This window comes from Accipiter gentilis, chromosome 30 (genome assembly GCF_929443795.1).
Source record: "Accipiter gentilis chromosome 30, bAccGen1.1, whole genome shotgun sequence".
Taxonomy (NCBI): domain Eukaryota; kingdom Metazoa; phylum Chordata; class Aves; order Accipitriformes; family Accipitridae; genus Astur; species Astur gentilis.
Window position 1 is genome coordinate 8,718,050 of NC_064909.1, and position 109,905 is coordinate 8,827,954.

The 109,905-nt window shown below is 36.5% G+C and overlaps 1 protein-coding gene across 5 annotated transcripts; it reads left to right on the top strand.

Annotated features, from left to right (window-relative positions):
* Positions 1–12,197: 12,197 nt before the first annotated feature.
* Positions 12,198–105,376, top strand: SYT14 (synaptotagmin 14). 5 transcript variants are annotated; one of them, XM_049833992.1, is made up of 9 exons: positions 12,198–12,300; positions 23,941–23,988; positions 39,041–39,205; positions 45,736–45,954; positions 72,390–72,658; positions 74,602–75,051; positions 91,108–91,297; positions 94,406–94,462; positions 95,603–105,376. In XM_049833992.1, the coding sequence occupies exons 1-9, from the start codon at positions 12,288–12,290 to the stop codon at positions 95,914–95,916; spliced, it is 1,725 nt and encodes a 574-aa protein (XP_049689949.1). In that variant the 5' UTR covers positions 12,198–12,287; the 3' UTR covers positions 95,917–105,376. The 5 variants fall into 5 exon arrangements, with proteins under 5 accessions (XP_049689949.1, XP_049689950.1, XP_049689951.1 ...); XM_049833993.1 differs by lacking the exon at positions 94,406–94,462; XM_049833994.1 differs by lacking the exon at positions 45,736–45,954.
* The last annotated feature ends 4,529 nt before the right edge of the window (positions 105,377–109,905 follow it).

Here is a 109,905-nt window from a genome sequence, read left to right on the forward strand (position 1 = left end):
GTTTGGCATTTAACTTTGATGTTATGGCTCGGTGCATTTTTTTATACAATGATACATTTATCACTGGAGTCACTCAGGACTACTGTCTGCCTACTGAACATCAGCATGTAATTGCATACTTTCTGTTCAATCACATATTGCTGGCTCATTTAGGACACAGAGCAGTATATTGTCTTTAAAAATAAATGTCTGATCATTAACTCAGAAGATGAATTATATTAATTTTGCTGATCTGACTGGTCTAATACAGTTGTAATATGCTGGCTTGAAAGAAATGCAGACTTTTAGAAGACCAGTATATTTTGTGGCAAAACCTGTGAGTGGGACTTGTACAGCATGGATCTTATTTTGCATAAAGCTGGATTATCTCTGCTCCTCTGGCCTTAATCATATCATGTGGGCACATAATTCTGCTAAAACTCCCAGTATAAATACCTGCAAATGAGGTATAGTTCAGTTATGGAGTTTCAACTGTTGAAAATGTAAATCTCTCCTTAAAATTATGGAAACTTTTTCTGTATAAACAGGACACTTTATCCATAGATCACAGTTGAAGCCTTGATCTCTAAGCTGTGTCCAAAGTTAGCTAATTGCCAGCTCAAAGTAACTAAGATAGAGACATCCAATGACTTGCTCATGGTCATACAGCAGGTTATTGGCACCAGTAGGAATACTAAGTCGTATGACTCCAACCTTGTGCTCACTGGATTAGATCACAATTGCCTTGTTTATATCACTGTATTTTCTGAAAGGTTGGTTTCTGGGGTTTGTTTTTGTTTTTAATCAGATGCTTGTAAATTAAGTTGCTGGCTGTAATCAGAAATATATTTATCACTGACTCTGGCTCACAACCAAGCGCACTGTTATTTTTGCAACAGGACAGCATGTTGTTCTCATTCCAAGGAAAAATTACTTATGAGTGGCAGGAAGGTATGTCGTGATTTTGCTGTGACCGGTTGTCCTCTATTGTGTCACTATTGCAAAAGGCAATTAGTTTCCTAATTCTCATTTGGTGCAACAGCATTGACTTCAGTGAGCTGTAGTTTTAGTATGCTGATAAAACGAAGCAGGGTAGTTTCATAAAGCTAGTGACCAATAGGAAGAAATAATCCTAATGGGCATGTTTTATAACTGAGGAAGGATGAGAAGACAAAAAAACCCCCACTGCTTATGCTTCAATAATCAGCAGGAACCCTAGCTACATATTATTCTTTTCATCAAGCAAGAATATTTTGTGGTCTATAACCCACCACGTTGTCAGAATGTAACCTCTAACCTCTGTTTGCTGTGCTATCATGGTAGCAAAAAGCTTCCCCTGGAATACTGGCTGTCTCAACTTAGGCAGATCTGCCTTAACTAGAAGAATTTTACTCTGTGCCAAGGAGAAGGTCTGGTAGTACTAGTCATTTGGATGGATTAAATGATGGCACCGTACTGCTTGATTGAACATTCTGGATTTCTGTTTGTCTGTGTCTGACAGCAATGTTAACATATAGTTGAGTGGCAGAGTGTTTCCATGCAAGATCAGGGCCCATATACTATCTCCTCTTACAATTTGTATATTAATTCATTTAACATAAGTCTATGAATTTGTGTAAGTTCATTAATTCAGTGTGTATATAAATGCAGTTCATGAATTGTGAATCTTATCAACTTACTTTAATAGCTAAATAAATATTTGTTTCTGTTTCAAACCATATTTTAGGCTAGAGACATATAATAGAAATACCAGTGCACTTTTCATAAAAAAAAATACTAACCCAAGGGAACTCAGCCACCAGAGAAACATTGCCGAAGATGAGGTCTGTTTGAAAATAAATTCCCTAATGGCTTATGGAGGAAACTTTTCCATAGAGAGAATGAGCAAAGCCAAATTGTTTTACAAAGGTGTCATGTTGCATGTTATGAATTGCCTGGTATCAGCATCATTGTGTTATCCATACCCTGAAATACAACTTGTAATGTGTAAGTTTACATCCTAGAGATGTGCCTTGCATTTAATTAGTGCAAGAAATTCTACTCCATTGGATTTTATGGCTGGGCAAAGTGACCATAGTACATCTAGACCACCCAGTAAGTTTATTTTAAGGGATACAGAGCCATGCTTCAGGGAAGACTGCTCCTTGGCCTCATAAAAAGCTTATAAGCCATTTGTCCCACTGAAATTCCTCTCACTGGGTGGTACAGAAAAACCTGTACCAGGTGCCTATACCCTACATAGTTCTCCAACACATCCCCAGCAGATTTTTCACCCTTAACTACCTCTTTGTACCATCACAACATGCCCAGTGGCATGCAACAGATACCCACATATCAATAAATGCCATGAACATACACTCTGATGGACTGCATGTAGCTCTTACATTACTTGAGACATTCTGAGTAGGAAAAAATCACGTATACAGTAATAAAGTCTTAGGAACACAGAGGCACTTCTTGAGACCAAAAAGGAACCCAGGGCCACGCACAGTGTGGAGATATCCAGGCTGTGCCAACTGACGCCAGAGCCACAGGATGGTCCCTGGTCCTATTTTATTGAGCAATGTGGTTACAGCTTCTATATCACTGTTATTTATCTGTAAAATAAAGGAAATTTCATTTTCTTACCTTGCAATAGTATTGTGGGGATCAATACAAGGAAGATGTAACCAAAGGAACTTGATTTCTCTTCAACTAAAATAGTCTATTATGCAACAAATGATTAATCTCATTAAATAATTTAAAGGAGGGCCAGATCCTGTCCTAAACTATACTGATATAGTTCCAGTGGAGTACTTTTCTCTTTTGGAGCATCACACAGGCTGCAGTTGGAAGAATATTAAAGGTGAGGCTCGGGAGCAGGTTCAAAAGAAATGCAGTGCCAAAGAATGACCTACCAAGGACACTACGTGTGTGCAGAGGAGAGGGAATTAAGCACACAGATGATAACTGGCAACAAGGACCAATGACTTTGGGAGAACTGGCAAAGAAAATGGTGGTGGAGAATACAGCTTTCACTTGAACCACCTCTTGGACTGAAAACAATTTTGGGAGCCAACAAGAACTGCCAAGGCAAAGTAATTGTATAGATTGAGATCAGTAGTGGAGAGGTTCCAGATGTGGGGTAACATGTAGCTGGAAAGAATGAAAAATAAGTTTAATATTGGAAAGGGACAAAGAAGGCAGAAAGTTAGAAAGCACCATTCTAGGCAGCTGTTGCCTCACAGTTTTAACAATATTGTAATAAAAAACCCCAGCACAGTAACTTCTTTTTTAGGATAATTTTTTTCAAGTTTTGTAGTCCATTTGTGATTATTTTTCACATTTCCTCTGAATTTTCCATTATGTTTTTTTCCCAAAGGTACTTGCGTATCTACCTCTCTTAGCAAAGATGTGAGTACTAGACAGATATTTAATACACCTGAAATTAAACACTGTTTTATTTCAGTATGTCTACCTTAAGCTTTTTGAAAAGCAGAGAAATTAAGATACATCTTTTTGTGAAAAACATTTAGACCGCTGAAGTAAATTTATGCCAAAGTCAGACTCACATCAAGCAGAAATAAAGGTTTTAAAGTTATATGGCTAATGCATTACTGCCCCTGTCATATGTTTCCATACATTACAAACACACCTCATCCATTCCCCTACCAAACGAATCCTGCTCTAGGGCCATCATGCCCTGGCAGCTCTGCCTACTGCCAGCATCCCTGGGGGAATCATGTTTACTTATCTACTGTGCTAGGGTTGGACCAAGTTCTCTGTAGGCAACCTCCTCAGTTAAATATAAGTTTGCAGTATTTTAATTCTTTATTACCATAGGGTATTGGTAGGATCAGAGGATAATTCATGCTGGAAGGGAATTACAGAGGTCAGACTAGAGTATGTATCACTTTGCTTCTTCTAATGGAAGAAGCTGGGTCTTGGGGAAGGAGAAAGCAGGTTAGTTGACTGGCTTTCAAACAGCTTGTTTTACATACTTCAGTTGCAAACTAACCTCAGATTAGTTTGTTGCTAAGTTTTCTCTTTTTTATCATTTCTGCCTCCGTGAAGTTCCCAGTTGGTGAATATTGCATTTCAGAAGTCTTTGTGGAAGTTTCTGCTAAATAACAGCCAGGCTAGAAGCTGGGAAATCTTCAAAATCACATGCTTAAGCTAGCAAATATAAAATGGTTTTAATGAACTAATTCAGTAGCTTTTTATTAATTACCTTAAAAGATGTAGATAAAGCCTGAGCACTTTATACAAGTAATACTTTAACTTTGTGATTCTACAGCTCTTCTGCAGAATTCTTAATATTGCTGTTATTGTACACAGGACTAATCTTTAAAAGAACCAGGACTATACTTCCAGTGTACATATAATGTGGTTTTTTCACGAAAGGAACTCTTTTAATAAGGCAATAGAAATGTTAATCAAAAAATGTATTTAAATAGGTTCCTGCATTTAACAGTGGTTTTAACAATTCTGCAGGTTGCATATATTTTTAGTAAAAATGTTTCTTTATGTTCAGTAGTGTCATTAATGCATCAATAGAATACTTGCGGTGCCATCAGAGTGAATGACATATTCTGGTAGTTATTTTAAAAGTAAGAACAGAACATATGTTCGGAAACAGCATTAAGAACAGCTCTGCTAAGTCCAAAAATCAGAGCAGATCATATGTTGCTGTATACCTTTGGAATATTTGAAATAATTAAAAGGCACGGTAAAGATTTTATCAGTAAAAAGAAGGCATGGAATTAGATGGATGCAGCCTTTTGAACCCTTAGTACTTTTAAAATAATTTTTACAATACTGCTCCTAGGGGCTAAGTCCAATGGGAAAGGAAAATACCGAGTACTCCGCAGGCTTGAGCTCTCAGCTGTGCGGGAGCATAAACAAAATAAGTCACTGCAATTAGAAAGAAATGAAATGCAGTTTATATACTCTGCAAAAGCCTCCCGGTAGGAATGGTTAAGGATACCAGTTCATTCCAGAGAGACTCTAAGAGGTCTGGCTGCAGCTACAGCCTTATCCGGTTGCTAAGGGGACAGTGTTTGTCAAGCACTTTCTTTTGTTAATAGATACTGTCATCCTTCTCTACAGAGACCACTTTCTCCTCCTTTACATGCAGAGCAGCTACACAAAAGTACTCTGTGCAATCCAGAAGTGGCAGCTTCTAGCTAACCAGGTTACAGGTGGGAGGGCAGAGAAACAAAGCAGAGGATCAGAGAGTGCACTAAAGGCAATTAGAGGGAGATGAAGAGTGAGAGCGAAAGAAGCTGTTTCATGGCAACGGGAATGACTTCATCAAGGTTAGCCAAGAACAGCAACTGTGAGTAGATTTGGCCAGGGCTAGTCCATAAAACAGGACTGGCATACATGCTGTAAGTAACTAACACTGCAAACCACTTTGTGAATCTGTTATCATTTCCCCTTCCTTGGGAGGACAATTAACTCCTTGCACTACCACCACCGCCTATGCATACACCATTTTTACGAGCTACCTGGGGCACAGGGAGGTGAACCTCTCCCACTCTCTTATTCTCAGTGCCAGTTGGTGAGCAATCAGCTTTAAGAACACCTTGACAGAAAAACCTTTGTACCGTTCAAGCCATTTGAGATTAAAATGTTTTAGTAACCAACATGGGGACAACTTTTAACTCTGCCTTTGTGTATGCTATGGTTTTACAGCTTGACACAGATCAGTCTCCATTCAAACTATTTGCAGGCTCCCATCTCTATCAGATCAGGTCGTGAGAGCAAGGTCATTCATTTTGTGCTGGCATGAACCAGACCCATAGGCTCTGTTAGCATCCTGGATCTTGTTCTTTCTAAAAATAGCCCTCCAGGAGAGCTGGATCCTATCTTCCCACCCCCTGTTAATATTTTAAGTATGAGTAACGGAAATTGAATTTGGTTTTATTCCCTGGTATTACCTTTGATGGCTTTTTGATGAAGAAGGTTTATTCCATAAAAAAAATAGACATGACTTTCTGAATGGGTATTCGTTCATACTACATATTGGCCTATTTTCATACCACTGTTGTATGCTGTAGTTTCTCCAATTAGAAGTCCACATAACTGTTCTGTAAGAAAGCATGGTAATTGCTATCCACTTGTATGTTGGGAGATTCATATGTGATACCTGTCTTTGAAAAAGCAAGGGCTTTAGTCGCTGTTAATTTGTATTAAATTGTATGTTTTGTTCTGCAAGTGTAGCTGAATGGCTCATTTTTCATATTTTGCTGCAGTTGTGTAGGCTGTTTGCTGGGCTTTGAGATTTTTAGCCCAATTTTCCAAGCAAATGAGGCTTATGTGAACATGCTCTCTTTGTCAAATGCTTCTACCTGTCAAAGCTGAAGGAAGCTTCAGCTTCGAAACGGTTGGTCAAGTTCATCAAGATCCCAGAAATAATTAAGTTCTTTCTAGTTTCATGGCAACTAACTTCTGTAGAGAGGAAAGAGAATGAAATTGGTGCCCCCATTGAAAAAAAGGCCAGGAGAATTAATCAGTTAAGGCAATTCATCATTTATACTTTTTGTTCAACATCTTCTTGACTGTTCAAACAGCATGTGCAGAGCTCTGGAATAATTACAACATGTACTGTTATCATTGGGAATATAAGAGAGGATGTGATGGGGATGAGCTAGGGTTATCCCACTGAGGAGGGATGGAGATAAGTGGTGAAAAACTATGTCTGCAGGAAACCCGCTTCATTAGTTCAGCTGCTCATGGAAAAACTGGCATGTCCACATGGATTTTGGATTAATTTGGCACAGGATTTTTTGGCACAGTTTTATTTTATGATTTCTGTGGTTTGTCTGAGTACTTGTGCTCATTGATAGGCACGTTTCTTTGGAATTGCATTTAACAGTTCTAGCTGTATCTTCATGACACTTTTGTTTTGGAACAGTGCAAGGCAACACAGTGGAATAATGTTTACTTTAGTAACTTGAGCCAGTTAAGTTTTTGACAAGTGTACCAATGAGAGTCATTATCTAATCTATCCAGCTCTGAAATCTGCATGAGACTTGTGGCTAGCTGAACACCAGCTAGAATAATTAGGCACCAAAAATCACGTTTTTATTTATGTTTTCAGTTTTTACTTCTGTAGCAGATGCATTGCCCATAGATTAACAATGTGAAACTGAACAAAAATCTTTGCTTTTTGCCTTAGCTCATGGGACCTTTTCCAACTGTATCCTAGTTAGAAATCTGACCTTGTAGAGTCCCAAATTTGGCAGAAGGAAGGTGCTGCTGGAAAGATTCTTCTCCAGTTTCTCAATCGTTTATTCATGAAGACGAAGTTACACACTGAGTGGTATTTGGCCAAATCATTTGCTTCAAGAGTCAGGTTTATGATCCTTTTCCAACCATTGCAGACTTGAGGATATCTGGTAGATCGCTCTTACCAGATGTAGCTATGCAATTTCTGTCAGAGGGCCCAGGCTGTCTTTCCTAGCTTTCAAAAACTATGAGAAGCTAAGTAAGAGTCACAGATTATTTACTTAGCGCCAACAACTTGGTAATGCAAACCTTAATATTGAAAGGTCAGGTATTTAATTTCCTAATAAATAACATTTTGTGTGAGAAACTAACCTGGATGGACGTTAAGTTGCAAATCTGATTGGCAGTGTTCACAAAATTGCTGCCAAAAATTCTTAGGCAAAGTTGTAAATTGATATCCCAAATCAATTAGAGCACAGCACCGTATTATAATTCTTAGCCATCTTTTCTTCTGCTTGAGCAACAATATCTTTGGGAGATATCTCTTGATGTTTCAGAGGTCATGTTTTAACTTCAACATTAGGGGTTAGAGCTTTTGTGTTTGTCTCTTTGTCTCTTTGTTTCAACATTGCTGCACCAGATTTTTTTTTTGCATTCCTATAAATAATCTGCAAGGGTAGAATACCATAGAACTGTACATCATTCTGCTTCTTGCTGGGACTTTTGTAAGGCTCCTGATTAAAAAAACCCAGAATTTCAGGTTTGTGGGAGTTTTGATCTATTCTTTCAAAATCTGTTTTCATTCCAGATTGACATACAAGCAGAGAAAAGGCACACACACACACAGGGAGGTGCAGGTGCATGTGCACACACACACTCTTGGAACACCCTATTAAGTGACATTTCAACAAAGGGTTGAGTTTTCCAGCTGAAAGATTTTATATTGATAAAATCAAGATGGTTCATTTAAATGTCAATATTATGTTAAAATATAATATGAAGTAAAGGGTTTGAGATTAAAAGTTTTTTCTGAAATGAAAGACCTTGCATACGCTCTTAATTTCACCCCCTTCCCCAATGGCATTTCAATGAAATCATTATGTTTCTGCAAAGTATCTACATCTGAATGAAATGGCAACATTCCACTGGAAAATTTACATCCAGCTGTTTGAACCTTTCTTCCACTGTTTGTTTAATTGTGAACACATTTTGTTCACATCATGACAATTAGAGATAGTTTATCTGTCTGGCATCTTAATTAGCAGATTACTAATCTAGGACTTCAATCTTTCTGGTTACTGATAGCCTTTGTTTTCTAACTCTTCAGTTAGTCTTTTCATTCATATATGCTATGGTTTTCATATATTCTATGTCTTCATTAAGCATAGGCTCTTTAATCATATCTGTTTTAATACTAAGATTATGGCTAAGGTGGAAGAGAAAATCCAAATAGGTTTGGAGTGGATCATGCCTTAAATGTGCAAAGAATCAGTTTATAACAAGGATCAGATAATTTAGAATTAAGAGGTAATCTCACATAAAATATTTGCTGGTCTTGAGAAAAATCATTGCAGAGTTCTACTCAGAAAAAGCAAATATTTTTATATCCTGAACACACACAAAGAATGTATATAAACAATGGCACTAAGATATGTTAAACAAACATGGTCTTAAAGCAGAATTATTTCCCATGCTATATATAACTATACTATATGTCATATATATACTTACATAATATGCTGTTACTGTACTTGTTTTCCCAGTAACTGAGACCTTCATGATCTTTAATGTATTTACCTTTCTATGGCCCTCATGCCAAAGTTTCCAGCAGCTTTCAATTTTAATTGCCAAAGGGCTTTCACATCAGTGCAGTGGGAGAAGTTTCTCCTGTGTAGGTAGTTTGTTGAAAACTTTAGGGCTTACGGGATAAAATTTGCCCTATACATGTCAGTTAGTTGTATTGCTGTCGGGAAATTTGTTGTCACAACAGGTGATAGTTCTTCCCTTTGATAGGAAACTCTTGATAACCTGTGAATTGTTTCTACATTACTGATTTACCACCATTACTTAAGGTCTCATGTTGCATTGTAGTCATGTTCATGTGCAGCTGTCCTTTTTTGCAAATGGCAGACTGATAGGATCACATGGAAATGCTTTCAGCAGAAAGAATTGCCCATTGGATTTAGTAGAAAGCCTCTGACACATCCAAACTGATCAGCTGTGCTCCTTTCATGCAGGGAATGGATGAAGCTATAGCTTATACTGTTGCAATTATACCATGGGAAAAAACAAAAATAGTTGAATTTCAGAAGTTTGTTCAAGATTTGTTGCTCCTGGTTACACTGAAACATGAGACTCTTAGGTTGTGGGCAGGAGTATCTGATGTTTGAATAAAGCTTAGAAATTTTAAACATGTGCTTGTGAAACTAAAGCACAAATAGAACTGATTTGATTCAGCATAGCTCTAAAAAGTCAAGTTTCGGTTCTTGACAGATGCTTTTCATACCATCTCTTTGTCGACGTGGAACCATGTTTGTTTCTCGTGTCCTGAAACTGTTTTTCCAAACTGAGCAAATCACTGCTTTGGTAGAAGTTATGTGTTTCTTTCGTGTTTTGAAAACCAAAAGCCTGGACTAAGAGTTCCAGTTGTAATGTTATTACATCACAACCATGTATTCATTCCTCACCCTCAAAAAGAGTTTGTCCAATGATAGGAACTTCTGCATCCCACTATGTTAATTGCATACATGAATCACAGAAATGTGATGGCATGTGAGGCTCTCCAAAAATTTTAGATTACTTTTTAAACATCTCACAGCCTGAATCCTGGATTCTGTATGGGTAGAGGTCTGTGCTCTGGGAAGTTTTGCCGACGTCAGTGACTGGTACTTCCTTTGTACGGGGATGCTGCCAAAAGCAGGGGGAGAAATAAAATAATGTCAAGAAGAATAATAACTCTAACTATGTACTTGATCCCACAGGAGTCTTCATTCCTGTGCTCAATACAGTAATATCGTCAGAAAGATGGCTATCAAGATAAACTGTACAGAAAACTTCAGGGCCGGAACACTTTCTAGGAACGAACAGAAAATCATCAGGGTATCTGAGGTAAATGTCAGTGCTGGTACAGAGAAATGTATTTGCCATTAAGCTCTGCTGACACTTTCTCTTTTAAGATCCTTTTTACAGTTGCTTCTTGTCTGGACAAATGTCTGTCATTTGGGACTCGTGTTTTCCAAGATGGCCATTTTGCTCAAGCTGACTTTGCTTTTAAACTCCTCACTTTGAAGTTGCTTTTTCTAACTGAGGTGAAGAATGAAATTGAGAAAACACATTGATTTTTCCATATGACAAAACATTTCTGAAGGCTGCTAGACTGAAGGAGATTAATGCTTCCAGGATTTGAACAGTGACTTACATTTGGCAGAAAGAATATGTTGGTACCAAAGATATTCCTCCTGATGATCTCATGAAAATCTTCCTATGTTCTGCCAGACCGTGTCCAAAAAACCTCTTCGCATGTACTGATGTGTTCTGTTTCCTTATAGCTCCAAATGTTAGCGGGACTTTCCTACACAGCAACAAGAGTTTTACATATATCCCGTTGTCTTTCACAATATAAAATCCATAATATAACCAATTTGCTTGGCTGTTTGTTAGTCGCAGGAGCCATGCACGGCCCGGCTCAGACGTCCTTCTGGCTCCCAGTATCCCCGTGGTAAACGCTGTGGGGCCTCACAAAACCCTGTCCTCTTTGCTCGCCATGCTGCTCCTTTTGCATGGAGCTTCTGGGAGGCGAGGAGGAGAGTGCAGAAGGATGTCCCGCGTGGGACAGCAACTCCAGACCCCTGGGGGAAGAAAGGCTGGTCCCAGTGTGAGGGAGCTGAGGGAAAGGCAAGGAAGGGAGAGGAAGGACCAGTGGCAGGCAGGACAGAGGAAAAGGTAACAACTGACGCAGCACCTGAGGGGGGAAAGGAGGAGCACACAGAGGGTGTAGCCACAGGGAAGTGCCTGCCATAGCCAAGTTTCAACAAGAAAACACCTCCACACCAAAAACCCCCTCTGTAAACTACTACAGATCCATTAACCCTTTCTCATTTCTTCAAATCCCTTTTAGCATCACATTCACTTCAAGCGTTTGTTGAAGGTTGCTGTAAATTTGAAGGTGTCAAGCAGGAAATTGGATGCTGCGACTACAGAACGTTACGGTGAGAAACGGAAGCCATCAAACCTGAGATTTATGGTATCTGCTCACCACAGGATCCTGATTCACTCTTAAATGCCACCTGTCTTGTGTACCAAGTCAGTCAGAGGTACAATGGGAGGAAAAAAAAAAAAAAGGTCTGTGATTGTGCAGTGGCACCCTGTCGTGATGTATTACTTGCGCTGTGGAGCAAGTGAAGGCTGCGTGGGTAATTTTAAAGCTGACATTTGCTGTCTTTCAGCTTTACTTAGCTAAAGTACGACTTTTCTCAGCGTTTTTACAGGGCCGCATGGGCCCTCAGTGCGGCCGTACCTGTGCGAACACGGCGAAGCTGCAGGTGCTGGGCGTGCGAAGCTCCGGGGGTGTTTATGGAACCACAGCCTGACTGACGCTCGCGGTTTAACAGCTTTGTTTTCTGTTTCAGGCACTAGCTTTGGGAAGAAACCCCACGGAACAGAACCATGGAAAGTGAGGAGCTCTTCCCTTGACGAATATCAGCATTTTCTCCCCCAACCCGGAGGGCGCTCAGGACTTCCCCCACCGCCGGCCGCTGAGGTGAGGTGAGGGGCGGGGCGGGGCGGGGCGGTGAGGGGCGGGGCGGGGCGGAGCGTCTCCAGCCCGCTTCGGGCGGGCGCGCGCTCCAGCCGGCCAGCCCCGTCGCTTCGACGGCCGCCGCCGCCGCTCCAACGCGGGCGGGCGGGCGCGCGCGCAGGGCGGTGGCGGCGGGGGGAGGAGTCACGCGCCCCGGCACGCTCCGCTGGCCCGCCCCCCCTTCCCCGCCCCGCCCCGCCGCCCCCGCCCGGCCCCGCGCGGCGCTCCCGTCTCGCAGCCGCGGCGCCTGCCAGCGCCTCTCCTGCGTGCGCTCCACTTGGTACGGCCCACCCCGGGGATCATGGCGATTGATGGTAAGTAGGCCAATAACGGGCTCCTCTCGCCCCGAATCGCTCCCCTCCCCCAGCCCCCTCCTCTCCCTCTCCTCCCCCGGGCACGGGAAGGGGGGCGGCTCGGGGGGGGGGGGGGGGGGGGGAGAGGGCTGCCACCGCGGCGTGAGGCGGGGGCGCGCCGAAGCCGAGCGGCACCCCCGCCCGGCGGTGCCCGGAGCCGGGCTGAGGAGGGCGGCGGGGGGACGCCTCTTCTCTCCTCTCCCCTTCCTCCCCCCCCCAACCCGGGCCAGCCCCGCGGCGGGGCTGTTCCGTGCGTGGGGGAGAGGTGAGTGTCGCTGCTCCCTCCTCCCGTCTCCGTGCCTGGGAGCCGGGCAGGGGTAGATAATCCCTGGCGCGGTGGCCGGCATCCTTCCTCCTCCTCCTCCTCCGCCGCCGCCGCCGCCGCCTGCCCCAAGGCTGCCGGGCGTGCGCCTGTGGGCGCCGCGGTGGGGACCTGAGGAGGACGAAGGCATCCTCTCGGTGCCGTGAGCCGCCCTTGCTCTGGCGGGGAGGCGGGGGCGGGCGGCCTCCCCCCGGGGCCGGCTGAGGGGCCGGGGCTGTGCCGCCTCTGCCCGCCGCCGGGTCCGAGACCGCTGGAGCGAGGGGGTGTCTCGGAACAGCCCGCACCCTGCTTGTAAATGTCAGCTGCTGAACGTGCGCAGCCTTATCCATCCTCCCCGGAGAGACTTTGCCAACTGCTTTAAAAGTAATCGTCCCTCCCGGCCCTGAAGTCTCTGAAAACCGATTCCCCAGGCGAGGGAGGTTCCCTGCTCTCTGCCGGTGGCCCGGCTGCTGAGAGCTAACAGGCTGCACAGAAGCCTGCGTCCGCAGATCTTTCTAGTCATCACTTAACAACAACAACAGAGGAGTGAGATGTACTAGACACTTGTTGGGTTTGTTTGGAGATGATCATCTTAAAAGGCAGGGTTTCAGAGCTTTTTTTTTTTTTTTGAAACCTTCCCTCGATTCTGAGAGTAACTTTACACCTCGTTAAAAATACTTTAACAAAAATAATAGATCCCAGAACTTTGTTTCCAGCAAAAGAAGGTCCTAAGGTATGCTGCTTCCTCGACCCTGGTGTTTCTTTCTGAAAGCATCTGTTTGTTATAACTTAAAGAATTCAGGAAAACGGTGAGGGGCAAACCCCAAACTGTTCTTGTTTGTTTTGCATGTGGGATGCTTCCGTGCTGTCGGTTTCCTTGAATTAGTAATTCAGGCCTCTGTAAGAAGTTGCACTGCGCAAGCAAAGCTGCGTGTTCACCCTGTCTTGGAAGCTGTGCACACCAGGAGTCTAAGCTGGCCAGCTTTAAGTTGGCTAGGTTCTTTTCTGCTGAAAAGCCCTCTTAATATTATCAAGAAGATAGCAAAAATTTCTGCTGGGTCTGGACTTTTTACGTAACTCAAGCTTAGGGAAAAAAAATATACATCAGTCCTTCAAAATCTGTCTCTGTTTTCATTTTAGGCTGCAGTATCCCAGAAATCTGTGAGAATTTGTTAGATCTGAAAATATTCACATAATGTGAAGTTCAGTGTTTAATATTTTCAGAGGATTTAGGGCATTACTTCTTAAAGCAAATACTCATGAATGAATTAAGCAATCTAGCCTTTGAAAAGAATGCAACACTTCTCATTAGGGCCAGACTTTAGAAATAGCCCGTCTTGTGGATACTTCTGTGAAATTGCCAAAATGGGACTGAAGCTCTTGAGAAAATTGGGTGCATAGTTTACAGTTAAATGTGAGGCAGCATAAAAAAAAATCCAATCATGAAAGTGATCTGCTAGGTTTTGATTTAGTACTCTTCCCAAAGACAGAAAATGCAATCTATTTTTCTGCTGTAATCTGTAGCCGGTGTGCAGCATTCTCTTTGTTTTCAACTGAATAGCTGAATGCTATAGATTTGTTAGTAGGTGTTACAATTTTTATTCCTCATCTTGGTGTTCTCTCCCTCCTGTTTATGCAACAGTACCTTGCCTTGACTGTTTAGCAGTACTATTTCCTGGCCAGCAGTGTTTAAAAATATGAGTTTGATTTGGGCGAATACGAACTCTTGAAGTCAGGATCAAATCACAGGGCTTCCTGTCTAAAGTGTCAAAATACAAAATTTACATTGTGTCCATGTAAATTTGTAAATGTATTTAATTAAGTAAGCAGAGAAAATACTTTGCTCTGTTTTAAAGACACTGCAGTTGTCCAGGTTTTTTTTTGGTAAAGGCATGGGAAGTAAGCAAGATTGAAAATTTCTGATTGAAGAATAAATATAAAATAGCTCAAAACTCCTTCAAAGCAGGACATACACAGTTATATGTGAAGAGTGCACAAAATTAAAAGAGCTCAAATTAAAATAGGATTTGTTAGCTGCAAGAAATTAAGTGTTTCTGGTTGTTCTTAAAAAATCTGTAAGTATGCTGACCAAGCAACACTGGAAACGGTACCAGTTTACGTTGATTCTAACACTAAAAGCCCAAATTTTTTTAAAAGTGAGGCTTTTGTATCAAATGTTATAGAGAACCAGAGAGCCATTGGCCATGGCGAATGACCATTGTCATTTTGTTCAGTGACAATGCTTTGTTACTTTTTTTGCATTATGATCACTGATGGACTTTTAAAAGACAAGTATCCTTCATGTGACCAAGTTCAAAGCCCTAATTTAGTGATCGCGGGAACAGTTACATCTTTTTCTTTATAAAGTTAATGTCTGATCTCAGGAACAGTTACATCTTTTTCTTTATAAAGTTAATGTCATGGTAAAACATGTTCTTTTTTATATCTTTATAAAGACATCAGATATATAGTTAGCATAGGTCGGGCAGTCTTGGATTTGTTAGGAAACAGCGGAGGGCAACCCAATGGGAAAACTTTTGGCTCAAGTGAGTTGAGAGACTTGTATTTACAGTTATTTCAGTATATTTCTCTTCCAAAACAAAATCAGTCTTAGTATTAAGTAGGAGCTCTATTTTATGATGCAAGGTTTTTTATTGCTTAATATTTCCACTTTTTCATAGGGAAAGGCTAAATTAATCTAATGCGGAGAGTATCAGAATGGGGAGGATTGCAAATATGTTAGAAAGTAAGGCCAAACTGAAAGCAGTAGTAAGCCCAGACTGGCAGGCAGTCTGAGATTTAAGATTCTCTCACCTGCAGGTGCCCAGGCCTCAGGTCTTGTGATGGTTTGCTGGGATTGGGAAGAGAGAGTGTTGAGGAGTCACTTCTGAGAATCCTTCAGCATTGCCATGGCAATGTTTCTCATGGCAGCATTAATTTGATTTCTTTAAGCTGCTTTTCCTTTTTTGAGCAGTAGCAAAACTTTGGCACCTGCCTTAAGAGTTCTGTTGAATTGAGGTCTGGGTGAGGAGCTAGCAGCAGAAATCACATTGTGTTGCATGAAGGAGGGAAAAGAAATGTAAAGGTTGCAGTGGGGTGCTTTGTAACCTAAGGCAGAATTGCACATCTTGCATATCCTTATGAATTTACTTTTACCAGGTTCTTGGGCTGCACTTGGAACATGCTTTAACATGGTATAGGCTATACAAAAGTGTACATCTCTCAAGGAGGGGAGTACATTTAGAAATGAACCTTTTCAGATGGAGTTAATTCTTTTTTAATTTAAACTCTTTCCTATGGTTTTCATTGTGAGGAGTTTGGTGTTAAGAACTGAGAAGTAATATTAAAGAGAATAATGAGCCGTACAGATAAAAGGAATCTACTAGAGAAGAAAGAATTACAGGGTGGTGCTGTCATCTAATAAGTTGTTGCTAGAGTAATGAGACTAATGAACATGGCTTCCCATATTTTTCCCCTGTGATCCTACTAGTGTAACACTTGCCGTTCCGGCTGTAGTATGCCAAGGTCCTCGTTGTGTATCTAGGCTTGTGAATACCTCCTGAGTGTCTCTGAAGTGTCCTGAGCTCTCTGATGTTTCTGACAAGATTGTCCTCCCCATCTTTTCTCATCTGCCAGCTGTTTGGTTGGGAGCAGGCAGCTGCAGCTGTGTGTGCTGTGCGTGGATTTCTCAGCTGTTTGGCAGTCCCTGTGTTTGGTGGGGTTTGTGTTTATGTCGCATTTGACTGCTGATTTTTTATGAAATATAGAATCCTAAAAGTATTAAGTTCTTAAAACTTCCTGTCAATTTTGGCTTAAATTAGCCAGTGAATCTGTAAGCAATAGAAGGATGGGGCAGGAAACAAACTTGTTTAATTATATAACCCTCATTTCCTTGGGAAACAAAGACAAAAATTACAAAATGAACCTACTTTTTTTCTATGGATATAAGAAGAGAGAGGATTTAGAACACTGCTTCATATACATTACATGAAAACTATGCCTACTTGCAAATTGCCAGAAACCAGAACAGAAAACAAAAGAGCAATGAGCTGCGTACAGTGCTTAGGTAGGAGTACACGTGGCTCATAGGTTGAATCTGGCCCAGGGAACAGTTTTATCTTAACTTCCAAGTTACCTGGGATATTCAGGTGTCACTGCAGTGTGTACTAGAAGGGTGTAAGATGACACAGAGATCCTTAAGTTAGCACTGATCTGAATTGGCCGTAGTGCTTGTGAATCCAAGCTGGTGCAGCCAGGGCAGGGGTTGAGCAGCAGCAGAAGTATTAAATAAAGCCTAAACATAAGAAGCCGTATTTTGTACTTAGGCCCACTTTTAAACACTTTTGTTAAATGTGGGGTGGATCAAATGTCAGGTTATCGGATTTGATCAACCACACAGAATCTGTTTAATGCTGTCTTATGCTCATTCACTGTCTGTAGTGGAAACTATTCAGCAAATGTTACTCAGTATTAATTTTTTTATTGTCATTGTGAGGATGATTCCCTGCATTATTTGCTGATGGCAGTAAAACCTTGTGCTGTATGCAAAATTACCAATTTCCGGGTTGGATTTGTGTTACACTGTCATCACTGTGGTGTTATGGATCTATTGAAATAGACAGCTGTTAGGTCTCTCTTGCCTTTTAGGTAAGAGTGGGCTACCTTTTAAAAAAAAATAAAAATAAATCTAACCTCTAATGCTCTACAGACTTCTTTCTGACAAGCTTGCCATGGGCCAAGATGAAACTATCATGCTGCATATAAGAACAGTTGATGCATTCAGAGTGAAATTCTTCTTGAATTCTGTTCATTTTTAGTGCTTAGCACTTTTGCAAATTGGAACTCTTGGCGTTCAAGATGGGCATGCAGGAAAGCAATCACATAGTCGCTACCTGATTAAAAATGTTGGCTTATATTACTGCCTATCAAAATACAGGGGATCTGTAAGAGAAGAGAGTCTTGCTATCTTCTAGAGAACTTTCAACTGTTTTAACCATTAGGTCATATTTTCTCTTCACCTTATTCCCAGCCTGATTCAATTACACTTCTTGCAGCTTTTGTAGTGAATGGTGCGAGGGATCCACAGCTGATACTTTCAGGCTTTTCCTGAATATTGTCAGGTTTTGAACTGCATAAGGTAAAGGTCCTATGTTGTATATAAATGTGCACCTGGGGATTGAAGTGGATTTCAAGTCAGCATTTAATCCTCGCACTTCTTAATTTTTGAAGTATTTAACTTTTGAAGGTGGGAGATGTTTTCTGATTTCTGTGTAAAACTGTCTCTAGAGTGAGATGGAGAAACTTTGGGATGGTTTTGAAAGTTAAGTGTAAGACAGCAGTTGAGTGTTGAGTTTGTGAACTAATAGGTTACATTCTGCAGAGGAGCATATTCTTTGATGTGAAAAGTGGTAGGTTCCATATGATTGACACACATCTTACAGGTATTTTTGTTTTGTAGTCTGAAACAAGCAGTTTTTTTAAATGGTGCTAGCAGAGAAGACAGTGTGTACAGTAGGAGTTTGTATTATAAAATCAGAACATTGATTTCTAACTTTTACTCTTGAAAACTTCTGATCTTGAACACATCTGCTGCTAGTTTAATCTGATACTTATTTCTTTTATTAGTGGGTTAGACAGTAAATAGTTGTTCTTTATTCACCTGCTTACGTCCACCATCTGCTGTGTCTTTTTTCCAGGTCCAAGAGTCTTACTCTATTAAATCACTCCTCAAATGGAAACTCTTTGTGTTTTAACCATGTTATTGACTTTTTTTGCCTTTCTCAGTGACTTCTGTGGTTCTATTTTATTCTTCGAGTTGGTGGGACAGAGAAGAGACCAAAACTGCAGAAAATATACAAGATGTGGGTGCATAATAAGGATATAAAATAGCAAATTTGAGGTTTTTTTTTAACTTGCTGTCTCTGTCCTAATAAATTCAATATTGTTTGCTTTTTAGTTTGCTTTTTCACTCCTTCCAAGCATTGAACTTTAAACATTTCATTTTTTACATATGCAATATTGTTTGTAGACTAAAGTGGTAAAAAGGGTACTAAAGGAATGCAGAGATGATTTTACACCATGGGTGAGGATGGACTAATGAGTGTACGTAACCTGTTTAGGAAAAACATCATACTGATGCCAGCTGTAGAGTTGCTGTTCTGTGAAAGTCTTTTCAGCTTTGTTTATTTTCCTTTGCAGTTAGCTGTGTGTTCCTCTAAAACCAGATTCTTCCTTAAATTCAGTTCATGGTATGAGGCAATTTTTCAAGGACTGGATTCATTGGTATATGTGAGCCAGAACACTTTCATTATAGTTGCCTTTTAGAATAAATTTGTAGCTTGTTATATGAAACAGACTAGCATAAGAATGGGTTTCTTAACTATCTTGTATTTGAAGCAAAAGCATTAGTATTTCCACATGCTTCAGACACGTTAACATTAACAGTGTGTTAGGCTTTATCACTTGTATCCCATTTTACTTTTCTGCACTGTAACACCGCTATTTTATGCATTTGCTGCACAGCACTGTTGTTTCCTTCTCGTTCGACAATCCTGCATGCTCGAGGCAGCTGGCCAGCCTTACCTGTGATCTGTAGATTGACAATGACTGTCTGACCTGGGGTTACAGAGCAGGAGTGGAGGAGCTCTGCTGAAATGCACGTCCCTTGCCCTTGCTGTGCGTGAGCAGCAGCTACTCCTCTGTAATTTGGCAAGGTGGGCTCTCAAGGGCTGTAGTGGATGCTGTGCCCCTCACCCTGTTCCTGCTACTCAGCCTGCACGGTGTTGTCATTCTGCACTGGAATTCCATGGACTTGTTGAGGGAAAAAATAGTTGTCTAATGTTGAATAAAATATTAAGTGAATGTTTGTTGAATGTAGTCCAAACTTGGGAAAATGCTAATTAAAATACAATCCTCAGCAGGAAAGTAGTTTATCATATAAAGAGTATGTCCCAAGACTTACACCCAATGACAAAGACTTCGTGATATGATGTAATGTTCTGCTGCAGCTACTAACATGGATTTGTTGCTGAATTGAAGAATAACATATCTTATACAGCCTAAGTTGCACCATGGTATTGATACTGGAACTGAGGCTGTGTGACATGTTTGTTGAAGGGATGGAATAAATGGACCCTCGCCGAGTTTGTGGGTGACGCCAGATAAGGGAGCAGTTAGTGAGCTGGAGGGCAGGGCTGCTACCTGGCAGGTGCTCAGCAAGCTGAAAGAATGGGCTGAAGGGAACTGCATAAACTTCAACAAGGACAAATGAAAAGTCCAAGTCCACGCAGCACTACAAGCTGTGGACAGACTGGCCAGGAGCAACTCTGCATGAAAGAACCCGAGGGTCCTGGTGAACAGCATGTTGAACATGGACCAACCATGTGCCTCTGACCTGTATCCAGCTGTGTAAACCCAGTATGAGAGAGACTGACAAACTGGAGAGACTCCAGCAGAGTGCCGCTGAGATGGTGCGGGACTGGAGTGCATGGCATATGAGGAGAGGCTTGGGAGAGATGTTTGTGTAGTCTGGGGAAGCCTGAAGGGGGGCCTCTTACTGCAGCCTTTCATTGTGTAAGGGGGTCTAAGAAATGGAGATGGGTTCTTCGGATGCACAGAGAAAGCCCATGAGGCAATGGGTGTGAGCTACATCAGGGGAGATCCTGACAGGCTACAAGAAAGAAGTGCTCACCGTGAGAGGGGTGACACCTTCCCTTGCCTTCCCCTTGGAATCAGTAGTGCCTGGAGAGGTCATGGAATCTCCGTCCTTGCAGAACGTAGTTGGTTGAGGCCCAGAGGAACCTCCCGTAAAGGTGGTCCTGTTCTGAAGTCTCTCAGAGCGCCAGAGGTTGTTCCCAACCTAAATCACTCTATTATAATTGCTGTGTTAAATTTCCTAGACAATTATTTTCAGCACCTAGTAGTGGAGTTTCAGCTAAAGTCCAAACATAGTAGAACTTTGAGGTTTGAATTGTACTAGTTTTAAAAAGACATAAAATTTAATCAATACAGAATTCACGTGGTGCTTTATCTTCTTTGATGTACAAGATTTCATCTTTTTGGTGTGATAGTCATCTTGGTAAAGAGAAACTTGGTATACAAAATCTCTATCCTAAATTGAGAAAATTAAACTTCATCAGGTGTTTCAGCTGCCTCTAAAACATCTGGGCATTCTGTTTGTGCTAAATGTTTGAATGATTTAGATTTTAGGGCCACGAGATGGTGGTCCTTGCTGAAGAAAATTTAAATGTTTTGTTGAATGTGCAGTTCTAAAATTACTTCATCTTTCATTATTTCTCATTTTACTTCCATTGTCTGAAATTATGGAAAGCTTTATGTCCCCAGATGGGCTTTTTGTATTCTCAGATTTCATTTTGCACAAAGTATTATGTAGTTTTATATGCAAACTCACTTTAAACTGTTAAATAGGAGATCATGTTCATAGTCAAGATGAAATAGAATTAATAATAATTTATACCTAAATCAAACTTAAATTTTATTTAACTGTAAAAGTATGGTGACCTACCACTATATTAAAATCAATTACTTTAACGTCCAAAGGCTGTAAAATTTAAGCAGGTCATACCACTGAACCTTTGGGATTTGTGGGTTAACCAACACAAAACTAGTCTTTCAGACTGAAATGCTAAATTAGCAATTGACATCTTGCCATCATGCAGAATGTTTTCATATTTTCAGTTTAATTTCTTCCAATGACTAGGTTATTCAAAGCTGAGAGACTTCTTGGGAGTTGGGAAGACAGAAAACTTGTGTTCCTTTGTTGATCTGTGAGTAAAAGCAAGGTGTCAATAGTGTATTAGTTCCACAGTTTTGAAGAGCACTAGAGAAAAGAAGAATCTGCCCAGGTGACTTGAGGATAATATTTCATGTGTTTAATAAATTGGTTAATTTAAAATATAAAAGATGCTTGCTTCAACTTCATTTTCAAAACACATAGGTAATTTGATGTATTTTTATTTAAGTTGATTTCCATCCAAAAGCAGTTTGGAAAAAGAGTAGTAGATTAATCACCTATTAAGTAAGAAATATAATTCAGCATTTTCTAACAAAATAAAAAGGAAAAAATAATAATCCTGAATGAATGCATGTTAAATTGTATAAATTTACTATATAGCCTTGTGGTCAATAAAAAGTAACATGAGGATTAATGTAAAGGCATTATTTAGTGGAGCACCGTCGTATTTTAGCTTCTACGTGATTGAAAAAAGATAGCTTTCTTTAGAAAACAGTAGGTAGCAATGCAAAATCCAAACTTAAAAGCAGTATTTTATGATGAGACTTCAAGCTGGTTGATTTAACTGAGGACAGTATATAATTAAAATCTAATGCTGCTCACTGTTCTTCTCTCGGTCATTTCTAGGTGAATCTTAATTTTTAACTAACTGTCTAGCATCTGTGTAATGAAAAATTCTTTTATTTTTTTTCAGTAATTTTTATTCTTCTTCACTGCTGAATTTAAGTCTATTGGGGGAAGAAAATCTAAGGAGAAGAGTTTCAGTCACTCTTTTATAGCCTGAAGATGATTGCAATGACTTTAAAGAAGATGGTAATCTTCTCCCAAAGTTTGTTATTTTAAAAAGGCTTGTTGTCATAAAACCAGATTATTTTTTTTTTTACATAACATTTTGTTATGTTTTCCTTCCAAAATGTTTTCTGAATGAAAACTATATTGGCCAGCTTCTAGAATGCACTGAAAAGAAGTAGTTATTTTATTGCTATTATAGCTGGGTTTTGTAATGGTGATGACTATACAAAACTCATGGGATCATCAGACTCATTGATACTTGATTTCCCATTCAAGAGTATCTTTAAGGCTTGTATTTCATATTACTGAATATGAAAAAAAGTATGTTGACATAAAATGAGGATTCTTTTTAACTTCATACCTCACAGACATTTAATTTTATTTTAGAAGAGTTATGTTTTACTCCATTTTTTGATTCCTTTTATACTTTTTTTCCTCTTAATATATACATTTCCTACAGTTATTTCTTTAAAATGTAAATTTAACTACAAATACAGGTATCTTCTTAAAGCTTTTACACCATCTGTTAGTGTTATCAATTACGAGTTTTAAATATTAGTTTATATTATATCATAATATCCTTTATTATATGGCTTAATTCCTTTATTATGGAATGAAGAAGAGTAATAAGTGCTATATAATGTATTTCCACATTCTTGAGATGGAAAGAATTTTGTTATCAGAGTCTAGTGAAGTGTTTGGAGGATAGTAGTGATTAATGCATATGGAATAGATGTTTTGTGAGTTTTTGGAACTGTCTGTTTTGTATTTTCATGAGGTTGCAGGGAACTGGGTATGAAGACCTAGGCAGTTCCCTTCAGTTCTGTACTCATATACATGCAGTCTTTTGTCATCAGTGGAAAAAGGCCTAGTGGGCGTTAGGGTATGGTTAAGATAGGCCATGGCTTGGTATAGCTTGGAATGTTAAGGTTTGACCGCAGGACCTGTCATTCCAAACTACATTAATTTAAAAGCGAAGAGGATCATGAATGCTGTAAATGCATTCAGTATAAAGTAATCATAATTAAAAAAATCAACTCTTCCAATAATTTCTAGATACCATCAAAAGAATCTCTTCAACAGTTTGTACCTGCCTGTTCCTCCTTCTGCAAGGCTTAACAATAGCTTGTTTCATGTCCTGTCCCTGTATCACACCTTCCTCTTTCAACATGGTTGGCTGAATGTATTCTCCTTCCTTTGTGGATTCCTTCATTGCCCTCACTAGGTATATTATGTGTTGATGTTTTGTTTACTCCTGTGATTCTAGCACTAAAATGTTTTTTATTAAAAATACCAGGTAAACCCCAGGCTTTCTCTCTCTTTTTTTTTTTTTTTGTTTGTTTTGTTTTTACCATGGAAGATAATAACAACATTATTTTGGCATTCTATTATGTTACAAATATTTTTGATATTTTGAGAATTCTTCTGTAGATGCTAGTTCCCTCAGAACAGGGAATAATGATTTATACTTGGGGAAATGTTAGTGTGGCTTCAGTTAGTTTGCTTGTGTTTGTGTAAAAATTCTATGCAAGACTTTTCAAACTGCACCATCATTAGTACTATTAAGCCAAAGGTACATTTATTGTTTTTTCCAAAGAATATCATACATAAATTGAAAACTTGTTGAATCAAGCTTTTGCATTTTTATTAAATGACATGGTTTTACAGCTTTTTCTTTTACACTGTTCATAAGCCTTTTTAAGAAGCCAAATACATTTTATTTGTTAATATTTTCTAATGATTTATTTCCACATAGGTGGAGAACGAACTTGTGGTGTACATGAGCTAATCTGCATTAGAAAAGGTAAGCAATGATTTGTGAACGTGAACTTCTGAGCTTGTGAATAGTACTGGTGTGAAATCTGCTACCTAATGTTACAATATTAGGTTTTTTGGATCTTAGCATTGCATCTTTGTGTTGCAAAATCTTTTGATGCTGATGCTGTCAATGAAAAAAAGAAATAAAATGTGAAGTTCCAAAATAAAATTTGAATTTTCTCAAGAAGGAAAAATGTGCTCTTCCAATATTCACTGAGTTACACGGAAGTTGTTAATGTTGTTCAGCTGTGATAGGAAGCCACAAAAACTTTGATCTTTGCCTTGTTCAGATATTTGTAGGATGATTTTATTTTTAGTAGTAATAGAAAGTTGTGAGGGTTTTTTCAACAACTGGTGTAATGGACTGGCAATCTCTGCCTATGTTTTCAGTTGAGACCCTGATGACTCAAACTTCTTTGAAAACAACTGTATTAGTAATGAAAGCAGTAATTAATAGAGCCTGAAACAGAGCTGTGCTCAAGAGAGGACTTTTATAGGTTTAAAGCTGAGTTACAATGACAGAAGTTGAAGTTTGACGGTACAGCTCAGCTGATACAATGACTAGATATAGTTCTGTTTTCTTGTCCCTTTTGCCAGCCCTGTGCTTCTTTCTGTGGCATTGCTATTGAACCTCTGTGTTCTGATGTGAAAGCTAATCTTAACCAAAAAAACCCTGAAAAGTTTCTTCAAGGATTAGTTTCTTGCATTGACTCACTGTTAGGTCAGAAGAGTCTCAGTGCTTTCAAATGGAAAGGAGTAAGAAAGTGTGGCGGGAGAGGAGGAGGGCTGCAAGACTCTTGACAACTAAGTGTTAGACTGGCTCAATAGTATTGTCAAACCATGTCGTGCTTGGTGGCAAGAAATTTTGTTTGACTTCTGAACAGAACTTAGTTTCTATTGCATTCACTTAAAGGTTTTAGTAAAATGAGGGGTTTTTTAAACATTTACTTAATATCTCCTAACCTCAGAATTAAGTCTACCAGTTAAGGTGAAAAATAGCTTTATCATCACAAGTCATCTTTTCCAAATATCTATTAAAAGAATAATTGGGTGTTGTATGTGGTTTGACAGTACTGTAATTAAAAACAATTTTCTGCTTTTTTAAACTGTAAATTGTTTCATTCTTGCTTTTTTAATTCGTTTTCATTTGGGGGTGTACTTTTTCCTTATTATGTTTTGGGGAGGGGGTTTTGTTGTTTTGTTGTTTTTTTTAAAACTTCTTTATTGCTATCTCTGTTTTTCTGTTGGTGTGTAAGTTGGTACACACAGTGTTCTGTATTCCTTCTGTAATAGGCTCTGTTTTTCTTTCTGAATTATGAAACTCATTGGAAGTTCAGGAAGCCTACTGATAAAGTTTCAAAAATCTATTAATCTTGCTAATCTCTATTTATTTCAGGGTACTGTAGTGATTTTAAGAAAAACAATTTTTCTACGCTCTTGGAGGCAGTGCTGTATGTTTTTTAATGTTATTGCTGGGAAACTAAATTGAAAAGACGTGCATTGTTTTTTAATGTTCTATGTTATGTTTGAACACTAGATTCTAGGCTCCGTTTGCCATTGATATGATATTATAAACATATTTTTTTTTTTAGAAACAGTTGCATGGAACCTATGTTTTAGCATTGGTGGTTATAAATTAGCTTAGGGATAAGCATGATTAAAAGAGAAGTATCCTCTTAGTGCCGTTTATACCTGCCACATTTTGGGTTCCTTTTTTCTTCATATGAGTTTCTATGTGTATTCTAACCTTGTGTGCCCCTACGCCCAGCCATGTCACTGGCAAATTTCTCCTTGTAGTGTGTGGAGCTGGGTGCATTCTTGTCTGTCCTCTCTCCCTACTTGAGGTGTACATATAAAGCAGAAGATGCTTGCCATCATACTTCAAGTCTTCCAGTCGTGTAGTGTTTTGATTACTTTATCTAAGACTTTACATCATCTGATATGCATTCAAGATGTTTTTATTGTCTGACCAATGGCCAGGCTCCAAAGGATTACTTTATTTGCTAGTTGTCCAGGCCTGCTTGTTTGCCAGGATCAGAGTGCATGCTCAAGGTCTGTATTGACCTCCTCAGAATAGGAAGGCCTTTCCAAGCAGAGAATTCCTGGCTACCAGCAGTCTGGAGCTAGTCAAATCAGACCTTCCAGCTCTGTCTTTAGTGCCACTGGGTACTCATTTCAAGCTTATATAGGATCGAGTTGAAAAGTTTCGTGGCATAGAGGTCTTCCTCTTCACCATCTCTTGGCTGCACCATGAAAAGCCAAGCATTTTTTGGTCTGTGAGCTCATGGTGGAAGTTTGGTAGACAAATTAAGTATTCACATTGACACATGGATAATTCCCTGTAGTCTTGCCTGGTGCTAGGCAAGATTGCACTGTCCCCCTCTCCTTTTTCACTGGTGTCTGTGTGACTGTGGCACCAGGAGAGTACACCCCGGCACTCCTATCATTCATTCATTTTTTACCGAATGCTGTCTATGAGGCTTTGAGAGTTGGTGCAGTGTTTGACAAAATGGTTCTGCATTTGCTGTTTGCCTGAAAGCTTCCCATGCTTTCTGCCAGGTGATGGTAGGTAACTCTGCCAGGTGACTGTAGCTAGAGTGCCTGTGGGGAACCTCTGAAAGAAAGATTAGTAGTAAATAGCCAGCATAAGTAACTAGAATTCTTAGAGATGCCAGTGCACATTTGTGCTTTGCTTGTCTGTCCATCTTTCTCATAGTCTCTCCAAGTATGTTGTTGTTGAGAAGCAACTAATATGATAAACAGTGATGTTCCATCTTATTTTTCCTCTACTGAATAAGGAAAAGGGAAAAGCAAGCAAGCTTGTGTCTTCTATGAATAATGCACAGGAAAACTTTCCGGTTTCAAGTGATGGAGTGTAGTTAGAATTTATATGGGGATTATATGACTTGAAGAACACCTGTTGCTGGTGATTAATTTTTCTTTCTGGTTAGCAAAATAACACATTCCTAAATTGTCTTGTTCTTGCCTGCCCATTCATTTTTTCTACAAAAATAGGAACCTTGGTGTATCAGATGATGAAATGTGGAAATGGACCAGAAAGGTCTGCAAGGCTATGTGTGACCACACCATTTAGCTCGAATTATTTAATGGTAACTTCTTATCTATGTATGAAGGCGTAAGTGTAAAAAAAACCACCAACAAACAAACCAAAGCTTAAAAAGGAAATATCTGCTCTGAGAATATTCAGTTGTTAAAATGAAAATAATCTGAAACCTCACTTTTCATTTTTTGTGAGGTTTTGTATTTCTCAAATTAGCCAAAACAATGGAACAGGCTTTTTTATGTTCATTATCTTCAATTTTTTTTAGGTACTCTAGGCTGCCATACTGGGACTGCAAACAGTTGCACTTTCATTTAAAAGCATCATTAAAACTTCTTTGATGTTAACAATGTTTCCACTGAAATAAATAAAACTAATTTGGTTTGTAGATTTATTTTTAAGAGTCTTTCTAAGACTCAAAGATTTGCAAGTACCAGTTATAATGCTTATTGAATATCTGAGATTATCTGAATTCTAGTGTAAATATGATACCAATACAGTATCAATGCAGAACTCAGATTTGCTAACCAAAGGTGTAGCAATTGTCTAGCACAGGCCTGCCTCCATGTCACATAATGTTGTTACAGCTTCATAGTTGCCCAAGATAGACTGTGGTGGGTCCACTTCTAGTCTGCACAAGAAGGATTAAAGTACTTTTATAGTGTTTTGCTTGTTCAGTTTCCTTTTAGCAGATTCATACATTTTTGAGAAGAATCTGCAAAGAGCTGGTCAGGAGTAAGAAGACTGATAGGCTTTTCTGGAAAGCCTTAAAACCTAATTTGTATGTATTTTAAAATAGAGGCTTTTTCTATATGCGTACTTATAGGGGGTGCGTGTCCTGCAAATGTGCATATTTTTGTGGCCATTATGTAACATCTAATAGCTGCAAAATGGAGAACAAGTCACTTTCCAGCTATAGAAAAGAACTTTAAGTTATGATTAGTTATTACAGAAGTTCAGTAATACAGCACCGAAATTTGTGTCTCCTGTGTTTAACATAGCTAAGTGGTTGAACTGTTTGTGTGATTTTGTATTTACACTTTGTCAAATTCTGGATATTGGAAAAAGGAAGAAGGTATTTTTGCTTTTGTTATAAATTAACTTCTTGTTTACTTCTGTTATTTAATGCAAGTTTATTTTATGTACACACACATATTCAAATTCTTCTTGTCTGACAATACAAATTGAAGGCTTGGCTAAGGAAAGAAGAGTCATGCATAGTTTAGTTAGTAGTGACTGAGTCATTTCATTCAGTCACTTAGGGTTCTTGACAACAGAAGAAGGTGACAGGATTTTTCTGAAATTACTCAGTTAAAAGTTTCCCTTTTTGCTGGCTATTTTCCTAACACGTTTTTGAGAGAGTCGTGAAAGTTACATTAAATTGTTCTTTTGGTTATTTGCTATGGACATAAAAGAATCTAGGGAACCTGACATCAGACTTCAGAAAAATATTTCTTTTTTTGGCTGTGTAATGCACTGTAGCTAGGCTGCTAGTCTCACTGGGAACTGACTGTTGTTAGATGTACTAATGTTTTAATTAAGGCTGTTTTGAGGTTCTGTTTATACAGATGAGACAGACTTGTGTGAGTGTTTATGATATTGAGCTATAACTGAAGAAGAACCCTCTTTAATATATTCTGATATGTGTAATATTCACTGTGCAACGTGGAGGTGACATTAAAGCAGAAAATGTATGGCCATATTATTTTTAGGTCTCTTTCACCTTTCATTGTTCATTTGTGTATTTTTGAAGTAATGCAAAGTGATACTTCTAACTCAGCAATGTATTTTGTATTTAATTCATGGAAATGTAGACTGAGTATCTGAGTAAGGTCTGAGTTGTACAGATTTTTAAAAATTATTTTTTAAGCCTTTTTTTCTTTTCCAAACATTCTTCTCTTTCTATTGTTGTGGCAGTCTTGCAAACAAAGGAAATTATTCAGCAAACTGCCTTTGTGACTAATAATGGAAAAGAAGTGCTCTTTAATATGCAAAAGAAAGAAGTTGCAAAAAGAGCAACGTCTCTGGCTGACAATGAAAAATGTCACTTGTAATAATAATTTTGAAAAGATAAGAAGATATGAATTTTTGTTTTGTCAGAAGTATATTTTAAGTAGAACTGTGTCCTCTTCAATGTTCTGGTCAACTATCCTTATCCATTTGCATGTATCTGAATGTTAAGTTGCCAACTGCATTTAATTCAAATGGAAAAAAATAATATTTATTCATGAATTTCATTTTACAAGTAGAAAGATTATTTTACTGAAGGTCAGCTGCATCTGATATTCAAGTTATATTACAGTTTTTATGATAATCTACACTAAGTGCCTCTGAAAAAGAAACAAAATAATTTTTCCCCCTTCTTTCTGCTGTCATCCAGTTGGTAGAACTTCTTGTTCTTCAAGAGAAAGGTGATACCACAGATGGTAGCAAATTTCTTTCAATTAGGTAACCCCACATTAATGTAAAACATTATAAATATACATTGTTTCTACTCATTTAAGAGTTCAGATGTGGACAGTACAAAGTGCAGTGCATTTCCTCTTTTTACAGAGATAGGAATAAAAACTCTTCATTAAAAAGTATACACAATTAAAGGTACTTTTATAATATACACAGAAAATAGTAATTAATCTGTTCATAACTGTGCACTAGTTAATTTTTAATAGACAAATACATATTTTTTTCCAGGCTAGAAGAAATTTTGTGTCCTTTATCCCATGAATACTAAATTTAATAGATCTGGGAGATAATATAGAAGTATGAATACATATTAAAAAAAATGAAAGTAGTAATTTTAGAATTAACAACACCGGGATATATACTAAGTTTTGCACTCTGTTGGAAAGCTAATCTGTATTCATACGTTTTGGACTAGAGAAAATTTAATACGAAGTAAGTATTTTTCTTTGAGATTGTTGATGTCCATACAGGAAGCAAAGTAATGTTTCTGTGTGTTCTCCTGTGTTTGGAGTCTTCTGGAAAGCAGCAGCTACTGGGATCACTTAATTGCAACTATCAGAGTACCTTTTCTTCTGTAGCAAGTTTTGTATGTAAGAACTTTGCTATATCCAAACCCTGGCATTTCTTCACTTAAAATGTTCGTATAATCATTTTTTACTGCACAGTACTTTGCTATGTATCCTAGTTAATCACTGTGCTGTTCAGAAATCTGCATCCTGGCTTGTTTCACACTTTGTTATTAATTGCAGCGGCTGATAGGAAAAATGTGGTTCTAAGAGATTTTTATTACATAGATTTTTTTTTTTTCCCCCAGTAGTGGAGAGCTACTCTGTAGTAGCTATGAACTTTCAAACCACAAGTCTCTAGACCCCTGCAGGTCTTTAATACTTTTGCACTGGGAGGATTATTTGAGAGTGCCATTAAAAGTCTATAATCACAGCTGTTCTCTTACCCACTGTGTTGAGAATACAGTCTTGTAATATGCTATGTAATTGCAGCAGATTATTGGGATTTGGAGGTAATGAAAATGATTCCATGATCTATGTCTATTCTAAGTAGCAATGAGATGCTTCCTTCGCTGTTTCTTTTCAGAGATTTCTGTTGTGAGATACTGCTTAATAGGAGATGAATTCCATGTTAGAGAGAAAAGGCATTGAGGGACTGGTAAATCAGCAGGGGTGGCAGGCTGACAACTTCCTCAGCCCATAAGGGTTTAGGAATTAAAAGATTTCTGTCAAAAGTTTAAATCTCCATCTCAGACTATGGTTTCTGTTATTCCTAAATTCTTTCTTACATCAGTGATATTTTGGAGCCCAGGGTCCTCTTTTTCCTATAATTAAATTTATCTCCAAAAGGCAGTTTTAGTATGGTATTTTAAAAGAAAGGGAAAGGAATCCTGTAAATGATGATCTGCAGAGGCAGTACTAGTGTTGCTAGAAGTGGTTTTGTGCAGTTATGTATGTGATTAGTTAACTTGCTGAACCAAGCCCTTTTTAACACAAACTATAATTTATGAAATATATTGAATTCTTATTTGATGTAAATATTTAGTCAAATAATTTAATTGCTCATAATAAAATTAAATAAATTATTTTTTTAAAATTAAAATACATTCTAGACTTTTAATTAAAATACATTCCTGTGTGAAGGAAGTCCTGGAATCTAGATGTTAAAATGTATTTTTTCTTACTAGTCCCTGTAATTAGATGTTAAGAAAACGAAGGGGAAAAGAAGTTCTGGTTTATCTCTGTAGCAGTGCAGATTATCCTTCAGCCAGTATGAAGTGACATAAACCAAATGGTGAAAAAAGTTTATATTATTCCTGATAACTTTCCACTGCAATAAAAGTGGTGGTGGAGTTAGACCAGCATAGCCATTGCGATACAGTAATTGCAGTAAATTTTTTTTATGTAAACAAGGACATATATTTTTTTACTTAATGTTAGGTGTATGTCATTTTTTAATAAATTAACCTTTAAATGGCATTGTTTATCACTTCAGATAATGTGAGTTTTCTGTTTTCCCCAGTATTACTTTGAAAGGTTTATAAATAAAATTTTTAAAGGGCATTGTTGTTCCAAATAGAAAGTTAAATAAGCACTTCCATCCCAATTTTATTCTGTCAGTCTTTCAAAACTTCTGAAAGGTTCATGTTACTCAAAATCGTTAATTATTTTCTTATTTAGGAAATGCAATGCTCTTTTCAGTTCTGCATTGAAATTCAATTGTCATTCAAGGTTTATGTTCATTTAAAATCACATGTCACTCAGTAATATATTCAATATAGAGATTTGAAGTGTTGAAATACAGGTAGCTCATGTTGCACATACTTGTAATTTGTACTGGAAAACCTGTAAACTTGCTGTATAACAAAGTGCAAGATGCAGGAGAAAAAAATGTAGGAAGGAACATCATAAGACTAGCAGTATAACGTGTATTTAACATAATACACTGACAAACATAGCCATTAGCAGTGGGCTAAGTTAAGAAGTCTGTGCTGGAGAAGAAAGGCAGAATACAAGTTTTAATTGAAGGGGACAGCATCCTTATACAGGAAAGTTTCAGTTTTAATGTTACCTAAATGTAGCTAAAAATTTAAAAACATTAATAGATGAGAATTAATTGCATGTATTAAGTTGAGCTAAAACACTTCTGATGCTTGTTTTGGCAAAATAGAAAAGATATGGGTAAATTTGTAGAAAGGAATTACATAGTTCTGGTGTTTTATATGAGAGAAAGAAGAAAGATGAATACAGAATAAAACAGGAAGCATAGGAAATACGTTTGGAATTTTGTTTTTTGCACATTTAATAAAATGTTTAGAGGGAATTCTGAGTTCATTGTCTGTCATTGATTTTTAGCAGAAACATCAGCTAGTCAATTTTTATGGCAAAGTTGCTTCTGTTTTTTCTATGGGAAAGCATTCTAATAGTAATGTCAGCAGCCACATAGAGTTTATCTTGTTTATAAAACAGTGTAGCTAGTCAAGAATTCGATTTTTTAAGTCTTCTAACAAAACACTGGATAAAATATTGCCCCCTGTAGGTGTAGCATTTTGTCTAGGTAAACTAGGTTCTATTCACTTGTGATTGCTTCTTCAACTACTCCAGCAAACAGGAAGACAATAATTCTGCTAAATTATTGTGGAACTTTGTGTATTGAGTTTACCTTGTCAAAGAAAAGCTGTTTAGAAAGAGCACAAAATCGTAGGTAGCCTTCAAATTCAGTTACTTATTTTAGAGAAGAGACCATCCTATATAATTAGTCATAAAAGAAAAAAATATTTACATGTAAACTGACACATACAAAAGTACAGTTCTTATTCCTGTTGAGTAATCAGTCAGACCAAAGTATTTTACTACTGAGCTGACTCAGGTATAGAGGGTTTTATTTGTTTTTTTCCATTATGACATGAGTTGTCTATGAGAAATAAATATGTACTTTTCGGAGATAAATAATTTAAGCATGGAGAAAAGGCAATCAAGGCATGAATCTTATTTTTTGGTTCAGTAACCTGTTTTGCTTTCTGAAAATATGTTAATTTCTTGTGCAAGTCGGAAAGTTGGTATGAAGTGACAAGCACCAGTGAATAGCATTTGGATAAAATACTTTTGAGCTGGACAGCACAGGTTATTTTCATGTAGTGTCAAGATGTAATGGTGTAAAAACTAATAACAATAAATAATTTGTCTTCAGGACTAAATACAAAACAACAGTCCTGCTTATTTAAAATAATTTTAAAGGCTAAAATATTTTAGATCAAGTTGTAAAAAAAATAAAACAAAACAGGTTGTAAATAAAAACAAGCTTACATTTTTCATTTCAAATGTTTTTGTGCTAGGATCTTAAAGTTAATTGAGGTTCTTTGGATCATACCCCTAGTTAATTTGTGCACAGAACAGATAGTATTGCTTTGTAAATGAATAATTAAAACATCACTAAGGTAACTATGTGGCTTTTTACGTTACTAGCTAAGTGAGCAGTATGATGTGGAGTGTGAGAGCTCCAAAAATAATTGACTGGATATTAAATATAATTGGAGGTTTAGATACATATTAAAAATATTAAATGCTTTTTAATATGTCTGAGGATTTTTGTTGGTTTGGTGATACTTATTTAAAGATGCCATTATTTTCTGAAAAGTTTGAAACATCTTTTGGAAAAGAAAAATTGTTTCATAATAAGGAAGTTATTTGAGAAAGAGATCCTAATTTGATATTTAAGATGAAGAGATGGTAAGTTTATGTGTTCTAATAATTCTAATTCTAGTGATAATAATAATAAAAGTGAATTGGTGATGTTAATGTAATACTTCTGTAATAACTTTCTATGCCATTTCTATAGCCAGCAATTCAATTAGTCATAACTTTGTAGCAAGACATTTGTTCTTTTAGTATTTCTAAAAGTGTGTTGTATTAGTATGAATTTCAAACTTTCATTGTTGTCTTTCTTAAGAACTGAGGATAGTTATGAAGTTTGTAAAAGTAGGATGTTTGAATTTGAAATATGACTATGAGAAAATACTGCCTTTCTACCAGTTTGTGATTGTAGAAGAAACCACTGGGAACCTCTGAGAGTTTTTAAACTGCTTTTAATGGTACAATTAATGTCCAAACCAATCAGAATTTATGACAGTGTGTTTTGAATCAAAATAATTCTGGTGCTGAATGTGACACAGATGTATTTTACATGCAAAAAAGAACTTTTTTTTTTTTTTTCCTGTCTACGAAGTATAACTGCTTGGCACTTCAGCTGTGAGAAACTAATTGAAGGATTAATGTGATGTATAAAACCTTTATTCATAGATGGGAATCTGTACACATTTACATGTGGAAAATTGAAGTACAGTTTTATGTGGGTTTTTTCTGGCTTTACAATGGTAATACATTAAAGGATTTTAACTTGATAAGATACTTAATCTGTGAACAAGCATTCTAAGATTCTTTACATGGATGCAAATTGATACGGGAATATAATTTTCAAGCCCTGTGTTCACACTTAATTACATAAATAATTAAGCAGTCTTGCTGCAGCTAAAGTTTCATTCTTTTTGTAAGTATCAGCCAATGTATTTTTCACTCCAGAAAGATGTCATCAGATACTGTGTTTCCATAGAGAACTATACAGTTTGCATACAGTGCCTTTTTTAACTAATTAGTATCCAGGAAGTACTTGAGAAAAAACCAAAAGCATTGTGTTTTCAAGTTACTTTTAGGTTGTGGTTAACTTCCTTAAGCACATATTTTGATGGAGCAAAGCAGCTTTGACTACTGGACAATATAAGCATAAGTAAAAAAAGAAACAAACAAACCAAAAAACAAACCCCAAAATTTAAACCAACGGTTTCAAAAGATCAAATGGGAAATACTTGCCCTTGGCCAGCACTACTTTTCTCTGAAGATGTTGTACAGTTAATCTATCCTATTAAAAGAAAACATTTACTGTCCTTTATTGTGAATCATAGAACGATTGGAATTCAGTTCAGTCTCCGGCTCAAAGCAGTGTTGACACTGAATTCAGGCAAAGTTGCTTAGGACAGCCTGCTCCAATAGCAAAGCAATAATCCTCATAGATAAATTTCTGTGGTCCCATTATCTTTACCTGTCTAGTCTTCCTAATCTGTCTTATTTTTCTGCCTTCTCTTAACTGTCCAACTTGTTCTGTGCACTCTATCCCAATGTTGCACCTTCTTCATAACTTGTACTTCCCATTTCATCATTATCTTGTACCTAACTGCCATCTTCCATTTCACTCTCTGTTGGTCCCTGTGTGTGGTGAATCGCATTTCTTCTTCCTGACTTTTCTGCCACTGCCTCTGTGTTTGATAGGTGTTAGAACTGGAAGTTATTGAAAAATGAAGGTTTTCTGCTCTTGGCCAGTCTCTAGTCTCATTTGGGTCAGGATCAATAATTCAAAGAAAACTTGATGTTGTGCCAATAGTCCCAGACATTCTCAGTTATCCATATGCAGTCTTGGGAGGGAGCATGCTTACTGGCAGCAGAAACTTAGGAAATTTCATCTGTTACACTTTGAGGTCAAAAATGAATATACAGAAACTGAGGGTTTTATCAAATCTCAGACCTTTCCCATGTTTAGGAAGATTGCATGAAAATGGTAAATGGATGCCTGACAAATGATAAATGAACACCTGACATGCCAAATTTTCCTTGCTCTTAATCAGGGAACACTAGGGCTTTTAAAAAAAATAAATTAGTCACCACTATAGCAGTAATTTTTTTTCCTTCACCTCATTCTTGGTCATGGCTTCACTATTTTTTTGGGAACTTAAAACCAAACAAAACCCTTCAGTATGAGGCAGAGTTGCCATATGCTTCAGCTGTAACAAGTGATTTTAATGAAATGATGAGCAACTGCAAGCAGACTTTTGAAGGGAATATCAGGTAATCTTAGCAGGATGTGCAACCAAGGTCTTTCGTGAACAAAGAGATTTTTTTTTCCCTTATTTATTCATGATAATGAAAATATTTTAAAAAAAGTTTTAGCTTCCTTTCCTCTCTGGCCCAGAACAGAATTCCACTTTTATCACCTTGTTGCTCTACTTGATGCAGCAGGACGTCTCATCCTAAAGGACTGATGAGGAACTCTGTAACTCTATGGATCTTTGCATTTCTGTTGTACTGTCTGAAATTGAAAATACCACATGCCTGCTCTTCCCTGTTGCCCTGTTTGTTTTATTTTGGCCCTATTAAGCAGTTATACTGTATTCTTGTATTTCTTGTTCTTTCTTGGACTTTAGTGGGTTGGAAGGTGGAGGTCAGATTTTGAAGGTTTCCAAGTATTTCTAGCTTTGCCTTCAGTTCTTCAGAAGACAGTGTTCCCAACTTAACTCAGTTGACTGTTGCTCAATTTTTTCCTAGCTTTTCTGGTACAATCTAATAAAACAAGAAAAAATTTTACTCAAGTTTGATATTGACTAAATAGAGGTTCTAGTGTAATTGGGGTTTCTGTTTTATCGTTTTGGGAGTTCCTTGGTTGCCATTCCGGTATTTTTTTAGTAGTGTTGTCAGGATGGGTGGTTCAAAGCTGTTGGCAGGTTCCTTTTCATGTGAAAATTTTCAGGGTTCTAGGCACAATGTTACATGATCTCTTCTCGTCAGAGGTAAAAAGTGAAGCAAAAATAATTTTCACAGTTTCAGATAGGTCTGGATGTCCAACTCAAAATAAATGTGCAAATCTGACCAATTCCTTTTAGATGGTGTAAGGTACATTGCTTTTGATCTTTTTTTTTTTCCAGCTTTTAAAACACACCTGTATAATTATTTAAGAACAGGACCACAAACGTTCCTTGTCATCCCACAAAACAAACTGAGGAGGTTGTGGAACTGTGTGTGTTTCTCAGTCAGCACTTTTACATAGAGGTATGAGCCCAGATTTACAAAGGACATATGTAGACTCAAAGAGTAATTTAATTTGAAAGGCTCCTGGGAAAGAAATTCCCAGTTCAGCCCCCTGCTCAAAGCAGGGCTAACATTAAAGTTGGATTTTATAACTGATCTAGGCAGTCTGTTCCAGTGAAAAACCCCTCTTATTCTGTAATTTTTTTCCCCTCATCTCCAACTGGATTTTTTGTTGTTGCTACTGTGAACTGTTGCCTCTTGTCCTTTTGTATTGCATCTCTGAGAATGCAGTGTCTGTTGCCAACTTTTCTTTAATCCCACTCCTTCTAATTAGTGAAAGATGTTGCCACACAGCATTATACTCCTAAAGTGAAGTGCCAAGATCTTGGCAAATGGAATTCATAAATCTGATAAATCTTCATAAATCTTTTATAAATAGAAAAAAATCAACCCCCAAGAGTGGGATTTATGGTAGTGAATAGAGGGACACTTAGAATCTAGCAAAAGCAGCTGAAAGAAAGGGATATGTGAAATCCTAGCTTTCATACAGATGAATGCAGCCGTGTTCAATTCTGAAAGATGCATGTCTGTGTGTTTAGGCCACAAAAAACAGTTGGCGTGTTAAGGTGTCTGTTACCTCAAGGTCCTACTCTCCCTCTTTAGAATGCAGGTTTGAGACATAACTGATGTAAGAGGCTATAATGTTTATTAGTTGATCAGCACACTACTAATAAACCAATTAACAGATTAATTAACTAATAAACATACGACTACAAATCACTTAGTAGTGCTATAATGCTTTACACCATTGTTAATTGCATGCAGTTATTGAGTTCTATCACTTTTTTCTTATAAATTGCACCTAAATATTATTGAATTATAGTTCTTTAACCTCCCACACTACTTAGCAACAAATTTGCAATTCTGTCACCCTTTAACGTATCACATCAAATCTTTTGGATGTGTAGACCCAATGGAGAGTCCAGTGGGTTGCCCAAGGGTATTCCCTCTGACATCCTGGCAACCTTGATTAATGAAGCATGTGAGCTTCATTATATAGTCTGTGGGCATCTGCACTCCTCCTGTCAAAAGATCTGCCCTCTCTTGTTCTTGAACTGCTCTTATAACTTGTTCATTATTTCTTACGTTTCTAGGCCCTCTTTTTTGCTGCCTTTCTGTATCCCTTTCTCTGCCCAGTCTCCTTTCAGATAAACAAGCTGCCTCTTAATTACTCTCCCCATTGGTCCAATTTACTACATCTATTCCCAGATTTCATATTTCTAAAACTGTTTCCACTCTTGGCCTTAAATGGTATTACTGATGTTGTTACTTGGGTAGTGATGGACTTGCAAGATTCTACCTCTGCAAAAGATGCCCAATACTCCCTTTCAGTTATCTGCTTAATAGCAATTACATATTCTTTATTTTATACACTTTCTAAGACATGTCAGTCTACTTCAGCCTTTTTTTGATTAAGTATGCTTTATCTCTATTCCACTTAGCTCTTTCTTGGTTAATATACAAGTGGCACATGTACCAGGGCAAGGAACATACCATTATTTGCTTTTTCTCATTCTGTTTTTTACTCACACAGCATACTACTTGTCAGAGAGCAGCAAGGGCCAGCTGGTCCCTAAGGAAAAAGGAGCCGGGAGCTGAGCAGAACATGGCTGGCAGAGGCAGTGGCATCACCAGCAAGGGCTTAGTCCCTCCCCAGCAGCACTCTCTTAGACTTGGCCCTGGGTCCAGGTAGCCAAACGTCCAGCCCCTTCCAGGAGAGGGGAATGCTCTTAGCTCCCTTCCAGTGCTCCAGCGCTGTCTCAGATGTTCCATCAAAAATCATCGGCCTTGGCATCTGCTGATAATCTCCCCGTTTTCTTCGGTGACCCTGTCTTGTTTCGGGGTCCAGTACTCCAGCAGAACCTCTTGCTCACAATGTCAGTCATCCCTTAGATTAGGACCAGATACTTTTCTATTGTTTGAAAAGATGATTAATCATTAACTCAAATTTAAATGGTGTTTTTTTGGTTATATTTGCATATATATTTGGAAATTTAGTAGTATTTATTAATGATGAATTCTGATGAATATTATAACTTTTACGAGTTAAACTTTTACAAGACTTTTTAAAATGTGTTTCTCTCTTTTTCTTTTAGTATCTCCTGAAGCAATTGGATTCCTGTCTGCTGTCGGGGTGTTCATTATACTCATGTTGCTACTTTTCCTATATATTAATAAGAAGATGTGTTTCGAAAATGTTAGTGGTTTCCCAGATCTTGATTCAGGATACACTACAAGAAAGAATTCACAAGATAAACTTTGTAAGTATCTGAAATACAGTGTACTAAACTTAATTATAAGAATGCACATTTTTACAACGATACGTAGAAACACACAAATAATCGCTTGACTCAAGTGATGAAAACTCACAATGTTGACTTTTACCATGACTGTGCAGTATGTGGAAAGGAAGAAACCTTTGTGTTCACAAGCCAATGAAATTCAACAGCTATATATAACTGCAGAGTTGACATTTGCTTATGGGAAGATATTTCTCTTGCACTATGAGAATACTCTTTAATATACCTTAAACATTCCATAATTGTGTATAATTAAATCTTCTCAAGTAAATTTATGAATGGGATTATTGGATTTTCACTCAGCCTGTGAAAATCCTTCACTGACCTGTTGGAGAAGGTCTTGCATTTACTCACCTGGAAAATAATTTTAAAGGAGTAAAACATTAGAAACTAAAGACATCTTATCTCTGACTAACAGATTATATCTATACTTTTTTAATAGAAGAAGGTCTTTAAGGATAATGTGAAATAGACCTTGAAAAAGATATTGAGGGTTGCTAAAATAACCCCTTTCTACTTTTGGGCTGTGGAAATTGAATGGCCTTTGTTAGTTAGCTGACTTGGGAGGAAGAGGCAGGCACCAGAGAACAGAATGGGAAACTTGAGAGGATTTCTTTCCTTCTACCTCTTTGAAAGGTGCAGCTAAATTTTTATTTTCAATTTCTTTGGAGACAGAAAAAGTTCTCCTTGCTGGAAATTAAGTCTGTCTTCTTAACTTTCTTTTGCCACAAAGCAAGTCCTCATGTTTCAAAATATCTTACCTTATGTAAAAAACAATAAATATTTTGGGCTGAAGAAGTCTTCATGATGCGTGGTTTTGTGCAGCTATTATGTTAAAAGCTTGTTTTAGTGTGACATGGATGAAAGGACATAATTTAAATGTCTCACAACTTCTTCTTTGCAGGTTAGAATAAAAAAAACATATTTCCACCTCACACAGTTGTCTTATTTTTGAAAAGAATGAATTTTATTATGGCTAGTTGATGCTGCAGTTGATGAAAGACTATGGTTTTGCTGGTTGATTGTGGCTTCATTTCAAGATATTTACTTAGCTGCTTTCTTACTATTTTCAATGCATATTGAATGGAAAGAGCAAAGCTGCAACTTCCCCTGGTAAATGTATTGAGTTTGAGGTAGCAAAAGCAAATAGCTCTCAAATTGAACTTGGAGAAATGGAGTTGTGATCTGTTTGTGAAGCAGTGGACCTTTCGGTATTAAAAGTTGTTGCTGCATAGGTTGGACAAATGGCGTTTTTCAGAAACCTCCACCAGAATCTGAGCCTTCCTTCTGTGTCTTCCCTGGTCGACACGCTTAGCAGTGCTGTGGATGATCTGACCAGTGCTGTTGGAGAGGTTGGCTACAGTGTAGCTGATTCAGTGACAGAACAAGTAACAAGCATGATAAATGGCCTTCGTGCAGAAGATGAGAGCTCCAAAATACAGAATGATAAACCCCTGGAAGGGAGAGAGGAACATACACCATCGTTAACTCATTCTCAGGAAATTAATATGAAAGCGAAGAGAGGTATTGCAGAACAGAGAGAGACTCATTCTAATTTGTTAGATTTTGTAAAAAAAGATACAAGTCAAGATGGAGTATCCGACCATGTTGTTGACAAAAAACAGTGCCAGTTAAAAAGCACAGACAGTAATAATCATTCAAGTGATACAGAAGTACCTCAGGATTTGAAGACTGTAGGAGGACCTTTTAAAAGGGAAGGAGTAGGAGGAAATGAGTGTTTTGTCAATGATAAGTTCTTTAAGGATAGTAACCTGAAAAGTAATAAATTTACAATGGAGCACTCTATTGAGGAACAAGACAATTGCCTGTGTGCAGTATCAGCTAAATCTGGGAATCGCTTGCATAGAAAAATCAAACCGCGGTCGCCTGGAGGTGACTTGAAGGATTCTGAAGAAGTGCACGGTATGAACGTTCCCCAAGATTTAGAAAAAAAACTTGTTGAAGTACAGAAGCAAAAATTATCAGATTCCAGCTTGAAGAAGATGCACAATGACCACCCCAGTTGCATTAATGAAATAAAAGAAAAGAAATCTGAAGCCTTTTTTGACAGAAAAGGAAAATTCATATCAAAGGATGAAGAATATGTGTCAACTACAATTGCAAAAATGGGTAAAAAGAAAAACTCAAAGAAATCAGAAAGAGAGCTATGTAATAGGAAGACAGCAGGAAAAGGTGAGGAGTCCATTGGCAAACTCCATTCTTCAACCTTTCCTGAAACTTATGATGCTTCCTACTTTTTTTACCTAATTTACATATTTAATAATAGCATTTCCTGTGGATGTCTGTGTTGTCAGTGCTTCATTCTCTAATTATGTTGATATTTCTTGGAAGTTAATTACTTTTTAAAGTACTGCCTAAAGGAACAGATTAATAAATGCCTTTCCTATGTTCTAACTTTTCTTCTTCTATATACAGTTTTTCTTACCTTGTCTGCAGTGCCTTGTGTGGTTTCTGTTAAAAATGATGAATTAATTAATACTGGAAATTAACACTTGTTCTGTGAAAGTGGTTTTTATTTTATGTATTTTAAAAGCATTGCATAAAATGTGATAAGATGATAAAGAAAAAATATAACTTCAGCTACATTTACATTATAGTAGATCTTCAGAATGTATTTCTGGGATATGTAAGATAATTTCAAGACACAAAACTCAATGAGAAGTGGCAATTAAGTGATTTTAAGTATAGAAAGAACTAAAGTTGTAGTTTTACAAAGAAAACCTATGTATTTTTGATATGGATGCTATGTGTGCTGTCCTTAGCATCCAGTCTTAAACAGTGTGACAGTGAAATTGCAATAGTAGTTTGTGAATAAGAATTAAAACCTTGCATTTTTACACAACTGTTTTGCAGGCTGTGTAGTGAATTTTTAGAAAGCAACATGGGCTCTTCTGGAGATGCTGTTTTTGTAGAGAAATGAATGATTTCATAATAGAAATAGGTTTGGGGTTTTTTCAGTGTGTGTGTTTTCCCTTGTCTGAAAATTTCAGGGTTTTTTTTTTTTTTTGTTGGGTTTTGGTGTTTTTTTGCTTTGTTTCAGTTTGGGTTTTTTAATTTTATTTAGGAAGTGGTTTCTGTGTTTGTATGGTAAACTGTGATCTTATCTGTTAATTCTTCACGTAATACAATATTTGTAAAGTATGTTCTCTATCAAAAATGGCATTTTAGGTCCCATAATAAGCAAATTAGTAGCTTTCAATAGTTAATACTTACATATGACCTGTGTTAGCCAAATAGAAGAAAGTTTTTAATAAGAACATGAATTCTTGTAGGCAAGTTTCCAACTAAGATATAAAAATCCAAAGAGAAGTGGCAAGGAGAGGCATAAAACCCTGAGGATTTTTTTTAATGTGCAGGAAGCTATTTTTTCCCAAGAAACTGAAACAGATTTGTATTGTTCATTTTAAAAATGTTTGCATGGATAGCTTGTGTTTTAATTTCAATGAGGTTTTTAAGGCCTCTGAAGAGGTCTTGTTTCATGACTTGTAGTAATAGTATACATCCTCATTCTTTTTCTTTTATGCTAGGAACTGGAGAAAAAAATATCTGGTATCACTGAGAACTGGATGCTTACAAATGTCAGGGTATTATTAGAGGCGTAACTTTCAGCACTTCTTTCAAACATGTTGCTACCATGTTTTATAGTATTCCATTCTTTATATAGACTGATTAATGAACTTAGTTTCACATTTGTGAATACATTTCTTGTAATGATAAATGATGTATCTAATACTGATATCTGGCACTATATTTTAGTCCTGGTATGCCCTACTTTAATTATAGTTCTGGAAATCTGTAAAAGTTTCCTAGGCGGCAGGTTTCAACCTGTTGGGTGCCATATGAGATACAAAATTTTACTCTGTGTACCAGCAAAGGAGGCTTCTTTTTCTGGGCAGCCTCTTGCAGTGAATCTGCTGGCCAGAATATATCCTGCTTGGTATGATATTTTCAATAAGTGATCAGTGAAATAATTGAACTTGCTTTGTAGCCATCCATACAATGGGAAGAGCCATATCTGTTAGACTTGAATTAAAATTGATAGCCTAGATTTGAAAGATCTCGTTGCTCATTAGCACTCATTTTAAGGCACCAGTTTTCCTATAAATACTAAACTAAGATTATGTACACATTACATGTAGAGCTGGCAGCACCATCTGCAGTTAAGGTTTCCTGACATTTTCCATTTCAAGACCTTATTTTCAGTTTCCTAAAACTGTATGCCAAATTTGAAATGGGATGAAATTTGACATGCTTTCTATCTGAGATGGTTTGGGGGTTGGTTTTTTTTGTTTGTTTGTTTGTTTTGTTGTTGTTTGGGGTTTTTTAAGCTATAGTTTTAAAATCTTTAGCTGTTTCCTGCAATAGAGTATGGGAAAAATGTGCTGGTTATCTGTGCAAAAAATAGGTAGATTTCACATCTGCTTCACTAATATGCTTCAGCACCTTTGTATATTGGGGTATGTAGTGGAAATGTCGGAGAACACTTTTCCCATGTCAGATATGCCCATGTTCTTCTATGAAAAAACATGTAAGTTTGACCAAGTTGTAAATCTTCAGAAACTCTGCCTTTTGAAAAGGCATGGTAAACACTTCTTATAATTTGCTAAATTCACTAACTATCCCATTTGCACTCATATGCTTCATTGTAGGGGTTTACGAACAGAGCAGGTCTTATCCTGCTTTTGATACTTATGGTTACTGAAGAACACTGGAAGTTTGAACAAAAGAATTGAGAATAAACATGACTTATGTGAGGAATATGACACAATGCAGGTGGTAGACTGGGATTTGAAGTAGAATGAGTGACAGCTATGGAGAGAACTGATAACATTATATGAAGGTAGAGAAACTAAGGGTGAAAGACTGAGTTTACATGAGTAGTTGGTTAGGCGCAAGTAAAAAGAATTTGGGATCGAATAGATAAAGAGAATGAAGAGGAAATCCCCATAAGAGACCACAAGTGGGTGCTTGGAGCAGGAACCTGGAATATGGGGCCAGGAGACAGGAACTTAGGATTTTCTACTTGTATAAATGTAACTTTGCAAAAGATGTCTTTCCTAAACTTGCGGCATAGGCTTTTTTGTAAGAGTACCAGGGAAATAGACCTCTATGGGAAGTGATTTTACTTGTCTGCTCTAGAGGCTTACCTAAAAGAGGGAAGGAAGTAGGAAGAAGCAAACACTTGACTGTAAAAGAGGGCCTAGGTGGCTGGAATAGGTTGAGTTACTTTAATTTTGGGTAAGCTGAAACCCTCCTTTAGTTGGAATACCTAGGCAGAGGAGTGAGACTGGTGCATGAAGACAGACTAATGGGAGTGGAAATGCACAACTAGAGCTAAGAACAGGGGACTGGGAGGACGGCATAAAAGCAGGGAGGGGAGAAGCGGCTGAATGTGGCTAGATAGCGTGTTAGACAATATTCCCTTGCAGAATCAAGAGCTGAAAAACAGCGTTATGGGCATCTCGTAGTTCTGCTGGTAATGGAAATCCATTGGTAAATCATATACCATAGGCTTGCTCACAGGGTAGTGGTAATGCTGACCTTTACTGAGTTTACATGAATTCTTTTAATGCCTAGTAGAGTTTGAAATCTGCAGAACCTCTGCATGGCATGTTAAATTTGGACAGAATCCATGTGAGTTTTGGAAAAGAGAGGAGGAAGCTTTCTTTTTACCGAAATAGAAATGCAGCTGAATCTTTGACTTGTGGGAGGAAGTCATACTTGAGATATAGTTGGAAAAAGTTGGCCACAGTATTGGGCATTATAGAAGAACTGGTATAAAAGGATTAACTAGATAGATTCTTCTGCACATTTTTTTGCTGTTGCCAGATGTCTGCAGTGAGAATCTGCATTAATTTCAGTTATTGAACAAGTGGCTGTTTATTGTAAGTTAAATAAAATTGTGCATGCAAACATCTTTCACTAGCTTTTTCCCCATTTGTTATTGTGAGTTTAAGCACTACTGACATAAATATCTTAGGATGATTTTGTTGTAGGTTTCTCTTTGTAAATCAGTTTAGTTTCTATGTTACGCTGCATGCTCACAGCAAAAATCAGCTGGGAATGGAGTATCAGGAGCTGCCTTTTTGATATGTTCCATATCCAAATGTAATATTGCAGCAGTGTTGCACTTACTTTATATAAATTATTTTAAGCATTTTCTTACTTAATGAAGGGTTTGAAGAACTTCAGTATGTGCTGCCTTACATAAATTGATCCATTTTCTGTTGAATAAGTTTTAGAATGGTTTTGGGGGGCTTAATGATTTTCCATTTTTTCTAGAAAATAAAAATAGCTCTCACCAGTTACAAAATCACATAATACTTATAATTACAAGGAGATTATATTTTTTAAATATTACAGAAGTTTTAATTGAAATAGGTTAAATATCTTCAGTGATAACCTCTTACGGTTATTTTGTTGTATTCTATTTTGAGCTGTAGTCGATTTGCTTTATTTTATTCAAACAGACAACTCTTATATGAGTAAAGACCAGCATGGTTCATCATCTGAGAGTGAAGATGAAGCACTGGGTAAATATCATGAGGCCTTGTCTAGAACCCAGAGTTCCAGGCTGCCAGTGGTGGATGGCAGACAGCAAAAAAACTATGTATGGGAAACCAGACAAAAATATAGTCCCCTGTCTGCTGAATATGATGGATACAGTAGTGAAGCCTCAATAGATGAAGGTAAGAGTGATTTAAAAGCATTCCTTTTATTCCAAATTTCAGAATTATATTCTGGATAAGTTAAGTCCTGGACAAAGACAGCTGGACTTGCAAATAGTCAATGTCTGCAAGAAATATCCAGATATCTTTTATATTTGTGCATGCTCAAAAAAAATGGCACAGGCTTGTGAGCATTCTTCCAGAAATACTGCAAATGATACAATATCTTGTTATATTGAGTTTCATACAGTTTTATCATTAGTAATTTTATTTTTGGGGGAATTTAAACTGTTTTGATTTAGGAAGGAAACATGGCAACTCTTGATAAGTACTGTGGTATTATAAATAAAAAGAAGAGCTGTTGTTCCTCTACTGATAAGCTGTCATAGCGGCAAAGTAAATGGAATTGGTTATTGGTTAATGGTGCATATAGTCATTGCAGTGTGCATTACTGGAATGTTCTGTATCTTTTTCTTCTCTTGAAATCACAGAAAGAATATATTACAAAGTTTAGATTAATACAATTTTTCCATGGCATTAAAAGTTGGATGTAAACGATGGATATTTTCTTTTGTGGTATACATTTCTTGATTTTAAGTTAGGTTTTGACAACCTGACACAGAGGCTGAGAATTCTGCTGTCAATTTTGTCAATATGATTTTTGTGCTTGAAAATAGCTGTATGTGGGAACTGTGTCTATAGCCATTTTCTAGCATGAAAAGTGAGCTTTTGTTGAAGTTACATAAAAGTCAGATTCTAATATAGATGCTGTGTTATAGTAACATATTTATTGATCTCCCTCTAATATGTTAAAATGCAAAGGTTTTCTAGTGATTGATACTGTCTAAAAAAAGTGGATACATGTAATTAAAAGATATCTGTCCTTAAATGTTCTATACAGTCCAGAATTGCTTGAAAAAATGTAAATTTTCTACTATGTGATGTAATTCAAATATAGAAAAGTCTGTTTGCCACTGAAATTTGACATTAGTGGATGCTCATTTATGATTCCAAGTTAAGACACAAAGGACATGAAAGCCATAATTGAAGTAAGTCGCAGAGTAAGAGGATTCTTTTCTGATCATCAGAAATTTTTATTCTTTCCTTTGCTGTTAAATTGTAGGAAGGCTGGGAGTCTGAGTTCCAGCAAATAGGGAAGGAGATGCAGAGGTGAGGTCAGGTGGTAAGAACCCACCTTTGAGCACTGTGATGGAGGACAACAAGGAAGAGGGATAGTGAAAGTATCATGTTTGATTTTTGTATCTACTTAGATCTGTCAACAGCGTTGGTGGGGGAGATATAAAAGATTAGATACAAATTTTTTTGTACGGCTTATGTGACTGTTGGGAAAGATTGGTGATGCATATTAACAGAAGATGGAAAACTCAATTATATTTATTAGCAAATAATACCAGATACAAATTATACAAGACGACAACTTTCAGATACCCACAATAATGTATTTGTCTCTTTTCAAACTATTGAGGCTGGTTGTTGAAACAGTCATAGAATAATTGATGTTGGAACATGTGACATTCCTCTTTCTATTTCACAGTTGTTCAGGTGTTTTTTATCCTACCTAGTTAATCTTCTCAATGAAAAGTTCTCAGTTCATGTGAGCTTTTTACTTTGCCCCTATAAGACTTAAGCTCCAAAGGCATTGTGCTAGCCTGTATGCAGGTTTTTTGTTTTGTTTTGTTTTAATAATTGTCTTCCTTATCATCTTCTCAGATCATCAAAATTCATAGTCACTGACTTTTATGCTCTTCTGGGGAATGAGAACTCCAGCCTGGAAATCTGTATTATGGTTAGAATCTAAGACAAAAGAACCCTGTTGGCAAGTCCAAGTACTGCATCAGGAAAGTTACAATTGTTTTCCCCCCTCCTCCTTCTCAGTTTTTTCTTCTATTGCTAAAGATATCTGTCACCAGCTGCTATTCTTTCTCAATGCTCTTTCCATTCAGGAAGCTGACTGGATGTAAACCCCATTTTTATATATACACACACATATTCACTCTAAAATTAGTATGCAAATTGAATTTATTATAATGAAAGAACATTCAGGGTTTGGAAAAAAACTTTTAAACCAAAAGCTATCAAAACATTCTAACTTAGAAAATTGTAAATTTTTAACCACATATTTCAACTTGCAAAAAAAAAGCTCTAATACTGTCAGTATTTTGCTTTTGTTGCTGCTTGTGAGAACATTCTCTTCCTATATTTTAAAAGGAGTGGAGAATCAGCGATGTTATTTATTTGATAGCCTGCAGTCATTCTATCATTTTTGGCAAAATGCTTGCAAATTAGAGTGATGATTTTGTCTCATTTTTGCAATCCATTAGTCTCAACAAAATTATGTTCAATAATATTAAAAAGAGTTTTGTGATACTGGACATAGCAACAGATTAACAACCTAGTATTTTTCACTTTTCAGTGACCTGAAGGTGGCACACTAGAATAATTAGTGTTACTACTTTTTATGTTCTTCCTAAATTTATTCAAACATAAAAGAAAGAATCTTTGCATAATGATAAAATTGTGTTAGAATAGCATAAAAGGCAGAGTATGCCTCGTTATGTTATGATCATTACAGAGACAAAGCTGCCCAACCTAGAACTTTGATGAAAAGAGAAGGTGGAAACCTCATGAAGAAAGCCTGCAGGCAGAAATAAACCAGAAACTGGCTGTCACTACCTAACAGTTCATGTGTGTTCAGAGAAACAGTTCACTGAACAGATGAGGTTAAAAATCTCTGATTCCAAGTGGAGAGCATCAACATTCTAGGTGTTTCAGTAAAGTTTTTAAAAATTCAAAGCTTTACTGTTCCTTAAACTTGCAAAATAAATCTGTAGAAGACTTGATGCTTTATGAATCCTGGAATTTTTCATTAAATACTTGGGTTTTTATGACTGTTAAATTATTTTTATAAGAAGGGTAAAGGCAAATGATAGGACCATTTCTTGATTCTTTGTAGTGGAGGGGGAGCAAGTAATGTGTTCCTATGCACTTTATTTAATACGAAAACAAATTGTCAATATATCTGACTTTGTGTGCTTCTGTTTCCTCATATATACTTTATCATTTCTACTTTTAAGACTTAAACATTTCAGCTGTACTTCCAGCTTCAGACACCAATCAGTCCATATGTTGAGCAGGGCTTGATAGTGTTACAGTGAAGTGATGAGACGACAGAAGTCATTTTTGTCTGATCTCTGTTTCCCCCCTTCTCATTGCTTGTAAATCAGCCTCTGATGATATCGTTAAAAATTCCTTCAGAGATAGCTTAATACAAGCAAAGAAAATGATATTTCATTTTCGGAAAATTCTGTGTTAATTTCTCCTCAGCAGTTAATCTCTATCACATGTTGCATCTTGCAACACATCTTGCTGTGTGTTTTCAAAGGAGTTAATAAACAGTTTTACTAATAACTCTACACTTCAGTCTTCACTTCTTCTATTTGTTTGTTTAGATATGTGTGCATTCTTAAGTGCACACACAAAATTTAATGAGACGAAAATATAATCTTGTCTTTATTAATACACCCTGTAAGCTTTAGTTACGTTGCTAAAAACATGTATATTAATGTTTACAATACTAAGACCATCAAAATGTCTGATCGTATTTTAAGGTTCACTTATTATCAATTACGTAATTAGTTTATTACATCTATTTTCTGGCTGCATGCCTCTAAAAATGTTTTATTCTGAAGCCTGAAAATGTGTGTGGTATGTTTTCACATCATTCTTTTCTCCTCTAGATGGCCATATTAATCTTTCTTCTCAGCATATTTATATAGAACTGACATGGCATTTTGTATAATGTTTTTAATAGTTAAATGAAGAAAACAATATATTTTGTGAGTTTTGGTGTATTCTAGTTATAGAATGTTCTACTAGTACTTTAGTTCATTCTATGAAATTTAGGTTTTTAAATTTTAGTTCACAAATACCTGCTTATGACCAGTGTCTGATCCACTTTATATATATTTGTGTAGTGCATTTGATGCACTTCGATTTTGATGAGTTCTAGTATATATTTTAAATGAAAAAAACTCAACAAATTGCGCTTAGATGCAAGTATTTCTACAGACTCCAAGCTATTGTAAATATATAACTTTTGCAGTGAGCTCCTCATGGACAGGCTTAATTCCAGAGTATCTCTAAAGGAAAACCTAATTCATTGGAAAATCAAGATAATGACAAATGTCATTATCAAAAGTAAGATGGTACGGAATGGCAGAGTAAGTGGTACAGATGGCAAAGTAAAATGGTACAGAAGATAGGTTTACCCCTGAAACTTCCAATTCTTGCACAAATGACCCAAAACTCTTAATCACAGGAAAGACAAACCTGTATAATTACAGTATTTCTTGATATATGTGTGTGGACTTAAGCCAGTCTCTGTGCTTAGGCCCAGAGTTCTAGGGTCAGCTCAAAGTTTGAAATCTAACTTTTGCCAGTAATATTCTTTGTGTTCTTTCTCATGTTATCCAGTAAAGTATGGATACTTCCTGAAGTGACCTTTTTTCCTTCTCTCTGATACATATCCTGATAAAACTTCCTTTTCATTTTTTATAGTGTGCATCCTACTTCTTGTATAATTCCCTACCATTTCAAATGCTGTTACTGCCCTGTTGAATATGTACTATTGCCTTTATGTGCTCCAATTATTTGTAATATTTTGGAAGGGGGGATTAATACAGGCTGTGATATTACACATCTGTTTCAGAAAATAACAAAAAATAAGGAAAAAACCCCACAAAAATAACACTGTAAGATATTTCTGCTAACAAGGAGATTATGAGTTGAACTAGTGGTCTAAACAAGGAAGTGTACAAACTTTAAATTTAAAATGGGCATTATTCTTTGTAATTGGTAATTGGAAGTATTTTTTAGTATCTATATTGTTGTGATCTTACATGGACCATACGTTGTTAGTAACTTCAATTTCAAAAAAATGTAAAATATGATATTAAAGTAGCCTCTGTCTCCGATAGTGAGTACTTTCTGAACTTTAAAAACTCAAACATTATACAGGCAAGTTATGTCTTTGTTATCTCTATAAGCTTCACAGGCAAGTGCAATATATTTTTTTTAAGGAAGCAGTCCCATAAATTCATAAAAATGGAAGTTTTTAAACTTAGAAATGTTAGGGTAAATATATTGAAATTACAGTTTTGCAGGCAGATGTCAAAAGCTGTAGGTTCTTTGCTTTTGAAATCAAAATTATCTGAATCCCTTGAGATGAGAAGGGTAGAAGAGGGGAAGAAAACAGTCTTTTTATAGTTAATTTGTGATGTTCTTAGAGCATGTGTTGCCCAAATCACCTCTTTAACAGCTGTGCAAAATCAGGAAGCAAGCAAGGGGGATTGATCCCAATTCTGAGGCAAAGTGATGTCATGATGGAAGAAAGTAGTAAGCTTGCTTGCTTACTTAGCATACTTAGATGTACTTTATTTAGCTATAGTTTACCAGATCAGTACAACCACAGGTTACATCTCCAGCCTTTTTTAGAGTCTTTTTCTAACTTCTCAATTGATAAAGCCCCACAGCTGAAGACATGTTTGTTCAGAGGCTCTCTTTCTGAGATTGGCCCAAGTGCCTTACATTTCACAAGGTTTTTTGGAAACATATGGAAGCACTAAAAGACTGCAGTGAGAAAACATAAGTTCTCTTAAATGAGAATCTGCTGCTCTAGCAGGCATATGCTACTGGATTTTATCCATCTTTTCCATATTGTGAAGGTAGAGTATGATGTTATTTTTGTAGTTTATCTTCTCCACTTTTATTCTTCTCTAGGCTTTCGGCACTTTATGTTGATGTGTCTGTTGGACATATGTTTGCCTTGCTCCTCAGTGTCAATCTTTGCACGTGAAGGCGACTGTTCTTCTGGAATCTCTTGGATCTGATTCTGTATGCAGCTTTTTGCCTTTTCTTTCTCTTTTGTTAGTTTTCATGTCTTGGGAAAAGCCTCTTCACCGGACTACTTGAAGTATAAAGAGAGATTTTCTTTCAGCATCTTCCCAACATAAGCACCTCAAAACTGGTATACAGATGAAGCTCCCCAGTCTGTTAAAGCAACTTGGGGTAGTTTTCCTTGGTAAATACCTTCTGTAAAGCAGGATCTTGCTTCTTCAGACTTGTCAAGCTAAGGTGAAAGCCAGTGGACAGGCTAAGAGGGGAACAATGGATCACTCAGTGAATCCCATGATAACCATATGTTTTCCAGTTTAGTTTCTATAATTATTCCTTTCATATAAGCAGATCTATTTTCAAGTCAAGTGTGAATGAAGACTTACTGTTTCAAAAGTATAGAGTGAGAGCCTCAGTATGGTTGTATTGCGTTCAGCAAAATAAGGCCACAAAGTTCTCTCAAAATCGGTCTATCTATCTGTACATTTCAGATGCTAAGAGTTACAGGCCAAGAGGATGGCTTATGTGGAATAAGAGCTATGAACTAGTATTCAGGCTGAAAGACTGGAAGTTCACTTGAATACTAGATCATAACTTAAAATAGTTATTTGTCTTCTTTTTCCTCTATTTGTGCTTTAAAGAAATGAATTAGAAATACAATGGAAAGAGTATTTAGGAAGAAGGTGGCCACCCATTTTTCTCTGATGTGTTTTTATCAGATCACCTGTGAGATTTCTTTGGCATAACACCTATTGGAAGAAAATACTCTTTTTGGCCAGCAGCTTTGGATAGACCTAGGGCTTCAAATAGTACATTCATCAAGATACTTTGAAAGGGTCTTCAGTAAAGACACTTAAAACAAGTCTTAAGTAATCTTCAGAGCAATATTTCCCAAATGTTTCACAGTGTGTTTTGAAGGCTGAGTCATGTTACAGCTATGAGATATTCCAGATATTCATACTCATGTATCTCAGCTGATAGTACTTGTGTACTATCAATTGATATAATTCTTGATGCACTTCTTAGAATTTTGGGGGGAGAGAAAAAGGGGATTTTTTAATTACAACATTTTTTTGTTGATCCAGCTTCCTTATGCTTATGTTCTACTATGTGGGCATCTACTCTTGACACTTTAAGAGTAATTAAAATCTTCATGTAGTACAGGAGAAAGTGCAATGATGCAATACTAATGATACAAAGTTCTGATCCCTGATAATGTGTATCTGCCTCCTATTTATTGGTAAATTGGAGTGACTCTTCATTGGCTCCAAGCCCTTAAAAAGTGGAGAAAGGAATTTTTTGTGGTTTTAAAGCCTCTGGGGAGTGTGGCAGTGCAATCCATAGCAATATTAAGGGAATGTTTTAGGGATAGTTTTGTGTAATACAAAAGATACTTTTGTAATTCAAGGATCTGGAGAATAGTGTCCAGACCTAACTTGATCTTTGTTGCTTTCTACTTAAATTCTCTGATGCTGTGGGGTTTTTGGTTTTGTTTTGTTGGGGTTTTTTTTAAGAGTTTAAAAGTAGCTTCCTAGGGCATTATGACAATCCTCTATTGTTCTTCTATAATAGTGGAAGACAGTCAGTTTTGTTAAGTATTTGAAATTATGATGCATGTTTCTCAAAAATATAGTCAACTGAGCATTGCAAAGGCTAAGGTGATTTAAAGATTAACATTTGCTCTGTATTTTATGCAGTTTTACAGAATTCAGATCTTTTTTACTTCCCAAGAAAGTGTTATCCTTTGTATTCTGAAAAGTTCCCAATAGCAAGGAACTTTTTGTGTAAGTAATTCATGTATTAGGCTGTGATCGTGTTGTGGTTATGGTTCTTTACCTGCATGAATGGCAGACAAGCATAGTGTTTACAAAGTCTGGAGACCTGGAATGGACAGAATTCACAGATAGGGGTAGAAAGTACATGTGTACTTCAATATTATTCTTGTAATTTTCTTGAAGACTGTTACGGAAGTGGCAAGATGTAAACATCGGATTTAAATGCAAAGGAGATCAGTGTCTGAGTTTAAACACAGTTTGGAACAGAATGGATTTACATTGAGAACTTTTGAGTTTAAAAGCCAGACAGATGATATCAAAATTGTGCACAATCTTGTCAACCAAAGGACACACATGAAAGTGCTTGATAGAATGAATTTGAATAATTCTGAAATCATGGATTTATCCCGTGATTAGCAGCAGAGATGCTGGAAAAAGATGTTAAAACATGCATGTCATCTGCTGCTGAGAGAAGAAAACTAGTAACAAAACTCAAAAGTCAGTGATAATGATAAGTTTTTCAACAGGAAAATCCCTTTTCCAGCTAGACTAACTCCAAAAAGAAGGAAAACTGTTCTCCAATGGGAAAGGGCTTTTTTTCCTGATGCGCTGAAGTGAGCAAAGCAATCTCACAAATTAGGTTTCTCCTGCCAGCATTTTGAAGTCTTTGAAGAAATACCCTTTGCATTGATGTGAAGGCTTTGAAGAAAGTCACCCTTAGCAATGTGATGTCTCTGAAGTGTTGTAAATCATACATTAATAATTACAGGAAAGTTTCCAATTTATTGTAAACTTACTGTTTGAATAAGTCTCTCTTCTGTTTGAATCTGGATCAAGATCTGTCATTAGCTGGGAAAAGTTCACATAGATACTTGTGGCTGAAATAGTTCCTTGTGGCATTGTATTTGAAATAGATATTCTACATTAAGAAAGTGTACAACTGATTTGTTATATAAACACAAGAGGTAGTACTACATCAGCAGAAAAGATTGCTTCCTGGATGAACCTAGTGCTTTTGGTGATTCTGAGAGTTCACATTGAAGACTGGGTATTTCTTGTACTAATATGATCTAAAAGTTATTGGGTATGGGCATTCTTTTTTTTGGTATTATGGTAATATCTAGTGATACAGGGGAGCAGTTTATTTGATCTTTATGCATGTATACTGTGAGACATGTCTTGTTCTGAAAGACTCCCACAGAATAGACAAAAGAAGGTACAGTCTTCATTAATCTTAGCCCTAATTGCAGAGATCCCATGGCTCTATCATGGAATGAGTGACTAAGAAACAGGATTGAACAGTAGACTGGAAATATCTTTGTAGACATTTATTGGGTGTATTGGAAAAAGGAATTTTGCCCTGCGCAGACCCAGTACTCAATCTGCTGAGAATAGTCATGCTACTTGGTCAGCAGAATGGAGTGGTACTTGTTACATAAATACAAGAACTGAAAACACTATTAAAACTTTACATAAAATTATTACAAAAGAACAGTTTATCAGTTCTTGCTCCATAGCGCCTGTGGATAAATGGATCATTCTTCTTACGTTTAAAGGTTAAAACCAAAAGATTTTTATCTCTAGTCTGAGACTAATGCTTGCCTCCCGGTTGTGCTTTTTTCCCCTAGGTTAAAGACCGGTTGCCATTAGGACTGGTTTTTACAATCTGATCGCATTACGTTTTAACCATCTCTTTGCTAAAAGAAGAACAACAGGTTATTTTTGTAACTCAACTCTTGTTCTTTTCTTACCTAGTCAGTGTAGATTATTTTCCTTATCTATTTGTATCAATTTCATAGACATGCTATAGCTATATCATGTGTTCTCTTGGAATTATTTAATGAAGATTTTGTCTTTGAACAAGATGAACAGTGTTACCATTTTTATCTAATAACAGGTATTTTATTGTTAGGTTGACTATTCTCATAGCTATTTTAATCGTGTATATTATTTATTGGGACTGTATTGTATCTGAGTAAACAAGAAATTGTGTCTATAGCTTCTGTGGAGGAAAAGATCTGTATTTCTTTTTCTTGTTAAAATAAGCTCTGACATACTACTTAGAACGCTTTTGTGTTATAAAGTTATCCTAACTTTTAGGAATTATTGGAATATTTTCCTTGGGGGAAAGGGAAGGCATGATATATTATGCAACTTGAAGTCCTTTGTTTTGTTTGTTTTGTGTTCTTTTGGTTTGGGGCGGGGGTTTGGGGGGGAGGCTGGGGGGGGCTTTGTAATTACCTTTCATCCACTGTATTTACAAGTAAGCTGGAAATAGATCCGTAGCTAGTGTAATTGCCACACTTCTGGTCATTTCAGTATGGCTGAAGGTTATCTGCTGTGATGGCATCATGGTCTCATGAAAGCACATAGGAAAACTCAAAGGAAAAATTATTTTGTTATGGAAATTCTGATTCTGGTCCTTAGAGAGAAGCTAGCAGACATGCTTAACTGGCTATAAGATTTTCTGTGTGTAGTCACCTATGCCCAATTCAATTAAAGCTTGATCTTTAAATTTGTAAATAGGAAATCCTGCTACATTCACCTTCCACACCACTTAATATTCTGCCAGCATATGTTTTTATGTATATATTTGTACATTTTGCTTAAAAAAATAAATAAAAAATTACCCAGCTCCCTATTTGAAACCTTTGCACTCAGTCTTGTTGAACCATTCTGAATTTTGTCCTTAACTGAAAATCTTTTAAGAAACACTTTTATCATTATTTTCTATTTGTTTTAATTTTTAAAGAAGATTTATGACATTCCTTTGCAAATATATCAATTTGTCAGATAAAGGTTAAAAATTAGATACATTTTATTCATGTTAAAGTCACACCCAGCTTATTTAAAGGCAGCTTTGACTTAGAGTTGCAAGCCTGAGGATATTGATTTGAATTATGCATGACTGTCTGGTATGCAGTTCCATTAGCCTGCTGGATGGATAATGTAAACATGTTCAGAATTTTAAGTATCCTATATGAGCAGCAGGTTAAAAATAGAGCTGATAAGAGCATGTGTATCTGAAAAATCCAAATCTTGGAGAATGCAACTACAAAAGGTTCATCTCTTCAAGAGGCTGACTTCAGGTGTGATTTTCTTTTCTTTGAAAATGCTCAGCCCAAACAAATGCAGCTTATGTATATGACTTGAACAGGTGACGTGATTGCTGTTGTTTACTGCAAAGAGTTGACATCTGTACCAGAAAACACAATCGTAACTGAAAGGTCAGGGCCAACTCTGCATCTTTTGGCAAAACAGAGGGGCAGCGTCTGTTCTTGTTTAAATTGGTCAAGATTAACACTAGTTATTAGACTAATTTCTTCATATATTCAAGGAATCATGTTTTGAATGTTATTTGATTTTCCTCAAACTTTCTGTGGCTTCCAGTATATCATAGTTTCTGTTTTTGTTGTATCTGATCTGTTGTTTGGTTTTCCCTGTATTTTAGCAGTCTGTAGTTTGGTAGTCCATGTAATGACTTATGGAACTTTTGTTTTTAAATCCTCAGCACTAAAAACACTGTGTTAGTAAGATTTAAAACATAGTATCTTTAGAATTTTGTCCAAGTTCCTGTGAATTTTAATAGAAAAAAAGACAACTCTGAAATGAAAAGTGCAATGCCATCTATCTTACATTTTATTAAGATTTATTATACTTCAAAGTGTTTCTGTTGCATATGTAGCATTTGTGGCAATTTGATGAGTTGAGTGAAAATCAAAAAACTATTACCCTTATTTTCAAGATGTGATGGATACAAAACAAAAAACTAGTCTAATTTTGCATTAATTTATAACTACCTTCTCAAAATTATTTTGCTTGGAGTCCTTCATATTTGGCTATGTTAAATTCTGTACATAATGCCAGAATGGAACTATCTTTAGATTATGAGAATAACAAGAGAGAATAATGATGTATTTTCCTCGGACTTTACAGTGTTTATTTGCTTACATCTTAGTATAGAAATAATCACATGAAAATTTGCAAGTAAATGTATGATTTAAAAGCTCTTCTTGAAGATGAAGTTGATGTACTGCTCTGATATCTTTTTTTGTTTTCCTGTCAAATCTTGGATCATAAATTGTATGTCCACACAAAATTTGGCCAACTCTTGAGTAGATCTGGTAAAATTTGAAAAGGTGTTTTGAGTTGATAGTCGTTTTCCCTTGTAACTGAGGAATAATTAATCTTTTAAGAGACTAGCATCTAATGCTCTCCTTCAGAGAAATTCATCATCCTGTTTGATAATGGCTGTTATCTTTGACTGTTTTCAGAGCAAAATTCCTTTCTCTGGCAATGTGAACCACTGCTCTGAATCATCTGCTTTCCTTGTGCCATTTCCTTCCTGTTAACAAGAAGGGGCTTTAAAAGAAGAAAATCTTTGGAAACAAACCCCGTAGTTGTAATTAGTGCTAAAGGCAATCTGTTGGCCTCAGAGGTGTAGGGTACAAAGTGACAATTTCCAGACAACTGTGGGATTCTGCAAAGGAAGAACTTAACCCTTTTTATGAAGGATGGTAACAATGGTAGTTATTTCTTAAAAAATACTAGTTTGCACTTGAATTCTAGTCAGAGAGGAATGGGGGATCTCTTGTGTGCTTTTGTGCACAGTGTGGATAATCCAGGAGAATATTACACAGAGGAGAAACGATAGCATGTGTAACGGTGAATGTAATGACAGGAGTACAGAGCCATTGTGTAAATATCTCCACTGCTCCAGATGCTCATTTTTTTGAGAGTGATTCCAACATTAAATTACAGAACTAGTTCTGTATTGATAATACAGATGACCATAAATACCACTATATAGCAGTCAACTGAAAGTTTCTTTTCATTGTTCTCCAGCTTTCAGTTACTTTTAAAAGAAATTTCCAGGAAAAAAAAGAAAAAGTGAGGTTTAATTCTAGTTGAATGTTCACAGTAAAAACGTTATGTGGATGTCTTTCATCCCCAAAAGAAAGTATCGTAACCTGAGACAGTTCAAAGCTAAATTTCAAAGTTGAAAGAAATGCATCTTATGAAATCCATGCACATGTAAATCTAACCTACAGTGACATTGTTAGAAAAATGAAAAAATTTAATGTCTTTAGTTCATATGTGCTTGTGCAAAACTTACCAGAATTATACAGTTATTTCATAATGTTGATACAAACAAGGGTGAGAGTTGGTTTTTTATGCTTCAGTGTCTGTAGCTCAGACATTATGCTTCAACATCTCTGTATTTTAAAGCAAGGCTGAGCTTGTGGACATGAGCAAGTCAGGTAAATTTTTTGTCAAGTGTTTTGCTGTAATACTTAGGGAATTTTAGATAATGGAGGAAAAGGGGCAAAAGCAGCATTTGCCTACCCATTCTTCTCTGGCTCTCTAGCTATTAGTTGCCTTTGTGGCACTCATTTATGTAACTGATGTCTTTCCAATGATTTAATGCTTGAAAGTTGGGAGGCGGTTCTGAATGAGTCTATATTGAGTTCGTATTACAATAATTTATTTTTTTCTTCTGGTTATTCCCCTTTACTTCTCATACATTAATTCAGATTATGTTAGTATCAGCACTTGGTTTTTGAATCCTATGTAAATTTTGCTCTCTGAGTGGGAGAGAGTCTTTTATTTTTAAGAAGAGGTCAGAATACAGAAACATAATGGAAAAATCAGTTTCCTAACTGCCCTCTTCTTGACTGATTAGTACAAATTATTCCCAGCTTGTTGGAATGCAATTTGCATTTGAAAATGCCCATAATAAATTGGTATAAAGCGGCCTAACAATTTCTGTTTAAGGGAGTTTTATTTACGCTAGTTAATGCATAATCTTGGAGTTGCATACAATGTTTCTGCAACTCCTTTCTGAAATGCTTGCTGAAATCTGCTGCGTTTTACATCTCCAGTGGATATGTTAATCTAGAAACACTTAAACTCTGTCAACTCAAAATAAACGGCAGACTCAAGAATGATTCTCTGTGCTCCAGTTTTCATTTTAACACTGTTTCAAGGCTGATCAGATTAAATTGTTTTATATCTGCACCTTTTTTCATTTTGTTTCCTTAAGCAAAAGTACTAGATTTGAGGTAGAAAAGAACCTGCTTGTTTATTTCATTACAAATGTTAGTATATGGCATACCTCAGTTTTTTTGGGGGGGTGTTGGGCAGTATTGGGAAGAGGAACACTTCCAAGGGGTTAGATATTCATCCTGTATAGATGGCTCAGATTCCGACTGTGTCAGTTTTTCTGGTGTTTGATAAGGCACACAAAGCAGTTGTGGGAGAAAGCATATCACTTGTATCCATGGTAACTCGAAAGATACTTTGGAACTCAAAAGGATAGAATAAGCCAGAGTAATAGGTCTCATTATAAGGGCAAAATACATAAAAGGTTCAGGCATATGCTTTTAATTAGCTGCCAAAAATAGAATCAGAGACGATGCAGTGAAACAATAATTCTTAGTGTTAGAAATGAGCAACATTTGAAATCTAAAGATATGCTTGACTGAAAGGCTTTTATCTTACCATCTTATGGGTATTCGGTCTGTGAATACTAATAGATTTGCTATGGTTTCTTAATCATGCTTAGGACATGAGAGCGCACACTGATAAAAGCTAGTGCAAGTGTCATGACTACAAGTTTCAGAAGTTCCATAGTGATGTTAATTCTCATAGCTGTGATGCAGCTTCTTATGAATAGCATGTGCAAAGTGTTTGCTTATGTTTTACAAGTGCACTGCTGGAAAAATAAATGTAATGAGTGCTTCTATGTAGGGATAATTAAAAAAATGATTGACAATGCAGATTAGTTTGAGATTGAAGATACAGTATTTTTCAGAATAAGTCAATTAATTTTAAAATAGGAAGGTAAGCAATGGGGGGAAATGTGAAAACGTAATACGAAACTTGAATGGATGGACTAGAACTGAATCCTGGAGAATGAAAATAGAACAATGTATGAAATACAAGGTATAGGATATTTGAATAACCATTTTAATAGAAGTATTTTAATACAGTGAATAATTTTAAAGTTTTCTATTTGAACAGCAGTGTTTGTAAGGAATCCATCTTGTATTGCAGTGCAATTCTCCACATTATTTCCTCTGTTGCTATAGAAACTAATTCTAGTGCAGCTGTGATCGCTTATCAAAATTCTAATGTTTCAATACCCATTTCTTATTTTGAGTTATTTAAATAGCCTTGTCTTACTTTGAATCAAACTGCACATTTCATCACTGTTGAATTGTTGACTGGTCAAAATGTTAATGCAAAGTGATAGCAAATGCTGGTTTTTTTTTTCTTTCTTTCTGCCGTCCAAGCTATCATACTTATTGTTAAAGTTTGAATAGCAAGCAAATTAAGGCTTTTTCACTTGATAAATTATAAAGGTCAATATTTGCTGTCTAACATCAGCATTTTGTAATGGATATTACTTCCTCAATATGATCTTAATTATATTTAATATTTCATAAACCTTAAATTGTTCCTGTTACTGATATGTGGCCATAGGGTGCCTATATGTATATATGTGTTTACATATATGTCTATGTATGTGTGTAAACAACTTTTAGGGTTTTTTTAACTTAAAAGTCTTGGCATATTCATTTTATCAAAGTAAAAATTTCAGTGATACTACATTATCTAATACTAGTCAGCCACAAGGTATACTGCAGTAGAATCTCACCAGTTAACAAAGTATTCTGAATCTCTTTTGCTCCTTGTATGATTTGTTTCTTTGAGGTTGGGTTTGGGGTGAGGGGTTTTTTGGTGGTGGTGGTGATTTGGGGTTTTTTGATTGTTTTTTTCTTTGTTTTTAACAATGAGTGTACTGTTCTGGTAGGTATATGTAGTTAATGCAGGATACAGCAATGGTACTGGTACATGCAGAGGAGCTGTGCTTGCCTCTGAATTGTTGAACTGCTGCATTACAGAAGGAGCTTTATAGATACTTGAGATACCTGTATTTGAGATGATCCCCATCGTTGATTATTATATATTGAATTGAGTTTTTCAATATATATTGTAGAATCAGTGAATAACAGGTTGAAAAGGACCTGTGGAGGTCATCTAGTCTGATCTCCTGATTGAAGGAGAGCTAACTTCAGTTAGACCAGGTTGCTCAGGGCCCTAGCCAGGACAGCTTTTAAAACCTTCAGGGCTGTCAATTATACAGGCTCTGTGGGTAACCTCTTCCAGTCTATAGCCACCATAATTTCAAAGTTTTTTTCCTTATAGTTAATCAGAATTTCCTTTGTTGCAATGTGCACATATATTAGTTACATATCTGTTTTATATATAGCTTAATAAAGTAGTTTAAACTCTTAGTGCTGAGATTTGAAAAAATTAGCATTCTGGTTATGAACCGTGTTAAACATTCTGCTGAGTATATTTTCAGTTATAATGTTAAGATCTAAAAACTTTGCTGACACCAAATTATGAGAAAGAATAGATGGTTATAGGTCTGGAGATATATGTTGTATACTTTCTAATGTTGTAGCAAAGCTGCTGAAATGTTCCAGTAGTACTTTTCAAGATAATCACTCACTTTCTAATGAGTGTACACTAATTTCATGTAGAGTGAAATAAATAATTTTCAATTTTGAAATTATCATACAAACATTTTGCAGCTGTAGCTGTCAGACTTTGATTACTAATTAACTGCTGTGCACCACCTTTAAGTCTCTTATTCAACAAGGAGCATCAAACGGTAATTTCAAATGAGATACATAAATTTTTGCTAGTATAAGAAAAGTCCATGAGAAACAAATTTTGATGGATATGCATGTTTTACTCTGTCACAACGGCTAGTAAGTTTAATATTGTAGGTATAATACCATGTTCATGACAACACAATTTCCAGTAGTGTTTTGGGAAGTTAAATGGGTTGAGAATGGTATGCTGCACTCTGATCCTTGATTGTTCAGCGCTGTTGTTTCTTTGGATGGATGATATGGAAGACCAGTTCCTCTCCTACTGTTTGTCGAGGGCTGAAGCATCATTCTGTAGACCTTATGAGCCCTCTGTAACCAATATATAGCTTGGCCACTGTTCTCATCCTAATAAGCTCTTGCATAGCTCTTAAAACTGGTGCTATGGCTGAACGAAAATATCTTCACCAGCCAGACTCTTGTTCATCTGGTCCTGTCAAAATGCAGAAAATTACCTGTTTTGTGAATTATACGACAGCTATGGACACGTAGCAACAACTACATCATATATTACATATAAGCCTAGTAAAGCAGCTCGTCTGTGACAGTGGGTTGTCTCAGAAGTGCTGCAAAGAAGTGCAAGAAATTTAGTTTTGAGTAATTGTGTTTCTTTATGCCTGGAGGAACTTGTCTGAGGCCTTGCTGGAGTGAGTGGAACAGACTGACATGCTCCCTGCTGCTTAATCTGTGCCTTTTCTGTGAATTCGTAGCCCTCTTACTGGGAGTGAAGGAAAGATACCTTGGTTTTGAAGCATATCCATTTCCTGTGATTTCACACTGTCTATTTTGCCTTTCTTTTTCTGGACAGTTGGCCCCCAAAGTGGTACTAGTGCCATTATTCCTAAGCATACTTTCTACAGGCATTAATATCTAAAAGGTTTTGGAGTTCTTAAGCATATATAGACAATTTTCTTCTACTGTTGACCTATTAGGTATCCTGCAAACTGAGATTGTCTTTGATTTTTCTGGTTTCTAGCTGTTTTTTCTTTGGTAAAGTCATGAGAGCTGTTTCAAAAGTTAAAAAAATCTGAATTTTCTAGCATCCTTTTTACGGGAATACTCTAATATACTGCGGGAAATACAATCCATTTTACTAAAGCAAGTCACTGAGCCAGTTTGTCAAGGAAAGAAGGAGAAAAAGTGCCTGAATAGATAAGAGAAACCAAGGCCCTTTGGAATCTCAGGATCTGAATAAATAATTACCACTGTCTTCCCACTCAAAAGGAAAAATAATAATAAATCTAAAATATAAATATAAATGCTTATTCTGGGAAGTGTCTTGCCTCTCCTAGAATGTAACTAGCTGCATTCTCCAGGTTGTACAGATTTTCACCTACAAATATGGTTATTCCCACCTATCAGACATCACTGATTTCTCTTTTATCTCTCTGCTCTGTTGACATTGCTTTTTTCTCAGATCTGAACCACTTTTTTTGCATGTCATGTGTTGTTTTATTTTCCCTATTCCTTCACCTTTCTTTCTCTGTCACTTTTGCTTTGTTATTTTAGCTGTTTGTAATTTTTCATTCCTGTCTGCATCTTGTCTGTTCTTTATTCCTCTCTTTGCTCTTTTCCTAGTTTTCTATACAGATGTACTAAACTTCTCTCCCTTTATTTCTTTCCTTTGTTCATTTACCAACAACCTATCACTTTTTTCTGAATCATTACACCTACTTTCTCCTTTTGCCCTCCCCTTTTTTTTTCCTTCCCTTTACTTTTCCCTCCCCACCCTAATATTGTATTTTTTGTTTTCTCTTCCTTCTCTTCCACTACAGAGCTGATGATAATGGAAAATTCTGTGGGGGTATATCTCTTAAGAAGCTAGTGGCTTGGAGGTTTCCATGTTGGTGGTGGTACACACTGCAGGTGAATTTTAGATTAATAATAATAATTCACAAGGCTTGAAGTAAAACAAACAAACAAAAAAAACAAACTGAAGAAATGGCTAGGGTACTAGTCTTAAAAGACTTGGTTTCAGTTCCTTGCTTCATGAGAAGCTTTCTGTGATTATGAGCACTTCTGAGCTAGATTCACAGCAATCTTTATTGCCTCTTATTTAAACCTGTACTTTAGTTCTCCATCTGTAAAATGCCAAACATGTTAACTTATACTATTGTGGTAGTACTATTATTCACCATGATACATATTTCACTTATATATATTAACAGTTACGAGATACCCAAACTGGGATAATATAGATATCTTAAGTAGATGGGCAGAAAATTTAAATTCATGCCCTACTGAAATGGTTCATGCAGAATCATTGTAGTACTGCTCTGTGTTAGTGACTTGCTCCAACACAGTATCCTTTGCACTCAAAATTGCTGTGAAAATAAGGCAAAGGAATCAAAGCAAGCTTTTGTGTTCCTGTTCTGGAAGCAGTTCTTGATGGAAAATATCTTTCCTGGTTCATTTTCACCAGTTAAGGTAGTAATAAACAAAGAGCTAAAATACTAGGGAATTTTACACATTTTTTTGAAAACAAATTACAAATTGCAGTTACCAAGGTGAAGCTGTTTTTAAGAAACCATGGACTTACTGCATTTTAAGTGCAGAAGGCGTTCTCACCAAAGGAAATAGTTGTATCTTACTTAAACGTATGGGAAAAAGAATGATGGAATTCTGATCATTAAGGAACACATTTAAGTGTAGTATATACTGCTGAATGGATCTTGATTATATCATCTAATGAATAATTATTGAGATCTTAAAGGGGTGTTCTGTATCACTTAGAAAACTTTGTATTTTTATTTTTTTTTTTAATAAAAATGAACGTGCCTGAAATGAGCTGCAAAAATACTAAAATGTTCAAGAAAATGATACACATAACACATTGATCTTGCTTTCTAATCACGCTTTCTTTCCTCATTTGAGACCAAATAGAATGAGAGCAGGAACATTACAGGAATATTAGCTGTGTGTTACAATACCTTACTGGGAATTGATTTTAGACCTCTGTGGAATCTTTTTCACCTTTTCAGCACTTTATCCTGCTACTCAATTCCTGTGCTTAATACTGTAGCTGTATTTGAACTATAATTTAAAGTGAAAATTATATTCAAATGAAGTATAGCAATGATGGGAAAATATTTTCTAAGCCCATATCCAGCTGCTACGGTCCAGAGGTATGAAGGGATGCTACTAAGCACAAACTGGGGAGAAATGGGGATTTTTAGGGGCCTGAGATGGTTTACAGGGTGGAGTTTTCAAAGCTTTTAGCTGTTAAGCATCTGTAAATGCTGGTGAGATAGCCAAATTTGGATGAATTTTCACAGAGATGATAAAAGGCATTTCCTTGTCACCAAGACACTCTTTAAGATTTCAAAGCTAGTTGTCAATCACCTTCAGCAAGCAGGACTTGTAGTGTATTTTAAAAGGGGGGTGGGGAAGATTCTATGAATTCATTTAACTTACTATCATTTTAGAAGTGGTATTTTTGTAACAATTTTAATAACTTGGAAAAAATGAACCGTGAACAGAGGTACAAAGGAGTACCTGTTCATTTATAAATGTAGCCAACGTAGTGATCTGAAAAGTAGTGTAAAGGAAAGTTGGCTGCTTATAAAAACAGTAAAAGTGAAACCAGCATCTAAATGGAATAGAAAATAAGTTTTTCTACCTAAGAACTTGAATGAACATACTTAGTACAAATGCTTTACCTAAGGAAATATAATTATGGAAGGGAAGGCAAACAGTTTTAAAATTTCACTTCTTAAAGATCACTGCTTCCAAAAAGTTATAAAGCTGGATGTAGTCTCAGAAAAGAAGAGTTTCTGGTCTCCTTTTAAAAGTAAAAAAAAGTAAATTTCTGGAAAGCTTGATTTATTGATATTTGCATCAATAAGATATTAAAATATTGAACCAATAGGTTTAAGCAGTATTTAGATGTATTTTGGACAGCTGGAAAGTATAAATACAGAACTAGGTAGCAGAACTCCTTCCTATTCAAATTAATAGAAATACTGTATAAGGAATCAGAGAATGATACTTGAAAGAAAATTAATTCAAGAGATGCTAATGTATAATTTTCATTGAAAGACGACCAAAATATTTGGGAAGGAAACAAAAGAATGTCTTTGACAGTTAGTTCACTATAATGCTTTAATAATGTATTTGTAGTTTAAATGTTCTAATTTGGGCTAATTTTGGAAAGAGAAAGCTTGGAATTTTTCACCAGTGCAGCGCTTTTCTGTATTGCTCTGTAAAACAGACCATAAATTCTTACAAATCAGAAGTGCTCTAATAAGCAGAGAAAATAGCAAATTTCTTTTGTCAGCAAACAAAACCAAGCTGTAGTTCTGCAGGCTTATGATGTAAACAGACAAAAAAAAAAATTACTGTGTGAGTATCTGTAACTTCATTTGGTCTTAGACCTTTCCTGAGGAAGAAAATTGAAGCTTTAAGGACTGGACATGAAAGATAATTCATTAATTTTGGATTAGTTCTATTAAAAAACAAGAGAATCTTTTTATTACATGAATTACCAGTAGACTTAGCCTTGGAAGGTGAGGAAAATGCAGTGCTGAGAACTTCATGTGACATCAGATGTAAATGGCAGCAACACTGTTTTGATTTCCAGAAGTCTGGGATTAAGCTAATAGTGTATGGAATTTTCTAAATATTAGGAATCAGAAGTATTTTTTACTGAAAAAAACCAACCCAAACAGATACGATTACTTATCTTGTTTACTGGTGAATTGCATAATGTAGAAAATAGTTCAACTGTGAATAAAAGTCTAAGATGTGGCAAATGCAAAAAGAAAGCTGATAAAAGATTTTTTTTTCTGTTGTCCGTAATGACCCTATACCATTGCTATATTTCTCTTTTTTCATTAAACAAGACTCGTGCCATAACTTTTGAAAAGACATAGAATAATGCCAAGATAATTTGCTTTATTGTGAAATAATATGGGTTTTTTCCTTACAAAGATGCATGTAAGCTTTTCATTTTAAAGGAAGGAGAGCCCCGAGGTTTCATTCAATATTTAATGTTTGTATTTTATACTCCTCGTAATGTGGGGTAATTCAGTCAACAGAATATTTTTGGATGGTAGAAAAGTTCAAACATGAAAATTCCATTTGGACTGTCTGTGCTGCATATCAGAAATCTCTAAGGGTATTTAATCATTCAGAATAAGAAAGGTTTCTTTAATTTTTAAACATGTATTTCATGTTATGTTTTATTTAAATTGTCTTAACATTTACATAGAACCCCTTGAAGGCTTGAAAACTTGAAATTTACGTTAGATTAAAAAAATAAATAATTATGAAGCATAGTGTATGTGGAGATATATTAGAGGAATAAAAGGTACTGTTTGAGTATGAAGATATTCTGATAATTACAAAATATGACTTGCAAAAATTATTAATTTATATAGTGATTATTTGTTTTAAAGGAACTGGAAACCAAATTCCCAAAGAAGTTTTGCGGTAATGCTGCCTCTCACAATAGAATGAATATTTAAAGAAGTAATATATATGAGAAACTACAAGTTGCAGAATTGTAGTTAATTACTGCTTATGAGACAGGGGAATTAAAATCACAAGGATAGTTTCTTTTCCCTTATGTTAAGAGATGGATGTTCTTGGATTTACTCAGGAAATATGGGCTAAAGAAAGCTAGGGTTGTGCTGCTGCTGACAACCTTTGGGAAAATTAATTAAGATAGCAAAGTCTAAACATTGTAAACATGGAAAGGAACATCACCAGCTCTGTGGTGAAATGTTGTACAGCCTAGCATGGTCCACAAGGGACCAGGACAGAGAAGAGAAATGAGAAGCATTGGAAGTAGAAAGTTCAAGTAGTAACTGAAAACCTAAAGAAAAAGCATTTCTTATAGTAAGCTCGTGTATCTTTAAACTGTGATTCCACTCAGAAAAATGACTGAAGAAGTTTGTGTATTTTCTCATAGTTATCAATTGTATGTTCAGGAATGCTCATTTTGGCCTAAGTTGCTGTGTCAGGTTTTACTGGCAGTCCCTTGAGGTTGATGGCAAGATATGTATCATCTCCCTTTGGCTTTCAATCAGTCCCCTATATGGGGATTTATGAAAACAAATTAACCTTCATTGTATAACAAATGGTACTAAGAAGGTATTTATTTACTTCTGACTTAAAGGTGCTAATGACAGTTTACACTCTGTAATTTCCTGAGTGTACAAGCAAAATGCTAATCTGCTTGCGTTTGTTAGATATTTCACTTACAATTCTGGTTTCTTCAACTGTTGAGCAAGGACTTTATTGTTACCACTATATGAGTGTTTTCCCAGCCCACTAGAGAAGGATGCAAATTTTAATTAAAGCAGTTAACCCTTAAAAGATTGATTATTCAAATCTGCCTATTGACAGGAATACACTGTATACTCAGTTTAGAGTTTACTAAATATTTGTTACTGAACACCTTAGTTTCACTCATGTTATGAGAATGCAAAGTTATTTCACATACTTTGGGTGGAAAACTGGATGTGGGATCTTTCTTTCTATTTGTCTTTCCTCCATTCTGGCATTTTCTGGCTGGGAAGAACCTCAGGCCAAACCTGATTTGGTTTCTCTGCGACTATTTATTTTTTCCAGGTCTGGGATATATGTTGGCTTGGTTTTTTACCCTGTCTAGTCCAAACTGGTATGGTAATTTAATATGATTAATTTCACTGGGGGAATTGGCAAAATTTATTTTCTATCTGGTTTGAGAGCGGAAAGTTTCTTGGGAAACTTGCATAGATACGATGCAACAATTAATTCTAGATTTTCACTGTAACAATTTGCTTGTTAAGAGTAACTATTTAGCAGAAGTTATAAGCCACATTCAGTGGTCTTTGGAATGTATTCTTTGGCTTTTTTAGAGACAGTGGTTTTACATGTAAACGTGCAAACACTTCAGAACATGCTTTCTTTTCAGCTCCAAACTTTTGTCTCCAATACGATCAGTGATAGGCCTGCATGCATTAGCAGTGTTTTTTTATTTTAAACTTTGATACTTATGCAAAATTTTGTTGATGGATTGATTGTTGGAGTTAGTTGTTACTTCTGTGTAATTTTTAAGGAAAATACCCAGTATCAGGTATTTAGTGTTGCTGTATTCACTTCTGTCTGTGATATCATTTGTCTTTGATATCATCAGTCATTAGAATGTCTTCATGTAATTCAAATTTGCGGTATTTTCAGAGACCTATAACATGAAATCATCATTTTATTGCATAATTTACTGTGGGGAGGGGGAAATTAATTTAAAATGAGACATTTTCACTTTAAAAATTAATTTGAAAACTTTGATGTCTTTTTATGTAGAGAAACCTTTTGTTCAAAATCAGTTTATACCTGTTTAGACAGAGGTATCCTTAGATTTTTAAACCTGGATATTTGTTTTCAGAATTTACAAGCTTTTTCTCTTTGGTAAACTAAACCTTCAAAAATAAATAGTTAAAACCTGCCCCAGTGTTTCAGTATTTTCTGAGATTTTTGAGTCACAGCTGGTTAATAAGGATTTTCTTTTCTTCACTTCTTCCCCGCCTACATTAAAAGTACCTTTTCTGTCACACAGCCTGTGCGGTTTTCCCATAGGGACATATAATGCAGTTCATCAAAGTGAAAAAAAATGAGTCACACAGTTATTTATTTACTCATGTAAGACAATAATGGTGTTGCTAGTTACCTGGACAGACTTTCATTTCATTAGATTGTGGAAAAGCTGGGAGTTAAAAAGTCTTTGCAGACTTGACTACAAGCGAAAAGAAAGAAATTAAGTCATAGCTACATGTTGGTTACCGTGTCATTTAATGCTGTTTGTTGCCTTTTAGCAACAATGAGCAAAAAAGTTGTTGCTCTAAATTTGCTAGAATATTTATTTATATAAATGATGAAAAGGTAAGTCCTGTTTTCATGGCATAAAGAGTCAAAGGATATTTATTAAAATTTTATTATGATTAAAATATCAGGTTAGATTCTAAAATTATATCTATTTTCATGGGCTCAAGTTACCTAATATTTAACAACAAAAAAAAAGAAGTGCTTTCCCGTATCTCTCTATGTTTTGCAAATAAAGCTTTCTTAATATTCCTGCATGGCAATTTCATGATTCTAACTGTTGCACTTAACTCTGTTTTGTATGTAAGGTTTTATGTGTATCTGCTAGACTGATGACTATATTTTGAGTATAGGATTCCCTGCCTGCTCTGTTTTCCTTTCCAGTCCTGTGGTACTGGAGTTTCAAGAGTTAGTGGCGCTGGGCTAACTAACAGCGGAAGACCTTTTGCAGGAGTGCTGTAGCAGTAAATTTGGAATCACTGTGAATGGTAGGCTGGCTCTGATGGCTTTATCAGAGAAGAGAGGATTCCTGACGGTGGTATCATCTGGTCAGAGTGTTTTACTTACTCATTTGCCTTAGCTAAAGCTAAGAGGAGTTCCATTAGGAGCCCAGTGAAATAGAGAAGAGCCCTGCATTCCCCAATTACCTTTGAGGCCTATATTTATTTGTGCAGTAGATATGCTCCATAATGAGCTGTCCTGTCCCTGTCCTTCAGTTGCCCAGTTTTGGGGATCTGCGATGCATGTTGGCTCCCCTCCAGACAACGTGTCTGGGTTTGCCTCCCATGGACAGTGCACCAAAACCACGGTGCTTTGGGCTTACGTGAAGTCCCAGATGCTGTGAAATTTTCCAGCATGCCACAGTCAGATACAGCCCAGACTTCCAAAGGAAAGGAGAACAAAAGGGAGCCTTTCGCTAAGACTATTTGTTTCCCAAGAGAGCCACATTACTGTGCTTTCAGCCTTGTTCCATAAAGGGTAACTCTTACGCATACTCTGTTTATGTGATATGTTGAACAACTGGTAATTGCCTGTGAAGCAGTTAAAAGGTTGATGTACTTGGTGAGAATTTAGGACACGGGCAGGGCAATCCTGTATACAAAAATTTGATGATGAAACTAAAATGTACCACCAAGATTGGGTTTTTTCTTAGACGAATCTGAAATCAAAGCTTATATTGTTCTAATGTTAATACTTTCCTTAACTTCCTTGTTTGGTAGATTTTTCTATGAGTGAAAGTGGTATGTCTGACACCAGAAAACATTGTTGCTTTGAATTTTTTGTGTATAAGTTAATTCTGTGTGTGAGGGGCATTGAAGTCTTCATTAGAATCTCTACAGAAGATGTAACAAAATGTGATACAGGTTTTTACCTATCCTTGCTATTCCTTTCACTCCAGCTACTGCACACCTTGCTGTCTTTTCCCAGTTCTAGTCAACTGTGTAATGCTGTGTAATAAATGTAAATTTTTTTGAATTAACTTTCTATATCCATAGCCTTGCATCAGGTTTATTTTCTGAGGAGATGTATAACCACGTTTCTATCTATCTATCTAGTGTGAGAAGCAAAGATGGTCAGCATCAAGTATTCATCCCGAGCACAAGATTTCTCATGATCCTTTTTCCACTGTCTTTAGTGACTGAATTTAGTGTCTAACTTCTAGCCACTGGATACATACCCATTAGCTGTCCTTAACAAGTAATTAGAATCTGAGACACTGCTTCACTTGCTAAATTTCACTGGTGAGCAGAGTTCGCTTGTGTGAAAAGGCTTGTGTCTGCCTTTATTAGTACTTTATTTGTCTTCAAACTTTAATTTAGTATCTCCCTGGGTGAGCAACTATATGGGAGGTAATCAGAGGTTTGATATCATGGCTTTAGGGAGTGCATTTTGTTTCCTTAATTGGTCTACATTCCACCTGCACAGAATCTGATTTAAGGTATCCAAAGGTTTTTGCAAGGTAAGCATCCCTGAAATTCAAGCCTAGAATTTTTGTCATGTCATATTTGTGCTATATTCATTTATATATGGTTTACACAATCCATTGTGACTGTATACTTAATACTTTGCTTTTATCTAAATCTCATCTGAGAGATCATTCATTTCCATTTTTAACAAATATTTTTCAGTAGTATTTGTTATCTAATTTGAAAGGTAAAAAAAGACATTTACGGATTTTTTTAAAATATTCTGTCCAGATATTTAGACTTACCATTTTCCACAGAACTGTTTCAACAGTAAATAATCAGAAAGTAAGTAAAGAATTTTCACTTATTCTCAGCAAACTGCATTCAGAGGATGAGAAGAACACCTCCACTAGATGAACTGCAGCCGCCTCCATACCAGGATGATAGTGGTTCTCCTCATCTTTCATGCACGCCTTCTGAAGTCGGAGACAGTAAATGTGAATTTTCCCAGTGTAGCAACAGTCCAAGATGTTCATATAAATGCCCGAGTGAGGGAAGCACGGGACACGAAATAGAAAGCTTTCATAACAAAGGATATGAAGAGGATGTACCAAGTGATAGCACAGCTGTCCTTAGTCCAGAGGTAAATGAAAACAGTTGAGTGTTCTGAAGTGTCATGCAGTGCAACCTTGTGAGACCTTTTTTTTATCTTAAGACCAATGCACAGTTATATGAACACTAATATTGAAGCTCATTCATTTTTTAAAATATTAGTTCATCAGAAAGCATTACAATACGATTTCAGATTTTTCTTTATAATTATCTTTATGGCATCTTAACTTTCAAACAAGCTCCTAGTAAGAGTGAATTATTTTTTAAACCAGTCAGAAAACTTCATCACACAATAAGGACTGTAGTCAAAATTCTTTTTCTTCCACATAATTTTTCAAGCAACCCAAATAAAGAAAAAGAATCTGTTAACGCTTTTCAAACTAAACACCCCATAATGTAAAACATCCTTTACGAAAAAAAATTACTACAAAGAATTTTTTTAAATTGTTGATGGTAGTATAGAGATTTTGTCCACTTAATTTCCCTTTTTTCTGCTATAAACTGTAATGATATCTGTTTATTTTTACTATGAAGAAATCATCTTTTCTGACATGTATTTCCTTGAAGTGTCTTTAACAACCGCTTACTGCACTGACATCTGTGGGTAAGTCTGCATTAGTGATGTCGTCTGCAGAAGAGGCTCTGCTTGGTACAACTTTGTCTTTTGTCTCTACCTGAAGTTTTGAAGTGCATATTAGGGCTCAGTCCTGATGTGCTGTCGTGGTTTAACCCCAGCTGAAACCAGGACATGTGCCAACAGCTGTTTCTGTCTTGGTAGACCTCTTGGTAAGTTGATGTTACATAGCTGGGGTGTTGGTGCAACATCTGCAAGGCCCAGCTGCAAGGTCCTCCAGTAGCTAGCTGTCAACATGTACCTGATGATCAGCTACGACCACAATCTTTATGGAATTCACTGCTAGTAAAGACATAGTGTGTACATATGGTCCTCAAACCCTATCAGATTGCAGCAAATCTAATCCTAGTTCTTTCCCTTTTGTGTCACACCAGTCATTAAGGTAAGCATACTCAATAAGAACTGAGAATACTGCCAGCTTTTTTTATAGCCACTCAACAACTTGAAGAATGAAGCTTTCAGAGGAATTCCAATAGCTATGTAGCAACCAGTTTAAAATAATAACATAACGTTTTTTAATGCAAAACTCTTTATTGTGGCATCTATTAATTTACATGAACAAACATATCTTTAATAATATGAAAATACATTTGTTTTACATACTTGGAATAACTTACTATATGAACACTAGGTTGACCTGTACTTGTAAATATTTTGTGTTTCAGTATCACTATCAAACTAGCTGTTGTAGCAATATTTTGTTCAAAATTTGAAGTGATGATAAACAATCTTAAAATTAAGTTTAAAATACAGTTTTAGGACTGGTGCCGTTTACAGAAAGTTCAGAAGGTGTGTTCAAAACAGATGCATCTTACACAGTTCTAGTAAAATTACATTAATAAAGCCATGATAATTTTTGGCACGTTCATGGAACCCTTGTGGACTGCAACAAGAGCTGCATGTGCAAGCGGGTGTTGTGATTCCTGTATTCTTTGCTGCCATCTCACCGTGCTCTCAATCACTAGCCGGGTCTTAAAGCACTGTAATATGTTACCTTAAAAATGTGTGTATTTTCACACTGAAATAAGGTAGTTCTATCTTGTAACAAATATAAATTTTAACATGTGGGGCACAGTAGAAGAGGCCTAATTTAATCTGAGCTCTGTCTGATTGACTCCTGGCTTTTGGTGGTATTGGCTAGGTAAAGTCTTTTGATTTCTTCTTGGCTGCTAGTCAGCCATCTCCTCAGGCTTTCGGTGTTTAATTTCCTTGTTTATGAAATGAACAAAAAGATCATAGTCCCTTCATATTGCTTAGAGAAAACCGTATATTTCCATGCTAGATTTAATAATAGAGTACAATAAATAAATAAATAAATAGCTTTTTTTCTTCTTCTTCAGGATATGTCAGCTCGAGGATCGTCTTCACAGCTTCCTAAACCTTTTGATCCTGAGCCAGTAGCTAAATATGGCACACTGGATGTGACTTTTGACTATGACTCACAGGAACAGAAGCTTTTGGTGACAGTGACAGCTGTCACAGACATTCCCACATACAGCAGGACAGGTGGAAGCTCGTGGCAAGTACACCTAGTTCTTCTCCCTATAAAGAAGCAAAGAGCAAAAACCAGCATCCAGCGGGGACCGTGCCCTGTCTTCACAGAGACATTCAAATTTAATCACGTTGAGTCTGAGATGATTGGGAATTATGCAGTTCGCTTTAGACTGTACAGCGTACGTCGCATGAAAAAAGAGAGGGTTGTGGGAGAAAAGATTTTTTACTTAACAAAATTGAATCTTCAAGGGAAGATGTCAGTGCCAGTGATACTGGAACCTTCTTACAGTCTGTCTGTGAGTATTAAATGAGGCAGAATAAGAATGCAGTGATATACAGTGCCCTGAATTTTGTAAGAATAGTGTGTATATTTATAGAGTCATCGCATCCACTCGACTTGTTTTCAACAGTCATAGCGTCGTATTAGCACAATGATAATTTCCTTAGAGCTTCTGTAAGTACGTTCACTTTCCACCTGCAAAAGCTGCCCATATTTTTCCTTCTAATTACTTAGAAATTTCCAGTCTATAAATACGATATAGTGGTGAATATATGTATATATGTATACATGCAAATACATACATATGTATTTAATAGTATAATCTTTACTCTGCTACCCACAACATTTCAATTAAAAAAAGAAAAAGGGGGGGGGGGGGGGGGAGAGGAGCTATACTAGCGGGTGTCCTTCATCTGTTGAAATTAAATCTTGGTTGCAAAAGGTATTTTCCTTTCAAGAAAGAAAGATCGGATAGAAGAATTTTGAGAGCACAAAGCCATTATTAGTAACTTTAGATTAGAACCTTGTAAATAGTTGATTTCTGGTTCAGTCTGAAGTGAAAAATAGTGTGAAAAGTAGTTCAAACTGAAAAGGATTTTCGTTTGCTGAAAAGAACCTATCTGATGAACAAAATTTTTTCGTCCCCCCAAATAATTTAACCTTAGTATTTTTAATAAAGCAAAGCAACAGTAATTAAGGGTAAACTTCGGTATCACTATCAAAAAACACAGGAGATCAGTATATGGGCAGTGATCAGCGTCTCCTTTTTCTTTTTTATAAGAATTTAAGTATGCTTTTGTCCAGAAAGAGAATGTTTGTGATGTTGTGGTCAAGGCTTCCTAGACTAGGAGTGCTTGAATGTTCATTGCTTAAGAGCTGCATATGTGCTAAATAATGGACTTATGGGGGAGAGAGAAGGTGTTTTAGCAAGGGCATCCTTATTTGCACATTCTATGTATTCTGTGGGTTTTTTAGACTATCAATAAAAGAAAAAGAGGAAGAGAAGGGAAAGAAAGGAAAATGATTTTTCAGGGGAAACAATGCCGTTAATTTGTTCTACATTTTCAAAAGAAGTTTGGATCAATTGAATTGGCATTTCTGTTGAACATGAATATTACAAAAGACACTCAAAATGCCGTTGTATTTAATGACTAAAAATATTAATTAGAATTTGTAAAAGCTGAGACTAAAACTTCAATCTGATGGAGGATCAACAGAAAATAGAACAGCTTTTTTATGATTCCTTAAGAAGTACAGATCAGTCTATTCCAAGGATGAAGTGGTTCACCTACATAGTGTGAACTTCCCTAACACAGAGTTTGCTAGTTTCACAGCTGGGAAAAAAAGCAACCCATGAAACAAAACTCTGAATATTCTAAATGTTACTGGCTAAATTTGTGTGTGTTTTCGGTAGGTTCTTGTATAAAATTTACCGAAGTCAGTGAAAGGTGCCAATGAATGGACCAGGCTTTTTATTAACTGGTATATCCCATATGTGCATTGGTTATTTTTCTGTATTATTTTCTTGAGCTTTTGTGGCAGGGAGAGTAAAAACAAATTCCAGAAGGCATCAAAAATAAGAAGATTGTTATTTATTTTCTGTGATGGTAAGGGATGCCATGTCTACATTTTTCTATCCTCATTTTTTGGGAGAAGGAACAAGAATAAGGAATATTGGTAGGAAGTGAAAGGGTCTTCCAGAGTTTGTTGCTGTAATGGGATTTAGGCAGATTTATCTTAGCCCTACCTGTTGCTGGAAAGGAACCTTCATAGTCTTGATTGCCTGAATGAGGATCCATGGTTTTTTGGAACTCTGCAAATCAGGGTTTAAACCTTTGGAAATTCATTGACATCTGAGTTTACAGATATTTTTGTATTGTTATTTATAGCCTATATGATTTTTTTTTTCAGTGAGCAGATTTATTACAGGATTTAACATATAGTTATTTTGCAAGAGTGTTAAATTTTACTGAGTTTTTAGGATGTATGACTGGAAGTGGGGGGCATCCTGGGTCACTTGAGTTGAAGCCCTTATTATTGCAGACAGCCAGGTCATCCTGATCACAAATTTGCAAATTTTCGTCTGAAAATATCAGGTTGTTTCACTTCCAACCTGAATTTCTTCAAGGCCAATTTATTACCATTTGTTCTTATACCAGCATGGTCCTTGAGCTAAATTAGTTCTTACCCTTCTCAGGTGTTTGCCTCTGGGTCTATCTGTACACATTGGTTGTATTGCTTCTCAACTGTCCTTTTGCTAGAATAAGCCAACAACAATCTTTATGCCCAATTAATCATAAATGTCAGTTGGATCCAGGCAGGAGTTATTTAACAGGAGAAGGTAAGCGTTGTTTCAATTTGGAGATATCCAGTTGTTCAGGGATATTTGTAATTATAAAATCCATGATGAGGTACATTGTAAATTCTGAGTTAAATTTGTCTTGTTCAGTTGCAGAGTGTTTTGTTGCTGACAAGTATTTATATTTGACAGCATTTATGAAAATATTTCTTGGACACATGACAGTTGTCCTATTTTTTCCACTGCTTCTCATTATATGGACTTTATATATTAAGTACACCTTCTGTCACTGAAACTTCATAATCCATTAAAACATCTTGCCAGTCTCTTCTGCAGAAACATATTTTATTTGTTTCTGTCTGTGACTGATATTATGTGAATGTGTTTCATTAGCTACTCATCTGCTTTCTGATTGTATAAGAACAGTTTGTGTCCTGTGAAGTTTATTATATTTTCAGCTATACCTTAAAGCTATCAGGGAATCTGGTTAAAGGTAGACCAGCAAGTTCAGTGCCTTTCAAACATGGTGGCACACTCACATAAGTGGGGCCTGCAGCTCTCTGGTTATTGTTAAAATGTGGACAAGTGCATGTCATGGTGAGTACGTGATACTAGGATGTTCCTTAAATTAGGTTTCAAAGCTACACATGGCTTCAAATTTACAAATACATTCACAAACTGTCTTTCTCACCCAAGATTTCACCCTGTTCCTCACCTTCCTACATTGCATACAATGTCTTACATTGGGAGCTATTATCCCCAGTCCTATTGCCATTTGTCTTTAACAGTCCTGCGTCGCTGCAGGTCTCCCACGTAACAGGGAATTCCTCCTCAGCCCCCTTATTTATCACACGCTTCCTTCCAAGTTCAGCATACTTTCAAGTGAGGAGGAAATAACAGAACCAATATGGGCTAGCCAGAGTACAGTTATCACCGTTATCTGAGACTGTTCCCCTTTCAGATTTGATAGAAATTGGACATTGCATCAGAGTTAATAAGCAGGGGTGTACATTGTGGTTTTGTCTGAGTATAGTTTGCTTAGAAAGACCTTTGTTGATGCTTTTAGAAAAATTTTCCTTTTAATAGAATTGTAAACAAATTTTTATTCACCCATCTTGAAGTTTAGAATCTATCGCGATGTTGTTTATTTTTCTTCAGGAAATCCCTGTGGACCTGTTTTTAGTTGCTCTTCGTTCTTCTCACTCAAAGAAATTTTCCTGACGGTGAACAACAGTCTCCAGTATGATGTGATTATAAAAACATATAAGCAGTTTATTGAGTGAAATCTGTTTGGAAAAGATAAAAAACGCAAGCATAATCCTCTTCACCATCCCATAGGTTGCTTTTGGTGTAGAATAACAACAATCAATCATGTTTTTATTTTTTGATTGATTTTGGAAGTACAATTTGGATGACCAAAACATGCCTCTTCCTGCTAAGCCAATCTAGTAATCGTTCATTATGTATTGTCAATAACAAGGTGTTTACTGTGGAGAATTAAATTTTTCTTTATTTCTATAACACTTCTAACATATTGGACTCCCAGATGTGATCCCCATAAGAAAGGATGGATGGTATGGGCAATCATACGTGCTTAAAGGGTTATTTTGTATATCTTTACTGTAAATATCCAGAGTGTCCGAGAATTATTTTAATTACAGGGTTTTTGAGTGAAGGCATTTGTGCATGCAGTGTATAAAAATGCTCGCTCTTGCACACACACGTGTGCACTCTCCAGTTTGACAATGGTTAATCATCTAGTATATATTGGTTTATGCATTGTGCTTAAGACATTTGTTTCATGTTGCCCTTTATGTGTGGTATATCTTCAGTATTCTTTAGAATGGATATTTGTGTGTTTATAACTTCTCAGAAAAAAAGCTTTCAGAGAGGCATTTCTTTCTTGGGAATTCTTGTCCATTTTGGAGTCGAGCTGTCAGGTTTTGTGAAAATTCTTACACTTTAAACTTATTGGTGACTCTACTATTGTGTTCTTACGGCATGGTCTGTTCAGGATTATATTTGGAAGGCTAAATACTAAAATACATATGTATAAACAGATCTTTACTAAATACCAGTATGATACTTTAAAACGGTTAATGAAAAAATGACTAAGACTTGTCTAGGGGGGAAAAAAATACTCAAAAGATTTTGTTCATAGTATTTTATTTAACTAGAATTCTACCTAAAAGGATCAGTTCCTATGTGATGGTGCATAAATGCTTTCAGTTAGCTTGTAAAAATTATGTTCATCATAGTAAGGGGCAATTATCTTTAAACACTGAGCACATTCTTATCTTGGGAATAGCTTGCTGAATTCATTTGAGTTAGTGGTGTAAAACATGGAAAATCAGAATTAATCCTTTGACACAATAAGAAAGATGACTCCTGCAATTTCTTTGAAGAAAATTATTAGGTGACTGGAAAATGGTGATCATGTTACTGAGGCTGCAGGAGAACTTGACAGTACTTGGCAAATGAAGCAGTCTCCCTGTGTTTGGCTGGTTGTGCAACATTTCATGGCAGTATCGGCAAGTAACAGCCGTTGTCTTTCCAGTGTCACGGCTGCCTCACCTTGTGTGCCTTTGTGTGGTGGTGACTGAGCACTGCTCCTGGCAGCTGAGAAGATAAGTGCTAACCCATGTGTCTCTCTCTCTGCTTGGGTCTTCATCAGGATATGGGGGGAAAAACACAAAGACAGCTGTGGCTACTGTGCTTTAAAGCCAATGGTGTGTCTGCACTCTTCTGACAGATGCAAGTTTCAAGAACTCTGATAGAATCTGACCAGATGATAAGGACCTCCCGCTGGCTAAGTTCAGTTGTCACAATTAAAAATTAATTGGCTTTCCAAATCAGTGCTATTGTCTCCGGATTTTTTCTTATGTAAATATGTCTAATCATTCATGGCAATTTTTGTCATATATTAGTCTGTTCATCCAAGAAGCACTGGACTAGGCATTGAGACTGTGAGACTGTTTCAGCCCCACATAGAATAACCTTGATGCTTTGTAGAACACTTCTATGTAGTTTTCAAGATTTTTTTTTTTTTTTTACAGTCACAACTTGTCTCAGGTAACTGCAGCCATTCCGTCATTTCAGGAGCAAAATGGTTGACCAGTTTCAACATATGCCACTTGTTTTTGCTAATTGATTACTGTCATGGAGGGTGATATGGTTATTTCTGTCATAAGTTGAACAAGCCTCTCGAGTGAGCTATCCAGAAACAGTAGAATGTTTCCTAAAGCTCTACAGAAATTCATATCCAGTTATTTGAATGAATCCAGAGTAAGAGGCAATAGTCCCTGCAAACTGCTTTAAACTCTATAACTAAATTTAGTACTTCAGCCCTCTCATGGGTTATTGGCTATCTCCACTGTGATTGTGAGAAGGATCTTTGTCATTAGGATGCTCTGCCTTATACCATCGTAGGCATGGGCCATATTGCTGCTATTTGTCCATTGAAAATCAAGTCCAAGATCAGTTCAGGAAGATTTTCACAAAGCAACAATTCAGGGTTTGTCATTCTGTCATGTCTAGGCTAGCTAGGGTTGTGATTCCTGTTCTAGCAGCAATTCAAAGAGTCTAAAGCTTTTCCAAATGAAAAACCCTAATTCTGTGGAAACAAGCTTCTGACTACTTATGAGGTTCTGAGAGCCCTTAGTTGAATCTTGTACATCCACCACATTTCTCAATTAATTTGCATTTCTAGCCTTTATTGCTGGACTTTTTTGTAAGATACAAGAATAATAATTTGAATCCAGTTACTCCTGACAGTCATGGATAATAGAGCTAGTAAAAATGCTATCAAAATGGTATTTCTATACTATTTCTGGGATGTGCTGGCCAATGTGGATGGTCAAAGCATTCTGAATGTACGTGCCACTGCCATGGCGGAGTTAACAAAGTCCACCTGGCCTTCAAGTTTTTAGAGGTTTTAAAAAAAAATGCCAGCATAACACCAGGGCTTTCTTCAACACATTACCAAAACCAGACTGTGAATTTAACATTAACTTTCAACTACCTTGCTGATACCCAGATGGGAGGCAAGTTCCTACTTTAGTAACTAGATCTGTTACCATGACCCTGAATGTAGGATACTGGGAGAATTCTTTGATGTCAGCAATGTAAAGAATTTCATCTACTTGTCAAAATCATCAGTTGGTCACGTAGCCAGAATAAAGATTGTTTGTTGTCTCTCCATGTTAGTATCTGTGTACTGAGTTAAATAAATAAATACTGGGATCTTTTGCCTTTAATGAATGAGTTGCTTGAAAAAAGTTATTTACTCAGTTTGATCCCCACAATCTTTGATATTTGGGTCCACAAATATGTTTTAGACATGGTATTACTATTTTGAGTATATGATGATGCTTTTCAGTCTCTAAAATGCGCCTAGTCAAATGACAGGCTGTGAATGTTCTATATTAAATTGAAGTCATCCTCTTGAGCAATACTCTTGCTGCCCCAGAAAGCCAGTCCGTCAGTGACAAACACATTGTCATTGTCTAGAATTGTATGTCTAGTTTTGATCATCTTTAACAAAAAAAACCCTAAAAAACCGCAGAAAAAAGCTCATCAATATATAAAGCTAGAAAAATGAGAATTTCATCAGGTATCTGTGAGATTCTCAGACTATCATTCTTTGTGGCGTTATGATCTCCCAACCTGGATTGCAATTTCAAAGAGCAGTAAGGAAAATAATCATACTGTATAAACAACTGTAAATTTCCCAGAAGTGTCTTTGTAGGAGTTACAAGTAAAGACTAACAAGGTTGTCACATTGCATGAAATTTCTACTTTTGAAGAGTACAAGCTGCAGCTCAAATCTTCCTCAAGCAACTTTTTCAGTGGAGATATATTCTTTAACTTATGAATCCAAGTGAAATTTCTGTTTCCCTTAGAGATACTGAGTTTCCCAACTATTCTATTTTCTTTTAATCTGAATTCTTTCTTGTTTTCATGTATGTGTACACACAAATATCTTCTCACTTTTGTTACTGTCTTTCAAGGAAACAAGAAAAAGGGAAAACACAGTTCTGTTTGCAGGTTTGAGCACCCTTCAGCAAAAGCATGTGCAGTTTTCCTCCATCTCCACTGGGGGAAATCCTAATCAGAGACGTTGCACAAACAGATGAAGTTGCCTAGTCTGCAAATTTATAACCTACATATTTGTGGAACTTTTAGTTTTAGTTTTTGGTTTATTTACTGGGTGATTATTCTTCTCCTGGGCTTTGCAGTGTAATGTAAGTGTTCTTTGTTAGCATTCTTCATTTCAGACTTGAGGATATCCAGGTAATCACTTGTTTTGTATATTCAAGCATCCTGTATTCGGTGTCAGATAAGTATTTCTGTTCATAGGGTGCCTTTAGCAAAGGGTCCTTCTAGTCTTAGTATGTTAGCCTCTTGGCAGGCTTGGCCCTCATTGTCTGACCTTGAGCTGGATCTTCCACAGCTCCTGTCCTTCTGTTGGGCTTAATCAGCTGTCTGCTGGCCCCAGGAGAATCCAGTTTATCTCCACCTCTTGCCCTTCTTTGTGGTGTGTATGATAGCTCTAAGAACTGAAGCAGATCCCTTATAACTGCAAACACCTGGTGATCTTCCGATCATGAGATTAAACATGACCTGAACAAATCAAAAGGGGTACCACTAGCAGATTAAATTGGAGCTGGGTGAACTGTTAATCGCAGATAATTTAACTGACAAATGCATTCTAAATGTACCTTTAATGTTATGGATTTTTTCATTGTGAAAAATAATTGCATGAATGTTTATGCCATCAAATACTAGTCTATAGATTGACTACTCATAAATTATGCTTACTGTTTGATCACTGAATCTTTATCTTTTCCCAGTTTGAAAGAGTATACTCAAGAGAGAAAAGAGAAAAAATGAAATTATTTGCCATTGATCTCCCCAGTGAGCATAGAGAATAACTCCATCTGGACAGAGTATTGTCATTTAAAGAAGTCTGTGGTCTTGGAAGCTGTCCCACAGTAACATCTCCATGGTCTTACAAGTTTGACAGGGAGTAAAGAGAGGGGGAGGTGTGAGTGAGTCTGGGTAGGAGCTGTTAGCATAGCTTCATCAGAAGTGCAGGTAAAATGTCTGCACTTTGTGTCAGATGTTCTTAACTAAATTGCTAGCACAAACATCTAACAGCTTTTAGTGCTTGAGTGTTTCTTTATGCTACATGTCTTATATCAGAAAACAGAATTCAGTAATAAAAGGCCTCTTGCCTCTTTTCCTCCCCTTGCCCATGACTGTATAAAAAGCCGGTGGACTTGTGTAAATTCTGTAAATTCCATTGTACATTCGTTTCCAGTTGCCTCCACCGCTGCTTGGGTTTGCTGTGCAAATTTCAAGCCCATTAAGGCTATGGAACAACTAGGTGATCTTTCATAATCTGGCAAGGAAGCCAAAGGTGTAATTTAAATGCAGATGAATAGAAGTTCTAGAAAACCTAAAATGCTTCCCTTTCTGTAGAGAATTAATGTTTTGTTCTGCAGAGCTGATCATTTTTAAAACTTTTAGACACAAAGTACTAATAGCAAATTCTCATGAAATACTAACAGCAACACAGAAATCTCGCTGTGAACTTGTTCAAAATCTTTCAGAAAAGTGGAATGTTGTTTTGCCATTATTAAGAATATATACATTTTATTTTGTCATTTTCATTTTATGACTAAATTAGAGTACCCTAAAGTTTGAAAACAAACCTTATTTTAATAATGCTGTATTCTTATTAGAAAACCCACAAGGGTTTTAATTTTTGTTAAAATTAATTAATTTTAAATTACTTTCAAAATCGAAATTTGTGTAGTATCATCATGTATCTAAGGAGGTTTTATAGCTCTGTACATTATAGTATCTATTAAGATTTTAGTCCTTTGGCTGTAGTGAATGAAAGAATTATTATTTCTCATTTGATCTCCATTTTCCAGTGTTTCATCTGTGAGAAAACAATGTGTTTTGTAAAATTCTGCATCTAGAAGGTTTTTTTTCTCTTGAGGGTAAAAAAGAATGTAGAACAGAAGCATTTGATGAGAAATGTGAATTTTACCACTTCAGATAATCTGATTTTCAACTACATTAATAGTAGCTTAATAATTAAAACAATTCCATATTTGATGTGAATACCATCAATGTTGAATGTATTTATTTGCTAAAGGTTTTTTTAATTGGAATTTCTGAATAGGAAATCCTGGTAATTTTTAAAGCTTGCCATTCTACCCAAATTAATATGTTTTATTTCCTAAAATCAGGTTGCATAATGGATATATTATTAGAATATTTACTTTCATGTTTGTGATTTAAGTTGACTTAGATATGAATACCGTAAAGTATGAATAAAAGTACATGAATAAAAATGCATATTATACTTAATTGGAACGTGCTTCAAGGAAGCTATTAAGCAAAAAAACCCCAAATAATTACCTGTCATAAATAATGATGCTTTCCTAAAGTTTGAATCTTTGAGAGGTGCCTAAAACTATATGTTTCAGCATTTGCAAGTTCAGGTAATTAGTTTAAAGCAAAATACTGATAACTCTATATTCTCTTTATCTTACTATACAGGACAGCCAGCTACAATAGGAATTGGAATTTCCTCCCTAGCATGTTGTGAAGATAGGTAGCTTTGTACAATTTCAAAAGTGTTGGTTTTCTTTAAAAAACAAACCAAAAACAAAAAACCAAAAACCAACCAAACAAAAAAGCTAGAATATCCAGATTGACACCATTTAAATTCAGGTATTTTTTAAAATCACCAAAGCCTCAAAATGACGATGGTATACAGTACAGAAAGAACTGTGTAAAAAAACCAACCAAACAAACAAACAAAAAAACCCCCAAAAACCCCAACACCTGCAAACTTTCTTGGCACTTGCTTCTTAATTTAATTCTTATTTTGCAACATCTTTGCAAACTTCTATTATTATTAATCTTATCAATAAGAATCTTATTATTTCAAACATTTAATATTGTTTTGAGCATCATGTAACACCTGAGTTCTACCTTTAGAAGCAAAAAGTTGATACTTCCTGCAGCTATTAGTTATACAGGAAGAGTATCGATTGTTTCGTTTAAGGAAGTGTTTTGTTATGAGTATTGTATTTTTGAGGACTTCCTTTTTTCAAGCATATCGAACGTCACAGTTTTTCATGAGTTAGAGGAAAGGGAAGCAGAAGTGATGAGGAATTGAGGCAAACATCTCCGCAAAAGCATCCAAGTGTCCAGTATAGCACGTAAGTGGGATTTAGATGCCAGAATTCAAAATTATAAAGCTCCATTCTTTGACTTTCCTAATTATTTTACACCCCTGTGTTTTAAAGGGCTGAGTTCTTCAGGTAGTTTAAGTTCTCTTTCCCAGGAATAATCTTGATATTTTTTCAAAAGTATTTTAGCTTTGAAACATGTTTTTATAAAGTACCTTGTGCTTAAGCCACTAATGAGGGATGTGGAGCCTCTAGGTTCAGTTTTCTCCTCCTCTCTGCCTCTCAGAGCTGAAGTAGGGGATGGGCTCCAGGCTGAGAGCTGGTCTGGAGCCTGTTTGGTGCCTGGGTGCTCTCATCACCCCAGCAAGCTTTTGCCTGAAAGTGGAACAGTAGCTTCAGGGTTCAGCACTGGGCTGGTGATTAAGAGAGATGAATACTTTTATCTAAAATGTTGGAGACCTGGATTCGGTTCCTTCTTTTGCCTACTAGGATTCAAATTTCCTTCCCTAACCCCTCAGTTGTATTGATATAGCAGTAGAAGAAAGTAATGTGCAAAAAAGTTCTTTAAGACATTACTGGTATAACATTAACATTTAAAATTTGAGAGAGACATTTTGACAAGTAACATGCTGTGAATCAGATTTTTGTTGCCGAAGGATTGTCAGCAAGGTTTCATCTTCCCTGTGTATATTTTGAAAAGCCAAGAGAATCAGATGTTCTTGTTTTGTAAGCCTACAGAGGCATGATTTTAACCTGTGCGTGGAGGAAAATGAACTTTTAACTGCCCTCAGAGCATGGCCGCATTATTCCCTGTCATTAACTCCAGTTGGCTTAAGAGCAGAATTTATAAGCAGAACTTCAGGGTGTGGAAAAATAACAGTAGGAGATGAATATGTAAGTAACAAATATCCTGTTTCCATGGAATTATGGTGAAGGAAGACAAATAAATACATTTTACATATATTACCATAGTTGCAAATAGAGGATTCTCTATGTTGTAAGAGAGCAGAGAAAAAGATTAATGAAGATACTTCTTAGGGGTTCAGGTCTGACATTGTATGCATTCACATCCATTGGCACGAGGGAAGAAAGAGTGTTCTTTTTTTGATTGCCAACTGTTGTACAAATACAAATTTGTATTTTGTGAAATACAAATACCGCTTAATGGGAATGTTTTTGTTATATATTTATTAAAAAGTGATGTTTCTTCCCTAGATAATATATGCATAGAAGTCATCAAGGACAATAGCTTGGAGAATTAGTAATTAAGTTTTTGTAGAATATAACACACCTTACTCTTATAATCTAGTGAAAGGCACTGATTCTTTAAGTGTTGATCAAATAAAACTGCCTAACTTTGTAGTAAAGTACTATCCTGTGATGTCTATGGGAAGGTTTAGGTCCTTTGCACAAAGCTCTGTGTTATAAAATTGAAAAGCTGAAAATTTATAATTTACTGTAGTAAGACACACCTTTGAACCAAATATTTGGAATAGACTGTACCTAATATTTTTTTGCTTGTGTTTACTGTTAATAATACATTCTTGTTATGGCTAAATTGACAAAAATAGGTTAGAGATCTAGCATTAATATCCAGGAGACAAACTCAAGAGACAGCTTCTTGCACTGATCATCAATACCTTGACAATTCATCCAAGTTCTTAAAAATCTGCATTTAAGATTTTACAACAGTTCTTACTAGGGTATTCTGGTGCTTCACTGACCTTGAAAGGCTTTTGCTATTATGGAACCTTAGTCCTTTTTTTCCCTTATTAAAATACACAGTGTTTATAGAGGAAGAGAGAGAAGAGTTACAAAAATAAACTTATGTAGACAGATTATTTCAAACAAATGGTAACTTTTGGTCTAAATATTACGTTTTCTACAGTGGAGCTACAGTAACAAAGTGGCCTACAGATAGATTGAATGCAGATCTGTATGGAATGAAAAGCATCTGGTAGCACTGTAGTGTCATGAGATGAAAGCTTTGTTGTAGCTGAGTTTATATTCATGTTGTACCAATTAGCAATTTCAGTGTTAATATTTTACAGTTTGGCACGTGATCATGAAGGTTACATTTTGAGCAGGTAAAAATGTAACTTCTTGTCTTGCTTTTTTCTTGATGAGTTTGTTAGCACTCTTCTTGAATTTTGACTATGTAAACAGAAAAAAACCTCTATACACAGACTTGGAAAACTGTTATTCTCAATTCTAGTGCAGCTTATGGACTTAAAGTCAGGTTACTTACCAGAAGCTGTGATTATCATGGAATACCTGACGGAAAACAATGAATGGGTTTCCACAATGTGAACAATAAACTGTGTGGTGGAGAAAATACTTTTGAGAAGACATCTAATAGTTCTCAGTATCCCTGATTTTAACTTTGTCCTGCAATGAAAAGTCTTTCTCCAGTTGTTGATCTGAGCCCTGTTGATCCCAGCTGTCTCTTTACCTTCCCTGTTTCCTGTTTCTTCTTTTCTTCCTCATAGGATCTTTCTGTTTTCTTTCAAAAGAAAACTGACAAAATACAACCTCACCTTCCCCTTTTTCTCATCTCTTTTACCTACTCACCCCCCAAATTCTCTGTTTTCTCCCTTATCATAGACACAGAAATTATACTTCGGTTTATGTTGTTAACCCAGTAACATCAGTCTGTCTTCTAATCTGCTTCACTCCTCACTGCTTCATTTTTCTTCTTAACCATCTCACTTTCTTTTATATTAGGATTTTCCAGTTCATAATTGAAAAGCAGAGTATTTTTTTTAAATATGTTTGGGTCAGCATGAAATAAAATGGATTGGAGTCTTTTTTTTATGTGAAATGGAAAACAAAATATTGTTTAGATTGTTTCTTCAGTGAATTTGGTTGCTTTGTTTTAATGTCTTTAAACTTCTGTCACCGCAGCATTTTGTAGGAAGGAGATTCATAAGTTTATTATACATGAGGGATTAAACACCATGCTTTTGTTTGTTTCAAACCTGCCACCTGTCTGAAAACAAAAGGCAAAATATTTTGGTTTAGAAAATATTGTAGGAATACATTTAAGTTAGACCCTCTCTCCTGGTTTTCAGCTACATCTACCAATTCTATCAGTGCAACGGTTTTAAGGTACAGCCACTTAGTTGCATTTCCATCCACTTACAGATCTGAACCATCACCTGGGTCTTCTCATCCCACCATTCAGCTGATGAGATCCTTTTCTCTGGCCTTGACAAATGCAGTCTTGCGCTTCTCACATCCACTCAGGATTCTGTTGTAAAGGAATTATATTTCTAGCCCATCCTTAGGTAACTTTGTAATATCACACTTGTTTCATTTTTCAGTTGTTTTTCCCCTTCTCTAATATATCACGCAGAAGCTACTTGTCTTCCTTTTCAAGGCACTTCAGGACTCATTCCCACTCAGTCATCACTCATTTACTATTTGCTATTTCTACCATTCCAAATGTTATTCTGATACCTGTTGTAATCAGTTTAACTCTGTCATAAACTGAATTAGACTGAATCCCTATAAGAACATTAGTAAACTGTACAAATAAGTCACAATTAGGAAAAAAGTGGTATCATCACCTTCTCTCAGTACAGATGTCAGAGCCCTTTGAGGCTTTGGGAGGGAGTGTTACCCAGCTGCTCACTTCGTGTTATATCTTTTTGGGGGATTTGCAGCACGATCACAATCAAATTTGAGACCTAAGCTTTGAACAGTATCACGTTGAATGTGGTTAAATTCCTGGCCCAACAAAATAGTAAGATGGATAAGCATGACAGGGATAATGTGTTAACAATTTTAAAAGACCAGAAAACTTAAGTAATAGCTGCAGTTTTGACAGTCTGAGGCTTTCAAGTGAGCAGTGTATACTGACTGCTGAATCAACTCATCTTTCTTTTAAATTTTCCATTTTGTATTCTGCTGTTGAAGTTAGGAATCAAAAGTTCCCTGTTTTGTGAGTGCCAAGAATCGGAGAATGAATGTATACTTGTAGTTCAATGTCAGCAATTTACAATTTGCAACCCATTTGAAATTTATTCTTGGAATTGAATAGAGAACTACTGGAGAAATAACCAGAGACTTAAAATTCAGAATTTGCAGCTTGGGCAATGGAAGTCAGGGAATTTTGTTGAGGTCCTTCTTTAGTAGTAAGAATACATTTGCCAGCTACAGTGAATGTTTGTTAGTGATGAACTAGATTGCTACTTGAAAATTCTGCCAGACTTCTTGGAAATGTTCTATAGAGAAGAACTAGTTAAAACATCAATATGGAGGATGTTATTGTAGGTTCATAATTTCTTCTTGTATATCATGTCTTCTATAATTTGAGATTCTGTAATGCATTTGGGCTTTATATATCAGATCAAGTTACCTGCTTTTAAAGTTAACTTTTATCTTTATGAAGATTTGTGCTATTTAGGTTTTAGGACTGATCTTGTGCCCATGTCAGCTGTTGCTGGAAATGATAGAGACATTTGGAATCTGGAAGAATCAGCTTCACAAAATCATCATGACTTCTTGAAAGACTGCTGCCAGATTCCCAAATGAGTCAAGCCATATCTGAAAGATCTGTGGATCCAATTTACATTTTTTTTCTGAGAGAATCATAAAGGGATATACTGGTAATTCAAAAGTCTCTTCTCGGCTACGAGGCAAATTGCCGTGCTGTTGGCTAGATTCCATCCAGTTTCTTATTTTCAGTGGTACAACTCTTATGTGCCAGTGCATGAAAGTAAGAAATGAAAGTAGGAACAACTATGGTATGATCAGCATGGCAGTGTAAAGAAAGTTGTGGGGTTTTTTTCTTTTTATTAAGGCCAATAATGAGGGGTTAAAATGATAAAAATTAATATTGGAAGTTCCCATCAAAGATGCGATGTGGTAAGAATTGCATGACAGAGCTGAATTTTTTGGAAGCTTGCAGGGTGGAAATTAAAGTATCACTTGCTGAGCTTTAGGATGGCATTCTTCCTTTCCCACCCAAGACAAAGGGTCTATTGCAGTTCTGTATCCCTGGATCAGTTAAATTCCTTGTAATCTAATTTATTCTAGACAGAGTGCACTTTTCTATTTGCATGTGTTCTGTTATTTTGCTACTCATAAATTCTCAGTCTAGAGAATAACCTTTACAAAGGATGAATAAGAATTTCTTGCATTTTGTTATCTTCAAAGTTCCACTAGTGTTTTACATTTTTGGAAAGTAAAAGATCCAAGGTTTAATGTTCTCCGGGATGCTGACAAATTACGTTACAGGTCTTATCTTAGCAATTGAAGTAAATAGGGACCATAAAGGCTGCTCTTCATCTTCTGCTATTATTTCTCCTGAATTATGAAGCAACGGAAACACAAAATTAAGAATTGTTTTAATTCCAAACTGCTTTAGTCTTTGTAACCTTTTAACATATGCAAACTAAGTATATATTAAGGATGTACATTTCTTATTGGGTGATTGAATGGAACTTCTGTTATTGTCAGAAAGTTGCTTTCCTAATTTTCTGTGCATTATTCTAAAAATTTACTTCCCAGTAACATTGTTCCATAAAATACATAGAACTTTTTATCTGTTTTATAGGGTTGTGACTCTCAAATGAGCATGTCAGAAGTGTCCTGCAGTGAAAGTACCTCCTCTTGTCAGTCTCTGGTACATGGCTCAGCTCCAGAAATCCTCATTGGCCTCCTTTATAATGCTACAACTGGAAGATTATCAGCAGAAGTGATAAAAGGCAGCCACTTCAAAAACTTGGCAGCAAACAGACCACCCAGTGAGTGAAAATCTTTTTTCATCCTAATGCTTCTGTACTGGTGGGGCTCTCAGTAGCAAGGACTTCAATCCTATCATTTAGTCTTACCCAATCAAAATGAAATAGAGCAATCATCAACTAATCTGTTTCATGTTTTATATTTCTAGTCAGTTGGGAAATAGCAAAAATCTAAAATTCAAAATATTAATTGTAAGTTGACAAGACTTTATTTTTTCATGATGACTGACTAATAAATTACCTTTATCATAATGATTAATTGCTAAATTACTGATGCCTCACATCACAGGCCAAGAATAAAAAGTTAGTGTTTAAAGAGAAAGTACATGCCAGCTATTATTAATATAAACACTCTGAACAGTTATTGCTGTTCCTAGAGGGGTTGATACTGCAGTCTTTAATTGCTTATATGCCTGTGTATATGCGGCAGTAATATATGTAACTTGGGAATGTCAGTAAAGACAACAGAGAAATGAATTGAGACCTTTGGCATGTTTACTGTGCAGAAGGAATGTTCATCGGAAAGGACTTGAACTGTGCGTTCAAGCATTTGTTCAAAAATATATTTGTCTGAAATATCTGTGAACTTTATGTACTTCTAAATTGGAGGCAGATGGAATGTCACACACACAGAATGTTTTTACTGTCTCTAATTCTTTGATATAGCTTGAGAAAATTCAGTAATGAACTTTTAAATTTTTTTTAAATTGTTTTTAGATGATGAGTCTGATTTACGTAACTTGTAGACATACTTTACCTGTTCGTCTTGATTTTGTCTGGAGGCTCAGGTTTTAGCCCCTCTTTCTGTTTTTTAATCCCCAGATTTTATGGCACTAGCAGGTTAACTGGCACTAGTAGATTATGTAGCAGGCTGCCAACATTTTATAAATGGTTTGCACATCTCACTTTGTCTTCAGAGTTTAGGAAGTAAGCCAAACAACTTGAGACTGATGCTCTCCTCTCTCTTTCTTGACCCGTGTTTTACTCTATTCATTAATTACATTTGGCTGAGCCTTACTCTGCTTTGCTTTCTTTATACTTTTCACACTGATGGAGCCAGACTTTGTTAACATGGCCAAAGAAGGAAGGCAGAAGAAGAATCTCTCATACTTTTATATAATTAGGTAGCTGCCCCAGAGTCACCTCTTCGGAGACAAAGCATTGAAATAGATGGGGAAATCCAAGAAGGCCCAAGGACACTGGGGCGGGGAAGGAATGAATAGGAGGGAAGACTTGGAGAGAAGGGGTCATGTGTTCCCTTAAAGCATAAACAGTAGGTGGCTTATGCTTATCTTTCTGAAATCTCTAGAGAAAGCCAAGTTTTTCTTAATATTTAGAATATGCAAGTTAGATGTGGGTTCAGTACTTGTTTTGAAGATAGATATGTTCATTCCCTGGTATGTTAATTCCCAAAATGGGTTCTGGGGGCCCATGCTGTCTAGCTTACACATGTGTGTGTGTCACTGGGGTCAAAAATCTGTTTCAGATTGCAAGAAAGCAGCATAGAACATGGCACATAGCCCTGTAATACCATGTTCTGTCTAACCTTTTTGGAGGGAAGATCTTGTGTGTTAGCTTTTGTCATACCCTGTGAAGGATAGGGGGAAGTTTTGATATTCATAATAATAATAGTCCAGTCCTGTTTAGCCAAATGCAGGTTTGGAGTTCTGTTGTTTGTAGAAATCTGGAAGCTAATGCACTTTTTGGGTCTGGTAAGACCACGGACAGAATATTGTGGAATCCAAGTTTCTTCTGTGGGCTGTTTTGTGCCATGTGTCTCTCCCTGCCCCCCAGCAGTGGTAGCATCTTCTTGTAAACTCTTGGACCCAGGTACATACCACTGCCATTTCCTAACTCCCTGTCAAGAACATTGTGGACACATACCAGCCTCTTTCTATGCCATCATTTCCACAAAATGAAAACTAAGGCCCATAGGGATGATGATGAAATGCTCTGATCAAATTTGTTGTTTGTACCGTCAGTGGTCCAAAATCCTGAGAAGTACTGCAAAGTACATGCACAGGTCAGTTTCCATTCAGGTCTTGAGAAACTATGATACAAATGGAAGCAATTATTCTTTCCCACATGCGATCCTTTCTGTAGTCTAGGGGTTGTGAACCTATGCAATTTTTGTGAAATGCTTCTGCAGCAAATATGGATTGAGTCCTACATTTCTGATTCTTGGCAGTATATACTCCTCTGCTGCATATTTATATGTTATATAGTAACTCATTTAGCAACCAAGTACAGGCAAATAGGCCAAATCCTGCAGGCAACAGCAGCTGGTGTTAGAATGTGTCTTTGTTTCTCTGTGTGACAATTAATATTTTGTCTGAGAAAAAGGTGCTTCTTAGTATTCTTTAAAATTTTGTTGAAACGGGGTACAAGCTTTTGCACATTAAATGCATGTGTGTGTATGCATGCACACACGCACATTAAATCCATAAACACATGGATTTTAACAAGTGAGATCTTTGCATTTTAAATAGAGACCCATAGTTGAATTTCAGATGCAAGCATCCCTCAGCTACTTTTAGAGATCAGATCAGAGTCATTCTCATGCCCAAGTCCATCAGTACTCAAAAAACTAAAGTATTACAATCAAATATCTGTTACTATAAAAGCTAAGGGCAAAACCAGCTTAGTTTTCAGTTTGGTGATTTTTCATTTTATTGCTTTTAATATATGAAGTATAATTACTCTGTGCAGTTTTTCTTAATATGCTGGAGTTTGCATGAAAAAGCATAAGGTTTGATAAAAAGGATACAGTGATTTTTACCCAGTCTTCTATAATCTAATCGTTTGCATGGTTCTTTCTATGTTGAGTGTGCTGTAGAACCCAGTAGCTATTAGTGCTAAGATAACTCATTATGTAAGTGGTGTAATTTTTGTTAAAGATTACGCAAAAACTGCACAAAATTTTCATTTCATTAAATTTTACCCAACAATCCTTTTGTTCAATCCTTTTTCTGATCTATGCTGCTAAGTTTTTGTGTTCTTCCACTCCAGTGAATAGTGTTTCCTCTTAAACTTTAACCTTTGATCCTCTCTCACCCAACTATTGACATCTGGTCATTATTTCTTTTACTGCTTTCCACCCCCTGTTGTCAGACGGACTGTTCTGTTGTCTAAAACACTTGATAGGTGGACAGGTTTATATAATCCGAGGTGAGTTCCTGCAGAAACTAATTGGATGTTGTCTTTTTCATGCAAAAGAAAACTTGCCAGCAGTAAAGCTATCCACGGCTGCCTACCATACTGGTTTATAAAACTAGATGTTTAATATTTGTGGCACTCTTTAATGCAAAAGTTGCATTTATCTCTGATTATGGATGTTGGGATTTCAGTGTACCTGCAAAGTGAAAATATTCAATGTGTTTCTATTACATAAACTCCAATCTTTTAATAATATTATTCATTAACATGAATATTACAGGAATAAAGAGTGAAACACCAGATTGTTTTATACAGTTTAATATTTCTTAAAATCAGTTAACTTCATGAAATGCGCATCCTTCTGCAGGAGAATGGCTTGCTGCTTCTAGTCAAATGAAAACAGAGCTTTAAAAATAAGGGTTTCTACCCAAATACTAACACCCAGTGTGTGCTAACCACATTTACTTGAATCAGCTTCTTAAACGTACTTCCTAAGAGCACTGTACAAGCTGGACTTTAAACAACCATCCTGAATTATGCAAAAACATACTTCTCTTTAAAGGTGTATTAAATTTATTCCTTCATGAATCTAGGAATTAAGAGAGTTTTTGTATTCTGTAAACTTCCACCTTTGAATGCACTTTGCTACATTTTGGTCTTTAAAATAAATAAAATTGAAAAGCCCAAAGCGAGAACCACATCCATGCAGAGATTATTCTTAAACATTTCATTCTGGCTGTTTTGATATCGTCACTGTGTATCAGCGTTATTTTTTTTCCTCTTCATTAGTTGCCTTCATTCCACTTCGTTTATTCTTATTCTCTGAAAATTCAGTGGTATGCTTTACAGTGTTGTGGCTAGTTGGAGCTTGCTAAGTGTTAATGAAATTTGTTTAGAACAAATAAGGGGGGTCGAGGGGAAGAGGATTATGAGGTATAGCTTTAACTTAATCCATTTACATAGTACTGAAGCTAGTTAATTTGTTAGCGTGTTTGTTATAATTTTGCTTACTTGTCATCTTTCCATGTGTCTAAACTAAGCTGTGTTCAGTCAGCCTGGTATACTCCATATCCTTCTATCTTGTAAATATCTCATTCTCAGAAACTTTTGTTCTAAGATATCTGACATTCCAAAATATGATTTATTTTGTAGATACCTATGTTAAGTTAACACTGTTGAACTCGATGGGGCAAGAGATGTCCAAATGCAAAACTTCAATCCGCCGAGGGCAGCCAAATCCAGTATATAAAGAAACCTTCGTTTTCCAAGTGGCACTGTTTCAGCTTTCAGATGTGACGCTCATACTGTCTGTATATAATAAGCGCAGCATGAAACGAAAAGAGATGATAGGGTGGATTTCCTTAGGTCTCAACAGCTCAGGAGAAGATGAACTCAATCACTGGACTGAAATGAAAGAATCTAAAGGACAGCAAGTATGTAGATGGCATACTTTACTAGAATCATAATGGACAGTACAAAGTGCAGTCATGGTTTTAAGGGAGTTTGGTCTCTCAAGAAGATGATCATCCCCCGTCACAATCAACAGATTTGTTGTGGAAGTAAAAAACGAAAATTGAGGTCAACATTCCATCATAAAGAACGCACAACATGCAAAATGGTGGGATTTAATATTTAATCTTCACTTAGTGTCAGACACTTCCTTACTGTCAGAGAAGCCTTGCTGTACACAGATATGTTAGCGGTCTCTCCCCCATCCACCTGATGCTGTATTTGTTCGGGTTTGTTTTGTGGTTTTCAATTTAGAAACATTTTATGTAAGGTTCTCCAAATTAATGTAAGCTCCTCCTTGTGTACTTTTTGTATTGCTTTAATACTGTAGCTTCTGACCTGCCTGCATTCAGATTAAAGGTCAATAATTTGCACTTTGAGAAAAAGTTAATGATCTGTAGAGCAAAAGAAAAAAAAAAAACACCGGTGGAGAACACTTATTAATATAGCTAATATGTATATACTGTTGTTTTACACTGAGTTTCTTTCCAGGAGCCTAGTACAAGTAAGTTTTCATTTTTTGATATGCAGTTGGTTTGAAAAATACTAGCATTTGGGCATCGGGTGAACCTTGACATCAAACTAATGTTTCTTCAATCTGTGACAGGAACGAGCTCTATATATGGCATAAATTGGGTTTTTCCCTCTTGCCTGTACTTCTGCCTAATCCAAAGAGACCAGATCATTAGTTTGGTCCCTTCCAAATCTCCTTAGACAGGTTGTACTGTAGAACTATGTAACTTTCTGTTGAAAGCACTTCCTGTATTCATGTATTCCAATGTAGGAAGCTCATAGAGCACGACTTTACTAAAATATATTTTCATTAAACAAATTGATACAAATTTCTTTAAAACATCAGCAGTTGGAAGTTAGGTTGAAAACCTGTGAACGAAGTGGAAGCAATTGAACTACTCCGAATGAATGTGAAATACTGTGGCTTTGGTTGAAAACGGTATCTGTTTGAGTCTCTTCTGAGCTGTTTGAGGGATTACCGTATGCTGTTGTTTGGAAGTAGAGAGCAGACCAGGAGTTTTTACCTTTCTTCTTGCAGAAGAGAACATCAGTAAGTTATTTTTCTAGTGATTTGCCAGCAATTGAATGAATGTTCACACCCAAAATAGAAGTTTGCTTTGCTTACATTCAAGTTGGGAAACACAGCTTTCTAATGACACAACTGAGAAGCCACAGTATCACAAGAAAGTTTGCCATCAGATAAACGTTCATGGCTTCCACCGAAATGAAGGAAGTATCTGTGCTTCTGAGATTCCTATTTGTCCCAAATACTTTAACTGGAATCGCGGTAGTTTACTGACTGCTGAATCTAATTCATATTACTGAAATTGTGGATTATTGAGTAAACATATTTTTGAAAAGCTTCCCAATTCAAATATTCTTTTTGCCTCTAATTATAAGTTTCATATACTTTTAACTGTTGCTGTATGGAAGCAAGCATTTTTTTTTCTTACAAATGATTGTGATGTCTCACTAATGTAGGACTTCACTGACTGTTGTATCACTTGGTGGGTAGAATAGTGACATTTTGGGTTTTGTTGAGAGAATTAGTGGTAGTCTAGAGCGTTCTCATTAGGACAAATGTTTTTCTCTTGAATTTATTTATAATACCTGTGAACAATCCTGGCTTTAGGGTATACAGACAGTCAAGTACAGTGAGAGTGGAGACAGTGAGTATGCTGTAATAAAGATATTTCACATGGTTCTCAAATTCTCACACTATTTAACTATCATTAAGTCCTTTTTAAATGATATTGTAATTCCACTTCTTGGTTTATTTGGTGTCATTTGAGGGGTTTATTTGCAGAGCCAGGCTTTCAGTTTTTATTGATTTAAAGATTTAAAATGTTATTACAGGCCTTTGTTTTTTCTGGTATTGTGCTGCTGCTTCCCTTACAGAAGCTTTATTTACTAAATACAAATTATACAAAAACTTTCTTTAAACAGGAATGGTCTTGCAGTAATACAATACAGGTTGTCTCTTTCAGTCCCTTTTGTTGTGAAATGTAATGTTGAGTGTAGAATTTAATAAAAAAATCAACATTAATTTTGTTTGCATAAGGAAAATGCCCAGATTTTCCCAATCCTTTCAGCTTTCCATATAATAGAAACACTGACTTAGAAGCTGTTCAAAAGCAATTTTTCAACGGATGTGGAAGTGTTTTTACTCATTCTGTTTGTGGATATTTGGATGCTCTTTCCTAGAGCTGAAAGTTTTCTCTTGATGGTAGTCTCTTTGTACAGGTTTTGCTTTATAAAATAAGGTACAGTATTTAACAGCAAGAACTGAGCTAATTAATTCCAGTGGAGAATATACTTAACATCACCATTGAACAGATGAAGTCAGTTTGGAAGGTGCAGCAAATAACCTCTTAGAGAACCAAACTAAACTAAATTGTGCCATGACTTGGGTTTCTGTTTGTAGGTTCCATCGTTTCAGCTTTACATCAAACCATTCAGATTTCTAAGACACTGAAATCTTAATTTAGACACAGCAGAGTTTTATAGTAGTCTGTGTTGGGCACATTTGGGAAGAGGAATCTCTTTCTAGATCATGTGACTTTTCCCAAGGTGTCCAGGTCCAGCCTGTGCTTCACAGAAGCAGGTAGGTTTGGCTTACTTGGTTTTGTACTGTAAAAAGGGTGGGAACTGAACGTATAAAGAATGGAAATGAATGTGTAATTTTGAGGCAGCAGAATATGGATTTGCCATGCAAAACCAGTCACACCAATAATTGGATTCACCCTGGGATTTTTATGAAATAGTTGTAGTATCAATAGCTGTCATGTTGTTTTTTCTTCCTAGATCCCATTCTTAGGATTTGTTTGTAATTTTGTTTTTTTCTTATTGCTTTATGCAAACCTTTACTTTTGTATTTCAAATCTGCCTTTAGATACTGGGGTTTTTTAAACCCTGCATAAGGGCTTATACATACAGTATGGTTTTGTGCATTCAGTTAGGTCTTAAGCATGGAACAGAATTTCTAAAGAACAAAGTATTGGAAACAAATTAGAGGCATTTGTATTTTCCTCAGAGTTGTCTGTGGGTTTTTTTATAGCTTTTTGTGTTTACCTTTGTTCAAAAGTACAGTAAGTACTTGGATACAGTAAGTACTTGGAAGAGTTTATCAAATTACTTTTCTGTGTGCCAATATACCATGTAGAGATTACAGTTCTTGAACTGAATCTGTTTCCTGTCAGTGTAGCCTTAAATAATTATAGAACAGGGATGTTCTTACAGATTCTATTCTTGAAAATATTGCATCCTTTCTGCATATGATCTGTTTGTTTTAATATTTAGAACATTCCACATAGGTCTTCTTGAAGTATTATAAATATGAAAAAGTTGGTTAGTTCCTTTCTGTGGTAAGGGCAAGATGGTGAAGGGCAGTGCAGACAAGCATGAAATCACTGCACATAAGGATGAGAGCTGGTACAGCACCTGCAGGACATCGCTGCCTCCCACATGCATGGAGGCAAGGAGTCAGCAGAGCCATGCTTCTGTTCCCCATTCAGCCAGGTGGCACAAGGAAGGAGGATAATACTGGTAAGATGCAAGGCTTGGTCCCTGTGGTGCTGCCTCATGCTCAGGACTTAAGACATCCATGTCATAACCACACTGCGAGGTCTGGCTGCAAAGGCAGAAGTTAGGCAAGGCGTAAGATCTGCTCCTGGAGAAATATGACGTAATTTCTAAATCTGATTGAGATCCTCTAACCTCATTAGTAATTAGATTTCGAAATACGTTGAGCCCTTGGGATGAATACATATGGTCTTACGGGAGCTGAACATTGTTTATCAATTAAGAGAACGCTTGAGCTGAAAACAGATTTTATGGCATCTACTGTAGGAGATATTTTCACCTGTAAATTTTTGCAACCATTCCTGAAGGCACATGCAGTGCCAGCATCAGTACCTTCCCATTTTTCATACCTTTGGAGCATTTTTTTTTTTTTTTTATCTAAAATTTGTGTTTGTGTTACTGATTTATTCTCTCTTCTCTCTAACTTGCTCCTGCAAACTCCCCAGCACCCTGGGAAGCTGTCTGTGGCAGTCTCTGGACCTTAGAAGTCACAGGCACTCTACACCTGTTACAGTAAGGTACTGGTGCAAAATTTCTGGGACCTGTCCAACTCCCTAAGAGTTCTGAAATGCAAACCATCAGTTTTAACGTGGTGAAGCAGAAGAAAACTTTTTTCTTTGAAGGAGACATTTTCATGTAGGAATTGAACACAGATCGCTATTACACATACAAGTTCTAACGAAAAGTCTGCGGTAAAAATCAAAGAAAGAGGTTTGAGGGGAAGCCTTTTGGCCTGAGCTGTTCCAACTTGAAACTAACAGCAGAATGCCCTTTCATTTAACTGAGAGTTGTATTGAGCCCTTTACTTACTCATCACACTTTTCTGGAGGGAAAAAAAGCTGTCCTGTTTAAAGCAGACTTTAAAATTAAGGCTTGTTACTTGTAGGGCAGACTGACTTCCTCCTGAACCTGAATTCTCGGTAACAGCTAAACATCCACTTCATTCTGCCACTGATGTGCATGTCTGCTTGCCATTAATGTTAATGAGAGGAGCCCATGGGCATCGACAGGAGAGTAGGCCTGATCCTGAAAGTATGAAGTGCAATAGGATCAGTAGGTCGGAGCAGTGGTACAGCATGGCACCTGCAACACAGTCAAATGTGATTTCAGTTATGAATGGAGGTAAAAACCCAAATATCTGGACACTGTCACAAACTTGTTATTTAATCATCTCTTATTTCCATTTCTTCTTTTCCTCAGCTTCTGAAATTTTTTTAAAACTTAATATTAAAAATGTTAAAGCAATCCCCAAACTTTTTGATCATTTTAACTGGAACATTCAGCAAAGTTTATTGCTAGAATGAGCCATCAAGAATGTTCTGTATTTTTGGTCTGTTTAACTCAACTGCCAGATTTGTAGTGCATCACAGCTGGATTTCAGACTACTTTGTTCTGATGGTAGTTTTTGAGGGGAAAGTCACAGGAGCGTTTGCTTGTCAGTGAATCAACGCCTGATGAAGAGATGTCATCTGAGAGTGAAAGCGTTAAAACAGGAGACGGCTTCACGCAGTAGCAGCGACAGTGACTCAGATTCCACTCCTGCAGCCTTGCGGCCCTCAGAGGGCCCTACTCAGAGAAACTGTGACATCTGAATTGTGGGAGTTTATACGTTCAAAGCAGCACCGGTCTGTGTGGGCATTCTGTGGCTTCTAACCTAGTGTATTTTACAGATGTAAGCAGGGCAGACGGTGTTTATTTGCCGAGTGCGAGTAGGGCGAGTACCAGCTGCCCCACAGTGACACAGATTAGTTTAGCCTTAAGAACTTATCACTGCCCCTCCTTAAATTCAAACAGGATTTCTTCCTGTCTGCAGACTATGCAGAAATCTTCCACATCCAACGTGTCTGCTTATATTATGCCTACCTGAATACGGCACAATTGTATTAATGCTAGCACGCTTAATTAATTCAAATGTAACATGATGTGACTGAATTAATAAATTGGTCTGATACACACTGGATCAGGTTTTGCTGTGCAGGCTTATGCTGATATAATGTAGAAAGCACATCCTTTTGCAGAGGAATGTGCCAGTAGTCAGGAAAGTGGGTAGTATTGCTCCTGTAGGAATGAAGACTGGGAAACAGCTATGCCCAGAAAATAGGCAGGGCTAGCCTAATAGCAAGAAGAATTCTTTCACTTCCTTGGAAGCATCTACGGGTTGAGCTGGCATAAAGCCTCCAAAAGCTGCCTGTCTCTGAGGACCCTACTCAGGAGAGCAGAAGCAGTAATACCATACCACTGAAGGAATACCTCATGGGCATTCAGAGATGTAATTGATGTCATCCTTTTTCTCTTATATCTGAGGCCAAGAGTTTTGCCCATTCTATCAGGTTAATTTTTTTCCTGTGTTTTGCAAATCCTGCGGACGTTCACTGCATGACAAGGTTCTAAAGTGGATTGCTTCATAACTTTCGGTTCATTTCCAAAGCATGAGTTTGAATGAATTTACAGAATTAACCAGAAGCATTATAGCTTTGAGATGTAATCTCTAGGCCATAGTGCAAGCAAGGGGCAGGGCTTTGAACAAGTTTTGATAGTAAATTTTGCAAATGGCTTATTATGACATTTTAAGAAAATTTCTAAGCAGTTGAATGTATTAGGGAATATTTACAAAAAAGGATATAGAGCAATGATCTTTTTTTTTACTGTACAGCTAGTTTGCTGTCCTTTCCAGCAAACCACAAGGTTGATTAGTGCTCAGTACTGTTTCATTTATGGTAACTATTTTTAATGTGATTTTCATGACAAAGCGTAACTAGTGAAACCTTTTATTCAATTTTTCCCTTTCTTTGCTTTTTTTAAGGAGAGATTTCTCCTTCTATAGTATATATACTTTCTTACAGAGCTTTCTTACCTATTTTTATATAAGATTATTTAACAATGTAAAATTAAATGCTCTATGAGCAAGCTATATCACTGTTACACAATCTGAAGTGCTAAATACAATGACTAAGGGCCTGAACCTACTGCCTTTTACCCAGGTCCTGGTTTAACCACACATCTTTCATGTTGTGTAGTACCTTTCCCTATAAGCAATTCCATCTATTTCTCCAGGATGACTGAGAGATAGGCACTATTAACATGAATAACAGTGGTAAAACGGAGCCTCCTCTCCATCCTTAGCGGGACATCTGTCATGAATAAAGGCTGCTAGCTCTGTCCCAAAAGTATAGTTATAGATTATAGTTCCCTTGATCTTCAGTAATTTTGAACTTGTTTTCTGGTGACTATAAGCTAATAACTGATCTTAGTGAATACAACTATTGAATTGCGCTGTTATCAGCAAGACTATTAAAATGTGTTTCACATTTTAATTCATTCTTTCATTGGGATATAAGAAACTGGATTTGTGAAGCATTATATTGCATAGAGATAGCACACATTCACCACATTTTTTAAAAGTATGAAATACACAGTATGTAGCATTTTCTTGCATACTTTTATACTGCCTGTATGCCACCGATGCAGTCGGTGCCTTCTTTCTTTTGTATAAAACTAACAGAGAAACTAAAGTTATGGTGTGTAAGCAATGTGACTGCAACTGGGGAGATGTCTTAACCTGATTATTCCTAGTACAGGAGGTTTCAAATGGCAGTTCAGTTTAACACAATGCATTTCTTTGAATTTGAAGTTTTCCCCTTTCCTTCCTCACCCCCTTTCCAAGGAACCTCCTCATACGACTGTTTATTCTTAATTGATTCCTGTGTTTGATGTAAGTCACATGGTGTTAACCAAAGAACAAAGTCTGTTTCTAATTCTTTGGACAAATAATGTTTGGACTTGCTATTACTTAAAGACAGAAATGATGTGCTGGATCTCTTTGAATAAATACAAAATAGGCTTCTGTAAATGTGACTCACAGCCGAGAACTCAAGATACCTCTTTTCTGACTGATTGTGCATTGTTGTTATCAGTAGCAAAGTGTTTGAGTTGTATCTCTTTGTGCATTTTAATCAAAATCCCATCACAAGCAAAAATATGGGAATGCTGTCCAGTTAGCTTGTTTTACCCATTTTATACCTATATCTGAAGTGTATCTTTGGGAACAGATTTGGCTTTTCTGTGTCTGAAGTTCTGATATTATATAATAACTGTCTAGTGTATGCTGGTCTTACAGAAACCGATTCATGCTGCATTGTATGTACATTTCCTACCAGTATCCCTTCATTGTGTATTTTATGTAATATAACACAGTTTTCAACTACTGTTCCGACTTGAAATTCCTTAAATTTCAGTGCATGTATAGCCTTAAACATTTAAGACACCAAGCACAGTTTTAATGGGAATAGGTTATATTTGCAAGTCCTGTTTGGCGCAGAACTCAGAGAATTATTTTTATATATCAATCAAAGATTGTAGAAAATGGCTATATTGCAGTCATGTTATCAACCATGCTTCTAATTATATGCATTTTAAAAAAAGCATTTTTACTAAAGTTTTTAGAGGTGAAATATCAGTGCTCGTTTCCTTTCTTGAATTGCTTATTTTGTTTTCATACTTTCATTTCTGTACAGAACCTTGGAGCCCCTAACTCATGTCCGTGGCTGAATTTACCCCTATTTTCAGAATTCCTTGAGCTGCTTTTCTTTTCTCTACATTTTTAAGTTGAATAAGCAGTAATTAAAATTCTCTAAAATATTTTTTTTACATTTTGACAGTAACATAATTAGAGCAAATGACTGTTTGCAACTGTTTATGCAGCTTATTAAAGTCTTAGGACTTTGAAACTGTCATTATAATCCAGATGAAGACATGTTTCATGGCATTTCAGTCCACAGCAGGTGAAGACGGGAGTTCTGGCGATGAATGTGCAGATCTGCATACTGGGTGTCAGATTGTAAATCCCCAGAGGGGTTTATAATTAAGTGTCACATTGTATCTACAGTATCTCCAGTTGTGTGTTGCCAGATACTTATTTTGTTTTCTTTATTATTACCTAGCAAAAACCTACTTTTATCATTTTGTGCTACTGTATATTAATCTTGAGGGTTTCCAGTATGCAAGGTTAGTTTAACGTTGTCAGTTCTCTTTTTGTAAAAAAAGCTGGACTTCCAGCATACACATCCCATTACACACCCCCTGATTTTGGGGAGAGGCAGAATGCCACCAGCTGCTTTTAGTTATATTTACCTGTACAGCACAGGTAACTATAATCCCATGTTAGTTTGCTTAAAACATGCTATAGTATGTTTTCAAATCATGGATCTGTCACAACATTAAAAATCGTCATTTTGCATATCTGAAGCTTTGCAGCTGTGGATTTGTATTTTGTTTGCTGTATTTGTACTGATTACTCTGTGAAGTGTATTTTTGTCAGTTTGAGGACTGGAATGGGTATCCTTTGGTTATTTCAAAGTATTTTCTGTACATGGAATCAGCTTTTTGCATGTGAACTTAATTGCTGGAAAGTACTTAAAAAAAAAGGAAAAATCACTTTTAAAGCCGGTTGTTGTCACTTTACTTTGGAATTCATTAGATCGTAAACAAATGTAATAGACTTCACTGTTTAGAAGATAGTAACACTTGGTCAACCATTTGAACTGCTGTCTGTGTTAAAAAGAAAAACTTTTTTATCTTGGCAAGCTAACTAATCCTAGCCCTTGCACACTTTTTGGCTCCGCTTCCAAATTTCCTAAGTTTCCCCAGTTCTCTTTCTGTTCCTCACAGTCTTTGTTGATGTCATGAATCTTCTACTTAGAGAATTTTAAATTAACCAGTGTGATAATGTTCTGACAAATACGATGTGTATACAGGCAAATAAAGACACACTCAGGTGATCATTCTGATTGACTTTATACAGTTTTCTTCTGGGGTCATCTGCGATTCCCTCTGCTTCTTTGTCGCACATATATTTCTCAGAAAAGGTCTCATCTAACGTATTTATGCTTCACTTCCACTTTCTAAGGAATAAGTAGGCTGAATAATTGAGGTTTGATTTAAACATGAAAGAACACTTTCTGTAAGTAACAGTTATAATTTTTACTATGACCCAGCTTAGATCTTCTATATTATCCTCTAATGATTTTTGTGGTACATATTAGAAAAAAGCTTTCTGGCCTCTCAGGGCAGCTCTGCTTTAAGATGTACATTTTAATACATATTTGCAAACTTGAAAAAAAGAATTGTTACAACAATTAAGGCAATTTTTTCCTATCCTAAAGGTAGGAAGACTTAGTATAAAAAGCTTGTCTCATTTCTTCCCATTTCTGCAGATGAAAGGAGCATAGCCCAGTGACTTTCACCACATGAAAGTGGAGAGAGGGGTACATTTCTTTGCTATACGATCCTGATCATCTGGACCCATCCTCACCATCTCTGCAAATCCTAGGACTTCTACAAATAAGATAACGTGGTACTTGCTACTATTAAGGCTGGCATTTTCAAAAGGCTATACACTTAAAAATAACTTGTCATTCCATATGGAGACTGATACATATTTGGTACTTGAGAAATTTCGAGAGGAGCACTTAAGTTGTGTCCACCAAATTCTTTAGAAGATGTCGCAAGACATTTCAGACCGTTTTGTCTATCAGAAAAAAAACCAAACAAACCACAAATGTTTTTCTCCAGATTATATGAGATCTATTAAAAAGTGATAATATGAACTATTAGATATTTGTTTAAAAATTGAGGATTTATGAAGCTGTGAAAACATGGCAGAATAAGTGAAATAGGTACATTATCTGTAGGGTGATAGTTGTTCACCATTTATGAACAGCCGTTTTCTACTCGAAAGACCACAGAAAAGAGTTAATATACATGGGAATCAAATTCAGGTTTCAACTGCATGTGTGGCACCTTTGAGTCACCCATGTTTCATGCATGTAGCTGAGCAGTGTTACATGTAATGCTTATAGTTGTTAAATAGTTTGTTGTGCAACAGTAATTGCTTCAGACAGGTAGAGCCCAGTTACAGCACTTCTATGCAGATACATCTTTACCTGTCAAAGGTTTTCTCTGAATAGTTGTCTTCGTGTGGGAAATTCCACATTAGGTAGTATTTAAAATCACTTTGAAGTCACTAGTTAATTGTTTCCAAAAACTCCTGTGGGTAAAGGCTATTTAGCATTTTTCCTGCTGAAATTTGTAGCATGCATTTTCTTTCTGTAGTATTTTTGTTTTTACAGTCCAGCAGAGCAGTTCTAATTTAGTGTTTGATTCATATTAGACATTTCATTTTACTCATAAATTACTCTATTTCCCCAAAATTAATGAGACCATTACTAAGGCATTTTGTTACCTGCTAATCATTTTGAGGAGCTATATTTCAGCATAGGGATTTGAAAAAAGAAATTTGCTCTTGTATCACCATTAAGAATAGTAAGGATAGAAGGAAGCAAAAAATGCAGAAATGAAATAAAGTCTTATCAAGTAAGATCATGCAACAAATCAGCTGCACTTTAGAGAAATGATTTATTATTAAATTCAAAACCTAATAGGTTTGTGTGTTCTAAGTGTAGTTTACACTGATTTGTTTTCTACTTAATTAGAAGCCTTACATTTCATCTTATTAATAATGAAAATCCTCTTGTCAAATTGTAAGAGCATGTTGAACTAATATGTATATTTTAGAGGTAGAATAAAATCTCGCTTCGTAGCCTTTCGCATTATTTCATTGCATTATGCAAAAATGACATTCTGCTTTTAATTTTGCTAGTGGGAAATAAGAAAACTTCAAATGATCTTTCATTCTTGGTTGAGAAAGTCCTGGTTTCAAGAACTGGGATGAAGGTAGTTCCATTTCTTCTTCATGGTAGTTCCATGTTTACAATTAAAGGTTAACTGTAAAGAGAAATTCAGAATATCGGGCCAACCCAGCTTTATAAATGTAATGAATAAAAGTATAAAAGATAGTGGTCAGTAATCAAAGCTTAAGTTACATCCTGTCGTATCAGTTCTTGTTGCAGTAGTTCAACGGTTCAGAAAGGGAGCAGGCTTAAACACACCAAAGTAGAGCAGGTTTGTACCCCACTTGTTTATTAGTGTTAAGTACACATTTTCCATGACATCACAGCATTATCATCTGCCTATGCAGAGACCTAAAGTACCAATAGACTGAAATGTCAGTCACACAAGCCTTTGCTAATTAATGCCTTCACCAGAAAATGTCTGGCATTCTTAGGAAACCAGGGAGATACAGAACATAGAGATCATTCATATTTATATATTTAAAAAAAAAAAAAAAAAAAAAAAAGGCAGGAAAAAGAAAAAGCTGTCTAATCAGCTATTTTGAAAAGCTCCAAATCAATCAGCTAGGCTAAAGGTCATGAAAACATAGCTAGATCTAAGTAAGACTCAGTGGTAAATCATCGCACAAGCTTGTTGCAGTTTCCTGAGAAGTATAAAACACTCTGGAGCACACGGGCCAGGCCAATAGGCTAAGTAATAGCATTAACCATTCAGCCTTCACCATCTGTTATGCATACAGCCAAGCCGACAGTTGGGACGAAGCCGTTCTGTATGTTTCGTTATTTCCAAGCACATGGAAAGTTCTTAACTGAACTTCTCCACAGAAGGCTTGCCAGCAAGTACAAACTACTGTCATTGACGGCACCAATGTATCGTGTACCAGTAGTAGCATTGATTGGGAAATGGCAATCGGGCTGTTTCCAGACTCTTGAGCATACCTGTTAATAAAGCAAGGCAAGGGTGTGGTGGTATTTATTGGTCTAAGCATGGCACTGGGAATCAGGAATACCCTCTAATTCCATGTTTGATGCAGGCTGGCTTTGTAGCCTTAGCTGATTTACTTGGCCCTTATTGGCAAAATACCCATTTTCTTCCCTGTCACTGGTATATCCAGGCAGTAAATGACCTGTCATACTGTTAAATTAATCAGTAAAACTGATGCACATCTTTCCTTCTGTTGAAAGGCAGTATGAAATATTCTCTCTAAAGCATTACTGTGTAGGAATTGCTGCATGTGGTATTATATTCAGACGAATGCTTTTCTGCTTATGCTTAAACATGCCAAATATGTATGTATGCTGAATACCTTAGTTAGGCAGTCTTCCTGTGATTCTTGCTATCAACATGAGTCACTGAAGGATCAGGATAAAGCCTAAGAAGATTTTTTAAAAGTTTGCAGTGGGATCAGTTCCCCAGCGTGACTGAATTAGAGCCTGAACGAGTGTCACTGCCAGCGCAAGGAGGGGAGTGGAAGCGCGCAGCTGGAGCTGTGCTGTCCTCTCCCTGGCAATCCACACTTAGCCCAGCTAAATCTGATGCTGAAACCACTACCTGAGAAAACTGTTATGAATATGGGGCATTTTACATTGCTGACTCTTGCCTGTGAGGAATCTATCCAACCACTTGTCATCTTATTTGGAAAAAATCTTGTAAAAATTGTAGCACGTGAAATCCATAGGGGCAGGCAGTAACGAATCTAAATACTTTCGAAACACCACAGAGGGTCATTTTGATGGGACAGAAATTGCTGCTTGGTTCTGGTATGCATCCTTTCAGAAAAATCAATTAGAATACTTATAGCAATGTCATCATTTAAAATTCTGTACATTTAATACAGTTGATGTTCTTTTGGGGGTTCTCCTAAACCACCACCACCACCAATCCCTCTTTTTTTTTTTTTTTTTTCCCCCCTCCTTCCACCCCCACAACCCTTGTCACACAGCAGGACCTGTGGGACCTCAAGGACATAGGTTGCCCTTGTTATCTGACACAAGAGCCGCTGTAGGAGGATTGTCACTGTCGGTGCTTGGACCCCAGGGAGCCCGTTGAGAGGAAGGGTGCTGGTGCGTGACTGATGTGGGAGCACCAGCACCCCTAGGAAGCTGAGAGCGAGAATTGCTGAAGGTAATTTGAAAGCAGGTGTTTCCAGACAATCTGTAAAGGCCCAAGGATGCTGGTACCCAAGCCGCTGCACATCTCGCAGCCAGATTGGCTCCTCCACTTCCTTCTTGGCTTTTCCATGGAACAGGGTGATCCACCCTTAGGCAAGCATTTCACTGCCAGAAATATTTCAAGGAATTGTTCTTCTCTGAGTGCATATCCCACCCTCTCTAATTAGGCATAATATTTCACTGAAAGCTTTCTCAAAAGGTAGACATGCGGCGTAAGCTCTGCTGCGTCAACAGCCTGAAATACAGAATACAATTGAGCTGTTCATTGTCATTCTGGGCAATCCAAATTAAGCATCCCCAGTAAATGCTGCAATCAAAAGAACAAAAGCTGTAAAATGATTCAATGAATTTGTAGTCCGCGTAACCACTGGATGACAAACATTTCTGCCTTGTACAAAAAGTAGAAACGTTGTCACTTACGTGAGGGGTGGATCTGAAAAAACATGAACGCATCATGGTGGTCTGCAGTTAGATCTTCAGCCGTTGCTTGTA

Bases quoted from the DNA above. Each gene is read 5' to 3' on its own strand.
- SYT14 (XM_049833990.1), top strand. From the start codon at position 40,489: ATGGCGTTTTTCAGAAACCTCCACCAGAATCTGAGCCTTCCTTCTGTG. The intron at 41,438-45,735 runs GTGAGGAGTCCA...TTATTCAAACAG, and splicing joins TAGGAAGACAGCAGGAAAAG to ACAACTCTTATATGAGTAAA. The intron at 45,955-72,389 runs GTAAGAGTGATT...ACTTATTCTCAG, and splicing joins TGAAGCCTCAATAGATGAAG to CAAACTGCATTCAGAGGATG.